The following is a 144,179-nucleotide window of genomic DNA, read 5'->3' on the forward strand; positions in this document are numbered from 1 at the left end:
TAATCCCGTCTTCTTTTTACATTTTTTGAGGTTATTATGGAAATGTTTCTCTCTAATTTGCAACAGGAACGAACGAAACACCTTTATTTGTTGATTGTCTATTATTTGTTTTACCAATGAATTCATAAAATTTTTTACACCAATTTGCAGCCGATTCGCTTTCTATTCTTCACTGATTTGGCAAAATCGCCGAATTTGGAAACAAAAATAACAAATATTAATATATATAAAAAACACTCATGTGGATTTATTATTATGATTCTGGAAATATTTTCTTGAAGAGAGCTTTATCTTCAAGAAATCAAAATTTGGATAAAATTGGCTCTAGGTCTGCTATGAAGAGGATTTTAAATAACGTTTTACATATGCATGTTAATTGATGTATCATTCCATTTACAGAAAACATGGCGATTTATAAATATTATCATGTTAAAAGTATTTCTTATTCATTCTTTTGTAATAAAATTTTCGACTCTTCACATATCATTTTTGCTAATCGCCCATGGCTGACAGAACTTGCCAACATGGCGATCCATTTGGCGAGATCTCCTGGCGCTTCGACAACCCTTGTCCTATCCGGCCGATCCAGAAAGAGAGACGGCGGAGATGAGTGAGGTCCTGGCGTCTCGAAATGGCCTCGCTCGTCCGCGATGCGAGAGTGCCGTCTGTTAAGTGATGCAGGGCTGATTGACCACCGCACAATGCTCGCAACGTGCCTTCTGCTGCTGACCCTGCGGTCGGCCGGGGGTGTTGTGCCTTTGAGGGTGCAGCCCGAGACCGCAGTGCAGAAGCAGGAGAAGGATCTGTACATCGGTGCAATCTTTCCCATCAACGGCACTGGCGGCTGGCTGGGGGGCCAGGGGTGCCTACCTGCTGCCCTCATGGCCCTGGAGGATGTAAATGCTGTGCCCAATTTGCTGCCCGGGTACAGGATGAAGATGCCCTACAATGACAGCCAGGTGAGCAGACCCATCTCTGTACACTGGATGATTGAAATAATGTTGATATCATCCTTAGTAAACTCCGATTTACTGTCGTCAGAAAAGGATTGATTAATGGGAGATCCTCTGCTTTGGTTGATGATATTTTTTCACAAAGATTATTCAATACTTCTCTTGCATAATAGTAGCCATCCACAGCATGATGTGCTGTGTGGTGAATCGTATAGTTTACTTAATCATGAGAGAGAAGACTAAGATTTCGGTAAATGTGCTTCTGAAATATAATTAAAATCAAACACGATGGTTGGTTCATTAATTTAAAGTTATTTTTGAGTGATTAATAACATCTCTGCATAGTTTTGAAATAATTCCTCAAATGCATTCTTTATGTGATCATGTTATTTTGAAATTTCTGTGCATATAAAAAAAGGAAAAGAAGAAAAAAAAAAATCTAAAAGATATTTTTTTAAAAATATTTATTTACTTTATTTTAAAAAAGTAATTGTATTAATGATGTTGAGATTCTAAAATACTCTGGAGTTTTCGTTTCAAAAACAGAGAATTATAAAACAGCGAAATGTCGATTTCAAATCATTTTCGCTGTGATGATAAATGCGTTTTGTCTTTTCCAGCCAGGATTGTTATTCACAAAATAAAGCCCTTCCCCCCTCTCAAACAAATTTAAAACAGAATCGCAAAACAGAAATACATTTATATTGATGGAATCTATAAAAAGGAATTATAAATCTCCGACATTCTGTTTATAACTCTTTACACAAGAAAATAAAAATCCAATTATGTATATAGAAAAGAACGTATTTTAGAAAAGTTTAAACACGTAAGTTTTCTTTTACTCATTTTTAACTAAAACTGAAAGTTGGTATGGTCATTATTTCTACCTTAATTATTATCTTTTATCTGATATTTATTTCTAATGCATATTTTATTTTTATTTTCAGTGATTTATTTATTATTATAATAAACTTATTGACAATTTTTCAAATTAAAATAGAGTTATAGGAGGGAGAAAAAAATTATCACGTTTGTATCATTAGGTTTGAATGGCGAATTCATTTCTCTGCTATTTATCCTGTGTAGATGGAAAAGGATATGTATGGAAGGGGGGAGGGGAGATATTCTGCATCACGCTTATTTGCATATTATTACTTTTCCAGTTTTTCTTCGTTTCTTTTGTCAACCGTGAAAGTATAGTGGTATCTCTTTAATGACTTATTATTACAGGAAAAATGGAAATCTTGACTAAAGTCACGAATCAATTGAATTTTTAAGAGGTATTTTGGAATTAAAAGCGTCCTTTGATTTTTTGAATTAAATACTAATGATCTTTCAAATATATGACATCAACGTACTCACATTACCATCTGTTTTATATCAAATTATTACTCCTTCCTATTTTCAAATAAACTAGAGATTTTTTTAATTAATTCTTACGCGGCTATTCTATTTTATTTTCATATGATCACTGTAGATGTATTAGATGAAACATTAAATGCTACAGTGCGAAGAATTTTTCTTCGGTCAGTGGCATCTATAAAAATAGGTGGGCAGTAAATAATGTAAATAATAAATGCGCTTCAGCCAGTGGTACATCGGCAAATTTCCAACCAGTTGTTTAGGAGAAAACCCCAATTTATATCCAACTGAATTAATTCATTATTTTAAGTTAGATTAATAGTATATAAAATTTAAATTGAAGCTTTTACAAAGATATTCCAAAACCAAAATATAACGCGTTTGTTTCCCTTAACCTGTTGTTTAACCGGTTAAGGCTGTTTCAAAACGCTTTAATATTGTCAAAACAAATGTATTTTAACGTGGTCAGTTTCAATTCGATAGTTTGAATGTCCACCATTTAATGGAAAATTTCACAGGATGATTCCCTTTTAAAATTATTTGACGATCGCATGCAAATAAAAGATAACTCCTTTATCCTCTCCCGTATCCATCCACATTCATATTTGCATAAAAGTTTTACAGCTAGCTAAAGCTAAAAAAATATGGCGGCGGTCGTCTTATCTATTTCATTTCGTTTCCGTAAGTATAAAATTATTCTAATTTCATTTTCTTAATGCCGTGCGCTGTGGAGAGCACCAGAATATCCTTTCAACGAGTCGAGCGGAGGGCAAGTGTCAGAGCCATTAATCTATTCAATTATCTTTCTGGAAAGAGCGCTTCTTATAACCTCGTTTTGAGTCTCTGGAGTGTTGAGCACAGCTACTGACTTAAAAGACAAACGGAAAAAGAAAAAAAGTCATAATGTCTTTAATCAATTTAAAAACCTATTTTTTTTTTTTTTTTTTAATTTATACCGAATCTGTATTTATTCGTTTGCTTCTTTTAGTCCCATTGCGATGACGAAATCGGATGTATTTTTAAAAAAATGTTCGCCAAATATGCTTATAAACAATAAATAATATTTTCAATTAAAAAGTTAAAGGCAAGGAGTTTTAGAAAATGATTTAAAGAAATAGATTTCTTATGAATTCATACTTAATTTTCTTTTATTTTGTTAATTGTGTTCGATATTCATTTCTTATTTAGTGATGAAATTCCATTCTTCTCTCAGTACTATCATATGTTTCTGTTTTCTTTCCCTTATTTTCAAGACATCATCCGAACTTTGACTCAAACCTAGAGCATCCATTTTAGACGACTTACAAGTTTACTTTAAGAGATCTTCAGAAGAAGGGATTTTGTTGTAAAGTTCTGTACAATAGTTGTTGGAGGAAGCTTCTAGTTATTTCTCGTCGTCCGTGAGGATTTTAGCAACACGATAATGAAACAATACATTTTTTTGTTTTGTTAATAATACATTTACGTATGCAACTGCAATACGTTATTATTTTCTTTTAATCGTTCATATTTTTAAAAAAAGTTTAGCAAATTTTTTCAGGAACAATAAATAAATCAAATTGCACAATAAATAGTATTCCTTAAAAAAATTATTCGGATATCAAGAACAGCGGAACAATAATTCCTTTGAAGGGCTTATGCGCATAACGACATAAGCTAATTTTTGCTCATCGTGGGCGCGCACATTGTATGAAATAAGTCCTTAAAACGGTTTTCTTTAAACAAACGCCTTCGCTGATCTTTCTATAAACTCTCTTTATACAAACGTTTGCCAGAAGTGAAAATAAGGAATGAATTCAACTTCAAAATTCTGAAATAAAGCTTTATATTGCTGAATGACGGAAGGTGCTGCAATTGAATGATTAATATAAGGGCTGACCAAAATCCAAGGTCACACATGACTTTCTCGTACTCATCGAATGTTGCCAAGAGAGCAGTGGCGTGACAATGACGGGACAGGAAGGACAGATGTCCTGGGTGCCTTTATAAAGGAGCGCAAAATTGAGAAATCAAAAATTTTGCATTTAAGAGAAAAGACTTTTACCTTTTAATTTTTATCCCCCGAATTCTTAAAATAATCCCAATCAAGTGTCAAAAAACATATCATATAAGAGTCCCTTTTGCAATTTGGGAATCAATTCGCGATAGCTTCCTCAAAATAAAATAAATTGTTTCAGGTTACAGAGACCTGCGAAATGGAAAACTTGTCAAGGTCCTTTCAAAGATTTGTCTCTCAACGGGGATGAAGAGTATACTTAACCCTCCTAAAATGCCAAAGAGACGATAATATGTTGATTATATTCACAGATTGTCTTACAATAATATACATGGAGATGAAATGTGGAATGATTCCTCCATCGAATAAATATCGATTGAAGCCCATAGCAAATGGTGAAGAAGAAAGTGTTTTCAACGAAATACTTTTGCTATGGGCTTCAATCAAGCTATCAATAATTAGAGATTAAAAAACTTAGGACATATAATATTTTCATCATTATTCATATTTGCGATTTTTTTCACTACTTTAAGAAATTTGCATACATTTTATTTAAAGTATCAATGGAATGAACTTTTGCTTTATCTTTTTCTGATGCAACAAATTTTCATTTAACATCTTTTTGAATTTCTTCTTTAAGCTTTTTATAATTGTTTAAAATAATAATGTATCAAATGTTTTGAGATAATTCACCGAAATTTTATTAAAAGCTTTTGAAATGGCATTATAAAATTCGTTTTAAAGCATTTTTGTGATACTTCCTTATAATACCTTTTCGATGAAAGAGCCTGTTTATTAAGTAAATCGTGTATTGATGATTCTGCAGAAGCATATTTTTTTAGTGCAAGTTAATTCATAACACTTTAATACTTTTGTTTTTAACACATTAATCTATTAAATATTGATATTTAATATATATATATATATTTACATACCGGTTAATTAGTCATATAGTACATACTCTAGCAAGAATAAAAATTGGTATAAGATCAACAATAGATTATTTTTTTCATAAAGTTATATAAGCACAGAAAATCCAACTGATTTTTAGTTGCATTTCATCTCCCTAAAATTATAATTGAAATTTTAAAAAAATGGGTGTAAAAAATAAATTCTTAGAAGCTAATACAAAATTTCAAAACTGAAATTTTACTATTGTTTCAACTATGCCCGTAACTGGAAAGATAAATAATACATTTTTAATAGAGTAAGAAATTGCCATGAATAGAAGTAAATTTAAAAAAAATCAAATATTGTCACCATGTAAAAGCGTAGCGGTAGCTTGATGGCACGATCTGAGTTTTGAGAATGAAGAGTCCCGGGTTCGAAATGTTATTTCACTGATTTTCTGCGCATATAAATCTAATGCATGCTTCATCTTGATGTCTTCCACCCTCCTTCTGCTGATATAGAAAGACAATATCAGAGCTCGGATGCCATTCTCGCTCTCTAACCGCAGTTAAAAACGCCAGTACAGTACAGTATAATTCTTGTGCTGCGTCTTAACAGAAGGTAATTTAGATAAACCAAAGAATGTTGCATTTCCAATCAAGTTACCAACCTTTTCTTTCAAAACAGTTTTTTTTTTATTTTATTTTTCGCTGTAAATCATCGGTAATCAGTATTATTTATGCATTGAAATTTAAGCTATCTGATAATTTTTGACTTACTTTAGAAACAACTAAAGAAACATTTTAAATATTCTCTTTTAAAATATATTTATGGCTGGATTTCTGGAATTAATTGCTTGTCAAAACAATTTTTTAATGAATGCAATCTTGACTAGCGTTCTTGAAATTCGCTACTTAAGTCATCATTCGTTAAGAATTCTTTTCCCTGACGAGAAAGAAATAAAATGAAATGAAGAAGTATGCCCTTTTAAATGTGACAGTAATGAGTTCATTCAGTATCGTTCTCTTCTTCTCAATCTATACATGATTTCCCTCCCTTGCAAACACAATAGATTCTTCTTAATTTCTCGTTAACAACTGGATTCAACCTCTTGGAAAGATATGACGGCTTATTTTATCTTATGAGATAATTCTTCATATTGAAGATGTATTTTACTTATCAGTTTTTAACATAATTTACCATTATCATTTCTTTATTATCTCTGTCTCTAATAAGTAATAGAACACTGTGCGTCGGTGGGTGTTTATTGGTGCTCCGCCCGTTGCATCCAGATTCCCATGCTGACCTCATTTAGCCAAAGGTTCTAAAATTTGATACGGGTTGACGCATATTTTGGAGGATAAAAATGTGCAATTTTGAGTGAATTTTTCAAAAATATAAATCATAACTAAAAAGTATCGGTAATAACATTCTAGAATCTCACTACATAAAAATAACTTTTTCACCGCCCTAAAATTCTTTTCAACGATTTCCATTTAACTGTGCAATATTTGCTATAATTTTAATATATTTTTTAAATATCTTTAGATGTATCTTACGGCAAATATTTTTAACTATTATAATGAAATTAACTATTATAATGTTTTTCGTTGCAATAAATATTTCATCTTCGATTTTCTTTTATTGTTGACAACCAAAATATGAACATTCCACTTATTTTTTCCATAATAAATACTAACAATTATTTTAAAGTATTCGTTTGAAAATTTTTGAACTTTTTTTTAAATTTTAATAACAATTAAGATGTCACTTCATAAGTAAGCATGAAAATATTTTATCCAATTTTTAACACTACAGCCCTTTCATTTAATTAAATATATAAAATATATTATCGTATTTAGTTTGAACTTCTTTATTTCTTATTTTAGTGCATTTAAATCTTTATTGAATCGCTGAACATGAATTCTCTGACAGTAGCCTTTGGCGATTCATTTGTTCACCAGTTTATGGATGTAACAGGCTGTTAAAATATTGCGGTTACCTTATGGAATGCCTTTTTTTTTTTTTCAAAATTTTAAAAATAGGGAAAATAAAACTTTTTGTTTCTATTTATCGATTAAAAAATATAAATTGAATTGAATCGTACATTTTTTTAAAATTTGAGAATGAAAATTTAAAAAATGTATCGACCGCGAAAAAAAATAGAAATAAATATCCGAAGGAAGCAATTATTTTTTTTTATCTAAATTTTAATACTCACAAAAGCATTCCGTTTAATGCTTTGATGGATATGTTTGAATTTCACCGCAACATTAAAAACATTGCTACAGATTTTGTATCAAATTACTATTTTTATTGAAAATAAAGAAAGTAATTAAACAGAAATGAACCTGTTATCATTAAGAAAGTATTTTTTTTCAGTTTCAGTCGTACGAAAATCCTTTTTTTAAATAGTTTTGGAAGAAAGTAACATCCATTTCCACTGGCGAGTCATGGAGATTAGCTATCTCTATTTAACTACTATAATTTGATTATATATATATATATATATATATATATATATATAAAGTAGTTAAATGGAAGGCTTGATATAGCGTGAAAATGAGCTTAGTACGTTGTTTGCTGTATAGATAGATAGATTGTATTATAGATAGATAGATAGAAATATAACAAAACGTATTCGTTATTATATAAAATAAATTAATTTACTTCATTTTTTATTCTTATATGCTTTATGATCCTTTTTCGACTCATCTAGTGAGTGTTGATGTCAGTTTAATCCATTTCCATTTCTGCTTCAAACTCAAATTTGAGATGTGAGCGACTGATGGAGAGAATTGGATCGGTACAATGAAGAGCATAGACATAAGATTTCAAAAATAGTTGGAGTTTCATCTGTATCAAAATTTGAAATTGAAGAATAATTTATTTAGGGAAATCTAACCAGCTACACACACTATTATGATTTAAATGAAATCTTTCAGTCTCAATGAATCTCGGCAAATCGTTTCAGGCGGCTTGTGCTACCTAAGCTTCAGAATAATTTTGAGAATAAGAATTAAGAATCAGTATCTATGATATATGATATGTTTATTTCTCGCATACGAGGAGTAATGGTAATAGTAAACAAAAAAAAAAAAAAAAAAAAAAAAAAATACGTTTTCAGAATGTTAACAAATGTTCCAGTTATCAAGAATTTTTTTCTTTGTTTTTAAATTGTTATCTATCTATATGTGAATAAAGGCAATAATCCAGAAGCGCATCCATTTAGAATGAAATTATAATCTTAATGCCAATTTTGAATATTCATATTTAACTTTGAATGAAATCCCACAAACGGAAGTCTATCTCTATTTGTATGTGAACACAGTAACTCAGCAACGTTATAAACTAGACAAACCATCCAACAGAAGAGATGTAAAATACGTACTCACTTCTCTTCATTGCATCTTGAAGCTGAAAAGAAAACACTCCACGGCGTGCGAGGAAAACTGTGAATCGTTTTATTTCCGAAAAAGAAGAAAGCGGCTCTCCTTCGGAAGAAAGCAAATGATCAAGTCAAAAACTCTTATGCAGTTAGAACTTTTATTCTTCTGGACCATCCTTAATACGTCCCTTGAGGGCTAACTCAATTTCAATCTTCCCACTCTATTCGGACTCATCCATTTATTTGCAGATGGATATTTTGATCTCTTTCAGAAACAGATATTGCATTGTAACCTCTGAGGCATTTAAAAGGTAATAATAAACAGCTATAAGAAGTATACGCAAAAGTTCTTATAAAATGGATTTCATTTTCAAAATGCGCATTATAAAAGAATAGCAAATCTCTACTACTAATAAAGAGGAGTGGGTGTGTGATGAGGCTTCTCTCTTTCTTTCTCTCTCTGTCTCTACAGGTCAGACCACTTAGCCCAAAGTACCAAATTTGGCACATAGATGCTTTGAAAGATGAAAATATGCATTTTGGAATGATTTTTGTTGAAATTTTAATTAAATTTTTTATTAATTAAAAATTCAACTGAATTTTGGCATTTTCCCGTAGTAGCTTCAGAAAATATTACTAACAAATCTGACACCGTTTCCAAATTTTAAAAAAAATGACTTTTTGATGATATAAATTTTATAATCATGAAAAAAATGTCCTGGATGTCGCTCATTTTTTTCTGTAACTTGCAAAAACAGACTACATAGTATGCTGAAATTCCAGCTGTTTTCCTTTTCCTTCTATTGATATTTAATTGCGTGATTTTCTTCCATTTGGAGGAAAATCACGCAATTTAGGAAGGTTCAAAAAACTTCTGTTTATTATCTGCATAGTTTATGCGACAAACAAAAAAGTGAAATAATCATGTCGCGAAATCTGGAAAACAGATGAGCTGCGTAATTACTTTTTAACAGTGCTCTGATGTCATGGGAAAAATTCATATACGCGATATAAAACTATTTAATAGCACGGCCTACAAGTTGATGGAACCACGGACATCTAAACAATTTAAGTAAAGTGAAACACAGGCAATAGCCCCAACGATCACCAGAGGTGACCAGAATAAGAAAAAGTTTAAATAAAAAACAGCACAAAACATAATAACGCCTTTAATAGCACGCGACACAGAATCGATGCATAAAAGTTCGCTCATCGGAAGAGAGCACCCAGAAGAGAGAGAGACATTTGTGATCTGAAGAAGAACCACTTGCCAAGTAAATCTGGTCAGTCTTTAATTTGCTACTGAGGTCTGATGATGAGGTCGAGGCGAAAGATTCTAGGTTTGAAATCCGATTCTGGTGAATAACTACCGTGTAAATGGGTACTGAATACTCAATTCCATTGGCTCAAATGATCGTCGGCTGAGAGAGAGAGAGAATTGTCGACTCAGGTGTAGTCCTTGTCATTTGATCTCAATTTCTAAATAACAAGCAAAAACAGCATTGTTAAAAATTACTTCTAAATGATACATAAATATAATTACATTAAATTCAATTTGTTGCCAAATAATCTAATTCATTAAGTTCTCGTTCTTCTCTTACAGTATAGAACAGATAATCAGCGCAAGTTCCTAAAACTGTAATTGCAAGATGTCCCAGAGAAAGTGCATGTACTGAATAATTATTAGATGAACAGTTAATAACACATCTAAAACTCACATGATTCTTATAAAATTGTAAATATAGAATCTAATCAGTTGTCGAAAATTTCTTAAATAATTAATACAATATTTTTCAGTTTTTTAAATGAGTTTTTTTTATTAATAACATGACATTTTTTTCCCATGAATACTAACCCTGCGGCAACGGTGAACATTTCGGTTCAGTTAAACTTGTTTTTGTGTGGTAATTAAAAACTGCGCAAAAAAAAAAAAAAAATCATAAATGTCTATAACAAATAATTTTTTACAACATATTAAAGAAATTTTTTCAAGTAGTGGAGAGGGAACAAGTCGAAAAGTCCCGCTATGTCAATGATTTACGAAATAGCGATACAATGCTTTCCAAACAAAATAAATAATTAAACTATATCTAATAACATTTTTAAAAAATTAATTTCTCATTTCAAACATGGTGACAGTTTTAAAATGCACACAATCCAATATCACTCACGATAATCCAAGACCCGATTCTTGCGTTGATGAATTGGTTCGAAATCGCTTTTCTCACTTACACAATATTTCTTTACAGCTTTCATTTGTTGGCCATTTAACGTTTTTTTTTTATTTACTTACTTACTTGTACGCTTTTGTTTGGCTCTTATAGTGGATTCATCTAAATTAACTTCGTTACCAACAGCTGTGGATCCTTCACTATCTGTTAGTCTATTTAATATAATTTTATATGTCTATTAATGTTGTGAATTTAGTTCCTAATGCAATTATCTATCTTTTCTCTTTTATGTTGTGGGGGGAGGCTACAACTATTCGTTTAAAGAGAGTGCTTACGTCTAAAAATAAAATAAAAATCACAGAAACTATATATTGACAGAAAAGTGATCTGTAAAAGGAACCCTTAATGGTCAAAAGATATGTATGTATGCATTTCGAAAGTTCGTAAGGAACTAATGTTACTACCTGGTGTAATATGTATGTACATAATGGAAATAGTTGACACAATATGTACGTATATTAATTACATGCCATATACATTGTGTCAGGACAGAAAACATTATAACGGTGTTTAAATGCCGTTCGCATTTAAATACCGCACAAAACAGAATGACACAAAGAAATCGCATAGAAAAGGACCGCACAAAAACGCGTTTGACCCATATTTAAAAAACTAAAAAAAAAAAATTATACGGACACGATTGTAAAAGAAGAAATGCAAATGTGCTTTGGAATCCCTTATATTTTGGTAATTATTAAATTCGATTTTTAAAAAAAACGCAGTGGTGGATTCTCTAAAAAACCTTGATTCTTGTGCACGCCAAAAGTAAGCAGAACATTCTTAGATCAAATCCTAAATTCAATTTTCTTGTCCGGAATTGTTTTGCACTCCCCCCTTTGGCATCGAAACGCCACCTTCGGGTGGAAAAAGGAGATTGCTTTGCAGCACAGTTTATCGATTGATTCCATTTTCCACCTACCGCTCCACTGAATACAATAATTGCGGCGAATGAACACGAAATACAAATAGAAAGGAAAGTTCGCTATCCATTTCCCTATTGAAAGGAAATTGAAAAAGGGATCTTAAAAAGCGATCGCCCAACAGACTTTGGAGAGCGAAGCTGATAATGGAAGCAAAACAGGCTACTCGGCAAAAGCGAACCAATACATTTTAATGCATGTTAGACCTAAAGAAATGTGTTTCTTTTTTCTTATTTTAATTGATGTGTGTAGAAATATAACGCAATCGATAATAACTTTCTGTGCAAATCTATCAGCCTAACTTCACTCAGAAAAATTGTACCGTTTATTATTATTCTTTTCTTTTCTTTCCTTAATGTATGCGAGAAGAGATACCTTGTGAAGTGGTGCATTGCACATGCAGAGAGAGAGAGTGGACTCACGAAACTAGAGAAACAAAGACATTACGTGAATAATTTCTGAAGGCTTGATAAAGACATTATGTTTGTTTGTTTTTCATTTAGATCAAACGTTGGTATGTTTCTAAAGCGAGACAACTATCCTTTTTTTAGCCTCTTCCTTTCCCCTAGCGAGATTCTAAGCTTTTTCCTTATTAGTAATAAAAGAGGATGTGTGTCTCCGGGTAGCGCATGACAGGGAAGAACATTTGATCTACAGTTATCAAATGTGGCACATATATTCTTTGAATAATGTCCACAATGGAGCGATTATTTTTCGGAATTTTAGTGAACCTAAAGATCATGCCATAACCATGCAAAATGAACGTAACGCCATAGCCATGCAAGATGATGGCGTCATTCGTTCAAAACATCTAAAAAAAATTCACAAAAAATAACTTTTCTAGAAAGATAATAATTTTTTTGATAATGAGAGATGTGTTAATAATAATAACACCCAAAATTCATAAAAATGACATTTTTATTATTACCAACTCAGTTGAAATTTTTTTCATCATTTCGATAAGAAATATTGTTTTTAATAATATTTTTAGGCAATATTTGTAACAATATTTTTCATTGTATGAACGAAATTCCAATCGCTTTCATTGTTCTATTATCACGTATTTTTCTTTTACTGTTCAAAGCTGAAGAATGAAAATTCAGTTCATTTTTTTTTTTTCATAGTCTTTGGCAATTTTATTATAAATTTTTATATTCTTATTTATTACATCCAATTTTTTGTAGAATCTATTAACAAAACTTTTTACTATATTAAACGAGATTTTCGAATTCTAGCTATGCATATAAAATTAATCTTCATAATTAATGATTAGTTATTCTTTATTAATCTAGCAAATCTTTCATTTTCTTATCAGGATAATTATTGATTCTTATAAGAATAACAAGAAAATGAAAGATTCATTCCTTCTAATATGTTGTTAGAAGTGTTCACATGATACAAATAGAATGCGCTGCATGATTTTAAGGCTGGAATGAAAGGCGCAGTTGGATGGGAAGAAATCGAAGTGACCGCATTAGACAATGTGCAGTTAAATATCCGACGCCAGTTGCTTTACTCGCATCATTTGACTTGATTCCATAAAAACCTACTTGTATGCAATAAACAAAACAGGTATAAAGCAACCAAAATAGCCTCAGCTTAAATGTTTATCATAGTTTGATATTTAAATCTACTTTTTTGAGTGATCCGTGAATATGTATCCATTAAAAGTGAGTCTAATGCTGGACTTCATTTTATATAAAGATTCACTCAAGAAAATCCAAACAAATAATAAGTTGCAGAACATAGACAGAGCAGATACTACAAAAAAATATCAACGTCTCATACAAAACTGGAACTAATCATAAGAGATAAAATCATTTAAAAAGTTCGTTTTTTTCTTTTTTTTTTTTTTTTTTTCTTTTTTGCAACTCTACTGCTGACATAGTAATCGGTGAAAAAAAGTATCCAAAAATATCAGCTTATACATAAGAAAATGATATTAAAGACAGCCTTATTCTTGGTGAATCAGTTGAACGCTCAAGCTGATAGAGGAAAGATAATTTATACATTCGTTATTATTTTCTTTAATGGCTAAATAGACTATTTAGGTAAAAATGAAATTCTTTTAATCCAGTTCCCTCTTGTTTTTCCTAGGAATTCAGTTTGAATATATTAGTAGAGTAAAACATAGTCGGCCGGGATAAGCTGGTTGGTAGGGCGTTGGGTTCGCATCCCTTGGGTTGTGGGTTCGAACCCTAAGACTCTCCGTGTACATGGTGGCTGGCGCACTCATAAAGCTGTCGTGACCACAAAGTCCTCCAAGTGAAGACAATACCACTAGAGGTACTGGATAAGAGATGTTCGTTCTCTGATTCAGGTCTAAATTACGATTTGTCGAGGAGTGGATGAAATATAGGATTGAAGTCCGTCCGGTGAAAAGAGCTGTGACACATGAGTAGCTAAGACGTATTCTTAGCCCTAGAAGGAACTGCTGAAACAAGAGACGCTGAAACTCTTCTTAAAATCGCTGACTTTGTCAGCGGGCTTGTCTATGACAAGTGCCATAAGCACAACAACAAAAAAATATAATAGTAATTGTGAAGCCCTTGTTTGCTTATCACCCCAGCAAACCCGAACATGATATCTAGGTCGTGACTGTAGCCATAGACAGTGTATTTCATTGTTTCTGTAACAGAGAGATGTATTTTCATCCTATGTGAAGTTCTTCAATTCTGATTGTCTCTCCTGAATCCATTCTAATATTATGCACAGAAAATGAGATCGGACCAGTGCCCATGACAACAGATAAGATCCCCTTTCTCAGAAATTTACTATTTTCAAGAAAATAGTAAACATAGGCGTTACAACATTCTTCAAAAATAATATAAATGCGTATTTTTCTTCCCAGGCGAGATGCGACATAAATTATATGAAAAATTCGGCATATTTGGACATTAGTACAAAATTAATAAATAAAAGAAAAAATGAGTATCGTTCATTGATTTAATATATAGGTTTCTTGCCTTGATTTTCTGCAGTAGTACTCATTTTTATATCATTTAATGTCTCTAATTATAATAAAAATGAATTTATGTGTATGTGGTGTATTGGCGCTGTACAGACCAGTCCGTTTGATCTAAAGCTACCAAATTTGGTACTTTGGATGATGGGAATGTGCACCTTGAAGCGATATTTTTCAAGTTTGAATCAGATTTGTAATGAATTAAAAATGGAGCTGAGTTTTGGCATTTTTCCACGTTCACTTCCGAAAATATTCTCGCACCAAAAGGCTTTTTAAACCGCTTTAAAATCCAAAAAATGACCTTTCCAATGATGCCAATTTAATTGCTGTAAAATTCTTTAGTCTAAACTTAATTAGCTTTTACATTTTTTAGATATATTTCATAACAATATTTCCATTCATGTGAATGATACCGGAATCGTTTTCATTGTTTCATCAAATATTTGATCGCGTGATTTTCTTCTATTGTTTGAAGGGAAAGAAAGACTCTGTTTAATATTTATTTCACTTAATAAGCGAGTGAAAAAGTAAAGTTACAATGCAGTTGAATTTATAAAATGTATGAATCGCACATACATAATAGCACTACAATGGAAAAAAAAAATTGTCTCTCTTAGCAAAGTTCATATACACAATGAATGGAACATGTGTAATAATATTCGAATTCTAGCTATGCATAAAAAATTAGTTATCATTATTAATTATTAGCTATTCTTTATTAATCTAGGAAATCTTTCATTTTCTTACTAGGATAATTATTGATTCTTATAAGAATAACAAGAAAATTAAATGTATTAAAATAACACGGTTTTAATATCTGGCAATCAAAAATTGAATAGACGAATTTCTTTAGACAATTTAACTGAAATTAAATATAAACTATATCTCTGACGAACCAATTGACCGCCAAAGACGACGAGTATACCATACTTGTTCATGAATCTTCAATGATTTTTTTTTTTTATGAAGGGAGAAAATATATATGAGCAAAGAAATAAATGAACTCATTTTAATAGTGTAAATTTATTTGTGAAATACTTATAAAATGTCGGATGTTTCTAATGAGGGTAACCTCACATTTTAAAATGGTTGTAATAGTACAATAAAAGTGCCATTTCCAGCTCTTGCTGTCACATTTCTTCCTTTTGCAGTGCAACCCGGGTCTCGGAGCCACGGTGATGTACGACCTGCTCTACAACCCTCCGCAGAAGCTAATTCTTCTGGGCGGATGCTCCATCGTCTGCTCCACCATTGCGGAAGCCGCCAAAATGTGGAACCTCGTAGTTGTGAGTATGTGTTGAGATCGCTCCCGCCGCACATTCGCAGGCGCAGAGGGAGGGCACACATGCCTGGGAAATTTCCGCACTGAAATGAAATCAAAAACACTCGTCCGAGCAGTTCATCACGCCTATATATGAATGAAAACACATTGGAATGATGAGATTTATGAAATATCGCACATTTTGTTGCAGCTTTCCTCATGGCACAGGAGCCAAATATAGCCAATCATAAGCAGAATCCTTAATGAAACAGTCTTTAATAAAGCGGCTGCATTCAACTATTTCATTGGTAGGTGGTAGAAAATGGGATGTAAAGCTACAGCTTTGTAGGGCAGGACTGTATACCGATTTTCATCCATTTCGAATGTTGGACAAACTCTTCACATTCTTACAAACATATATACTTTTTTTTTTTACTCAGGAATCTTTAAAGTTAGGATATTGGGTTTAATTTTTAGAATTTCTTTTTTTTTTGTGTGTGTGTGTGTGTGTATGCACTTTATGCAGGCAACCCAGAAATAAACGAAAGCGAGGAGAGACACGCTATTTCATTTAGACAGAAATGTTATTGGAAAAAATGATTTTTTAAAATTCCATTCTAGATGACTTCAATTAAAGATCATCTTCTCATTCACCTCCTAACCGGAAAGCATGGTAGCAAGACCCAATAGGAATTTGAAATCTCTAATTACTTGGGTGCCTGGTCCCTATGGAGATTTAGTCATAGTCATGTTGGTAGAATTTTCACTATTTAATCTTTGAGATCAAGCGATGAAACTTTTAGACAGAAAAAATTAGAATAGTGTTTAGGAGAAACTCTTTTTTTTTTTTTCGCTTAAAATGTGATGTAATTCTTACAGAATAATTTTATATGACGAATAATTTCATTGTATTGTCTGAAAAAATAACCTCTTTTGTTTTCTGTTTTGTATTCAAAAATTTCATTCATTCCTTATGATATCTTTTTTTGAAACTAATATGTGCATATATTTATCAGTTTCACATTTTTCATTGTATAGTGATGTGATCTTCGTCCTTTACTGCACAGTAATTCATATTTACATCAATGCCATATTTCCTTTCTTTTTTTGATCATTTTGAGTGATTTTTTTTCCATCTCTGTCTGTTCTATTAGTAAAGGAAAATATATGTGTGCCTCTATGTTCTGGCACTCTGCACTGATGGACCAATTTATCTAGAGTTACCAATTTTGGTACAAATACACTTTGGAGGATAGCAGTGTGCATCTTGGAGCAATTTTCTTGTGAAATTTTAATCGTTTTAAATAATTTTAAAGACTTTTTTAATTGTTTAATATTCTATTTTAGACTTCCAAACTTTAAAATACGGCGACACACTTTTTAGGAATCGAATTTGTAGTGACCTATATCCTCATTGGAACATTGAAATTTTTAAAGAAATGAACGGCAAACGTTATTTTCGAAAGAATCTTTTGGGGCCACGATGGCCTAGTGGTAAAGTCCCAGCTTCGAAACCGGAGGGTTTCAAGTTCGATGCCCGATTCCACCGAAGAACCGTCATGTAAACAGGCCCGGTGTACGCCAAATCCGTTAGTGCCAAAAGCCGCCGCGGCGTGGCGTGGAAGCTTAAACAGGGGGTGGCAGCTCAGGTGTCGCCCTAGTCGTCTGATCGTGGTTCAAATTTACGAGGCCCTTCACGAAATAGCCCTACTGTTGCTTTAAAACGTGACGTTAGCATATAATCACACCAAACCGAAAGGAATTTTAGTGTAGAAAAAAAAACTTAAAATACAATAAACTTTTAAACATATGATAGCGAAATAAATGCATACTCAAAGTGAACTGAAGTTTTCCATGGAAATGCAGCTTTATAATCCAATTGAAATGTATTCTGACATGGAAAAAATTTGCAGCAATTTTATTAAGTTAGCCATCCAAAATATCTAATCCGATAAGGGGGATGGGATGGGGATTGGAACACCAACCTTTTACATTTAATTCAAAATGTATTAATCTAAAAGGATAAGTTTGTATTTAAATATTGTTGGTATTAAAAAGCTCTATAAAATGATTAGTCAAAAGAATATTATGAACTTAATTAAGTTAGGAGTAAATTTTTTAATGAAAATTTAGAATTGATTTTAGATTTGATCTGCATTATTTTTTTTCCATAAATTCAGATTAGTTAAAAAAAAACATTGTCACAAAAAATAACTGTAAATACTTTTTATCAATAAAAATTTGCAGATCTAAAAAAAAAAAAAAATCCTATAATAAAAGTGTTCTACGATTTCCAATGGTATCATAATTTTTTCAAAATAAATAAATAAAAGTAACAAAAAAGAAATTTAAAACAAACTTTTTGTACCAATTATTAAATCTGAATTCCTTCTCTGAAGAGCATTACCCTAGCAAACATTACTATTTAATATTTTTCGAGAATTAATCGCCTAGAAGTGAAACTCCTCTTTTTCGAATTTAACTTTCATCACTTCTTTTCCAAAACCGATTCCATTTGCCACTCAAGAAATGCCACCTGTGTCAATACTATCTGGTTACAAAGCAGAGCCCTTCGCGATATTCATTCATTGATGGATCCATTTTAACAGACGGGATATTCCAGATGTTAGGTTTCTCGACGCATAAATTTCGCAAAAAACCTAGAAGTGCTGTAAGAGAAAATTTCTTTGAATTAAAAAAAAATCAAGAGTTATTGCGCTTTACGTAATTCACACGGAGACGATGCAGGCAGAATAAAACTCTTGCCTATTTTTGAGCACATCATGCCTTCATTTTCCACAGGTATCTTATGGTTCGAGTTCCCCTGCATTGTCCAATCGGAAGAGATTCCCAACCTTCTTTCGAACGCACCCATCCGCCACCATTCACAACCCGACCCGGATCAAGCTGTTTCAGAAGTTCAAGTGGTCCAGGATCGCCATCATCCAAGAAGCCGAAGAAGTTTTCATCTCAGTAAGTCCTTTTCTTAAAACAATTTAGTTCCCTGGCCTTACATTCAGTTTGCGCAGAAATATCAAATGGAAATTTTTTTTAGAAAATGAAACATTTTTGCCAGCATTTGCTCACAAGATGAGAATGAAGTGATCCCCAGCATGTAAAATTTTGAATACACTATGCAATGACCGATTATGAGTCATAACACTCCTTTCACCATTTGAAATAAGCAAAAGATTAAGTCATAAATTATCACCACTTTATTTTTAAACATCATTTCTTCCCAAAGATTGCGCGATGCCTTCAGCCCAGCATCTCCAAACAAATGAATTATTATCGCTGCTGCGACGGGTTTTAATCGTCGCATTGCGTAGGTAAATGGCCTCCAAAGAATGCATCTTTTTGTTATAAAAAGCACTTTTCCTGTATTATGAGGAGAACCTTTGGTTAACCTCGATTCTGTAACATCTTTGAAACAGAGGAAATGAATGAATGTTCTCTGTTCTTTCTTGATGCATCCTTATAACATAATAAACAGAAATAAAGCTCTGTCTACCAAATTTCATTAGTATGACCGCCACCGCAATATTATAAACTACCCATACATGCTTAGCAGCCAAAGTTCTCGCTAGAATTTTTTCTTTCTTTTTTTGTCTAAAGTGATGATAATTTTGACTTACTTATTTTTTTTTTTTTTCTTCTTCTTCTTTCCATCGCCTTTATTTGTTCATAATTTTGCCTCTTACTTTAGAGTTATTAATTTTTTTATCTGTTTTTATTACCTCTCAAACGTTGCGTCATTTGTTTAATAATGTTTTCTATTTATGTTAGAAGTATTCGTATCTACTAGCTTTAATAGCTAATTCAAATTGTCCAAATGAATTTTTAGAGATAATATATCTAATTTATTTAACTTGTATTTACCAAGTTAATTCTTAATTTCTTGTAAATTAGTAAATCAATATATGTACAAAAATTCTAGAAAATGAAGTAAGAGCACATTATCCTGTAAGATCAAAAGTTTTTTTTCTTTTTCGAATTTTTATAATTTTAAAATAGTCTAGCAAAAATCCGGTTTCTTTGCATCACAAGTATAACAGCCAAAGATATTGCCTTACTTAACTTTATAGTTTTTGCAAAATGTAAACAGACATATGATCACAGCACAACGTAGCATCTTCAAAAGTTGGTGTATGCGCACTGTGTCAAGGAGTGCAAAATCAGTAACACATTTCGATGACATGCGCAATGACGTCTGCCATGGGACTATGTTGCATGAACTCCAATGGGGACTTAAAATTAACTATTCAGTCTGCCTTAAACAAATATTAATTCCACGTAAAATGAATTTTATAACACTTTAATACAGAAAGAAAATTAATTTTGTAACATGAAATTACTTCCAGACAGGTGAGGATTTGGAGGCTCGGTGCAAAGAAGCCGGCATCGAAGTGGCCACTCGCCAAAGTTTCATCTCTGATCCGACAGATGCAGTCAGAAATTTGGTGGTAGGAAATATTTTCAAACATTAGCTGCAATAAAATGCGGGTGCTTTTTGCTGAAATGCATTTACTTGACTTTTATCTGTTCACTAGCGACAAGATGCCAGGATAATTGTGGGAATGTTTTACGTAGCAGCTGCTAGGAAAGTAATCTGTGAGGTAAGATATATCAGATTTTGATGATAGAATTTATTTTTTGCATATTTCAAAAATTCGTGATCTCTGAATTTAGTTTGCTTAGACTAACGTAACGTTTGAAAATAATACGAATGCCATTTTAAGATGTTCTTGCCATTTTTTCCATGTGTAGATGACAATAGCTCTTCTCCACATTCTTACGCTGCACCAATGGGGGGATCATAGATGGTGTACACCAGGCTCGCATGCATGGCAAATATTCTGTAGAATCTGGTTTAGTATGTGGAATTCGCATACTGGCTCATAACGCTTAACGCCTTTCACATCATTAGGTTTAATGCAAAACATTTCTTGGAATATGGAATGTAAATGTATACTTTTAATAAATGTTTTTTAAATCTAATTTTAAAACCTTAATTGTTTGTAACTTGAAAGTATGCCTTTTTCTAAGAATTTTTTCGTTCAGTTATGAACAAGACAAGATATTTTATTTGGGAATTGCCGTACGTTTGGAAAAGGGGCTTTTTTTAATAGTATCCTTAATATCTGTAGTAATGTAAAATGATCATTAATTGCATTAAAGACGCCCGTTTAGGAAAATTTGGTGGGGAATTCATTTAATAATTGCATTCGTAAGATTTTATCAACTTTTTGCATCGAACAAAACAATTTGTATGACTATCAATGAGGTAACTAGCTCTATTCAAAAGTACATATCAATATATAAGTAAAAGTACATTACAGAATATATTTTATGCAGTTCCAAGACGGCTTTTTGGATGAAGTTTGTCAATAAAATACTTCTCTTACTAAACGGAAAGAAGCATTTTCGTAATTAAATGAATCATGTAGTATAAAAAGAATAAATAATTACAAAATTTAAAATTTCTGTTTAAACATATTATCCCTAAAATATAAACCTACATGCAGATAAAATAGTATTAAACATATATTACTGAATAATGAGTAGTTATAAGGGTCAAAATAGAAAGAATTTTTTAATGACATCATTTTTGAAAGATGTTTTTTTCGGATTTATATTTCTTGAAAATGTACCAGCATTTAAATTTTTTTTAAAAAAATTATACAATATCAATAAGCTGGATTTATGCTTATACGTGCGTTTTAAATATCAACATCTCTAAGAAAAGAAAAATAAGAATAAAAGGAAAAAAAATAGAAAAAAAGTTGAATTTAAAAAAAAAATTAAAAAACGAAATGTAACGAAAATTCATAGGGTTAAACATAAAATTTCAGAAAATTCACTTTTAAATAAAGGCACAAACTGATTTCCAGCTTTGTCCCAAAAAAGTTTTTATATAATAATAGTGAAAAATTAAATTTAAAAAAAAAAGTTAGGACATCTGAAATAACTTCTAAAAAAAAATTATATTTTTAAAAATATATTCGAGGTACTTATATTCTAATAAGTTCACAAGATTTATAACTATAAAATAATAAAAAAAGAGAAAAAAGCCTTATAATTTTTCTGAGTTTCTTTTTAATATTTAAATTTTAGTATCATTACTTATTTTTCAGCTAAACAAGTTGCTAGTGCAATTTGCTGTTCGCAGCTTCCTCTCACCTCCTTTGTTTGACGAAATGAGTTGCACTCAATATCTTAATCACGGTATAATGCGGAGGAAAACTAACGATTCATGAAAGAAACGTGAATGAAGACGGAATGCTTGCTTCGTTCGTAGAAAAGAATTAAGAAAAAGTCAGTGCTCTGAAAATGCAAAGATACTTCCTCGAATTGAAAAAATATTCGGTGAAAATTATTCTCCTGAAATGCGGACTCCATTATAGGAATGATTTAAAATGTATTTTACAGAGGCGCAATTGTGTCCATAAATGTCTGTCAAAATAGTCGACTCATCACGAATGAGATCGGTAATGTTCTCTTCCCCACCAGGCCTACAAGCAGAAGGTGTACGGCAGACAGTACGTGTGGTTCCTGATTGGATGGTACGAGGATGACTGGTATACGTTCATCGACAAGGCCCACAACTGCACAGTGGCAGAGATGAAGGAGGCTGTGGAGGGGCACCTCACTACCGAGGCACTCATGCTGAACCAAGGGGCAGAGCCCACCATCTCGGGAATGGTAATTGTCCATTTAAGACCTCCATCATTGAATTACCCAGTAATATTCCGCACAATCCAATACACTGCAGTTTCATCATGACACGTTCGCTGCCACGATGCATGCCTATGATTCGGATCACAAAGTAATAAAATGCTTGCTAATAGTGGTCGAGAAGCGAATATCTAACGAGATGGTAGGTGTGAATGACAGGCGACGCTTGCAGTGAATAATGGAATAAAACAAGAAGGTATACACTAAATACATAAGTTTTCTACATTGCATCAGTACAGGCATCAAATTCTGCACTGAATGCGAAATGCTGATGTCATCCGAATGTTGGTAGTCAACGTGTCCTTGCTTAGAAGCAATCCCAGTTATACTATTTTCTTTTTCTTTTCATAGTTTCTTTCCGACTTGAAAGCTTTTTCTATAATGCCCTTTAGAAGTTTTACCTAACTGCATTCTGTGCAATTAATATTCTGAATTGTCAAATAATACTATCAACATATGGTATCTTTTATGTACACGTTAAGGAATAATGCTAATCATTCTTTTCTATTTAAAAGTGCATCTCGAGGATCAATTTTGTTCCATTACTCAGTTTAAATGTTTTATTCTTTCATTGTGCTTTAACATTCTATGCAATCTAGTATTCATAGAAACAGTTTTTTTTTTTTTTTTTTTTTTTTTTGGCTTTGACTCAGTAGAAATGATGAATTTGAAATTAGCTTCCACTGAATTTGTAACAAAAGAGAAAAAAAAAAAAAAAACTGTGATTTTACTGTGAAAGAAAAAAAAAGTTTTAAGAAATTTTGAGTAATGACTGCTTTACAAAAAATAAATAAATAAATAAAATAAAAAAATTATCTGAATAATTATTTGAAAATATGTACGTGCAAAAGTTTAGAAGAGGAACTTTATGGTATTTATGATATTAACTGATAGTTTATGGCTTTAGATATTAAAGATAATAGCGTAAATTGATTAGTAATAACGAAAGGAACGGAAACCGAGATGTTTCTGAAAACTGAAAAAATATTGGTTATAATTGTTATATTGAAATGGTTATTATTTAAGAAATATGAGCAGCAAAAATAATTAAATATTATCAGTTTTGTAAAAAAACATAATAAAAAAATAAGACAATTAAGCATTAACATGCAAAATGTGTAGTAAAATCAACATTTATATTAGTTCAATAAAGGTATAAGAGAAATAGTATATAGGTAAATACGAAATCTCGAGCTTGGCATAAAATGAAAGATTTCACCCACTTAAACCAAAAAGTTTTGGAATGCAGCTCAACAAAATTAATGTAACTCTTCCAATATTGTGGCAATCAACTATGCGATAACATAACCTGTAAACGTAATTTATGTTAAATACTGAGCTCGGGTTTTTTCATACTGATTTATCAACAAATTTAAAATCGAAAATGAAAATTTCAATGTATTCTACTTATTTAGTCCATCGGTTAATTAAGGCTCACGCTTATTTGAAAAAAATCTCAAAGAATGAAAGTTGACGGATAATTTAAGTGCTAATAAACTAGAAAACGTATGCATAACTTAAGCGCTTAATTAAGGCAGTAGTAGGTATGTTTCCAAATAAGATCTTCCCGATTCTAAAAGAGCATTAAATGGATTTCACAGCAAAAACAGAGATTACATTTCTTTATGTAAAATATTGTACTGGATATTATTCATCAGTCGTTGTTTGTTGTCCATGGAAGAAATGAGATTCAGTTTAGTCTGTCATAATCATTATATCTGTCCGCATAAATAATGCGTGTTCCATTGAAATTAAAATCTTTGCCAAAAAAAAGAAAAATATTTGCCCTTTTAAGTGAAATTATTTTGCTGGATGAAGCTGAAAGCCATCTATTTAATGCAGGACTCATTTTGATTACTGATTCCTTATACTCTTTAATGGGGCATCTCTTACTTAATTAAAAGGGAATTGATTAAGTGAGAAATGGCTATTATAGGGAACAACGAACATATACATCCAAAAGGTAATTTGATGGAAAAGATGCCCATATCGAAGAAACACTGAATCAGTTATTTTCAACAGTCAGTGACAAGGTGTAAATACCAATTGCGTTTTGAATAATTTGTTAAAAAAATGAAGGAAAATTGTTTATTGTTTAATTAACATGTGGAATTTGCTTAATTGGAATAGCCATTTAATTGGATCAAAATCTCTCAATTCCTCTGTATCCCAATTAAGGGGAATCAACTGTGCCCTATTCATTTCTAAATGCAATATTCTTCTGTTTTTAGACCTCAGAGCAATTCCTGGAGCGCTACGAAAGAGAACTGAAGAATTATAATTACGTGGGACGGAGGCCCGTGGGCTACCAAGAGGCTCCTCTGGCGTATGATGCCATCTGGGCGATCGCGCTGGCCCTCAACAAGACCATCAACCAGCTGAAGGCGCACAACCAGTCCATTGAAGACTTCAGTTACACCAATGACGACATCGCCAAGCAAATCTACTCGGCCATGAATTCGACGCAGTTCCTCGGCGTCTCGGTCAGTTGGTGTCTCTTTCCTGTTTGGTTTGCTGATTGTTATCTAAGAGAATTTCTTTCGTTGTCAGGTGCAAACGACAAAAATCTATTTGCCCTAGAGCAGAGGCGGTGACATGGGGGAAGGAGAAACTACTGTCTCTTCTGCCCTGTAGAAATTAAAAGCTTCGGTGGTAAAAGTCTTCTCGTTTTGGAAGAAGAGATTGAGTTGCATGAGCAAAGAATCTAATGCTTCAAATCCCATCTTCGAGTTATTATGTGTTAAATACTCGAAATGAGCGAATTTCCCCCAAATTTAACAAACCAGTTTGCAGCCGTTAAATCAGCGGAATGTCGGATTCAGTTATCATCCATTCATCGGCACTTTTCATTACGTCGGCAGAATAAGTGTCATGACGACAAATGGTTCTGGTGTTGTCCTTTACCAATTTGTTTTTAGTCGGCTAAGAAATCAATGTGATGGATGCCGACGACGCTAAGTTATCAGAATATCGAACATTTGATTCAATTGCCCAACTTTCAACCAGAAATTTGTTTTACATTTGAGAAAATAACTAACATGATGACAAGTGAATCACAAGTAAAATCACATGTAACATTTTTGTAGATTAATCAGTTGACTAAGAAATAAATATGGTAGATGGATGGATGACCTTAAGTTGTCAGAATATTAGGTGTCTGATTTAACTGTCGTTCATTCAAACTATCATTTGTACTAAATTTCGCAGAATAACCGACATGATGACAAATGAAGCAGCTGACACAGAATGATTTTTTGTTGGTCGGCTTAAAAAGTCAACACAATGTATGAAAATGTGCATATATGAACTACTGTCATCGATTTTTTTGACAACTTGTTAAAAGAACTCCTTGGAAAAATTAGAGTATTATTATTGTACGAGAATTGGGTGTTAGGACACGCATAAGGGCCTTTTGATTTTTTTCTGCCTCATAACCCATTAAGCTATAAAGAAAAAGAAAAATATTAATTTTTAGAGAGTATTACACTTATGGATAAACCTTTTTATACATTGGAGTGTTAAAGGACTTTGCATGAATTTTACATCATACGAATATTTTCTCTTGCTATTTACTATATTCTTACTTTTGAAAGAATTTATAATTGTTTCAGCTTGTGCAATTTAGAAATACAAGCTATTAATCAAAAAAAATATTTACCAGAAGAAATATTCGGATAAATACTTTTACTTAAGAGAATTTGATACTAATATTCAAATTTTTATCAAGTCGTCATTTTACTTCAAGTATTTATTCTTCAAAAATGTTACAGTTAAGAGCTGCAGTTGAGTGATCAGGCTTTAATAAAAAATCCGAATTCGACTTCGAAAGTTCTTTAACAACTGATTTGATAGATTCCATTTCACAGCGTTCATTTAAGTAGCATGGTTTTCATTCATTTAGCGCAAATATCCTTCAATACAAATTTAATAATAAATTGGGGAATTATTTTTACTTGCTTTGTCTATAATTTTATTTTGTTATAATATATATTATATTGTACATTATCATCTTCTTACATTTCATTTGATATTGTTTTATCTATATATTTAAAATACCAAGGAAATCCAATGAACTAGCCGACCCACTTCGGCCACCAGTTCGATTTCGTCAAATTTTGTTTCATATATAAAATTATGTCCTCTACATACGTCATCAACGGTCCCCTGCTCTCCTTTGCCCTCCGTTTTCGAGAGAAGGCACTATCTCACTAAAGGCATTATCACATTGTATATGGGGAAAACCCAAGACAAGGAATCTTAACCTCAACCATTCTACTGATTTCGAAGATTTTTGTTTCATATCAATGATTATAATTCCTAGATGCATCATCAATGGTCGTCTTCTTCTCTCTTCATGCTCTCTATTTTGAGAGATATCATCAAATAAAACTTTGATACAGCCCTAAATTTCAACCATTCGACTCATTCCGCCAAATTTCCACACTTACTTGACAATTTCTCCACTTTGAAATGTAGATAATCTATAAAGTGTTTCATCATTATTGCGTATTTTTTACTTATAATAGTGTAACTATACTTTTATCATATCTTTGCTTGATAAGATGTCATTCATCGAAGTTGTTTGACATAACTAAATGAATCTTGTTAATTCTAGCCCAATTCGGCGACCTCATGGTATTAATATAGTCACGTCGAACACCTTGATGAAATAAATATTATTAAAAGAAAATACCATTTTAAATTATAATTGCATGCTAATGATACAGCATTTTAATTGCTTTGTAATGTTTTCAAACTGACGAAATGAATTGCTGACATCTATCCAATGGTTGAGACCTCCGCCTTAGTTCTTTATTGCCATATCTCTCGAAAATGGAAATGGAAGGGGCAGAGATCCTTGATGACGTATCGAGGAATCATGAGCCTTCATATTAAGTAACAATTGGTGAAATCGGCACTTTAGATATCTTATTTGATGGCTGTGACTGGGAAATTTAGTAAAGGTTTTTTTCCCATAGAAAATATACTGAGAGAGAGAAATAGAGTTTCGGAGGTTTCTCTCGAAAATAGACCATGGTTGAGAGAAGGGGACGATTGATAACGCATCTAGATGTCATTACTTGTATAAGAAATAAAAATTGCCGAAATCTATATCTACGATTATACCTGGGGCATGAGTTCATTGATTTTGCCAATTACTTGAAATGAACAGATAGTAAGAAAACACCTGATCGCCTAAAGGTCATTATTTTATGTCATTAATCGTCGATTCCATAAACCAGAAACGTACAAATAATTAATTTTACAGATAATCATTGAATATAATTAAATTTGTTATTAAATTCTTAATTACCCTTACTTCATAATGTAATTAATTATTGTTTTCATTTTGACGATAAAATAGAGAAGTGCTCTTTGCCCCCTCCCATCGAGGATATGTTGCCCTCCTTCTTCTTGTTTACAGCTGACCACCCCGCCACAACTGAGCGAGGAAGTATCAACAGGATTTGTTGTGGCCTTTAGCATAGTTCGTCCATAACACTGAGTGATTCCCCAAACTAGCGTCCTCTTCGACCCTTAGCCACAGGTGGTCAATCACTGACCTTCCTCCTCATCGCCCCCTACATTTATCAACCTGTTTTACTAGCAGCGAGTCAACACTTTGAGAAAACTTTCTCAAAAAATCTCAGCATTCCTGCAAATGGGCTTCCCACAACAGAAGAAAGGCAAACACTTTTAAACTTTAAATTTTTGGCAAAAATTGTCAATTTTCAACATCACATTTTTCAGTATTTTAAGATTATCTGGCGTCATCAGTGCTGAGTTTAAGTCATTATTTTCAACTTTCAGATTCTTTCTTAGTTCTGAGACTTCTTTGCATTCCTTTAAATAATGGTAAACAGTGCCGATTTCTCCACAGATGCATTTATTTTCTCATGTTCTTCCAAATCATTAGAAATATGCGGGAAATGTTCCATGTCCTAATATAATTTGGATCATCAGTAGATAGTTTTTTTTTCTGGGTTAGGAATAAAGTTATAAGTTACTTTTCCTTTTTGGACATATACCATCTGTCAAATGTCTTGCTCTCCGATCGGAGAAGTTCTGGCTTGATATAATCACATGGAATGAAAAATTGTTGCAGGAAATAATCTTGATAATTCCAAATGAAATAAAGCGTCACTTCTTCATAAATTATTCAGGCCATATATGTTTCATTATTCTCAAAGCTTTCGACACAGTTCATTGTAACATCAAAAGGATTACCTAAAAATATTTCACTTTCTTTCTTTCACTATATCTCTCTTATATAGAGAAAGTGTCATCACACTGGCATTTAACCGATTAACTAGCCAGATACCTTTCCCAAGTGGACTAATCTTAATATATATAAATTACGTGTCACGTTGTTTGTCCGCGATGGACTCCTAAACTACTTAACCGAGTTTAATCAAATTTGCACACCGTGTGCAGTTTGATCTAACTTAAAAGATAGGATAGCCTTTTTTTTGAATTTTTAATTAAAATTTTAATTATTAATTAAAAACTAACTTTCCCGCCAAAAAATCCTTTCATTTCCCCCACCGCCAAATGAGTAAGGCTTCAGGGGTTTTTTTTCCCAACAGCAATGAGGCTAGGGCTAAAATTTTTCGGCCGATTATTTCAAACGATTCTGTTTATTTTCTTAATGTTTGATGCATTTAAAATTAAACATTGTTAATTAATCGATCTTTCAGATTCATTCTGCAGTACTTTTGAATTAAAATAAAACAGATTAAAGGAAATTAAAAATTTCTAATCTACATAGCGTTACCCCAACTGGCGTAGAAAAATTCACGTATGTGCGTTACCGTAATTGGCGTTGAAAATTCACGCATGCGCATTGTATTATGATTGTTTACATTTCAACGGAAGCGAACTCGATTTAAATTATTTTTAGGTTAGTTGTATACTTTTGTAATTAAATTGTATTTATGTTAGTTTAAGTTCATCGTTTTTTAAGTAATTTTTTTTACATGTTTTCGACCGATTATTTTAAACGATTCTGTTTATTTTCTTAGTGTTTGAGGCATTTAAAATTAAGCATTGTTAATTAATATACCTGCGCAAGATGAATCTGAAAAAATTTTGTTGAGAAATTCTTGAGATATTACATAAATTAAGAAAGATATTCTTTAGTGTACATACGGTTTAAATGCTCAGTGACTCTGTTTTCAGTAAGCATATTACAAAAAAAAAAAGAAATGCTTTGTTTCAGTAAAAAATATTATTATATTAATTGCAGATTAATCATTTCCACTTTAATTTAAAATTTAAAGCATAAATTCTACGGGAGCTAACAGAAAATTTTAGAGATACAGATTACGTTATGACTGAAGGCCTTTATAATATTCTGAGTGAATTGAAATTTGAAGTTTTAAAATATTTTAATGAAGAAGCTATTAAATTAGGAATTACATAAAATAGTTAATTATTAAAATTTTTGGCGGGAAAGTTAGTTTTTAATTAATAATTAAAATTTTAATTAAAAATTCAAAAAAAAGGGCTATCCTATCTTTTAAGTTAGATCAAACTGCACACGGTGTGCAAATTTGATTAAAATCGGTTAAGTAGTTTAGGAGTCCATCGCGGACAAACAACGTGACACGTAATTTATATATATTAAGATTAATCCACTTGGGAAAGGTATCTGGCTAGTTAATCGGTTAAATGCCAGTGTGATGACACTTTCTCTATATAAGAGAGATATAGTGAAAGAAAGAAAGTGAAATATTTTTAGGTAATCCTTTTGATATTACAATGAACTGTGTCGAAAGCTTTGAGAATAATGAAACATATATGGCCTGAATAATTTATGAAGAAGTGACGCTTTATTTCATTTGGAATTATCAAGATTATTTCCTGCAACAATTTTTCATTCCATGTGATTATATCACGCCAGAACTTCTCCGATCGGAGAGCAAGACATTTGACAGATGGTATATGTCCAAAAAGGAAAAGTAACTTATAACTTTATTCCTAACCCAGAAAAAAAAACTATCTACTGATGATCCAAATTATATCAGGACATGGAACATTTCCCGCATATTTCTAATGATTTGGAAGAACATGAGAAAATAAATGCATCTGTGGAGAAATCGGTACTGTTTACCATTATTTAAAGGAATGCAAAGAAGTCTCAGAACTAAGAAAGAATCTGAAAGTTGAAAATAATGACTTAAACTCAGCACTGATGACGCCAGATAATCTTAAAATACTGAAAAATGTGATGTTGAAAATTGACAATTTTTGCCAAAAATTTAAAGTTTAAAAGTGTTTGCCTTTCTTCTGTTGTGGGAAGCCCATTTGCAGGAATGCTGAGATTTTTTGAGAAAGTTTTCTCAAAGTGTTGACTCGCTGCTAGTAAAACCGGTTGATAAATGTAGGGGGCGATGAGGAGGAAGGTCAGTGATTGACCACCTGTGGCTAAGGGTCGAAGAGGACGCTAGCATTAAGATTGGCGTACCGGCTGGTCGCCAAAGGCGGCTAGTATTATTATAAAAAAAACTCCTACAGAGGATGATACGCATGTGATGGGCAACGGTCTCAGGTTTTGAATCCACAAGGCTAATGAAATAACACTATCTGTGTTCTTTAAATATATTTTTGTCGGTATCATTTTCATATCAAGCCCACTGAGAAATCGGAAGTCATATTTAGCTCAAACCTAACTCACATACTTTACGGCCATCCTCTGCACTGGCAATAAAATAATTCTTGTAATTCTAAAAATGAGCTAATTTTCTTTAAAAATAACGTTGACTTAATTGATTTATTTGGAAAATTGCAGAGTATTCAGTGCATAGCAATTCTGAAATTATAACATATTGTTGAAATTTTACATATTTTTTTCTATTTTTAATTATTTTATTTCGCCGGTGATTTTAATTTAAAAGAAGAAATGGGGTAAATTTTTATATTAATGCTTGTACAGAACAATTTAAAATTACCCTTGAATAAAGTTCCTTGCGCATTTTATTCGCGTCTATAAAATATTCTAAATAATATTATTCATTCTTTTGGAATAATAACTTACTAATTATTTGTTCTCTGCACAGGGGTACGTGGCATTCTCTTCAAAAGGCGATAGAATCGCTTGGACCCAAGTAGAACAAATGATAGGTATGGAAGCTTCATTTTAATTATTTGGCGGTTTTTTTTTTAAATTTTCGCTAAAATGCCTCATGCATATCTTCTGGATATATGTTGTTCTGGATAAATGAATACAAAATTTCTAAAATAAGTTTCAGATCCTGCTAGAAATTTTTAAGTTTTTAAGGATAATTAGAAGGAGATTTGTTTTCCTTAGTAAAAAAAGAAATAAATTAATCTTCATTAATATTCAGAACAACATTTGAAAGAATTTCAAAACTATCTTCTGCTTGTACATGGCAGAGCATTATGTTTGCATAAATGACTTATTGAAATTAATTTTTGACTTGTCTATATATCTTTAAAAAAAACTAATCTTGGCTATGATTGGAATTTTTAGTTTCACCCGGTGTTTTGCTTTTTGAGTTTTCAAGGGCAACATTCCTATTAAAAGAAAGAAAGATACATGGTTTAAGCCTCACACTTCAGCATGCTTTTGACAGTAGCGGCTTTAAGTGACTTTTTAGTTTGTCAGCATAAATATTAGGTTGGGAGAAAATAAATCCATTATTTTTCGATAGATTGCTGCAGTGAGCGATATCTTGTTAAGTACCGATTAGAGATGCAAAATCCACGATTTTTTGAATAACAAATAATTTGTCTATTTTATTTTTAAATATTTGTTCCAAATATCTGTTATTTTAATCATAATATTAATTAAAAATTATTACTTAGTATTATATATAAAATGTATTAATTGTATTTAATACTTAATTTACTAAACTAAGTAACGTGTGATTGAATTAATTTATCTATTTCAGCTTACTTCTTAAATCTGATTTTTTTTTCAAAACTATTTATTTAATTTCTTTATTGGAGTAAACCATTTTCTGAAAAATTTGAATTAAATATATATGTCATTTCTTTAAAATGTTTACTTTAGTTCTATATTCTACCAATAGATGGCGCCAGCAGTAAACAGACTATATGCACAAAGTCATGTCACAAGCAATTAAAAATGATTTGTATGGAATAGTGCATCATCAAATGCGAATATCGGAAAGTCAAGGTCACTCTCATGAAGTGGGGCAGCGACTTCACTCTTGCCAGTGATGTCACCGCTCCGATAAATTTCAGTGATATGCAATTCAATGATACCATAACTTCAAGAATAACCGGTCCGTTCACTTTTCAACCCATTCAAAGATTTCTCCTTTTCTGTCTTTTTTCGAGAGCTTCCATTGGACAGATCGTATCAATTGTTACTTTCTATCGTGATCCAAAACCTGTAATCAAAATATCACCAGTAAGATCGTATCAAGAATTTGAATCACACCCCTCTTTGAAAAGTATTGATCACTGGTATTTGTGACTTTATGATATTGGTTACGTAATAACCGCTCGTAAAATATACGTCATCCCTAGTACCGATCCAACCATTCAGATTTCTGCTCGTTCTAAAGGCGACATTTTGCACTAAAAATTGCTGGGATTTTTTTTTTTTTTTTGCTTGTTTGTTTATCCATTCAGGTGTGAGTTGCGGAGTGTTAAAAATGGAAGTCAACAAAGAGAAAATTCTGTATATTTTACAGTTTTTCTTTCAGAACTACAAAAAGGCAAACCGTGAGGCTGAAATTGTGAAAGGAGTTTATAGTCCCGATACTGTAACAACCAATGACGTGCGATTTTGGTTTAGTCGATTCCGTTCAGGTATTTTTAATTTTAAATATGCGCAGATAGGCCCGTCACAAAAAATGTCGATAAAATCACAGAAATCAAAGTTGACCGGCATGTTAGCATCACCCAGGAGCTAAAAATCGGCCACAAAATAGTTTTAAACTATTTGTACAAAAATGGACTCAAAAAGAAACGATGTTTGGGTGCCACAACAATTAACACATACACGCACACACGCAAAAAACATGATGGATCGACTTTCCATCTGTGAAGCCTTGGCCAAACGGAGCAAACTCTAACCATTTCTTAAACTGATGGTGCCTAGGGATGAGAATGGGTCGCATATGAAAACGTTTATTTATTTAACTTAACGAATTTATTATGAGTTGCTTTCATATGACCAAACACTAAATTCGGATCTCTATTGACAATAACTAAGATCGTTTGAAGCTAGCGATTGATCAGAAACTCCAGAATTGACTAACAGGAGAGGTGTTGTGTTTCATTAGGACAACGCCTGTCACACACGCCTTTAGTGACTCGCCAGAAACTACGGGAGCTAGGTTGTCAAGTTTTGATGCCTCCACCATATATTCCGGGCCTCCCACCAAGCGATTACCATGTTTTCCTTGCATTGCAAAAATTCCATAGTGATAAGAAATTGACATCAAGAGAAGCTTGTGTAAATTGAATACTAGAGATGTTCGCCAATAGGGACCAAGACTTCTATGAGACAGGCATTAAGAAGACACTTTTAAAATGGCAACACATTATGGAACTAAACGATGCATATTTGACCTAAATTTGTAATCCGAAACATGTTAAATAAAGTCTTGAAATTCACTTAAAAATAATGGATTTCTTTTCCTCCAACCAAATCTGTACTCTGGTATTTTTCATTCAATTTATGAAAATCAGTCTGAGGCTTAATACTTGCTCTTTCGTGTTTATTCAAAGATATCAAATTTTCTGATTTCTTCATTAAATTGTTTGAATTTTACTCACGTCGGGCAGTTCTGGGGGGGAGTGTCCCACTGCCTCCTCAGGGAGCTCTTCATCAATAACAAACTGCTTGTTTGCTATTCTCCTCTCACACACTTCTCCCTTTTGTGTGAATCCTCCGTCTTTGCGTGATTTGATAATTATACAAACAATAAGGGAAAAATTACTGATCCTTTCGCTCGATACAAAACCAGGACAGCAAGTTTTATTTTGCTTTTTTATTAATACCAATAAGCAATCCTTACATATGTACTTATTTTAACTGACAATTTAGCAACAGATTTTTCTGACATAATTATGTAAATCCTTATAAACAATAGTAAGGATGTAGCCAAAATTTATTTTAAAATTTCTTAATCTTTATTATTCAAAAATTGGGAAATTCATTTATTAAAAATAATTTTTATCTAACCAAAAATCTAACAATAATTTTTATTAATTACTTAATAGACTATTAGGATCATTTAAGTTATATTGAAATCCCTGAACCACCACATTATTGAATGCAATTCTCCAATTTTGAAGTTTATGTGTGGATGATCTATTTAAGAAAATAAAAACTTTCCCACCTTTTGGGGGGCCGTCTTTACATTAGCTCATACAAATCAAGCTTTGAAGGCCTACATTTTTTTAAAGTTAAACTTAATTTTTCTTCGGATAAAAAAAGTTAAATATGGAAAAAAATAGCACAAATTAAATCAAAATTTCCGGATTTTTGAAATTGAAAAGTTTTAGCCCATTAAAAATTTACGAATACCCCGCCCCGTTGGCTAAACCGATAAAAAGAAATATCGATACGTTTTGTGGTTCATTCTTTTGTCATTTGTCATCAATTCTTGATTTATTTTGCAGTAAATGATTCCTCTGTCTTTTATGCAGATGGCAATTATACCCTGCTTGGCTACTATGACACGCAAACAGATAACCTAACGTGGCTGAAGAAAGAAAAATGGACAGGTAAATATTTCCAACTTAAATAAATTCACTTAAAGTTAATCGAATCTTGAAATTTACGTGTGCATGCTTACAATAATTTATAATTAATTGCTTAATGACTCTTTTCCTAACTTATCTGAGAGAAGCAGTTCTATTTATTGTTCGACAGGAATTTCTTTTCAAAATATTATTTTAAAAAATAATCATTCCATATTAAGCTTACTGCAATGTGGAGATAATGCATATGCCAATAGGTGACGACCTGGCGTTATCTTTGAATCAAACATATGGACGGCACTATCTGTTAAGCAGTACACGGAATCGGTACTGTTTGAACAGGTTTTGGAGTAATGGTTGCGGGAGAAACACGAATTCTCATTTGAGCAGCAAAAAATTTAGTCAGTTATTTTAAGATAAAAGGGACTTTTCGGAGAGGGAGAAAGTAGGCAAACCTCCGAAAAGTGCAGAGATCACTCCGTCTGGGAGGGATAGTAAAAGAGTGAAACAAGCAAGGCATCCTACAACGACGAGTTTTTTAGGCAAACATAGAAGCCTAGATGAAAGTAAAACGGACTTCACACCTAACGTTACGACTAATATTACATCTGGATCTGCGAAACTATCATTAATGAAGCAGACATGAATGTAATAAACCTGATAAGATTAATTTTATTATGTAATAGTGGTAATTGTATAATAGTAAGACTTTGAACATTGTTTGAACCACATCGGAGTGGCTTGTTAATAATATTCAAGAACTTATTATATTTAATTATTTTTTAATCTTTCCCTGTAAATGAGCTTTTTTTTTTCTTTTTTTTTGTAGACGGCAAGCCTCCTCCGGACCGCACGATCATCAAGAAAGTGCTGCGCACCGTTACTCTGAGTCTCTTTATTGGCATGACCGCAGTGTCCGGACTCGGCATCCTCTGGGCACTAGGGCTGCTCATCTTCAACACCATATTTAGACATTCAAGGTCAGTCTGTCCTCTTCATCTATACTTATAATAAAGCTCAATGTGTGTGTGTGTGTTGGCGCTCTACAGGCCAGGTCATTTGACATACAGCTACCAAATTTGGTACATGTATACCTTAGAGGTCGGGAATGTGCACCTGGGGGTCCCTTTTTTTGAATTTTAAATTAAATTTTTAATTATTAATTAAAAACTAATTTTCCCGCCAAAAAAATTTTCCATTTTCCCCACCGCCAAATGAGTAAGACTTCAGCTTTCTTTTCTCCCAACAGTAATGAGGCTAGGGTTAACATTTTTCGGCGGATTATTTCAAACGATTCTGTTTATTTTCTTAATGTTTTATGCATTTAAAATTAAACATTGTTAATTAATCCATGTTTCAGATTTATTCTGAAGTACTTTTGAATTAAAATAACACACAATAAAGGAAATTAAAAATGTATAATCTGCATAGCGTTACCCCAACTGGCGTAGAAAAATTCACGCATTTACGTTACCCAACTGGCGATGAAAATTCATGCATGCGCATTGTTCTGATTGTTGTCAGGACAACCACTATCAACGGATGATTTAAATTATTTTTAGGTTAGTTGCATGCTTTTGTAAGTAAATCGTATTTATGTTAGTTATATATTTTTTGTATATGCTTATAGTTTTAAGTACATCGTTTTTTAAGTAGTTTTTTTTAACCTGTTTTCAGTGATTTAAATTATTTTTAGGTTAGTTGCATGCTTTTGTAATTAAATTGTATTTATGTTAGTTATATATCTTTTTGTATATGCTTATAGTTTTAACTACATCGTTTAATTACATCGACCGATTATTTTAAACGATTCATTTTATTTTCTTAGTGTTTGATGCATTTAAAATGAAACATTGTTAATTAATCGATGTGTTCATGATGAATCTGAGAAAATTTTGTTGACAAATTCTTGAGATATTACATAAATTAAGAAAGATATTCTTTAGTGCCCATAAAGTTTAAACGCTCAGTGACTCTGTTATCAGTAATTATATTATTAAAAAAATGCTTTGTTTCAGTAAAAAATATTATTATATTAATTGCAAATTAATCATTTACGCTTTAATTTAAAACATAAATTCTACGAGAGGTAACAGAAAATTAGAGATACATATTACGTTATGACTGAAGGCATTTATAATATTATGAGTGAATTATATGACTATCAAAATTTGAAGTTTTAAAATATTTTGATGAAGAATCTATTAAAGTTGGAATTGCGTAAAATATTTAATAGTACAGGAGTTTAACCCCCTGCGTGGCGCAATTTTAAAAATCGCCAACAACGGTCTTGCGAAATGTTCAAAAGCAAAGGAGAAGGTATTCAATTATAGTACATAATAAAGATTGTCATACTGCGTTACCGCAACTGGGCGAAGAAGGGGGTTAAACTCCGGTTCAACCTATTTAATTATTAAAATTTAAATGAACATTAAGATTGGCGAACCGGCTGGTCGCCAAAGGCGGCTAGTTTACTAATAAAGCGAAAATATGTCTCGCCTTGATTATCTTATCATTATTAATAATTAAAATTTCTTTTAGTTTGGTATACTGAGTATTCATTTTATTGTTGTATATATATACTATACTGTTAGAATTAATTGGGGCAAATGTGCTTTTCTTGTCTGAGTTGGTATGTGGTTAACAGTGAGGCTCCGAACCACCTCAAGTCAGTTATATCTGCCTAAAGATAGTGTGACGGATTGACTTTGACTATAATTGGTCTTAGTGTGTTATTAGTTCGTCTGACTGGCTGATCGTTACAGATCAAATTAAAAAGCTTCTAAAAGTAAAAACACGTTTCATTTCTCATTTAGAATAAAGTGTTACGGAAACGCCTACAGCAGAGTGCGGCTCAAGCCAATAAAACCACATAACAGCCGTTGCCAAGAACATAATACAAATTGAACATTGCATTGGTTGCCAGATACAATGTCACACATTTAAAGGATAATAATAAAAAAACACAGAGACAACACAGAGAAAACAAAAACACACGAGAATAGAACTAATAAAATAAATACAATTATAATTAAAATTAAAATTACAAATACATCCAACATACTCCCACCCTGTCAAGAATGACTTATTCTTGACACAATCGCAAAGGTGCCAGTTTTACAATAGGTCTTCTAAAATAATCATTAACAGTCCTCACTGTTACCACTCTACCGTTACCATATTTGCCAGGATGAATCTCAGAAATACGACCCAATGGCCAAACACCAGGAGGCATGTAGTCCTCCTTGACTAATACAAGATCACCTATAAACACATTTGGAACTCTTTCCTTCCATTTATATCTCTGTTGTAAAGAATGTAAATATTCCTTATAATATCTCTTCCAAAAACCTTGCTTCATTTGTTGTAACAATTCCAATCATTTCAAAATAGTGGGCTCAACATTATTTATTGAACTATTTTCGGGAATACTAGCAATGACATCTCCAGTCAAGAAATGGGACGGGGTCGAGGCATCTGAAGGAGATACATCAGCATGATTCATTTTACACAAAGGCCGAGAATTTAAAACAGCCTCAATTGGAGTCAAGAGAGTCATTAACTCTTCAAATGTTAACTTGGTTTCTCCAATTATTAATTTCAGGTGAAATTTTATAGATTTCATTCCAGATTCCCACAAACCACCGAAGTGGGGAGAAGCAGGGGGAATCATTTTCCATTCGATTGCGGTTTGAGCCAAATAATTTACAATAATTTCATTACTGTTAAGTGAAACCAAAATATTATGCCACTCAGATAGCTTTCTTTTAGCACCCACAAGATGTGTGCCATTATCCGAGAATAAATATTTAGGCGTACATCGCCTGGATACAAATCGCCTAAGAGCTGCAATAAAGGAATCAGCCGTTAAATCACTAACTGCCTCAATATGATAATCTTTGGTTGCTAGACATACAAACAGAGCGATATAACCCTTTGCGATCCTCAGGCAACGACCTTTGTAACATTTTAAAATGACAAGCCCGGCATAATCAATGCATGTGCTAAGAAATGGTCTTTCAAGCGTTACTCTTTGTTTTGGCAGACTTCCCATTAGTTGACTATTTGATGACAATTTATATCTGTGGCAGACAATACATTTATGTATAAAAGAATGAATAAGTTTCTTACCCTTTACAATCCAATAGTTTTGTTTTAAAAGATTAGCCAGTAAACTAGAACCGACATGCACATACGTTATACGATATTGCTTAACAAGTAAAAAAGCAAATTTATGCTCGCCTGGAATTATCATAGGATGCTTAACATTAAAAGCCAAATCAGAATTTTGTAATCGACCTCCCACCCGTAAAATACCATCATTATCAAAAAAGGGAGAGAGTGAACTCAAAACACTTTTAGGGTTTAAAGTTAAATCGTTCCTAATCAATTTCAAATCATTCTGAAACATGCAACTTGAATCCACTTAATAATTAATTTCATAGCTGCCTGCCTTTCATTTGTTGATGGAGGAACAAAGGATGAATTTGGCAACATATTTTCATCAACTGCAGACATCCGTTTTTTTTTGCACCTAGAAATAAATCTTAAATAAAAAGAGATTGCATTTACTATTTTAGATAAGTCAACCATCTAACTCTCCGACCCGCCCTAAGGCACACGGATTTAAACCATAAAACTGAATGACCGGACCGCCGCAACAGCAATTGGCGGGAACTGTGGTTGAGTCCTAAGGGCCGTCACCGGCCACGGTACAACCCTCCCCGAAGGAAGTACGTCCCGTCATCGATGGGAGGAGCCAGATCCCCCACCTATTAGTGTACCCTCCAGGGTGGCGAGATCCAACCACCATGCCGGAAGCATCTCATCCTCATTCCGAGGTGCCCCCCCGAGGGTCACTATTTTAGATAAAGAAAAACAGGTTTGAAATAAATTGTCCACAGTGTCATTAGTTAACTGAACTGTAGTACAAAATATAGATTTTGTCCTTGTTCAGCAAAGACAGTTGCATCATTATCAGTCTCATTACTGATAGAAGATTGTAGAGGCCAATTTAACTTGAATCCCCTTAATAATTTAACTTCAAGAATGATGGTCCATGCCACCAAAGAGATGAGTTCTGGAGAAGTTTAGGATCAATACCTCTAGAAGGGATGTCAGGATTTATTACACTGGATTGTTCTAGGAATGTTCTTACAAGTGATGTAACTATTTGATTTTTACGATCGTACCGGGACAATAATTTATTCCATGCCTCAACATATGTTGTTTCCGAAATCGGAATATGCTTAATGATATTAGCTGGCTCGTCATGTAAAAGTCCTATCAAATATTGAAATTTCTAAATATTGGCCAACGAATGATTATTATGCACCGTTGCAAGATTAAAATTGAGCCAATCGGTATATTTACAGTTGAAAATAGGAATGTTTAAACGTGGCAGTTTAAAGTTCGCCCCACCTGGCGTGGGATTAACAGTCGGAGCAACTCTGTTCAAGGCCTTGTAACATTCCCCGTTTCCCAGTTCTGATAAGACATTGTGTTGTACTGATTCATTGTGTCGTCGCTGTTACTTAGTAAACTCCTCGAGATAGCCAGATGGTGGATCTTTTCACCTGGGTGGTCTCGCATCTGTTCATTAGCTACTACAATGAAAGACCACATATGGAATTCCTCGTCCCAGAGGTATTGACAATACCTTCAAAGAGAAAGGGGTGCCCGAACATCTGGATGATAGATGTTTCTCTTTGTGAAAGAACCTTCCCACGACCCACTGGCGCCGCTGGGAGAGCATATGGCTGAATCCCGATTGGCCGAAGGAGAGCTCAAATGACCAATGTAAATTAAGAGGCGGAGATTGTCGCCGAAATAAAGTGCGGAGATAATTTTTTAGAGAGGAGAGAAGAAACGAATTGCAGGAACTGTTGGACTACGCCCACGAATTCGGAGTCTGAGAAACTACCCCTGGAATGGTCTTGGTGACGAGATAAAGAACTGAGTTTCAAGAAAAACCTCTGATTTTGACTGTTGTATCTCCTACTACAGGTGTAAATATCTATTTATTTAACCCAGATTAGAAAAAGTTGTTTTTTGTATATATAAGGCTGTAAAATAAAGAATTGTCTGGAAATTCTGCTTCGTTATTTGATCAGTCCAGATCAGGACATTACAGCCTCAATGGCAGATTGATATATCACTTTCGTTTCGAAAAATGTTGCTTCGAATTCGGCAATTTCCGAATCTTGTTCGGGTAAAGCTGCATCGTATTCATTAAATATTTTATATGTTTCCTCAACTTCCTCCAAACGCGCCTTTAATTCAGTAAGGCTTAATGGAGCATTAAAGCCATTTTGTAAATGGGTTAAAGCTGCTTTAGCTCATCCTCTGAACTTTTAAATGTCTTCTTCGCTCAATATACTCATTACAAAACTGAGTTATAAACAAACTAAATATCAACAAGTTTTCACTACATAAATTCCAGAAGAGCTTGAAATATGAGGCGTGTTTACTTATCTGTCAGAACAGCATCCATACTTGCAACATGACAGTTAAAGGCAGTTTCCACTGAACTGTCCTCACCTGGGGAACCAAATGATAGTTACAGATCAAATTAAAAAGCTTCTAAAAGTACAAACACGTTTAATTTCACATTTAGAATAAAGTGTTACAGAAACGCCTGCAGCAGAGTGCGGCTCAAGCCAATAAAACCACATAACAGTCGTAGCCAAGAACATAATACAAATTGAACATTGCATTGGTTGCCAGATACAATGTCACACATTTAAAGGATAATAATAAAAAAAACATAGAGACAACACAGAGAAAACAAAAACACACGAGAATAGAACTAATAAAATAAATAGAATTATAATTAAAATTAAAATTACAAATACATCCAATACCGACTTTAGTGTATCAGTAGTTCATTTGTGAGTCTTTCAACGTGGCAAATGGCGGTTATAATATATGTGTAATACGTTTTACTTTTGCTTGTCCAAAGATGGTTATTACTCCAAGGAAGCTTCTAAAATAATCGCTCTTAATGAATGACAGATAGGACTACCAAGCAGTTGGTGTGGAAAAATCAAGTGTTTCGCGAATTTTAAAAACATTTCAAGATTTAGGTCATTGTCTCCAAAAAGAAAAGGAAAATGTGGGTGCAAACGGAAAAATATTCAAAGAACTAATAAATTCTAATAAGAAATAGAAAATAACCCAAGAAAGACAAGCACAAATCTTCTTAGGGATTTACTGGATTATGGTATTGAAGCGAGGGCGTCAACTATACGGAAATAACTTCTGAAAGTGTGCCGTAAGGTAACAAGACCGAGTAAAAACAATTTCTTATTCAGAAAATGCTGAAAACACTTTTAGCGTCGGTCAAAGACACTGTTCATGGACTGTCAACGACTGTAAGAAGGGGATTTTCAGTGATGAAACACATTTACTTGTTCAGGGATATGAATCAAGTGCAGCTGGACGAAGTGAAACTCTGCGAACAGATCCTATCCAACAGACTGTAAAACACCCTTCTAAACAGATGTTTTGGGTTTTTTTCACAACAAATAGCACTGGAAGCTGCATTCCTCTTAAAGGCATGATGAATTCTATCAAATATATAGAAATATTACGCCAAACTGTTGGAGTCAATGCCAAGACGTGTTGAAGAAGTCATTTCTGTTAAGGAAGACACATTTCGTACAAATATAGAGATTTATCAGACTATTTATGTAATGATTAAAAGCTAAGGTTTTAGAAAAAAATCTTTTTTTTCGCATTTATCTCAATTATTCAAACAGTATATATATATATATATATATACAGGGTGTTGCCGAATTCGACCGACAAATTCAGAAGGGTGATAGGAGGCATGAAGAGGATAAAGAATCATCCTACAACATGGGGTCCCAAACGTCGTTTAGGGGGTGGAAATCTCAAAAATGTAGGGAGTCGGCGAACTTTTGGAAACAGTAAAAAATTAATAAAAAAATAATAAAAGATATTTATTAAGACAGGGGGTCTTAATTACTGAAAACGAGAAACGTAGTTTAGAACCCTTATCTGCAAAAATATTAAAACTCTTTAAGAGAAATAAAAGCTTGAAAATATAAGGAATTTTATACTCTTTAATTTGATATAAGTCTGTAGTGTGAAAACTGAGGAGGTTTTAAGATATTCAAGAAAAACTAAATTGTTTGCCGGGAAACGTCGCTGCAACATCGGCACCAATGTTTACAGAAGGTATTGCAAAATTCTATTGAAAAATTTTGAGGAGTAATAGTATGCATCAAGGCGATAAGAATTTTCAAAGAAATATAAACTCGCAAACGACGGTGAAAATTTATTTGCTGGAATACAGATACGCATACATTTACAGCACATACATTTTAACATTAGAAAGGAGACGATGGGAAGCTTTTATAAAAATTGCTCAATGATGCGTCTGCGAAGGTCATTACACAACCGACGTCGACGTTTAAAGGACTATGGACGCGCTCAAATATACCAGGTGTGCTTGCGATTTACCCAGAAGCGACGACGATCCGTGCTATGAGATCTTTCAATGTATCCAAAGGTGTCTGATAAACAAGATATTTCATATGTCCCCAGAAGAAGAAATCCAAAGGATAAAGGTCCGTGGAGGAACGTGGAGGCCAATCAACAGGTCCGCCACGTCCAATCCACGTCTCAGGATATGTATCATCTATGCAGTTACGCACATAATTTAAAAAATGCGCTGTTGCACCATCATGCATTAACCACATGTTCTGGCGTACAATGGCAGCAGTAAATCCGGAAGGACGTGCTGTAAGAAAACAAGGTACTTTGCGCCATTGAGGCTTTTGGGCCCTGCATTTGGCCTCGTTATTTTGAAGGATCCTGTCTCCCGCAACTGTCTATTAATATTTGCAAAGGTGCTGTGGTGAGGACAACGCCTACTTGGATATTGCTATTAGTATAATCTGTGTGCTAGTCGTCCATTACCGTCCGCTCGGTCATAAATTAAATGCATATCCGCATATTCGTCATTCGTGAATTCAGACATGTTTGCGAATGAAACTTCTCGACTATCAATTCTGCACTCCTCTTTAATGAATACAAGCTGCTTTTATATTCCTCGAACCATCAATTCTGCAATGCTCGCTGCTTTTATATTCCTCGAATGCATGGAAAATTTAGATACGAGAAAGCTTCTTCTTCTCGACTGCCTTGTTCCAAATCCTTGCATTTACCTTTCGAATTTGGCAACACCTTCTGTAAACATCGGTACCGATGTTGCAGCGATGTTTCCTGGCAAACATTCTAGTTTTTCTTGAATATCTTAAAACCTCCTCAGTTTTCACACTACAGACTTATATCAAATTAAAGAGTATAAAATTCCTTATATTTTCAAGCTTTTATTTCTCTTAAAGTTTTAATATTTTTGAAGATAAGGGTTCTAAACTACGTTTTTGTTTTCAATAATTTAGGACCCCCTGGTTCACCAAATAGGCATGTTACTTACATGAAAAATAGCCTTTAAGAATGTGCTTTCACTTAAAAAAAATTCATAGTTGAAATATCTTTTGTTATTTTTTTATTAATTTTTTACAGTTTCCAAAATTTTGCCGACACCTTATATTTTTGCGATTTTTACCCCCTAAACGTCGTTTGGGACCTCATGTTGTATGGCGATTCTTTATCCTCTTGATGCCTCCTATCACCCTTCTGAATTTGTCGGTTGAATTCGGCAACACTCTGTATATATATATATATATATATATACAACAAAAACAAAAAAGATACATCGGAAACTACTTGTTTCTATTCCACAATTACTGACAATTAGGATCAACTGTTAAAACAAAGTTCTAGAATTATTTGCAAAGAACACTCAATATAGTTTCTCCTCAAACTTTTTATGGGGTATTTGTGATTTATTTTGACCTGTCTTTTAAAATAACGTTGCATCTAAAGTGTTGTATTATCCCACTCTGATAGGTGTTAAATAATTGCATTGTGTACTCGTCGCCTCTGACTAAACAGTTTGCTCCTGAGTATTTCGATGAGTAACTGATTGCATTTCGATTCCAACTAAATTTCCTGCACTTATTTTGATATCCAAGATCTTATTATCAAAGCATTTTGGGTTCAAAATTATATGCATCTAAAAGCATAACCATAGCAATCCAGCACTTTTTCTGTTTATTGCGTTCTTAAATGTCTCTAAAGATACTGTTACACGCGGGGGTGCTCCCTGATCAATTATCAATGTCGGTTTTTCGCACAGATTTTAGAAGTTGTTGCCTGAAAAATCCGATGTACATCCTAATGTTAAGAAGACAACGAATGTGCGACATTGCAGCCTTATCCCAAAAGCAATGCTCTTATCACTTTTCTTTTGCATAAAAAAAATATAAGGAAATAAATGAAAAAGTGAAACAAAATGATTAAGCAATGATCCTTATTACACACATTATTATTCTCCTATTGGGAAAGTTGTTACATTCTATACATTAGTAGAAAGCAACCAATTCCTTTAATGACACTCCCATTGCACCCAGAGTGAGGATGTTCTACAAATGGGCTTCATTTCTATTGATTGTATCTATAAAGAGTTTTTGAAAAAAGGAAGAGAAGTGTTTATTTTCATGCTCAATCCATGAGACTCTGCTGATTGAGAGGGTGTAGTGAGAATAATTCATCAGGGTCTATGCTAGCCTCTCAGATTCTTGTGTTTAAGAAGAAAATATTTTGAGGATATTTCGAAACAGCTAGAAATTCTGTTTCCTGTGATTCTTCTGTATATTAAACACAGCTTACTTTAGCAACATTAATTCTGTTTTCTTCGGCCAACCGATAGAAAAATTAATTTATACGCTCTCTTCAGAAAAAGAAATCTTTTATGTTTAGTAAATAGATTCTTTTATAAAGAATCAAAACCTTAACAGAATTTTAAGTTCCATGTACAGAGACGGAGGACATAGAAGGAGACATTTTGAGCTGGAAATATCTACAAAATATAAGAGCAATAATCAACACTAAAACCAGTTAGTGTTTACATGCATATTGATATCTCAAAAACATTAAACATCTAATTTGCCGTGATTAAGATACAAATTGTTTATTAAGATAGAGCGCAACTATTTTCGTTTATTTAAGAGTTAACGAATTTTCATTCAAATGTGTGTTCATAATCGTTAATGTTAATCGTGAGATTGCCACAAAAAGTCATCACATCATTTGAAGTTGAACTTACATAATGATATTTTAATTCTTGATTAAAAGAAGCAGTCTTTTAAGTTGCTTCTTTCATAAAGAATCTTGTAAAAAATATTATTTATAAGAAAATTATTTCAGGAAGTCTAATTCTAAATCAAATGCTCATACCTGTAAAGAACACCGGAAACAACATTGAAACAACAACGGATTGATGGATTATTTTATCAAGTGACTAGAAACTATTCACTTTCTCGATCAGAAAACTTCAAATATTGTTGAGGATCTCGCTCAAAGCTGGATGTCGCGTCCAAAATATTCAGTTCCCAATGTGATAATTCTAAATCAAATGCACGGGGTCAACACACAATCAGCGCAGAGCTACACACTCGCTTTTATTACTAGTACAGAAAGAGACTGTCGCATTGAAGGCCACGAGCCATGAATCGCACTTTAGGGAAAATATAAGTGATTCTAAAGTAAAGCTGAAAATAATAAACTCTTGTAATTTCTTTAAAAAAATCTTTAAATATTTTTCACAGGATGGTAATAATTTGTATAATTGTAACTTGTACTATCTGTCGCTATGTAATATTATATTTATTTTGTAATATTTTCTAACAGTGTGCAAAAAAAAATCGCAACGTGTCAACTTTATTTGGTTTATCGGTTATATTAAGATAGAGGTGAACCGTGCTTCTTTGCAGGTATATTGCACTGTCTCATCCCATGTGTAACAATATCATGTTGGTAGGGATCATCTGTTGTCTCCTGTGTGCCTGTCTTCTCGGCTTGGACGGACAGTTTGTTGGAGAGGCCAGCTTCAACCACCTGTGCCAGGTGAGAAGTTCCTTCTTACTCACTTCGAATCAACTCAGCAATAATACGTGCGTGTTTTTTATGAAGTATCAAATGTAATTGATCTGTCAGTGCTACGCGTTCAGGTCTCAGTGTGTACTGATTAATTACTAAAATGTCTTTACTTATTTCTTACCCCTTTATTATGTGAGAACCGAGATTTTCCAAATAACAAAGATTTCTCGACAGGCAGTTTTGTGGCACAGTGCAAAGACAAAACAGCCGCTTTTATTTCATTTGCAAGTTAAGCGAGGGGAAGCGATTGAGTACTCCAGGCACCATTCACTCCTTTTAAGTGATTGAATATCTTTTGTGAGATGACAAGGTGGATGGAGTACCCGCCCGAGATGAGCTGCCTCCACACTTTGCTGATGTTAACTAGGGCATGGCGAGACTGACTTTCACCCCTTGGTGAAGACTGTTGAAGTTGAGCGGCGGCCAATCAGAGATGACTAGAAAGAGACGAGTGGGGTTAGTAGGATCTTAGCAGTTTTTGGCGACAGGCAGAGGATAACCCATTGTTCTAGGAGGGCAAATCAGGAGCTTGCTTTTTGGCTTGTGGTTATCTGTTTTCTCTTTTTGGTGGTATGGGGGGTAGGGTGAGGATGGTTGCATTGATCTGCTTTCCCATTGGCTGCTTGCATATGGAGTGAATTGTCCGGACAGAATATTATTTTCAAGATTTGATTTTGTTGTGTTTATATTTATTATTATTAATTTATTCTTTGTGACATTTCAGGTATACAAGAAAGACAGACATAGGTCGGGGGGGGATGAATTTAAATAAATATTTTTAAGTATATTAAATTAATAGAGCATGAAGGGGTCTTTTGATTTTGGGGTCAGGATTATATCGGGTTATTTTAGTGAGTTTTTCATTATCATGTGAGTCTAGTTTTTTTTTTTTATAGAAATTAGTTGCTAGTTTTTTATTAACTTCTTTTAAAGGAGGGGTATACCAGTGCCTTCCTGATGTCGGTATTTCTCAAAACCATTTTGCATTGACTATTTTTCTAATTGTGAGGTTATATTGAGCTTCAACTATTTTTTAGTTAGATTTAGCTGTGCAACCCCAGACAGGGCAAGTATATTTTAGTACTGGATGCAAGTAGGCCGTAAAAGTAAGCGTCTTTGCATCCCTATTCCTTTTTGAATTCCGAGAAATTAGGGTGAAGAATTTACGCGTTGCTCCTCCGAATTTGTTTTTAAGTTTTAGAAGGTGGAATTTAAAAGTTAATTTTCTATCAAGGGTAACTCCTAGATTTTTGCTATCCTTAAACCATAGAATTTGATGTTTATTTATTTCCACTTGTGGAAAATTTATATCTCTTGTTCCTCTGTGGAAAATAACTGCTTCCGTTTTACCTACGTTAATTTCTATTTTCCCCTTTTACGTCCATTTCGAATCCTTTTTTGGAGTTTGTAAAGTTATACCAGCTTTACACTCAGCCAGTAGGCAGCTCATGCGCAGAAAGGGCATGATTTATGTTTGCCACAATTTCATGATAGATTCAGGCATTCCATGCTTAGCTTTAAATTGCCGTTTTGGCGTCCCTGAATTTTTCTTTTTTCACTGCGTATCGTATTAAAATGATGGATATTTACACAAAAGAGGATGGTAAAATAAATAAAAAAAAGATCAGCATAACTAAATTTGGAAAACTATAAAAAAGAAATGGCAAACAAAATGAAAAAATGCACAGAAAGAACAAAGAGCAAAAAATGTCGGAATCAATCTATGATAAGCTAGCAATTATTTTACGCCAAAAGACTTGCCAAATTCTACAAACGCATGCGCAACAAGGAAAAAAAAAAAAAAAAAAAAATACAATACAGCGACATGTTACTGTCCCGTCGGGACGATTACTTGCCATCGACCGAACAGCACGTTTCAGCCTTTCTACGCATGCCCTGCCTACTGGCCGAGTGTAAACTCGGCATTACGATTTAAATAATAGCTGTAAATTGTAAATGAGTTTGTGATTTCCAACGGTTGGCACATATTCGTCTTGGACAGGTTCGGAGGAAGGACAAAACTGACTAATAATGGGAAATAAACAAATATCTTTAATTTCTAAAGAAAATTAATGAGGTGTTTTTTTTTACATCACCGATCCTGTTCACTGTTAGGAGAGCATTTGTAATAATTTCTACTAATTAAGAAGGGAGATGTGTTTGTGCGCATCTTGGTATTCTTCGCGTTACATCATTTGATCTAGAGTTAGCTACCAGTTGTGATACACACACATTTCGGAAGGTTAAAATTTTGGTTTATTGATAATTAAGCAAGAATTTGAAGTAATTTTTGAAAATATAATTGTACTAAAATGATTTTTATACAATCTTACAAATTTTCTTTTCAATGATAGAAATTTAGTTGTGCACTGCTTCTCTGAATTTTGACTACTTTCAACTTTTCAACGATTTTTCTGCAATGATTTCCTTACTTTTATTGTTAAATGTCTTTTCATTATTTCAACAAATATTTGATCGTGTGAGTTCTTTCCCACTATTTTAAGTTTAAAGGGGGAAGATTCGCAGCAATTTAAATAAAAAGAATAAGAATGTGAAATAACATTACCACAAAAGAAAACATGTGATTTGAAATCGATTATCCAGACAATTACATTTTTAATGACTTTTTGATAGTATGAGACTTGATTCCATTTGGAAGATGCCTATTTCCGATAAACAGACTCCATATAAATTTAACAAAATTAGATAGTTTAATTAAATGTCTCAATTTAACACTTAAAAAGACTTTGTTGAGGAAATCATGAACATCAGATTGTGCATAGAGAGATGTAATTGAAATTAAACACAACCAATGTTCCAAATGAATCGGATGGTTGCCAAAGGGAGATAGAAAAAATATCAAGAAAAAAGTATACAACAAATTAGATTTCAGAGTTGTTGAAAGAGAAAACATTTCCATTCATAGATATATATTTATTCGAACTGATTCTGACATTTTACGACTGTATTCTGAGAAAATGAAAAGTAAGTGAAAATCAATTTTTGTTTAGCTAATTTAGTTGACCTCAAAAGCAAAATCTTTGTGTCAAATCTGACTGAAGAGTTCTCCTTTAGACTTCCCCGGAATTGCTTTCCGCAGTTATAGAAGCTGTGGCACATCAGAAGGACATCGTCGATCTTTGCTCACATAAAATCGCATTCTAGAATGGTTAAATTGCTGTTAATTCGTCTCTCCCGTGCAGGTGAGGGCTTGGCTTCTGACGGTTGGATTCACCCTTTCCTACGGTGCAATGTTCTCAAAAATCTGGAGAGTTCATAAACTCTCGACGAAAGCGAAGACAGACCACAAGGTAAGGAAGCGTAACATTACTTAATTTCTTTACTTTACTCTGCTGTTATACGAAACAGTTTTTAAAAAATGACTCGATTTCCCTTTAAAAATTTATATTTCATTAGTTTTTATGCAATATTTTTTATACTTTCGTCCATCATTTTAATTTGATCACATTTTATGCTCTCTAAGACTTATGATAGTCAAAGTAACAGTAGATTTCATAAACACGAAAACTGTCTTCAATTTACCTAATTTTGCAGTAAAGTTGGCTATTTTATAATTTTCAAGATGAAAATGTGACAATGAAATGAGTTGAATAAATTTAGAAAATTATTGACTTTTTTTTTTTTTTTTTTTTTTTTTGTAATTTTTATGATTTTCTCATTTTTTAGCTCATCTTTCTTCTTTATAGTATTTCATTCCATCTTTCTTTGTTTCTCTCTCTCTGCGTGTGTATGTGCGTGTGTTGCTATAACTCCATTTTTCAGTTTGAATATTTGATATAATATTCAAGCTTAAATGTCAAGTCGTATGTACACCTTACCATTACAGTTTTTGAGAGAGAAAAATTTTTATTCCTTAGAAAACTTACAAATTTCTTAATAAGACATTTAAAAAAAACTTTGCAATTAAATAGTATCAATGCAATTAAATTAATATCTTGCAATTAAAGATTGACAAAAAAATTCCTAAATAATGATAACGGTCTTTTGTTTATAAAAAAGCAAAGTTGCGTTTAAAAATACTTTACGGTGGATTTTGTTTTTGCATCTTACTCTCAAGCTTAGACAAGTTTTTTATTTGTTTCTCTTCATATTTCTACTCTGCTAAATTCATTTTGTACGAGGTAAGATTGTTCCTTTATATTTTGTGAATTTTTTCTTCATTGCAAGCTGAGTCGCCCATTTGTATCAGTGCAAGACTTTAGTGATGAGTCCTTTCAATTGAATTCTGAAACTCTCGCCTTCAACACGATGCCTCAAATTACTGACATTTATTTTTTGAATGAAAAACCTGCCAAGGACCTTGTGCTAAATTTAGGTCAGAAACATTACGAGGAAATAAACGTTATTTTTTCTAATGCGAATGCTTCTTCTCAAATACCGCGCACAAACCCCATTCTGATGCAAACTTTCATAAAGCAAAATATCGACAGACACTCAAATATCATGAACATGAGATTTACCCGGCAAGGGAAACTAATTTTTACTACAAAGGATCCGGGATGCGCAAAACAACTTCTTAGCTTAGAGCAGATTAACGATACTAAGGTTACTTCAAACGTTATTTGGGAAGGAGTTACTTCTAGATTTCTGCTTATTGATATGCCCACATGTGTTCCACTCAAAGAAGTTGCAGATGAACTGCGACAGTTTAACGATATTGAAATCAGAGAGATGAGACGTTTTGTCAAACAAAATTCGACACAACAAACTTCTCCAATTCTCGTAACAATTCTGGGTACTTCTCTTCCAGATTCAGTTAAACTTTGGCTTACAATCCAGAAAATTCGACCTTTTATTGATCGGCCTAGACAGTGTTCAAAATGTTACAGTTTCCTACACCCATCTAGGATATGTTCGAAAGACCAAGTTTGCCAATTATGTGGAACAGAACACGTTGGAAATTGTCAAAACCCAGTTAAATGCATTAATTGTCAAGGTTCTCATGCAGCAACATCTAAAGCATGTCCCTTGTACGTCAAAGAACAACAAATTTTGGATCTAAAATGTCGTAACCACCTCACTACGGGGGAAGCACGACGCATATTTAATGCATCTTCTAATACAACTTATGCGACTGTTACTAGATCGAACACGGAACCCATTGACTTTGAAAAATCTTTAAACGACAAAATGGAATCCATCATCCAAAACATCAACAAAAAGATGGAACAACATTTCAACGACAAAATGGAATCCATCATCCAAAACATCAACAAAAAGATGGAGCAACATTTCAATGCTCTATTGGAAATATTTCAAAAGACGGTCGAGTCTATGGTGCAACAGTTAATTCATGTGATTGACAAAGGTGAAAAAATTAAATCTCCATCCAGGAAGAAAAAAGCTTTACTTAATGCTTCGAAAAACTTCGCTAGTTCTACTAGTCAACCCATGCAATGGGACGCTGGTGGCCCTGCTGGGACTTCGGATTAATAATCTTTTTTTTGCGCTTTGTTTCCTTTTTGCTGTTTTATGTTTCCTCTCCCACTTTACTGCTTGTTATTTGTTTCTCTTCTTTGCAAAGCGCTGCTTCAATTTTATCTTTCCCAAATGCTTGGTTTCTTTTTTTTTTTTTTTTTTTTTGTGTGTGTACGTCACCCCGGTGTTTGGTTGACCTCTTGCAGAGTTTGCAGATTGCTTTTTCCTTTTCTGTTCGTTTAATTTATTAGGATGCGTTTTGTTCAGTGGAATTGCCGTAGTATTAGGAATAAAAAAATCTGGCTTGGTATTCCTCCCTTCTCAATTTCAGATTTCTGGATTTTTCAAGAAACTTTTCTTCATGCTGAAGAAGATTTTAGTTTCTATAAAAAAAGGTTTTTTAGATCTCACAGGGAAGGCAGACTGGGAGGGGGCCTTTTAATTGGAATCCCCGATCATTTGTCGGCATACATAATCCCTTACGATGTACCTCAAAATTCGGACGTGGAAATACTCACCGTTAAAATCATTACAGCTTCTCTAAACTTTTGTATAGTAAACATTTACGCTCCTACAGGTTTTGACATTGAAATTTTCGGAAACTTTTTTAACTCACTTTCTGAACCAACGTTCATCTTTGGTGACTTTAATTTACATCACCCTTTTTGGGGCTCAACCACTTCTTCCAGACTCAGCAACAATTTTGTCGATTGGTTAACGGATTCAAATTTTGTCATTTTAAATACTTCGAACCCGACGCACATTACTCCTGCAGGTAACCAATCACTTCTGGATCTTACCCTTTGTTCCAAATCACTCTTCTGTAGCTCAGATTGTTTTGTTGCTGAATCATCTTTTGATAGCGACCATTTCCCCATAATTTCCACCTGCAAAGTTTTACACAACAAACAAAGGTTCCTCACAGAAATTAAATGGCAATCTATTCTTTTTCAATCGGAAAAAATTTTTGAAGATACAAATCTTAACCTAGACTCAGTTTCATCAAACATTTCAGAAATCATATCCAATAATACTAGAAAAATACCTTTGAATAACAAACAATACCCACCCTGGTGGGATAAAACCTGTCACAAACTTTACAACCTTAAAATCATATATCGGAAGAAAGCATTAAAATGCATATCAACTAAATTTTGGATTCTTCACAAAAAATTCGCAAGCAGATTCAAATTTTATAGTAAACAAGCAAAACAAAAATTTTGGGATAACTTATGTAATAGTGCAAGAAATCCTCGTTTATTTTATTCTATCTTAAGAAAAATGAATCAGCAACATGAAGATAATAACTCCTTCAACACCATTTCTGTTAACAATTCTTTTATCACAAACCCATTCGTGCAAAGTAATCTGTTCGCAGAATTTTATGCCAACAATTCCAGTACTCACGAGCCATTACCAATCCAGTTTACGGACAATCAGGAAAGCGAATTAAACGGAGCACTTCAAATGGAAGAATTACAATTCGCAATTAAAAAATCAAAAACAACAACCCCAGGTCCAGACAATATTCCCGCATCCTTTTTCAAAAAACTTAACAAAAATGCAAATTATTACATCCTTCAATTATTTCAACAGATTTTTAACACAGCATATGTTCCCAAAACATGGAAACATGCACTTATTATTCCCATTCCAAAACCAAATAAAGACAAGCTTCAGATAACATCATATAGGCCAATAGCTCTAACATCTGTTTTTTCCAAAATCTTTGAACGTATCTTATGTAAAAGAATTACTGATTTTCTTACAAAGAACAAAAAGCTTCATCCAAAACAATTTGGTTTTTTACCATACAAGGACAATAGGGCAGCCACTTACTCATTATATTACAGCATTTCAAAAGCAAAGAGGGAAAAAAAAACATTTCATTGGTATTAGTCTCGACATCGCGAAAGCTTATGATTCGGTTTATATTGACGGATTGATATATAAATGCTTGGAATTGGGCATCTGCGGGAAGATATGCGCTTGGTTGCATCAATTCCTTAGTCACCGTTCGTTTCAAGTGCGATGGAGACAAACACTCTCCGACACAGGAATTACAAACAAAGGATTGGCACAAGGTAGTGTCCTCTCGCCAATCTTATGGGCAATTTTTATATCGGATTTTTTTGAAACTCTTGAAAATGAAGTTGATTGTTTGATCTTTGCGGACGACATATTTATATTTTGCTCGCACCAGTCTATTGAACTTATTGCTAAGAAATTACAAAAAACAATGGAAAACGTACATCAATGGTGTACGTATTGGAAGCTTTCAGTTAATGCAGAGAAAAGTTACATAGCCGATCTTTCAAACAAAATTAATTTTACCCACCCAAATATCTCACTAGCAGGAACGAACATCCAATGGAAAAACTCAATTACATTCCTCGGAATTCCTTTTTCAAAAAGAAATCAAAACGGATCGATCTTAAATAAAATTAAAAATAAAGCTTTAAAAAAAATCAATGCATTAAAGGGTTTTGCATATAAACATTATGGCCCAAGAACAAAAGATTTAATCACAATCACAGACAATAGCATTTGCAGCTTATTCTTTTACGCCAGTCCCATTATCAACAAATTTCCAGAAACTCACATGAAAGCATGTAATATTATTCAGACCAAAGCACTTCGCATTGCACTTGGTGTTCCACAGTGGACACCAAATAAAGCTCTCCTTTACATCTCCAATTAGGAAATTCTCAGTGAAAAAATCAAACGTTTATCCTTACAATTTCTCATTAAGCAGATTTCTATCAGTTCCTTCTCCGCCATCTACAAATTAGATTTAGAACATTTCAATCTTGCTCTTATTGAACAGGACAAAATTTTTCTGGATAAAATTTTTTCTGATCTAAACATTAATTGGAATCGCATTATTTCTGATCAACATTTTTTGCAACTTCCAAGAGAAAATTGCAGTATTATTATTTCAAAATACCCTTTTCAAAACAAATCTCTCCCACACTCAGCTATTAATGGCAGTTTTCAAGAAACGCTTCAAAAGGACTTCAAACAGTGTTTCATTATCGCAACTGATGCATCGAAATCACAAAACTTAACTTCAATCGCCGGCATTTCGGATCTGTCTCAATTTGCTTTTCGAACCCACAACATCAATTCAATTTTTACAGCTGAAGCTCTTGCAATTTACCAGGCTCTGAACTATCTTTCCGTTCCTGAGAAACATTTACTTCTTCTTACAGATAGTCTTTCAGTTCTTACAGCACTTCACAAATTTTCATATAAATCCCCATCCATTATTCATAAAATTGTGGCCAAAATTGTGGAAAAATCTCAAATTAACCAACATATTACTTTTCTTTGGATCCCAGGGCATTCGACAATTTTATGGAATGAAAAAGCGGACTTGATCGCAAAATCAGTTACAGAAATCAGCCCATGCATTGAATGGATCGCATCGGAAGACATCATCTCACGCATCAAACAAATCTCAAAAAGAAAAACAACAGACAGCTATAGACAGAGCAAATATTATGAAATTCTTGGTGAAATTCCAGACATAAAAAATATTGCTAAATGGACAAGAAATAGAAGAGAAGACATCATTTGCGCTAGAATATCTACCAAAACACTCATTACACCTGACCTTCTACATCGTTTTAACCTGTCGAATGAACCAAATTGCGAAACATGCCACTCTGAATAATTTGGATCATATCTTACTGCACTGCCGAAAATACTCAAGCGTAAGACGTTGCCTGTGGTCGAAGTTGGGCCTCAACTCTCTTTCAAGCTGTAATTTCAAACAACTCACGAGCAAAGCATTTGCAGATAAACTCTCTCTCCATATTTTCCTTCAACACTTGAAATTTTTTGACATTTATTGATTGAAGATATTGTTGAACGCTGGGATGACAGCCTTTGTAGCTAAAAATCCCTAAATACCCCTCATTCAAACAAACAAATTCCTAAATAATAAGACGGGTACTGTTAGAAAGCTTATCCAAAAAATCAGTTCAGTTGCTCGTTCCGAGTCGGTATTCAGTGCAAAAGCGAAACGGATCACTTTCTGTTAGAACGGAAAAAGTAGGAAATAGTATGCTTGAAAAGAAAAGAAAAGCACAGAAATTTATTATAATGACAGAGATGAAATCACGGACCAATGCAGCGTTTCTCAACCTTTCAGTATTAGCGGCTCAGTTTTCAATCATACTTTTTATCGAATCCCCCGCTTACAATAAAATGTATACAACAATAATGCATAGTGAGTATTTTGGATTCTGTTTTTAAATTATTTTTAACTAACTGCCAAAACAAGAGTAAAAGCGAGCCAACGTTGGCGAGAAGCCTACATTTGGCATTTTGCCAAGCGGATAGTAAACAGATGAAGCGAATGAAAGTGGGGAAAATTTAAATATTATATTTGAAATGAAAGCCAAACAGGGTGATGACGTTAAAAGAATATGAAAGTAGAAAAATTCGTTAATGAAAATTAACCTAGAGTGGGTGAACTAAATTTAGAAACTGGGAATACATTTTTTCGAATAATAAAAGAAATAAAAACAGAAGCACGATTAAACAAAAAAGAAAGTTATGTTTGTGAAAGGAAATCCACACGACCGATGCCGTCTCGAGCAGGCTCAGAGCAAATGTTTTCTCATAGGAAGAAGGAAAATGTTTGATAACGCAAGTTTCAATTCCTGCCAGTCTCATTCGAGTCGATCCTTCTATCGCTATCGAATCTATTGTGAATGTGTATGTTATATATGTTTTCGTGTTAATTGCATTATTATTCACGGCAGTAGATTTATGCAGACTCGTGGATAAATTTTTAAGCAGAAGTAAGCGAGAATTAGACGATAGTCAAGCATCAGTAAATACACAGACGAGAGTGGTTCCGAAAATATTCTCAAGAATACTTAAATTTTGGGTTTATCAGTGCTGAAGTAAATGAAGAAGAAAGGCCCATGTGTATAATTTGCTCAAAAATGTTGGTCGCAGACAAGAATGGAAAAATTGCTTCGGAATATGCACCGATGGTGCTCGTTCAACGTCCGGAAGATTTCAAGCTATACAAGCACTTGTAAAACAAAAATCGCCCCAGTGGGTCTGGATACATTGCATGATCCACAGAGAAGTTTTGGTTTCGAAAGAAATGAGTCCTGGTCTGAATATTGTGTTAACTACGGTTGTAACCTTAGTAAATTATATAAAAATGAGACCCTGAAATCGAGAATCTTTACCGCACTTTGTAAAGACATGGGTTCAGTACATTCAGCGTTACTATTTTATTGCGAGGCAAGTTGGTTATCGCGTGGGAAATTTTTGCAACGTGTTTATGAATTAAGAGAAGAATTCGCCATTTTCCTAGAAGAAGAAAACAGAATGGAGGCCGAGGATTTTCGCGGTGTTTTATTTGTGATGAAATTGTACTAAAGGGTCGACATATTCGAGAAATTAAATAACTTGAATCTTCAACTCTAAGGAGCAAATAGACATATGCTGGATACGAGTGATAAAGTTAATGCTTTTTGTGGAAAATTGGAATTGTAGAACAGAAATTTAAAGCAAAAAATATCTAACAATGTTTGCAAATGTGGATGATTGTACTAAAACTTACAAGGCTGAAGAAGAACATGTAAAAGTTGTTTTTGTTACCATTGAAAATCATTTAACCATGCTGGCAAAGAATTTTAAAAGGTATTTTCTTGTTAGCGACAAACTGATAGCAAGTTACGAGTAGGTTAGGGATTCATTTCATAAGACTCCCGAAGGACTCTCAATTGATGAGGAAGAAAAACTCATAGACTTCACTAAAAGTGGCGAAACTAAAAGACAATTTAGTAATAAATCACTGTTTGAATTTTGGGCAGGAGTAGAGGATGATTTTTCTGCACTAAAAACAAAGACATTTCGCATTCTATTACCATTTTCAATATCTACCTTTGTGAAACTGGATTTTCTGCTGTGGCTTCTTTGAAGACAAAATACAGATCTCGGCTAAATATAGAAACAGAAATGAGATTGGCTATTTCTAATATTAAGCCTTCCTTCGAAAAATTTTGCTCTGAAAGACAGGCCCAAGGAAGTCACTAATATTAAATTTGTTTTTAATTTAGTTTGTTTTAATTAAGTAAATTTTGATTTAGTAAATTGTTTTAATTTAATAAGTTATTAAATATGTCTAAATGTATTGGGTTTTCTATGTGTATGTGTGCTTTCCTTTCAATCAGTTGATCAATTTTTTTAATAATATTTTATCTTGGATATTCCCGCGACCTTCCTCTAGTGTGCTCGCGCCCCCCTAGGGGGGCGCCCCACAGGTTGAGAATCGCTGGACTAATGAATGCAGTGCCTTCGCTGTGATGGCTTTTTGCGAAAAAAAGCACTATTATAGTTCATACAAAGTGAATTTTCTTCACTCATTGTACAGTTTAGGCATGAAATTCTAAATCTTTTCATTCACGCAGTTTCCAAAGGGTGTATAAATAACTTTCAGAAAACGTGGAAAAATGAAAGCGAGATGTATGGTGTATTACAAAACAGATGCAATAATAAAAACGTTCAATAAATCATCATCAGAAAGTCCGTTTTCAAGCGAAGGAATGTTTTGTGCCGTTTCATATTCATGCCATTTATCAAGATCTACACTAAATTCCAAAAAAATGACTTGTAGATTTCATACTATGAATATATATATATATATATATATATATATATATATGTGTGTGTGTGTGTGTAATAGCATTTTTAAATCCGGGCATTTGTACACCTCACTCTATGAGGGAAAGCAGACCCACAATATTGCCAACTTCTAAGTATTTTTTTTTCTGTCATTGCAGAGAAAATACAGCTGGAAACTCTACTTCATGATAGGCATGCTCTTACTGATGGACGTTCTGATCCTGTCCGCGTGGCAGATCATCGACCCCCTCCGTCGCAAAATGGAGGTTTTCCCCTTGGAGGACCCGGAGTTCAAAGAGGAGGACATCAAGATTGAGCCGCAGCTCGAGCATTGCGAATCCGAGAATAACGCCGTCTGGCTCGGTGAGTCAATATATTCGGTGAATAAATTTCACATGCTTTTCATAAGGCTTTTTGTTAATGTTATTAATTTGAAATAATTTAATTCTAAATACCAAGTTAAGCATTATTTACAAAATCTTCCTAGCCTGATTTCTTGATGCAAACTAAACCACAAAGCTAGCCTTGAAAATATTGCAATATCTGTATCCAGAAAGATCAAATAAGAAAGCAGCGTAAACAAAAAAAAATTCTTTTATTTACAGCATTATATATGTACACAAAAACAACTCTTTCTCATCTAGGTTAATATTATTTTAAAATATCAAATAACAGTTCAATCACGAAATAGTTCCTCGATCAAATCGGAGAATAAGTCACCAAAAACCGCTGACAGGCTGTTAGCTCTAAACAGCTACTCCAGGGTAGCTTCAGAAGTCAACTGATCTTTATCGGTTGGACCCTAACACAGACTGAATCACACGCAACTTCTCACAAAATCAGGAACACCTTCACACCTTCAAACACCGACGTCCCTCCGACTTCTCATTTTACACCTCTCACTGCTTTCCTCTCTTCTCTCCTTTCAAAACAAAAATCCTGCATTTTATTTCCTTCAAATCTCCTCCTCTCATTTCCTCATTGGTGAACTTGAGTTCTTTATCACCCAATAGCTGCACAGCAATGCTTCCTCAATGGTCTCCAGTCGATCATGGAATTTGTCTGTTAATGATCCATCTTTGTAGCTGACCACTCTCGAACACATGTTAATTATAATCAATTCACAGCTAGTAACGGCTAAGTCCACCTGACTTCGACACTTAATGACAACGGTTGCTGATGATGGATCGTTTCTTGAAGATTTAAAGAGTCCCTTCATAATAGAAAAAAAAGCTTAACATCTAGATATTTTGACGTTCTTCCCCTGTGAAGACATGATGGATCTATTTGAAACGACGAAATACACATCTGTGGTCCTTTATCTGGATGCCAGACAAATGACCAGACAAAATGATTCTACTAATGAAGAGGTTCCCCATCTGGCGGTTCGTAGGCACTATGTGTGGAGATATGGGTAACGTTACTTCTGGTAGGAATGCCCATTACTATGTCAGGAAAAAGGGGAAACGTTACAATATGTTTACAATGGTGACAATAAATCTGTGGAGAACCCATTGGGACGCAGAGACCATTGAGAAAAGCCTATAGTTAAATGCTGTTATTTTCTTTCTTGGACCCTGCATGTTACTCCCTTTAAAGATAGAGACTGATAAACAATGCCATACATTTTTGGTGAAATTTGGAAAATCGTCTGAGAAAATTCATGAAATGCTTATGGAAATAGCACGATGAAGGAAACAGCTGTTCATAAGGTTCGTCAACGCGGTTCGTCAAGATGATGCAAGAAGAGGAGAACCGGTGAGCGTCAGTAATTGCTGGTGAATTAAAACTTGCAAATACGCCTGATAAAAATCTGACTTAACCCTTAAATGGGGAGAAGAAAATTTAGTTCACCTCCTCACTTCTCTTCACTTTCCTTTTCACCTTTTCAAATTCGTAACTAGGGAAGTCCAGTCTATGAGACCGCATTTTCTCTGCACTCAAATTAAATTTCTTATGAAAATCATCAAATATATCATTTTAAAATGCATAATCATTGAAAAAGTTATTGCGTTGGAAGATACATCTTCTTCTCAAATCACACGTCACAACAAATAATATTCATAAAAAAATATATTTACTTTTTAAAAATACTTTTACTTTTTAAATCACATTTATTTTTACAGTATACAAAGGTATATAGAAAACAATATAATGGAAAATTCCACAATCATATGAAAAAAAAAATGACAATGGGTAAAGCTGATCCTTTTTTTTATCGGCATCATTTCTACGTAGAAACTTGTAAATATTCGTATCATGGTTTTCGATGGCAATTTAAACATACAGGTTAAGTGCTAGTATAAAAATCAGCCTGTAAATTCTATAGGCATTTTAATATATTTCTCTTGGCATATTAATATATTTTAGAAATTTTTCAAAACACATTACCACTAGAAAAATTAATGACAGTTGAACATACATATCAGAATCAGTCGAATGCGAACTATCATCTAAAAATTCTTCTATACAATTACCTTCATTACTAAACTCGCTTTCAGCTTCATTTAAAAGCCTCTGGAGCTCTGCTACATAACGAGGATCAGCAGGTTGGATGATATTTTGATGACCCATTTGTAGAGCCATCTGCGAAGCCTTGTATAGTTAATACTGGAACACTAAAAGGGTGGTGCGGTCTCACAGACTTCGCGCAAAGAAATAACTAAAATATTTTTTAAAGCATCCGATGAAGCCGTTAAAAAAGTGCACATGTAGTGAAAGTTACGAAACAGGAAGCTACAGGTCACTCCCTTCGATTCAGTTAAAAATAGAGTAGTGGTGACCGAAAGTCCATCCTTAGGGGTCTGAGATACTATACCTCCCCCGTTAAAGATTAAGAAAATTTCCTTAGATCCCATTTCTACTCATAAATATTTGTCATTATGATTTCATTTCTCTCCAAATCGGTCAGGGGAGAGAAGGAAGACACGACGCAGAGAGTGAAGCGGTGAGAGAAGAACAATGGAAATAAAGTTGGGATGAGTATTGGGTCTTAAGTGAAAAATATTTGAAAGGGTAAAAGATTAAACGCATTCTAAATTTATAAAATGAAGTTTTCATGGCTTCATTTTGCCATTTAAATTATTTTTCTTTTCATCTAGAATTTTATGATTCGACATTTAATTCAGATTCATGCAATCAGGTCTCTTCCTACTCGTTAGAATTTGAGTTATTGGATCAGACAAGACATTTCCTCTTGGGATGAAAGCGAGCGAAAATGTCACGCAAATGCAAGATGGCATGTCGATCAAACAAAACCAATTTCAAATGCCAGATTTTTGAAAGATTTTCCATCTCAAGTTGCTGAAGTAACATTTTTTTAACATTATGCCAACTTCAGAGAAACTAATTATGAAACCAGAAAGAAAGGTTTAACATAAGAGGCAATGTCCAAAATGATAGTTTATTGATGTGGGAGTTGCTAACAGATCTCATATCTTGAATGGCGCCATGTTGCGTCACTGATCCCATGAGGCTTTCCTGCCAAAATTGGCAAATGAGAGCTTGACAATGAGACGGTAAGACGTACCACTCATCTTTTATAACGCATTTTTTTTCATCTGTCGCATCTTTTTATGTGCTTTTATGTCAGTTTAGTAATGTTTTGTCCTTGTAATCTTAATATTAATAAATATATTTCACATATTAATGCTGGTCGTTTCTTTTACCCACATTTAAAAAAAAAAAATTTAACTGCCATTCCGACAACAGATTTTTAAAATTCCATTTGCTAACAAAATCGTTCGAATGCGGTATCATACTGCTGCGAATAATTTGTTTTTTAGATATTTCCCCATTGAGAATTCAGGTATTATTCCGGATTAATCTGATATTTTCGAAGTTTTCAGCTTTTCACAAGGGAAAATGAATACTTTTTACTTTCTCATATAGGAAATAAACTAAGAGAAAATATTGTAATTGTGAAAAAATTCAACGTCAGAATTTTGATAAATTTCGGTATTTTAGCTCTCCCTGAATCTGAGAAACACAATTTGAACACAAAAAAAGCACCGAGTTAAATCTGGTATGTAATTTTTAAAACCAAATTTGCACATTGCTACCAAAACTTCGGCAAAATCTGTAGAAAAGAAATCTGTATGTCTATCCATATGCATCTGAATATGTCTATCCATATGCATTTTGGGGGAAAATGCAAAGAGCTGTATGAAAGAAATGTGACACACAAAATTGTAGTCAGAATCGCAGATGTGCATTAAATTTTGAGTCAATACTGTCTAATAGGCATCCATTTCGATAATTCGCGAGTTTGTGAAACCGATAACTCAAAAGCGTGAATGATGGACAAATAAAATTTGGTATGCGGTCTTGTGGACAAACTTAAATCTACTTCAAAATTGGAATCCAGCCAGAAAAGAAAGGTATCCAAAATCCGTATGCAATTTTCTTCATTATATTACAAAGCACAAAACATTCACGCTTGCGGACTGCCGTGATCTTTTCAGGGATAGATTCTCCCTGCATCATTCCATATCCGCTATATACTTAAGTTTAGTTATATTAACGTCCTGTTTTAAAGCAACACCAGGGCTATTTTGGGACGGACCTTGTAATTTTTAACCACGGTCAGATGACGAGGACGACACCTGAGCTGGCACAACCCCCTCTAAAGCTATACACTTAGGAAATGCAAAAGAGACTAGAGAGAGAGAGAGTGAGCCAAATTATTCATGTATGTGAGAATAATTATCAACAATAACAAGATATCTAATTATCAGCTAATTATCAACAATAACAAGAAATCTTCTGATGTGATTAACTGTTTTATTTTGTATTGAAATAATTGTATTGAAAAGTAAGTATTACTTATTTGAAAAACTTATTTCAAATAAGTAAGTATTGAAACAAATTTGTAAGTTCCAAAATATTCTGATAAATAAATAGAACAGCTCAGCTCATATTGAAATAGTTTGAAAAAGTGGAAAAAATTTTAAGATCTAGTTTCACAAATTAACACTACACCAAATTTTGAATCAGAAATTCATTTAAAAAGATTTCACGAGTGTTTCTACTTTTTTCTTAGCAAATTTAACCAAGCAATCATTCTTGTAAGTAACACTTCCTCCTCTCTTCGATTGCAGGTATCCTATACGGTTACAAAGGACTCCTCCTCATTTTCGGTATTTTCCTGGCGTACGAGACACGCAGTGTGAAAATCAAGCACCTCAATGACTCCCGACTGGTTGGAATGAGCATCTACAACGTTGTGGTAAGAAGCAGAAATACTATCCCGTTTAAATCTGAAAATTATATTGGAGATTTAAGTGCCTTTTAAACAATCATACAAGCACTCTTTTAAAAAGCGATCATCAGATCCATTTGACTATATGTTGAAAACAAAAAGAAAATCCATTTTAGTGATTTTTTTTTTTTTTTTTGTGCGACATTGTCTTTCCATCACAGTGAAAATCCAACGAAAAAAAGAAAAATATTCATGATGGCAAGGATCAAATTTTCTCCGTTTGTCGATTGATAATTTTAACGCCAAAGATACTAATTCTTGAGAACACATTTTATTATCATTTTAATGCGGAATGAAATATAAAAATAGCAAGAAATGAAAGACTTCACGGCACAAAGAAAAGATGTTAGACGGAAATTGAAATGCTGCTAATGCAAATTGGTTCAGGTAGAGGAGGGAATGCGGAGTAATGCTACATTTCGCCGGATCTGCATTGCTAGCTGATGAGGAATGCCACAACAAATATCCTGCAGCCTCAGAACAAAGTTCACGTTAAAAGTGTTGTGATTACTCTTCTATGTCCAAGAAAAACTCTTTTGCAAATAAATGTGTTAGCACAATATTTTTCTTACCATAAGATATTCACATGCTCTGAAGTGGGATGCGAAGTAAACCTTGATACGATATTGTTAGATTTCATGGGTTGTCTTCGTTGAATATAGGTTATGGTGGAGGTTCATTTCCGCAGCTCCAAACCAAGTTTTTATGTTGCAGCTGCTGTCGGCCCAGCAAAGAGATTTGTGCAGATTGCTGATCTAAATCTTTATCACAGATCTCGGCCCTGTTTTAAAACTAGATAAACAGAATCCATCAGCTCGACGGGTTTCATTATTAATTATTACATTAAATATATTTAAAAAAAATATTTTGTACTAGAAATATACCGGGTGCGGCATAAATTCGTGCAAACTTCAAAAAAATCGTAATAATAAAAAAAAGGAATGCTCGAAAAAAATTACGGTTTGCGGGAATATGTTCCGAGAACCTTTGGATTTCGTTATTTCCATTAAAAAATGTATTTGAAAATGACCAATAGATGGCGCTCACACGGTCATACCGAGACGGTTTATGCAAATCAGGAAAACAGAGCACAGTAACATTATAGTACATTTTATTTTAAAGCAAAAGATGCTCAACATGACCGCCACCACAAGGTATTAAGCAAGTGAGGCGCGTAACTACGCCTATTACAGCTGCGTGTAATATGGCGGCATCGATGCCACTAACGGCCAATTGAATGGCATCTTTCAGTTCCATCAAAGTGGCAGGAGAGCCCCGGTAGACACGAGACTTCAGGTATCCCCACAACCAAAAGTCCGCTGGAGAAAGATTTGACGATCGTGAGGACCACTCATTCTTACATCCTCTGCCCTCAGTGAATGTGTCTAGGAGGAACGTCTTAAAGGAACTAGCAACGTGGGACGAGGCACCATCCTGCATGAAGGTGACGGAAGATAACGCACGTCTTTGCTGCAAAGCAGGCATAACGTGGTCTCGCAAAAGCCTAAGATAGCGTTCTGCAGTGACGGAACAGGTTTTCCAACCGGATACAAGATAACGCTCTTCAAAAAAGAAAGGGCCTAGAATGAAGGACGCAGTGAAACTGCACCAAACAGTCACTGTAGTCAATCTAGTGGTTTGGTCGTGTACGCACGAGGGTTTGATGCTGCGCAGATACGACTGTTTTGCGTATTGACGTCCCCATGCAATGAAAAGTGGGATTCATCTGCCCACATGATGTTCAGTAACCATTGTGGGTCACGTTCCATTTGTGCGAGCACCCATATTGCAAAGGCTTGTCTTTTCTCACAATCTGCTGCCACTTCGGGGCCGTATCCTCTAATCTTCCCGTTTCCTCAAAACGGCGAACTAAATTCAATATATCATTCAATGAAATTGGGTTTTTCTTCGTCTTAATTCCTTTCACCGCCCGTAACTGTCGCAATGCTTTATTCGTGGATTCACCGTTCTTATAGAACAGTTTCACCACTAATGCTCGATCCGGTAGCGAAAGCATGCTACTGGTGTCGAATGACAGATCCATTTCCCGCCTTGTGTTTTATAGCTATACTGATTTGCATAAACAGTCTCCGTATGACGTGTGAGCGCCATCTATCGGCCATTTTTAAATACATTTTCTTTAATGCAAATAACAAAATCCAAAGGCTCTCTGAACATATTCCATCAAACCGTAATTTCTTTCGAGCATTACTTTTTTTTATTATGATTTTTTGAAGTTTGCACGAATTTATGCCGCACCCGGTATGTTGATTAGTAAGCATACATCGAAAAATGTATTTATTTGAATTTGTGTTCTTTCAAGGACCTCAAATTTGTATTATCCGTATTCAGTATACCCATTTTTCCGAATGCTCGTCAAGTTGACTGATTCTTTATACTGATTTTTTTATTCCAGCGTAATACCTTCATGGATTTGATAATTATAAAAAAATTATTTTTATTCGTAGCGCAACACAGGTGCAAAATCTATTGATATATAAAAGTACATACTTGTATCTATACATAAGAAGTATTAATTGGTGCACACGATTTTTGAAAATTATATGAGCAAACACGATATGCATGCCTATTATAGCAATAGATTGTTATTTGTCTTATATTGTCTTACGTGCCGTATTTGTAATACTATAACGGTTGTATAAGGTATAATTGTAATGCATAACTCTTGTTTAATAATAGTTTTTATGTTTAACATAAAAAAAAAGTTATATTATGTATCAAAAACCTCAACTTACATTACTGAAAATGATGGCCTTCAGTAAAAGTAGGTACACTACCAATCCTCGTAAAATTTAGCATTAAAATAATTCAGAAACCTTTGTTAAATTGGCAACAACTGAAAAAAGAGCACTCCAGAGACGAAATGTGATAAATTAAAAGAGTGCTGAAAGCAAATATTTATGATTTTTATCGTTAGAATTAATTTGACAACAACGCAATTTGACAAGAAGCATCCTTCGATACGATACATAATTATTCTACTGATGTTTAAAAGTGTTGATTTTTTTTATCAGTACTTTCTTCGAAACTTTTCTTTTTTTTTTTTTTTCGAAAATTTTTTATTCACTTTTTTATATTTTTCTCTATTAAATGTCACTAATCTAAAATCGATTTCTATTTCAATTAGTTGTATCGTTTGTCTTTTTTAAATTGAATAGCAATTTCAAAAAGAAACACGTTCAAAAGCTATGTTTTGAATAAAATTTTAAAAGAATTCGCTTTTTTTCTTATTTATCATTTTTTTCCTCATAAAACTTTTATACGAATTTCTTTACTTTAAACCAATACTTTGAACTAATCTGTTGGGTAAAGTTCAGCTACGAGCTGGCACGGTTCAACGTATGATCGGTCTGATTAGCTACTTCTTCGAGTGGATGAGTCGAAACAATAAACTGATGAAAAAAATTGTTCATAAAACTCCATAACTAAGAATACTTACTCAGACAACCTGTTCATCCTATTTCCTTACTACCCGTGTCTCTTGAAAGCAAAGAAAATGTACTCTGAAAATGTATGTCTCATCAATATTACTTCATAAATATTTCATATTCATATGGATTGCATCTTAGATCTTCTTCTTTTGCAATGGAATGTCTTTCATTGGAAGCCTTTTTTTCTCCTTGAAGAATTTCCGACACTCATGTATTCAGCTTTTGCAGCAAGAAAACATTTCACACCGAATCATCCATGGGCATTAACTCTCTGCTCTTTAAATGCGGTTAGATGGCCTTTCGGTGAGGAGTTTTCTATCCGACTGAGCTTAGAATAATAATAATATTAAAAAAGAGCGATGTTATTTCCCGGGAAGACAGTATTTCGCTTATCTTCAGATCCAGCATCTGACAAAGTTTCTTCTCGTCCGACCATGAACCATCAGCACTACTATCTTTGTCAATATTGTTTGAATTATCAGGCAATGTGAAACCTGTTTTAACCCTTAACTTGGAAGGTGAAAATGTAGGTCTTAATTGGGGAAGTGAGGTCACCAAGACCGCATTTTCTTTGCACTCAAATTGAATTTTCTAATGAAAGTAGTAATATGAAAAATAACCAATATATTCTAAACATATTACTTTTTAAATCATATTTATGTTTCTAGTATACAAAGGTATATAGAACACAATATAATAAAAAATTCAACGACTATTATGAAAAATAAAAAAAAAATGGCAATGGGTAAAATTTACTCTTTTTTTTTTATCGGCATCGTTTTTAAACACAAACTAGTGAATATTCGTAGCACGGCTTTCGAAGTCATTTTAAATATACAAGTTAAGTACTAGTATAAAAATTAGCCTGTAAATTCTGCAGATATTTCTCTTGGCATAATAATATATTTTAGAAATTTTTCAAAATACATTATCACTAAAAAAAAAAAAAAAAAAAAAAAAAATTATTTGAACATACATATCAGAATCATTTGAAAGCGAACTTTATCGAAAAAAATCTTCTGTACAGTCATCCTCATCACTAAAATCATTTTCTGCTTCATATAAAGTCCCTGGATTTCTGTTTCATTACGAGGATCAGCAGGCTGGGGAGAACCAAGTTTAGAGCCATCTGCTAAGCTTTGTATAATGCTGGAACACTAAAAGGGTAGTGCGGTCTCACAGACGTCGCGCAAAGAAATAACTAAAATATTTTTTAAAGCATCCGATGAAGCCGTTAAAAAAGTGCACATGTAGTGAAAGTTACGAAACGGGAAGCTACAGGGTCCCTTCGATTGAGCTAAAAATGGAGTAGGGAGGACCGAAAGTCCATCCTTAACAGTTTGAGATACCGCACTTCCCCAGATAAGTGTTAAATCTTCAACTGCCCTTTACTCCGCGAAGTCTTTTGTTTTCATTACTGTATGTCTCTGGACGATGAATTTCTTTCTTCTGTGTTGCACGAGTAATTTCAAAACCAAATACGCGGGGAACTGGGCCAAGAAATTGCAATAAAAACTATGACATCGCATTACATCAAACAAATTGACATGCTTTTACAATCTCTGTGGGGAGTTAAGAAATCAGTTAAAAAATATTTATAAACAGAAAAGACAGTACACTGTAAATCTCGGTCTCGAATTTTCAGAATCTTAAGAGTTTAATAACTCAAGGTTTTTTAATGAAAACATTTTTGTATGATAATCATCTCTCTCTCTCTGTTCCTTCAGAATGCCTAATGTACGGAAAAACACTTTTTCTGCGTTCTCACAAGGTTTACGTAAAATAAAAATACAGCGTATGATGTAAGATAAAAAAAAGTAATGTTTTAAGCTGCGCAGTAATTGCATGTTAGATGGCATGCCCATTACGTTTGTCGTGTGTCTGTGACATTGTTTGAAAATTCCGTGACTCTTAACTGATTCCATTTCTTCAATTTTTCTCGAATCCAATGCGTCCGCAGGTCCTCTGCCTCATCACCGCTCCAGTGACCCTCGTAATCAGCAGCCAGACGGACGCCACCTACGCATTTGTGTCCCTCGCCATCATTGTCTGCTCCTTCCTGTCCATGGCGCTCATCTTCATTCCGAAGGTAGATGGGAATACATCATTCTCATGAAAATTTATCTCTAAAACGCACTTTCTTATATGAAAAATGGGTTTGTAATAGATACATTTTTAACAGAACATTTCATTTTAATATTTTGCAACAGTTTTTATTTTTAAAAATATTATTTTATCCATTAATTGCATTTAAAAGTTAGATGTAATAGGCAGATAAGTAGAAAAAAAAAAGTTACCGTTTTCTTTTACGACATAATTTAATTTCAATCTGAATCCAACAAGAAATTAATTGTAATTAAAAAAAAAAACAGCATGCATTCTTTTAGGTTACAAAAAAAAAAAAAAAAAAATGTTTTTATTGCACACAGTCTAAAGACATGTTGCACAGGCGGCAATTCTTCTAGCTCTCATTCAAATAGTAACTGCGTATATACTCACATTATTTTCTTAGATTATGGAACTAATTCGCCGACCACGAGAAAGAGTCGACTGCAGAACTCTGACAGACACCATTACAAGCCGGGAGGAAGAAGACAGGCAGCAGCGTCTTCAGCGGGAAAATGAAGAACTACGACGCCAAATCATGGAGGTGAGACTTTCACTAACTTTGTACTGGAGAACAATGACGGATTTTCGACTACGTAGTTGCCTGGGATCACTAGACTGAGGAAGACAGCAGGCAGGTCAATAAAAAAAAAGCTGCCATTAGCTGTCAAATATGACAATCTATCTGTTTCATTGTATGCACTTAGTTATTAAGGTATTTCCAAACATCGAATATCTTTTTAAATATTAGAATGACTATTACAGACGCTCGCGTATGAAGAACTGGAAAGTTATGCCTTTTCAGAGATCACTAAAATAAAGTATCGATCTAAAATAAGTCATAAACGTGATGAAACTAAATGACTGGCTTAAGTAGTGGCTTCGTAATGTGCATTGCGTAGGGTCGCAAAATGTGCGAATAGCCACTGATATAATGCCTCTGGAAAAAGTTCTTTTAGTGCCCTTAAAAGAATATAGAATTACCCCCCCCCCCCCGAAAAACCCCTCTCCAAGAGAAGAGAGATTTTCAAGTACAGTATGCTTTTTTTCCCCCTAATTCGAATTTGAGATTAAAAATTTTGCTGCTTTAAAGGTAGCGAAATTGAAATGCACAATTAATTAATTATTTATTATGTATTGGAATATTAAGCAGCCATTTAGATGATTGTGTTATATATCTCATGACGGATCCTATGAAACATTCATTTTTAATGTTTGTTTAAAGTTTATTATTTTCCTACAATCTGTGGTAAAAAAAATATTTATATCTAAAGAAATCATTATTAATTATTTATGGTTCATTTTCACAAAATTCATTATTTTAATCATTTTTTATTATACATATATATATAATGGATGCATATTTTATATCAAATATGCAGGGTATCCCCCAAAAATGAAATATTTATTTTTCCTAAATATTACACCTAAAGATACAATACCAATTACAAAATTTCATTAAAGAATGCAACTGCATTAAAACACTTTTGTTTCTGTGGAAATTAGAAGAGTTAAAAAAGAAAAAAAGTTTTATACTTCCAACATAATGTAAAAGTGTTAATTATTTAAATGTTTCTCTAACAATAGATCTGCGCGCACATATTTTCAAGCCTCTATCTACAAAACTTGCCAAGATAAGCCTATTTTAAAATTTAGAGGATCTTATCACACATTTTAGGTGGCAATATTTATTATATTCCAATTTCGATATGAACTAATTCATACTTTAGATCTTATATTCCGAGGCTTAAGACATCTGTTGCAGAAACGAACACTTTGGCCTATTTATTTTTCAAGCCATCCTTAAATGAGAATTGAAAAATGAGAGTGGATGGAGGAGAGCACCACTCCCATTTAAAGTACGCAATTCATAATGATAGAGCATCAGAAAAATCTTTACATTTTCTCCCAAAAGTTTTTGCCACTCCAAGAATATCTCAAAGCAACTTATCAACAGATTTATATTTTATGGGTGTTAGTCAAAGGACCAAAATTTATACAAAAGCATTACAGTGAAAGAAATTATTTTCACAGAAAATTGCGCACACAATTAAAATGTGCACATCATATATGCTGCAATGTCATTCTGTTCGTCCTCCATTCATTTCCGTTTATGCATCGATGAATTAAATCAATACTGTCATTTGTAACATTTTTCACAAATGCCTCGTTCCCTTTTGCAGCGCGAAGAACAGATCCGACAGGCCACTTTGGCACTCCAGGAAAGGAACGCCCTGCGGAATCTTCAGCTGGCTTCCACCATGGGAAGTGGCGACAGAGTCCGCATCACCGTGGGACAATACACCGACCTGCTGGCCCCCAAGGACATCACTAATGATCCCACTTCGGATTCGGGATTCATAACGGGCACATCCATGGCCAGAAGCTCCAGGTCAGACTTTGAGTTCTCAGAGTCCTACCTGTGAGAACTGGGTCTGCCCGCACACTACGAGTACTTAATTACTTGATGTCCAGTGGCATCCCGATCTTCTTGGAGACCAGGTTTTCTGAATTCGGAATGAATACCAATGCCAGACTTCGATCCTTTGAAACCAACTGGAACGGTTTATCTCTGGTTTCTGAATTATAATAACAATTCACTCTTGTTTTCGATTCATTTTAAAATCACACTCTGCTTCGACATTTTGGTTTGGATTCTTTATTATTCAACATTAAATTTTATCTCTGAATATAATTATGTTGCAATATAAAAGTGAAACAAATGTTACACTTATTCCAACCCAATTAATAATGCAGGATTAGGATAATCGAAAACAGCGATAAAGATTACACCTGCGAATGATTGTATGTTGATTATGAGCCACTTCAATGAACGTTCGGTAGCAATAACAGCTACCCGAAAAATGTGTGTGTGTTTTTCATACAACTGCAATTTAACACATAATTTAAGTTGCTTTAGATTCCATCGACGAAGATCTGAAATTCCAAAATGAAGAAAAGGGTATTCTCATCTATGATTCTGTACACTTGGCAAAACATCAGGCTAAATTTATCAGTCAAGTACACAGAATTGGTTGCACTTTCAATAACCTGTTGAAGCACTGGAAGGTTATTAAGAGAAAAGAGTTCATTCTTAAGAGCAATCTCAGTAAAAATATCTTGCAATCAATCTTTAAAATACACAAACTAAAAGCCAAAATTTTATGCAAATAAAATGATATATAATAACTCCTTTTTAATCAAATGTATAATGGTGCAAATTAAGATTTCATTTTTTTTTTTTTTAAATTAGTGCCTATAATATATGGATATGCAATAATATGACTCTTTAAAAAACATCAAATATTCTTGTTTTATTTAGCTTTAATTATCAGCATATTTTTATGACTGAACAGGAAAACACATTAAAGGAATTGTTCAAAGAATTTTAATAACTGATAGATAGACAGAATCACAAGATTTTAATCAAATGCCAAATTTTCATCAGCAGATTAAATTCTACAAGATATTTGGAATCTAAATAGAAGTTTGAGTGGGAATTGCAACATAACACAGATTAGATTCTAGTATAAACTAATTATATGGTACTTTTCCGTTAACAGTCTCAAAATAATCACCAAAGTAATTTGAATGTGATGGCCTTTGCCATATTCAATCTTAGCGATCAATGTTGGCAGCAAAACAGGAGAAAAAATGCCACCATTTCTGCTTGGCTCCAATTAAATCCCACAAAGATAGTTAGAATTTAGTGTGTTTTGCCTAGAGCTTTGTTAACAACCAAAGTACCATTTAAACCCTATTCCATCTAGTTCTGCAACTGCACTTTAATTAGTGTTCCAATGCATCTTTTCATGAAAAGCATTCATTTGGCATTTTCAGATAATATAAATATTGAACAAACAATTTGTAATCTAACATGTTAGATATTCAGTAATATTTATCACCAAAAAAGATTGTTATATAACATCCAATATTTTAAAGATTTCATGTATTAGATCATATTATTTCACTTCAATATGCATATTGGTATCAGAGAATGAAAGAAATCTATATTAATCCTCAATTCCATTATCAGCCCATGAATTAACATAGTACTGATATTAATTATGAATCTTTGAGAATCAACTGAACTTTCTTTGACCACCAGTACATTTAGACTCTATAAAATTTATACAAATACCATAAAATCAGAAATAACAACACTCATGAAAATTTAACATACAGAATATGGTATGTTAAAATATTATAAACAGTTTCCATGGCAATAAAATTGTTTGGAAATATTTTAATAGTCCATTTGTATTAATAAAACAATCACAGGAACTAAAATTCACTGCATAAATATTTTTTCAAAGTGATATTTATGACATTGTACATAAAGTGTAAATACAATGAATGAAAATTATACTTGATATTTTAACTTTCTGTGAAGCTTAAAAACAAAGTTAATGAATTGTGAATTGTAATGTACATGATGCATATTATGATAGAGAATCATATTTAAACTGCATGCAAAGATATATTCAAAGAATAATATGTTATTTCATAATGCTTATGGTAGTTATTTATTGTTAGATGTTACTTTTTTATTCTTGTAAGAAATACTGTAGCTTTTATCTTAATTGGAAAATTATACCACTGTTTTATAATTATAAGACAAAACGAATCATTTAACACCATGTTTAATATGGTAAGCATGCATTTTAAGAAATATGATTATTCTAATCACTGTTAATTGATGAGGTGTTTAACTGCATTTTCTTTTTTTACATTTCAGAAGCAAATACGAAACACAGGTCTGAAATAAATAAGTCTAAACAGTACTCTGCTTTATTTTTTTCTCCTAGTATTAATGTTGCAGCTGTTATTATGCTTTAAATATCAAAGTGAAAATATCTATAAAACACATTGAAAAATGAAAGAAAAATCTTAAAAATTTTTTAATACAATTTTAAAATTTGTTTTCAATTTGGTAAATTTTTCCTCTTCCCCCTAAAAATTGATTTTTTTTTTTTTTTTTTTTTTGCTTTCATTGCATGTAGAAACCACAAAAGTCATAATATTAGAGTGAATGACAATGTTTTGTCATTTGTAGAAATGTATTATCTAAATGTAAATCTTCAAATATCTACTGAACAATACATTCCTGTCGCAAGTTCAGATAAATATCACCAGATATTATATTTTAGAAGAAATACCCAGCTAATGCATATGCTGACAAATTATTACTATATATTAATACTTGTTGATGAAAACAATGGTTATTAAAAAGGATTATTAATTGTTAAATAGTTACAATTCTGAGACATTACTCATAAAAGAATTCTTTTAATGTTAAAAACTGTTTTAAAACTTTAATGCACATAAATTTTGTAATACTTGTGAATGTGTGTATACATTTTAGGAATATTTTACTTTATTAAACCAATAACAGTTCCATTCTTTAGATATATAATATTTTCATTAACAAATACCTTTTAAAACCAGAGCTGATCGATTTAAATAAAAAAAAGAACAAAAATTAATAATTTTAAATTTGAAAGAAAAGATTTTATAAACATAAAGTTTCATAAAAATACAGAAATTTTTAAATAATGAGTTTATTATGATAAGTACAAATGTTTAAAAATGATTCCCCTATGCATTTTTTCTAACTGATCATTTCATACTGAAGGACTTTTTTAAAGCAATATTAAAAATTAAAATTATACAGAAAATTTTAGATATAAGTATAATTGAAATAAACTGATATGTACCTAATAAAATTTCAAAATGCTTTCAATAGTTACAAATGTATGATTCTAAAATATATGCACTGAAATTTAGAGGAAGGCAGGAGAAAATGAAATATATAAATTTTGTAATGGAATACACATGTAGAAATAATATACTGAAATGTTGGAGACACTTTTTAAAACATCCAATGCATTCATGCTGAAAACAGCATGTATTTTGAAGTGATATGTATATGGTTCACTTCACATGAATTTACACAAAGGAACAACAAGATAGCTAGTAGAAAAGCATTCTTCCTGGCAAGGCTGTGGCAAACTTAATCGGCACCATCATACAAATATCTAATGAGCAATTTTAAGCGAAGGCATGGCAAAACAACTAATGGTTAATACTTGAAATAAAAATTTATTGGCATAAAAATAATATGAAAGATTTTTAAAAATTACTTCTTGTCTCTATAATTTTTAAAATATGCAAACATTTAATAATTTTTAGAATATAAATATTTTGATATATTTTAGAATATATATATAAGAAATATTTTAATATTTCTAGCTATTTCATTTGGTTAAAAACTAAATATATATTTATGTTACAAAACAAAAAGCATGTAAGCAAAGCAAAATAATATACAAATCATAGCTAATACCAAATGTCCTTTTTTGCACCGTCATCTTTAAAATAAGATACAGAATAATTTGCATATGAAATACATAATATTAGAAAAATATATTGCTAAGAAGTGATATTTTAAATAGAAATGCAGATAAGTAAATATTTTAATAATTTATAAACATTAAATTAAATTAACGCATTTAATCTATTTTCACAAACTGTGCTTGATCAAGTTAACAAGCCCTATAACATCAATAAACAAAGAAACTGTAACTATTTGAAATAATTTCAACATTTGAAAGAAGAAGTTAAATTATAAAAATTGAACTTCTCAACTTTTAATTAAAAATTTACAAATAAATATTTATCTAATTTTTGTAAAATATTGCTTTTAACAAATATAATAGCAAGATTTGCCAGTCTCTCCTGATCTCGAGTATATTTTAATTATTTTCATTTTGAAAATGATTCCTCTGACAACTAACAAAGTTGGAAGTGTTATTAAAATGTGCAAAACAATACAAATGTTAGGAAAGAAGTGAATTAAATTGTTGACAATAATATAGCTTAGAATTTCAAACATCAATGTCGCATTTCTACCAAAATTTTACAAAAACTTCAGACATAAGCTCATATGATTTATGCTTCATATGTTTGATTTCACTTAAAGATAATATTGCACCATTTAACATTAAAAAAAAATTTACTTTAAAGTTTACTTTATCATTCTTTATGGGCTAGTATTCATTTTTGCAAATTTTTTTATTATTATTTTTCAAGATCTTAATATTTCTTGGTTATAAAACTTGTATCAATATCTAAAGAAGATTTAGTTCTCAGCAATCCATAAACATATCATAGTAACCTCTTCAAAACACTTTCTTCAAAAAATTGTTTAATTTATTTAATCTTAAAGAATCTTGAGAAAAACTTAGCTAAAGAATATTGCTAAAATTATTAATTTTATTTAGTAGTTATGTTATAGCATAAAAACTACCACAAATATAATAAATTTTAGAATTTTCTTTGCCTAAAGATGTAGCCTGATTTTTTTGTCATATCATTAATCCCCCCCCCCCCGCTTCCATTTTTTCATAAAGGGCATCAGGATTCTCACTAAATCAAAATTTCAATGAGGTTATCACACTTATCAGGCTAAAATACCTTGTGTTAGTCAAAGGCTTCAAAACTAAATTTGAAAAGACAAATATTTCACAGATTGTTAAGATTGTAACTGTTAGCAGTAGATATGAAATAAGGAACAAACAATATGTCAACCTGCAAACATACACTGGCACCATACTCTTATGTTCAGAGACATTCAAACAGGACAAAAATACACCTCTTCTGACAGGTAGAGAGACATTATTGCTTCAATGATACCATGGATCATCATATATAAAGTGAAAAGACAATTTTTTTTTTTTAAGGAAACGTTTTTCTTCTGTTAATTTTTTTTAAAATGTCTTTTGACTTTCTGAATCAGTGCCACCAAGTTCTGCATGATCTTCCACATATAGATCATGTGGCCTTGCTTCCTAGCTACATTCAACTGATTAGGCAAATTATACAGTTTTGAAAAGTAAATGTGTACCTTACCAGTCAAAATATTAATATAGAAAAATTCTTGGTACTCAAAACTGATATGTGCTTGGATTTTTAGAAGTCCAATGACTGCAAAATATATTAAACATGCACTAATCACTTCAACTGTGATTGATACAACATTGCCTTCAATAATTTAAATGGGCTATTTTCAAATAAACATTTCATTGCAAACTCTATTTTGGTTTCCCTCCAGCCTTTCAATTTTGCCCAAGACAGTTAAAAATAACTTTTATGGATTCAAATAAAAGATATAAAACGATAAACAAATATGTAAGAAACAAAAAATAATTCTGATGTCCAATAATTTATGCAACTTTCAGCAAAAATAAATAAATAAATAATCTGTTAAAAATATTTCATTTTCTCAAGAAAAGAAAAAAAGTTAGTCAATAACACTAACAACAAAAAAGATGAAACTATTTTATTTAATTACACGCCTTAAAAAAATTGGAATATAATGACATCATATTTTGCCAAGTTCTTCTGCTCGTGCTTTCATTCGATTAATGAAAGCCTGACCTTTACTTTTACGAAAGTTCTCATAAGGGTCATTTAAATTGACCCCAATACCTTTGTACATATCTTGCCGATCTCTCACATCTCCAGCATCAACTGGATCTTGAATACCTTGCTCATTGGAGCCCAAGCCAGCACCTGACCAGCCTGAAAAAAAGTAAAATATATTTTTAATTAAATCAAAGATATCCTGTATCAGGGAGAAAGGGAAGGGCAATACATATGATAAAAGGAAGCCACTCTTTCACTCTTTTTGGGAATAAGATGTTCTAAAACAAAAGTCGTTATAGACAGTATATGAAGAATTACTATTTATTTACACATAATAACTAAAATTATCAGAAACTCCAGATAAAATTTTGACTCTATGAAAGGATGAAAAAGGACCCTGTTTTGTCTAAATTTGAATAAAATGTTCAAATTTATTCATTAAATAAATAGTTCATACTAAAAACAATTAATATTTCATTTTTAAAAGTTTTAGCACCCAAGGAATTCCTAACTTTTACTATACTATATGATCAAAATATAACAGAAATGCAGTTCATACTAAAAACAATTAATATTTCATTTTTAAAAGTTTTAGCACCCAAGGAATTCCTAACTTTTACTATACTATATGATCAAAATATAACAGAAATGCAGTTCATACTAAAAACAATTAATATTTCATTTTTAAAAGTTTTAGCACCCAAGGAATTCCTAACTTTTACTATACTATATGATCAAAATATAACAGAAATGCAGTCATAAAACAAATATTAACTTATTAGTTAATATTTATTACATATTCTTAAAATAATTTTCTCTATACAGTGCAGTATTACCAAAACTTTCTATAAATTTCAAAACATGCTGTAAAATCACTTTTGTAAAATGATTTCAAAGTTTGCAATCAATTTTCTTTTAGGGCCTCAACAGACTCAAAACGATGATCACAAAGAGTTAGTTTCAACCATGGAAATGAAACAATTTAATAAATGTAGAACTTTTTTGTTTTCATGTGAAATCTAGAACACACTCAAATGATAATCAGCACTCAAACAAAGTCTGGCAAATTAGTAACTACGCATGATGCACAGCATCACAATAAGGGGGAAAAAAAAAAAAATCACTCCATACTACCTTGATTTTTTGAAGGTTTTGATCTTCCTCACTTCCCAAATATCATTTATTTGACTGTTAAATTGCTTCTATATCAAAAGCATAAATTTAACTTTTCATGAATCCATCATGAGAAATTATCTTTAGAAGGCAAATGAGCATGTTGTTAGGAAAAAAAAATTTCAATTTCTGGAATAGCTCAAGAAAAGATGCATTGCAAACCTAAATGATTTCTCAAAATAGCTTGATCCTAGCCAAGTGATACAAAAAGTTGTTCAATTGTACTTCTAGCCGTTAAATGATAATTATTAGGCAGAAATTTCCTTATCAGAAATTCCATTATGGAAACAAAATTTAAAAACTATTCTTGCACAATTGCTTTTGCTATTCTGAGAAATCGACCAAGTAAAAATTCTCAAATATTGAAATATATATATTATTGCAAAACATCAATTCAATATCCTAATTAATTAGAATAATATTAATATATTTGTTGTGTGGTAACTCATGAAGAGAGAATGTGTACATATCAGTCAAGTTAGACATGTTTTGATTCTTGATTATGGTTCAATGCTCTCCATCTCTAAAATTATATCTTAAACACTCCAAGACCATTTTAGTGATTAAAGTGAAATCAAATCATTTTAGCAATTAAGCCTATTTTTAAATTAAAACAGAGAAATTAGACTTTATCTGAATTTTTTTTTCTTCATAAAATACAAAAGTATATTTTGCAAATCAGAAAGATATATTGCACAACTCTCTAACCAAATTATTATTTTTTTAAAGAGAAACTTATTTTTCAAAAAATAGGTAGATAGAAGCAACAAAATAATTAAGAGATGAAACCTTTCATTGAGTATTTAGCCCCATTTAGGTACATTAATCTTATGTTCTTAGAGACTTTGTTATTCAAAGTAAAAATTCTGCATGCAAAACAGTCTTCCATGATTAGATTTTTATTTCAATGAAATTTCCTTTAATATCTTTTTATTTTAATATTATAATAATTTTATCTTATATAATTTTTTTGCATTTGAACATTTTAATTCACCAAATTTCCAAATGTTTCAAGGTTAACCAATGGTCCAATTAAGACAAATGTTGTATGTTGACTTTGGAGATATTAATGCCTTTTTTAGAATGAAATTATTCTGTGTTACATCATTAGTATTAGTATTATCTTATTAATCACATGACTTTTCACTATCTATATATTGTGCATACCTATTTCATGAACTGAAGCAAATAATAAAGTAAAAGGGATATTTTTTCTGCTTAAATAAAATTTTATTGATATCTATTACTTTTAGACAGCAACTTCTTGAATTTTTTTCTTTCTTTTCACACAGCAATGAAATAAAAGCTTTTCAAAATATTGAATTATTTTCAGCTATCTCAGTAATAAACAGCATTCATACAAAATTATAAGACACAATTATAAGTTTTATAAATATAAAAAATTAACCTTTTAAATTTGAATTCATTTTTTTAATAAAACAAGTTAAGTTGGTTTAAACAAGTAAGGTTATAAGAGGCTCAGTAAAAAGTTCAAATTAGCATAATAGTTATTGATTTACAGGTTATGTTATAGACAATTTACATGCATAAGTATAGATAATTTATGTAAGAGCATGGATCAAAGCATGCAGCATATGCCATTGCTAGATCTGAACTGAGTCATAGCACCACAAGACTTCAGACAGCACTGTCTCTAATGTCATCATAATCAGTTATGGTTAGCATTACAAGAATGGAAACAAACTTATTTATTTTCAGCAACAAAAAAAAGTACTAAGGTAAAAAAAAAAGTATTATTTCAAAATTTACTAAAATTTTGAATACACAGTTCTTTAATTTCCATGTTAAATCATTTGTTCTGCATTAAGTTAAGTAAAAAAAATTATTTTATTTCAATCTAAAATGCACTGAAGTTGCTTCAAAATATATGACACAATTTTGGTTTTTGAATCAATTGCTGCTCATGACTTCATTGCAGCATTCAGAATTCTATAATGGATAGTCAGTCAGACTTGGCATTGCAAGCAAATTATTTGATAAAGATAAGTAGCAGATGCAGCTCACCCATTTTCTTTAAAAGCTGGTGTCCTTTGTTGCTTTCATCTAACCGCCGATCATGTGGGTTTGACCCAGAACCCCTAAAGAAAGTTTCACATACTTAAAAAAACACTTATCAGTAAACAATTTGTCATGTTGTTACATAAAATCTTAAAACATCTTAAAAAGTAGATATATTCAATGGAAATAATTTCTAGAATTCCTCCCAACTCTGCACAATATGAAATTGATATTTTGAAGATTTTAATTTGCAAGGATTTATTAGTAATTTAATTAATAGAGATATTTATGATTAATTTGAAATGATTATTATAACATTTTTATATGACAAGCATATATCAAATAATCCAATTTAGAAGCAAATGATTCAAGCCTAAAATTTCAATTAACATACTATTTATAAAACTTAAAATTTCTTCAAGTTAGAATATGAATCACTGAGTTGATTACACAACTTAATTTTGTAAAATTTAATATTAATCAATATTAATTTAAATATTAATCCCTTTCATCAATTTAAGTAACTTGTTCTTAAAATTATTTTTTTTACCATGGTTGACATTAGGAGACAATTAATCTTAATTATATTGTTAACTATTGTATACTACATTAAATAATTACTTTAAGCAGCTGAGTAACAAATATTTACAAAGCATCAAATTTAAACACAAACTATTGTTTAGTGGTATTCAAAACGTTAACCACAGAAAATTAGATCCTTAGAAACTTTATTAATTCGCCTAAATTAATGAAATCGATTTACATTTGTAATAAATTACTAAGCATAAATTTGCCATTGATGCCAGCTACAATCAACAGTATGAGAAAAAAAAAAATGAAGAAAGAAGTAAAAAAATTTCAATATCCTAGGAAATTTTTTTAAATGTGATTATGAGAACAGTATTAAAAAATGAAAAGTTACTAAAACTCTAGAATATAAATAAATCCATAGAATAAATAATGAAAGCACATTTACATGAATGATGGAGGGGAGACACTTCTGCGATCTGGAGAGCGCCTTTTACTAGGCGGAGAGCGGCCTCTTGATCTTTGGAAACCAACTCTTGGAGGAGAAGGTGATTTTGAAGAGCGGCGAGGCGGTACATCGGGAGATTTGGAGCGAGACCTCGACAGAGATCTCCGTCTTTCTCTGTCTCCATTTTTAACAGTATTTTCAGATTCTCTTTCAGGACTAGAAAGTGAAAATATTTATTATACAAATTATTCAACTGCAATTTCAGGAACATATAGAAATATTTTTAAATCGGATGGGATGTAGGAAAACAATCAGAAATGATAATAAAATGAAACATAGCAGACATATTTATACAAACTTTCAAATGAATACTATGACAAAATAAGAAATCATAGAATTTTTAGGCATATACAAAAGCTCAACATATCCTGAAAGTGCTAAATAGCATATGTCTGTATTAAATAAATTATCTCTTGCATAATATAATGACTGTAATATATTCTAGCATATATTGTGAAAATAAACAATGCAATAACTATGTAATAATTTTTTTCTAATATACTTTTTTTTACAAGTACCATAACTTCTGATTTTAATTCATAAAAAATATACTCAAAATAATAATGTAACTCATATCTTGCTATGCAAATACTTTAATCTTTTCTTAATTAAAAAAAAGACCTCTATAAAAAAAAAATCGAAAAACTTGATCTACAAGTAGTGACACACACACACAAGCACGAAGATAAAGTTTAAGCTGAACCTTTTAAATTCTCGATATCTCCTACGTGGTACTTTAGGTTCAGAGGGAGGCCTTTGCACTGATGGCAAGTCCATTGAGGTACCATAATCTTTATCCTCATTGGAAAGGCCTTTAGCTTTTTTAGCAGCAGCTTTAGCCTTGAAAAACTCATACAGTCCTAATTGCTCCCATCCATCACTTGATATGATATAAGAACTGAAATGGAAAAAAATGCAAAATATATTACAGAAACTAAACAATAGACCCCATAAAATTATTCTGTAGATTTTTTTTTTTTTTTTTTTTGTATAAAATTTTGAAATTATGTGTTTTCAAGATATTTGTAAATGATAAACATAATGATTAAAAGGAATGAATTATAAGATATTTCCACATAACTAGATGAATATTTCAACATGAGACTTAGTTTTCTTTTCTTACTGTAATAGAACTGGTAACCACAAGTTACTCTAGAAATAAATTTTCATATTTTTAATAGAAAAGTATTTCAAAGTATACAAATTTGTTGGTATAGGGGGAAAAAAAGGCAAAAGATTTGCTTTATTGCAATTTCAAAGTAATCCTAATAAAAATTTACATAATAACTTAAAATGATATTCCATAAAAATATGATATAAAGGCATTATAAGCAGATTAATATCAAAATTCAGTTCCTATTGTAACAATAAAAAAAAAGAAAATTACATAATAATAATAATAATTTAATTTCTGATTACACATGGTTATAAATCTGACCAATTATTTTTTTTAAACAAATGAGATTATATTGGCATTCAAAATCGTACCAACCAGAGGCACACTGTTGAAACAACTTATTGACCAGTATGAAACTGGTGAAAATACTTTGTTGTTAATACTGCATTATTTGCATTGTGCAAAAATGACAGATAACTAGCTATTCTTCAGCAGATTGAAGAATAAAATGTGAATACAAAGTAAGGCATTGTAGTAGCTTCAAAATTTTGTGATAACTTTTTTTAAAATTTCATTTGTCCTCAAATACTAACGATGCAATAAAATCTTTAAAGTACTAAATAAAATTAACAACAACAACAACAAAAAAAAAAGTTGCAACTAAAGTGTGTATATATATATATATATATATATATATATATATATATATATATATATATATACATATACACACAAAGTTATATACTGTAACTCTTGAATACTTGCATCCCTCTCCCTCCCCCTGAAAGTAGTGTAGATCTACATAAATAAAGTTAAAAGTAAGGAGCAAAAGAACAATTTACAAATTTAATTTTAAACTTTGTTTTTAATTAAAATCTCTAAATTTACTAAATATAATTCTACATATTTTTCTGTTCTAAAATCTACAATAAAAAAATTTTCAAAAATCATTTACTCATGTCAAAAGCACAAAAAATTGTATTAATCATAACTAACTAAAAACTTGCATAAAAATTCATATGAATTAGTGCATGGTAAACAAAACATAAATTACATTAATAGTAATATTAAGGAGAATTTCATACTAGATTTCAGCATTCTTTAAAAGAAAAAACATGTAAGGATAAGTAATTGCACAACAATAATGTTCATTTCATTATATATATATATATATACCATAAAATAACATATCCTATTACATAGTTGCAATGTAAGGATTAACAGATTTAATTTATTAATAAACCATTAGATTGAAACTAATACCTTTTGTGCCTGGATATTCATTTAAACAAAATTCAAAAATCACTATTAAAAAAAAGTATTAAGATCTTGAGAGAAATTTTTTTCCCCCTGCATGATTCATATTTTCCCCAGTCCGACACATATATGGCAACATTGTCGACAGACCTACATGATTTCCGGGTAGTGCTTATCTTCAAACAGTATCTGTCAAAATTTCATGGCATTCTGACAGTTAGTTTAGAGGTTACAGTCGTTTTAGAGATTCCAGTTTTGTAATTTTCAAGACAATGGAAAAAAAGGAATTTTATGTGTTGACTAAGCACTGTTTTTTGATGGGGGAAAAGTACTGTTGAAGCCAAACAGTGGCTTGATAAGCATTATTGGGACTCTGCACCAGGGAAATTAACTATTATTGACAGGTATGTTGAATTTAAACACGGTCATGCAAGCACCAATGATGCTAAAGGCTCTGGTCGCGCGAAATCGGCAGTTGTTCTGGAAAACATTAAAAATGTCCCCAAAATAGTTTTAAAAGACCGTAAAATGAATTGCATGAGATAGCTGACACCTTGAAGATATCAGAAGGCAGTGTCTTTACAATTTCACATGAACATTTGGGCATGCGCAAGTTGCTTTCGAAGTGGGTGATATGTTTGCTCACACCGGTCCAGAAACAACAATGCGTTGACGATTCAGAGCGCTGTTTGGAGCTGTTCAAGCGAAATAAAAAGGATTTCTTGCGTCGATATGTGACAATGGATGAAACATGGATCCACCACTACACGCATGAATCAAAAAGATCATCAGTTGAGTGGACAGGAGCCGGTGAAAGTCGTTCAAAGCGACCAAAAACTCAAAAGTCGGTTGGCAAAATTATGGCATCTGTATTTTGGGACATGCACGGAATTTTGTTCATCGACTATCATGAGAAAGACAAAACTATCAATAGTGAATATTACATAGCATTATTGGATCGATTGAGTGCGTCCCCATGCAAAAGAAAAAACGTCCCCACATGCAAAAGAAAAAAGTGCTGTTTCACCAGCACAATGCCCCGTGTCACAAGTCGAAGAAAACAATGGTTAAATTGGATAAATTACGCTTTGAATTGCTTCCATACCCATCATACTCTCCAGATTTGGCCCCCAGCAATTATTAACTTTTTGCAGACATAAAAAAAATGCCCCAGGGAAAGAAATTTAATTCAAATGATAAAGTGATTGCCGAAACTGAGGCCTATTTTGACAACAAAGACAAATCGTTTTACATAAGGGGCATTGAAAAGTTAGAGGAGTGTTGGAATGAATGTATCACTCTTGAAGCAATGTATGATGATAAATAAAGTGGAATTTCTAACAAAAAAAATGTTTTTCTTAGTTAGACTGGAGACTTATTGAGTGATGTGTTACTGAACAAATTAACGCACTTTATAAAACAAAATAAGAATATTTTAGGAGCATTATCTGGAAATAATATCATTTTCAAAAATTCATGCAACATGGAGAGAATTTTTCCAATCAAAACTCCATACTAAATTTATTAACCTGAATAACTTTATTTCAGCATTTCAAAAATGAGCATATTTTATCTGATTTTTATGCATGTTTGTAACATTAATATAAATATTAAATTAAAATTTTGTGAGGAATTGGAATGTACTCAATTTCTACCTTTTGAATTTGGGTATGAAATAAAAATACAAAGTCGGATGGTAAAAGACAAAATTTTCAAATAATAAAAGGAATAATATGGAAAAAATAAAAATAAAGAATACATTTTATATACAAATTAGAAAGAAAAAAATTATTTAAAAAAAAAAATCAATCATTTTAAAAACAACTTAAAAACGAAAGAGAAAAAAATATTTACAAGCAAATCAACAAATGAACAAACGCTCACTTCAATAACTGATTAGACACTACAGCACACTAAATGATTGAACATTGAAGATATTATTTAAGTTATCACTTAAAGGATAAAATGGCATTGTATATAATTTTAATTGATAACAAAAAAACTTTAAAGCAATTTACATTTGACTGATACATAATTGATGCACCTGGACCTGGGTAACCATAGAACAATAGTGCACCATAATTACCCAGTGAAAATCATCAAAATATATCACAATCATTATACAACAAAAAGTACATTATGTAGAAAAAAATTTTAATAGACAGCATGTCAATGCTGTCAGGTAAGTTTAAAGGAAATAATGAAAACGATACATGTAACAAATGTTTAAAAGAGCAGCCAAAAATGTAACTGCTTAGTCTACGAAGGCATAAATATATTTTCCAGACATTTGAGATGTGACTAAAAAAAGAAGCCCAATGAGTTCCTATTTTTACAAATGTAATGCAAAGGCACTTCAGTTACTAATGTTAGGCAATAGAACAAATTTTCAAAACAATTCAGAGATCAAATGACATTCATTTCCAATGGAAATCAAATCTACAAACTTATTTTCAATGACTGCATAGTTTGCAACAGTAATGTTCCTTTCAACTCATTTTCTAGATGATTAATAGCCTTTTGACTTCCTTGCTACATGAACTGAACATGTATATATTTCATCACCAAGTTTTCCATAGGCTGCAAAAATAAGTACTCACTTATTACGACCTCTTTCATGGGTGGGAGGACAATAAAACTGCTCAACAGCAGCCAAAAGTCGCTCTGTTGGTAATGCGGGGGGAGGAAGGCGAACATCTTCAGGATCTAAAGGTTTGTTGTAATCTGTGTCTTCTAGCTATGAAGGAAACAATTTTTTAAATAAAAAAAATCATTGGAAAAAGTTATTGTTAATTTTTTAAAAAATCACAATGCAAAGAATAATAAAAGTTTTGTTAACTTGAACATCTTTCAAATCATGTAATTGAAACAACGTGTCTTACAGTTCAACTTAATCAATAGGTTTTGGATATGTCTGCGAAAATGCCTTCTAATTCATAAGATTAATGCATTTATTTGCAATTTGATATGTTAGCTTACTATTATTTAGTAACAAAAGGATTCTGTGCAGTTACATGGTGCCAGCAAAAGTGCCTTATTTCTCTGCCAGAATATTTCAGTCTATGACAACTAAACACAAATAATGAATTTAAAATTGAATCAAGATTTGAGAAGTTCTGTTTATGTGGAATATATCAAAGGATGTATCAATGAGTAGTATGAATATGATTTTTCTTTGGAATAGTGACTTAAATAAGTGGACAAAAAGTTGGAATTTCCCAGAAGAAAATTATCAATGATAAGTGCTCATCTATTATATTTAATTTTATGAATCCAATTAATTTTTAAATTACTCAATTTTTTTTCATGAACATTTATAGTAAACATTAATAAACAGAATGCAATACTGAACTTATATCATAATTTTAATAGAAAGTTAATCAATAGTGATAATTCTTCCATGTATAATAATAAGTACCAAGGAGACTGGACTTAGTTCAGCAATTTTTTCGGAGAAAATACTTAAATATGAATAACATACAATTACTTTTGAATATTTTCAATTTTATCTACATATGGTCAATTAATTTTACAACTGGTCAATTAATTTTTAAAAAATCACAAATGCACTTAGTTTAACGTGTTATTTGAATTCATTAACATAATAATTGCATTGTTGCTATTGGATGCAAGTCAAATGTATTCGCATAATGTCATATAGCGGCATTTCACAAAGTTTTGAGGAACCAATAGGATATCATCTTATGGCAGCAATGTGACATAGTCTGCATGAGAGTAGATAGAAAAAGACTAATAATTAGATATGAAAAAATATTTTTTATATGTGTTGTGCATGTAAAATCGTGTTTTTTCAGGATAGACACTTATACAGATAAAATTAAAAAGCCAAACCTTATCTAAATATAAAATTTGATCTAAATCATTGGAGCCATTTCCTTGTTCTTTAAAGTTATAAGATTTTACTGAAGCTCGAATGTTTACATTGATTTGTTTAGGTTCAACTTGGACTGGAAGCTTGAAATCTCCAGAGATTGGGAGCTAAGAAATTTAAAATTCCCTGTATTTTCCTGGTTTTTTTGAAAATTTTTCAAAGCCCCCTGCATTTTCCTGGTTTTTTTAAAGACAATTTTTAAATTTCCCGTGTTTTCTCAATGGTGTGGCAACCCTGTTAAAATTAGATTAAAGAGAGAATCTTATATATTCAGTTATGCATAGTCCAGAGTTTAATTAAAATATTGCACATCTAATAATCTTAGCAAACAGTTGATAAAAATGTATTATTAATAATAATATAATTAAAAAGCATAAAAATGATCAGATTTTATGAATTAGTTACTTGTAGCTTGTGGTCCTGTGGCTGGGTAGCTGGCAAATTAGACTGGTCAAAGGCTACCGGAGGTGGTTGCATGTATGGAGACGCTACTGTTTACTGCACCAATTTGCATGACTTGATCTTCTATTCTTGTGATCATTAAAGATCAGCAATTTTTAGAGGGTAAAAATAACTAAGAAATTTAAAATTCCCTGTATTTTCCAGGTTTTTATGAAAATTTTCAAATTCCCCTATCATTTTTTAAGGCGAATTTTAAATTCCCTGTGCTTTCCTGCTTTTCCCTGTTCTCCCAGTGATGTGGCAACCATGATTTTAAATAATATGAATATAACTTCAATACTGAATAATTTTACTTACTATTCTTATATATCATATAAACATGTTTTGATTTAACAAGCAGCTTATTAGACTTTTTGAAGTTTATTTATTTTCTATTCCAAATTAAAGTTGACATTTTATGCAAGATGACAGAAAATTAGAAAGACAATGAGCAGAAAAATCTAAAGTTTCCAAAACATTACAATAAACAAACATTCTACTGGAATAGATGAAATCAATTCATTTTCTGTCATTAATTAAAATTCAAATTTTAGGTAAGTTCACAGAAAACTAGAGTGGATTGCAGCAAAATGAACAAAAAAGTGTTAGATTTCAAAATTACTCTAAATTAAACAACCATTTAATTTGAAATTTAATATATTTCACTAAGGTAACAATTCTACTTAAATTATACATAAAAAGATTAAATGACATTTTCATTTTATGCAGCTCTGAAAAATGTATTAATTAGCTATAAGATTTGACAATATTTATAACACTTTTTTTTTTATTTTGTTAGAATGCAAATGTCTGTAAAAGAAAATGTAATCTTTTCAGATAGAGCTGTAGTTTAGTTTAGAATTCTTTTTGAGAAAATAGATTTATTTTGGAATACAAAAATTACTTTTTCATATTAAATAAAATAATTATTCTTTCTTTTATATATATATATATATTTCATCTGAAAACCTTTTTAATCATTTGAATGAGTTTTAGTTTTGGAAAATGTCCAGGAATTCGTTCTTTGCTGTTATTTAATTTTGAATTAAGAATTATTTTGATTGTTTACCATTCTCTAAACATGAATCTCAGCCATGCTATAAAATATTAACAAAATAATGAAGGAAAATGAATTCAATGGACAAACGAATCAGTTTTAAAAAGCATTCAGGAAGAGGGAGTAGATTATTTCAACAGGCTTGTGTATATGTAGACAGTCCAAATTTTGATGTTGAAGACTTAATTTGAACAATGAGAGAAATCTTTGAGTGTTGGAGAACCTATTTTTTAAAAAATACTTCCAATGAGTATATGAAATACCATCATTATGGCAAAGTATGTTTGCCAGTGTTATTGAAAAGCTCCAAATGAATGAAAGTTTTTTACATGAGATTCTAGTGGAGCCTATGCAGATGTCAAGCATAACATTATTGATGCAAAAATGATATAATCAAGTTCAAAACAAATATTTCTGATTACCATAATGTAACTCTTTGCATCAAAAAATAATATGTCTTTTAAATTTGAAAGGAAGGGGGAAAAGGAATTTAAATCCTCCGCTCTCAAAAAGACAACCCGTGTCCTTAAAGGATTGATATATAAAAGAGGTCTCTGCTTAGTTAATATCTATTAAGCAAATGTATCCTTTGAATGTTCTTAGAAAATTTATGTCACTCTAGCCCACCAATCTAACGAATTAAGCACACCTCAGAGGTGTTCAATCAATCACATTTAATGAAATGAGAAGAATTTGCCACTGACATCTAAGAAGAGCTCCACTGCTTCATTGAACACCCCTCTTTTGCATATAGGTATTTGAAGCCTTTCCATATTTGTTGAGTTAAATGCCTTTCAACAGTTTTAGAAAATTCTAAGAGGCCAGCTTGTATTGATTTTTTAAATAACAATATATACTTGTTTATTTCAGGAACCCAAGACTAGCATTTTGTGACAATTATACTTCTCTAAGATATGGAATGCAAAAAGATTAGTGATTTCACAGCTCCTACTTCCACAAATAATCTGAGCTCCCTCTATTGCTAAATGTAAATATCTTCCTTTTCACCCCCTGTTTGAAGAAATAAACATTTCCTGATGTATACACAAAAGCATGGAAGGCTTATGAATCTAAGAATGAACAAAATATTGTTAATCTTGATGTTGATTTTATATATTTCTCTTATATTTTAGTAAAATTTTTGGATAATTTCATTAGCCTGTTGTCTCTAAATATAGTTTATACACTATAATTAACAAAATACTCAAAACTTACATTCCAAATATGGGCATATACTACTATTTTAAGGTTTATAATAAAAAATAATTTCCACGGTTTAATTTAAAATATATATTAAGCCCACAAAGTTTCTTTTTTTTTTTTTTTTTTTTTTTTTTGCAATAAACAACAAAAAAATCAATTTAACATTTAACAAATGTATGTCTCACCCCTACTAATGGCACCATCAGACCTGCAGGCAGTTCATAATAAGGTGGAGCACAAGGGGGTGGCATTGCTGGTTCCATATAATCTGGAGGCATATCTTGAGGCCCCAAACCTGAAATAAACAAATGCTATACCTGTATTAAAGGCATACGAAGTCTGCCACATCCATAATGATAAACATTTCTAAAGATTGATTATTCATCAATTGGAAAAGGATGAAATTTGAATAAAGAAAATATAAACCAGCCTTAAAAATTATAGTCATATAATCATTTAAAATATGAAAAAGATTAATAGCAATTCTGATAGTAAAAGTGTCAAATTCAATGAAATTTGATTTGAATTTTTTTTTATCAATGTTTTGATTTGAAATAAGTTTGAAGTTGCCTTTCTGAACAAATTAGATGACAATGGCATCTGGATCAGCAGTTTTTATCGCTTCCCCCCCCCCCTCTTTCTGCATTGATCTATCATAGCATTTGGGATGAAGATAGTATTTTGCTTAACTGTTTGCAGAAAATGTTATAATTCTTTTCACAGTTCACATTAATTTTTTTGTTTTACATTCTAGTTAAAACTTTACTAATCAGCTTCCACAATGTTCATTGATTTGCAATTTTTGTGTATTTGTTTTACATGAGTTCATATTTTTCCTTCCTTTTCACCACATGTTTTCGCATTTTTTCTTGTTTACTCTAGTTTATCTTTGACTTTTCCTTTATTTTTTATTCTGTTTTGAATTATACTTTTGCATCTTTTTTATATATAATTTTGCATATTTGTTCTAATTTATTTTTGACTTAATTTTTTATTTTTGCTGTATTTTTAATTGTATTTTCTTGTTTGTTTGTATATTATTTTGCATATATTTTTATATATTTATTTTATTTGCCCTCTTTATACAATCAAATAAAAAAAAACTCAGTTCTGTTTAATTTCTGAGTTGTGGAGATTTCAGTTCCCCACACAACCCATGTCTCTCAAAAGTCAATTTTCACTACTAATTTTGCACTTTTTTTTCTTTCTTTTTTTTTAATGGCCATGGCTTAGAGCCATTTAAAATAATATCTGAAGAGTATTTTTATCTCTAACCTATTAAGAACCTATGTTTCAAGTTTGAAACAAATGATACGCATTTTCTGCATGATGATTCTTACATATAGAACTTTGCTTCATATGTAACATATACTTTGATAAACTATTTCCTTGATGGTAAAAAAAAAAGCAACAAGACAGATTATTTTTTACTTAGAAATTAATCCATACAAAAAGTAGAAATCTTAATTTTCGTACATTCTTATTAAAAAATAATTTAAGTAAATTTATGTTAAAGAAATATTTAATATAACTGAATTCAGTACCAAAAATATTGCTAAAGCCTACTTTTGATATAAACATTTGTAAAATATAGAACAATACATCAATATTTTGCTAACAAATGTAGTACAGCAAGTAACTTTACATTATATTACAGGGTACACAAAAAGATGTACTAGCCAATTCAATTAATTAAAACAAATGTAGAAGAATTAAAAACTAATGGATAAAAAATGATAGATGTGGCAGAAAATGGGATGTACTACAAATCAAAACACTTATATAGATAACTCATCATACAATACCTTATTGAAGTAACCAGAAACTCAGTATGGTAAAAGAAATGGATGATTTTACTATAATAATGATATAGTAGGTCAGGTAGAAGAAGCTACACTAGTAAACCAACATAAGTAGAAATAAAGACAAAATACACACATTTGCTGTTAGGGATTTTAACAAAAACAACAATAATTGTGATTATGACATTTGCAATTTAAGATCTTTCTAATTTTTCAACATTAGGATTGCAAAAGATGTAATCAAAATATAGATAAATAATTTTTAGAAAATGGATAAAAACAGTGGTAGTTCATGTAGAGGAAATGTGTGTGTTTGGAAGGGGGGTAAGTACTATAATTTATTGGGGAATATATAGTAAGTTTGCTTTTTCTAATTAATCTTGTACAATTTAATTACTAGTCAATAAAAAATATTAAACTTTTTCACAAGATGTAGATAACAAACAAAGCAATTAACCTCTAATTTTTAACTAGATTTAATTAAAAAATTAAGTTTTAAAATAAACAGTTTTTATTTCTGTAAAGATTTATTATACTGTGGCTCAACAATTAAACATAAAACTACAAGCTTAACATAAATACTTATGCCAGGATATTACTTTCAAAATTATTTATGGTGCAATATTTTTAATAAATTTTTATTTATCAACAACCATTTATTATTTTTTTTTAATTTACATTTAAATTTCAGGATTGTAGGAAAGAATTGTAGAAGGAAATTGCCTCAACTCTATTTCTAGTTGAACATAAAACATCATGAAAGGAAATAATCACCAAAAAGTGACTGGATAATTCATATATCAATGTTGCAAAGCCAGTATTTTGGCAAAGTTAGAAAATTTCAGCATTTTCTCTAGTGGTACAATGAACACCCCATTGACATTCGCCCCCCCCCCTGTACTTTGCTCATATTGTCATAGCATTGCACATTTGTGTTTTTAGACACTTTTCTACTAAAAAACACTTAATAATTATCCAATAGATAAACAGGAGATTTTTTATTAGACAATTTAAGTCATACTGACCCATGGGCATGTCTCTAAATGGTCTTGGTGGACCATATGCTGCATGAGGAGGGGGAGGAGGATGATCCATTCCATATTCAGGTGGTTCTGCACCATAACCAGGAGGTGGACGTCCATAATGTGGTGAATAGTCATCCATATAATGAGGTGGCCCTATAGATGGTCGGCCATTCGGATGTCGACCAGGTATATGATCAGGGTGGCCATAGGGAGGTTCATGCATATCTTCGGGAGGATAGTCGAGCATTCGACCTCCAGTTAATGGAGGTTCAGGATCTGAATACATTTAGGAAGAAAGAACAGTACATGTAATACAAATGATATTTAATCCCACAAGGAGATAATATTTGCATTTTCTTTGGCCATGTGAATTAATAGATTGCATTTTAGAATTACAAAAGACAATTATCACATTTTATTCTAATTATCAAAGAATATTTTTCCTGACAATGTATAATTTATTTTAAAAAAACAAGTAAGAACTGCAAAATTTTTTATGCATTTTTCAATTCCTACAGTTAGTTCACACTCTGCCTATATAATATATATTTATATATCTTGTTAAAATTTTCAATCATTAATAAAATACCGTTTATTCAACAACTCAAGTTCAAATAGTATTTTTAAACTTATAGTGGATGACACTTGATGTTAATATGGTTTTTTCAAATATTAATTCATTAATTAAATTTAATTAATTAATATTAGTTTTATATGGGAGAAAAAATCGTTTTGCAATGGCAAAGTTGGCAGAGCGTTGACGTAGAATCTTCATTCCTTCGGATCAAATCTCGCCGAAGCATAAAATTTTTTATTTGATTGTCTAATGAATGAAAACAATAAACTAAACAAACAAACTGGATTAGAATTGAGCCAATATCAGTACAATTCCCTGCCAAACGCAGCTACAGTACTGCTGAATGAAGAATGCTACCATTAATACTATCATAGGCATCAACAGTACATAAGATGCAAGGTAGCACTGTAGATTATGCAGTAATATATCTTCGCAGCAGGCCAAGCAAATGTCACCTTGAGTCATGTGAAATCATTAGATTGACTATTAACTGAAGAACTGGACTGCTTGAAACTCACAGGAAAAATTCCTTGCAATAATGAAGCATTACAAGAGATGGATAGAATGAGAAATTATAGATCACCATCAGCTTCATAAATTAGAAAAGAAAACAAATAGAAAGCGAATAAATAGTAACAAACAAAACTAATAGTCCAACACTATATATAGAAAGGAAAATGACTATTGCAAGGAAATACGTTTTCTCTTTTGCCACAATATTGCGATTCTGTCATATTTATACAAATATTTTATTAATTGTAATTATTTAATAAAAAGAAACTAAAATAAAATTTTTCTTTGTTGACCTAAAAAGGAATTGACTTTCAATTTTTTTTTTTTATATATATATATATTACTTGTTTCTTTAATACATCGTTCCGTTCTCTTTAAACATAAGAAAATATTATATATAAAAATGATTTTAATTTATATTAATGATGAAAATGGTGATCATTCAGAAAAAATGTATTCAAATAGCTTTAATTACATATTAAATGATTTGCTGTTTTACAGATTAAAATTTAAAACTGGGATAACATGCTAGTAAAACTGGGATAACATGCGTATTTCATGATCTAGGGATAAGTAAATTACTGAAAACGAAAAAGTAGTTTAGAACCCATATTTGCAAAAATATTAAAACTTGAAGAAAAATAAAAGCTTGAAAATGTAAGGAATTTTATATTCTATAATTTGATGTAAGTGTGTAATGTGAAAACTGGGACGTTTTAAAGATATCGAAGAAAAATTAAAATAGGAAGCAGAAGACATCACTGTAACATCAGTACAGATGTTGGCAGAGAGCATTTTCAAATTCAAAAGAAAATACAAAAAAAGGATAATAGACCTTAAGTAGATGAAAAATTACCAGAAAACATAGGGTCGCAGGTAGCGTTTTTCAATGAAAATCACAAATTGGGTGGAGTTCACATGCTGGATGCTTGATGCCACATAAGAAGATGCACATCTTTTCTGCTAGAATTTAATTCTCAGATGAAGCTTATTTTACAAGATAAGATCTCTTCAACATGCACAATGCGAATATTCAGTCATTAGAAAATCCCCACCTCACTATCTCGTTGAACATACAACACAAGTTTGATATTAACATCTGGACAGAGTCTGGACCGTATCTTCTGCTCGGGCGGCAAAAAGTACCTTGTTTTCTTCCAGCATGTTCCTCCGAATTTACTGCAGGAAACACTGACAATTTAGTTAATGCATGCACCAGCACATTTTAGTTACATTCGTGAAATCTGACTTGTTTGCAAATAAAGTATAACGAAGATCAATTCTATAATGCTCATTAATGAATACTTGTTCGCTGCTTTTATTTTTCTCGAACACATGAAAAATTTACATGCGAGAAGGCTTCCTCCGGATTACCTTGTTCCTAATCCTCGCATTCATAGGGCCATTCTCTTTGCCTTTTTGACGTCTGTTTTTGCAATTTTCACTTAATAAACGTTACCGGCGATCCATGTTTTCTGGTAATTTTTCATCTACTTAAGGTCTATTATTCTTTCTGTGAATTTGTTTTTCGAATTTCACAACGCTCTCTGCGAACATCAGTATTGATGTTGCAGCAATGTTTTCTGGATGTAGAAACATCCATTTTAGTTTTTTTTTGAATATCTTAAAAACTCTCCAGTTCTCACACTACATGCTTATATAAAATTATAGGCTAAAAAATTCCTTACATTTTGAAGCTTTTATTTTTTCTTCAAGTTTAAATATTTTTGCAAATATTTGTTCTTAACTACTTTTTCGTTTTCAGTAATTTACTATCCCCTAGATCATCAAATCCGCATGTTACCAACATGAAAAAATAAATAAATAAACTTTCAAGAATGTGTTTTCACTTTAAAAAAATTCATAGTTGAAACACCATTTGTTATTTTTTATTAATTTTTTACAGTTTCTCGACTCCCTATATTTTTGCGATTTTCACCAATTAAACATCATTTGGGACCCCATGTTATATGGTGATTCTTTACCCTCCTTGATGCCTACTATCACCCTCTGAATTTGTCGGTTGAATTCGGCAACACCCTGTATATATATGTAAAAAATTAGATATGCAGATTTATTTATTATTGAAAAAAATGGGATAGAGAAATACATTTTTAGATAGGTATATAGAATATAAAAATAAGGCAAATACAAAACTTGTTTATAAATAAAATTAAAAAAAAAAAAACAGCACAATTTGAATTAAAATCTATTATAACCTAGATGCACAAGAGTTGTTCTTCAGAATTGAATTAACTTCCCAAATAGGACATTGACAACACTACATCTTCCAGAATTCGGTTTTCCGATCGGCTGGCCACCCTGCATTCAATTCATTTTAATTTACCATAAATAATATTTTGCCATGCAACAGTGAAAAATAATATCTTAAATTGTTTGAATAGATATCTCAGCAACTTTTTTTCTCAAACTAAAGTAAGGAAATTTCAAATGCATTTGATAATAATTATAAAATTACATTTAAAATGAAGCATCCTTAACATTAAGAAAAATAAGAAAATATCAATGTACATCTACCGGGCGGATGTACATCATTGTTTCTCATTTCAGGTGGTATTCTATCATCATTATGCATAATAGGTTCTGGTTCAATTCTGGATTCTGCTTCCTTTTTTTCAGATTCCTGAACCTCTCCCTGTTGCACTGATGCTTCTTCAGTAGGGGGATTTCCAGAATCAGTAGTCTCCTAAAATGAAAATAGAATAGACTGTTTAAAAATATTTGGCACATAAATCATTCTTTCATATTCATCTTCTGGACTGTAAGCTAATTAAGAAGCAGGATGTTTCTTAGCATCCTGTATATAATCTCTATTAATACAAAAAGAGCAAATATGAGTGAAAAACAAAGTTTGTAAGCTTATCTATAAAATGAACAGATAGACTTTGAGTCATCAACTTTTACAAAAACCTACTTTAAACTTTTACAATTTTAATTATTAAAAATTAATTTTATATTAAATATAATTTTTTTTAAAAAATACAATTTTTGAAAAAAAATTATCTCTTTAATTTCCACATAAATCGTTCAGCATTTTTTTTTTAAATTTATTTTATGCACTGCTGGTAAAAATATTTTTTTGATATTGCAATAAATTCAAACCATTTTCATTATCAGCATTCATTTTCTTTTCTTAAATAAAGTATTAAAGTATTCAAAATTTCCTTTCTATGTATTTTTTTATTATTCTTAAATAAAGTATCTTGATGATAATAGCTTTCTACTCTCATTTATTTAAGTTTAGAAGGATTATATAAACAAAGCCCTCTTAGATGCATATTAAGTATTAACTGTCTTTAGTAACTGTTTGGTATACCGAAAAATATTAGTTATCTTTACTTTCAATTGTCTTTTATAATGTAGACCTTAATGTTCATGTGTTCCTAAAGAAAATAATTTTAATCATCTATTATGATATATTAAAACCATGTTACTTTAATAGTCTTATTCGTTATTGTTCACTATGATATAATCCAATTTAAGATATGGTAGAATGTGCTAAAATAATGAAAAAAAAAATACAATAAAAATTTTTAATATTAGATTCAACAGCACATTTTTACAGAAGAAATAAGAAAGGACTTTCAGGACTTTGTAAGACAATGCACAATTTCTTGTAGGATGGAAAGGACACTTATGTTTTTTATCCGAATGTTATATTTTATTTAAATCCATTGAGAAGATTCTTGCTTACAATAAATAGAAATGGTGTAAGGAAACTAAAATAATAATTAAAGCTTAAAACAAGATTGCCACTCAAATCTGGAAGGAAAAAAAAAAAAAAAATCCCAGCACATATATTCAAGATACAAGGAAATGCTAGAATAGCACTTATGTGCTAGTTATAATGCAATATGGTTTTAAGGAGTGGAAAAAGCAGGAAAAGGAAGCAACAATTTAACATGATTTGAAATAATAGCATATAAAAATAAGGTTTATATTTACATACAGGAAAAAGAAATTAAACTTAAAAGCATTTTTTAATTAATCTTTATTTATTATCTAGAATTTAGTAAGACAAAATTTACATATTAAGAGGGGAAAATATATTACCTCTCATGCTCTTTAATTTTAAGTCAAACTAAAGTAAGGATTTGGCTAAAATAAAATGCAAAACTTTTTGTTGCCATTATACAAACCATTTAATGATTACTTTAAAAAGTTACAAAGCAAGACTTTTTATTTAATTTATTTATTCCTAGTTGACAGCTCATATATTTGGGCATCAATTTCTGAAGACTTTTCAGCCATCAGTTTCATGGAGTTAATTCTTAAAAAATAAGGTACAGCATTTTTGCACAGCCTAACACACATTTTTTAGTATTTCACTTTCACTAAAAATAAGTGAAAATATTTCCAATATTCATGGAAAGAATTAAAGAACTAATATGACACAAAAAATTTTATTGTCCTTAAATTTCAGCTTTAAATGACTGTTCTTGCACTAAAAAGTTGCAATTCAGGAATCTCATGGAAAAAAAAAACTGTCTTGCAAATTAAAACTGGACCGATCTATACAGGGGAAAAAAATAATAATAATAATAATAATAATAAAAAAAAAACCAGTGGAGAGAGTAGAAAAGTGGTGACTTCCCATATTACACAATCACGAATTATATTGTTCCATGTTTGGAAGCTATCACTATTATTTTTTATTTTTCTTCAGATTTTAAGAAATCTTCATAGATCGGTATTTTTTAGATGGGGAAAAACAACTAAGAAATTTAAAATTCCCTGTATTTTCAGTTTTATGAAAAATTTTCAATTTTCCCTGCACTTCCCCAGTTTTTTAGACATTTTTTTAATTTCCCATGTTTTCTCTGGAGTGGCAACCCTGTGTTAAAATTAGATTAAAGGGATAATCTTAAATATCCAGCTATATATACTGCGTTTAATTAAAATATCACACATTTAATAATCCTAACAATCAGTTGATCAAAAAAAGATTATTGATAATATAATTAAAAAGCATAAAAAAACTATAAGATTTTATGAATTAGTTACTTGTAGCTTGTGGTCCTGTGGTTGGGCAGCTGGCAGACTAGACTGGTCAAAGGCTACAGGAGGTGGTTGCATGTATGGAGCCGCTACTGCTTGCTGCACTGGCATCATGGGGTTGGCAGGGGACTGGAATGCATATGGAACAGGCATCTTCAAAATGAGAAAAATAGATAATACTTAAATGAAAAAAAAAAAGGGAATAATAAACTGAAAGCAAAACTTGGTCCATAGTGGTGGAGCAGAGTGGTTTTTTTTTTAAAAAAACTTTAAATGCAAAGAACAAAGGTCCTGAAAAAATATAGGAACACAATGAGATATGAAATAGGTCATTCCAAAAAGTTATAATTATTTATGACAAAAACTTAGCCAATTCGAGTTTGACTCCAATAATTCCTTCAGAATAATTGTCAATACTATATGAAATCCAATCCCATAACAGCATATTGGGCAAAATTTTAGAAATACAAAACTGAAATTTTAAAGATACTAATCACATAGCAATTTTAAAACTCATAAAGTCAAAAAAATTTTACAGAATTAGAACAAAACTGTTAGGGAATTGGGGGGGGGGAAGAAGAAAAAACGGATAATAGTTTTAACACTTCAATAAAACAACAGCATTCACCAAATGAAATATAAACAATAGTGAGGAATAATTAGGGATTGCAATACCGTTATACCAGGATACCGAATACCGGTATTTTGAGCCATTTGTACAATTTTGTAATACCGGTATTCACAAGTTTAAATACCGGTTTTTCGGTATTTACTAGAAATTTTCTAAATTGTCTCCACTCTATGTTCAGGGATCGCCAACACAGCAAAAAAGTATACGTTTTTGTTATTATGTCTCTCTAATGGGCAAAATTAATTAGCTAATTAATAGCTTAATTAATTGTTTAAATCTAAATTAGCAAAACATGGATTATCCCTGAAAGAAGATATTGTATCCATAACGACTAATGGAGCAACAGTTATGAAAAAAGTTGGAAAGTTGATTGGTGCAAATCAGCAATTGTGCTGTGCTCATGGAATTCAATTTGGAGTTTATAGATGTATTATACCAAAAAAAAATAAAGAACAGAAGAATCCAAATATTGTGGATATAGAAACTTCAGATTCTGACTTTGAAGAGAGTGAGAGTGATATTGACAATGAAGATAATTATAATGTAATTGCTGAAGAAGATATTGCTAATGAGGTTGAAATATTAACTCATCAAGAATTGCTTCCTATAATTTATAAAGTTCATAATATTGTTAAGATATTATTTAAACGTTCCCCTACAAAAAATGCCATATTACAAAAATATTTACTAACTGAAAATAAAACAGAATTTCTATTAATAATAGATTCTAAGACACATTGGAACAGTTTACTCCTAATGATGGAACGATTTTTGAAATCCAATCCAAAAAGCAATAATCGACTTAAACCTGTAAATTAATTTTTCAGATAGTGAATTCGACTTAATATCCAGAACTATATCAGCTCTACTTCCAATAAAACTGACTATAGAGGCATTATGTCGGAGAGATTTTAATTTATTAACAGCTAATGCAATAATAAATTTCATGTTGCAGTTATGAAAGAACAGCAAACTTCACTATATGAAGAATTATATATTACATTGAAAAATCGCACAGAAGAAAGGCATACCGAAATAGAAAATATCTTATGGTATTTACCTAATTATAATGATTTTAAAAATGAAAATGAAAAAGAAGAAAAGAAAATAATCAATTCAAATCTGATTAAGTTTATAGCAAATTTTCTAAAAATTTTTACCCACAAACCTATCTACATTCAGAAGAATTCGATTCAGTTATCGAAGATTATGATGACACTAATGTCGATAGTGAAAAGGAATTGTCTCTTGAACAAAAATTAGAATTAGCAATAAATAAAAAATAAAAAATTCAATGAACCAAAATACAATACAGAAATCAGCTATATCCAAAACCATCCAACGAGAAATTGATTTATTTGAAGATGAGGGATTTAGAGGTAAATACTTGGAAAAAGTATATAGTGCATTGCTAACAGTACCACCAAATATCGTAGATGCCGAAAGAGCGTTTTTGACAGATGATAATTTTTGCACAAAATTACATTCCAGGCTTAATGACAGTACAATTAATGCATTATGTTTTTTAAGATCACATTTCAAAAATTTGTAATAGTACCACAGACTGAATAGTGATATTTACACTTTTTTATGATTTAAATAAATAAGTTGTTCCTTTACTTTTTTGTGATTCTTTATATACTGTTATAATTTATAAGTTACATATTATTTTTTGTGATATTTACACTCTCTTATAATACTGGCAAATAAAACAAAGAAACATCTGTGTTTTCTTTCTTTTTCTAAAATTTCTAATACCGGTATCCCGGTATTAAGATTTAAAAAATACCGAATACCGGTATTGAAATTTTGGTCCGGTATTGCAATCCCTAGGAATAATACTATTTGATTCAGCCATAAGAAATATGGAATTTCACAAGAGGTTCTCAGCAGACTTTTATAAACAGAAGAAATTTTTTTTTTTCAGATATAAATATTTTTTAGAAACAAAAAAACTTTCTTTAATTTCTGTCAATGTAGAGTTAAGAAAGAAAGTTTTCGAATTTTTGAGATATTTCTAATATGAGATTATCTTTTGATAGCTAAATTAAAGTTATCAAAAAAGTGCAGGAAAAAAAATAATAAATATTAGAAATTCACAATGCAATAATATTCTATTCAATATAAAAACAAGAAGGAAAACAGGAACAGAAATCATCAGAATGGTAGAATAGAAATGTGACGAAACAGTTTGACATCAAAGACAAAAACTGTCAATATATATATATGTGTGTGTGTGTAAGAAAAAGAAACATTTTCAAAATTCAGGATTATTAAGAAAATGAAGTAACCCATATTTATAAAAATAATTCTTTTGATTCTTCAAGCTGCAAAAAGAGGAATTTTAAACAAAAAGAAAAAAATTCTTAATTAAAAAAGAAATGAGAGATGGAACAAAATTAGAAAAAAATAAAAAGCAGAAGTAAAATAGATATGAAAAATCCAATAGTCAAAATAAAGCTCAAAAGACACTCCCAAGGCACAAAAGGCATTTCCAAGTCTATATGATACAAACCAAACATAACGAGAAATATCAAATGTCTTTTAGATAAAAGAAATTTTTAGAAATATATTGAAAAGAATAACGTATCTGATTGGTTAACAAAAACCATAACATATCTACAAATAAAAAAATAAAACTTTTACTACAAAGCTTTAAAGCTTTTTTTAAACCACAAAGCTTTTAAAACTTGATACATTTCATTGGATCTCAAAAAAGAAGGAAAGGGGGTGGGACTACTGACAATAAATGAAAAAGGTAACATAGTGCAAGAAAGAGAATATTAATGAAAATTTCATGCAATAATATGACCAGTAAAAAAAAACTTTAGCAATAATTATATATATATATATATAAGCTATTTTAATTTTTTTAAAAATAATTTTATTTTATTTGTAAACAAATACAACACTACAATAAAAAAGAACATGATTTACAATAATCTAAGCAATTACGATTAATAAAGCAAAATAAAAGATTAATAAAAAAAAAATTAGCACTAAAAATAAACATTCACTCAACACAAAAATAAAAAAAGATTAAAATAACAAATATATAAAACAAAAGATAATGAAAAAAAATAATTAATACCTGCATTTGATGCATCTGGCCAGTAAGATGTGTTACAAAATCTTGGTGCTGTTTTTGAAGTAAAGCATATTGAGTCTGTATGGCAGTAGTGATTGGTGTGATCAAAGTAGCATATTCTGCTATTAACCCAGCCTAGTAGGGGGGGGGAGGGTACAGTGATTAATAACATACAATCAAATTATAAATGGAAATATAAGGTTTGTATAAAAGGATGACAACATAAGAATTTTCTAACTGGGATTATAATGTTTCAAGTATTCAAATCATTACTATTAAAGGCATGTCACAGGACCAGTGCTGCTAGATTAGCTAAGCAGCACATCTCTGTAAATGGCTCATGGCAGCTGGACAGAAATATAAGAGACATCAGTGGTGCATATTGTTTTGTAGAAATATATTCTCAGAGATTATAAGAGCAAGTAATAAAAATGAAATGCTCACATGGGAAAAGGCAAAAAGCAGATTCCAAAAATTTCAGGGTTATGAACTCCCTCTCACATTTAAAAATAAATAAAATTAAAACTGTAGTGAAAGTTTGAGGATTAATAAGTAGATTTTTTTTTTTTTTGAAATATTACAGTTATTTTCCTCTTGCTCTCTGATTCTATACTCTACTACATTTCGGAATTTTGTTCTAAAACAAGACTTTGCCAGTCAAAAAGATTTTTTTTTTTCACGAATTATATAAATTTCTAATCACAATTTTATGACAGCATTTGATAAACATTTCTGCTACAAAAAAGCTGATAACATGCCTAACATAAAATTTTTAAAAATGATATAGTTTATGCAAGTTTCTAATGCTCATACTCCATTAATGTAACTGAAGGATTTTTGCGTATTGAAATACTAATATAATATATATCCTATGTTTCTAAAAGTTTGAATGCATTTAGGTTTCATTATCTGTAAATATAATTATTCCAGTGTTTCAAACAAGCAACAAATGCCATAATTCATAAATATCTTAAGTTTATTAGCTTTCTACATTTTTTTAAAGTACTAAAATAGGGCTGCAGTAATCTGCAATGACTGATAATTTTTAATTAGCTTCAGATGAGTAGCAGCATAAAATGCAATGCAAATTATAACACCATATTCTAAGTCAAAAATTCAAAATCAAAATGGAGATATAATTATAAAATAATACAAACTTCAACATTAAAAAAAAAATGCTGGGTACAAATAGTGCATATTTTACTGTGCATACAATATACATTAAATTACTATTTGGGTAGATTTTTTTTCTTTATTCCAAATGTTTTATTACATAATATCTAATTTTAGAGAAGAAACTGTGCCTGCAGCATCTGTAATGAGCAGTGGTATAAACTATTTAAATAAAAGAAGAGTATTGGCAGGATTGCCACTCAAATCTGCAAGAAAAAAAAATTCTCTATGTTTTCTCTGTATGTATATGCAATATAAGAGGAAATACATGAACAGAACTTATTTGCTAGTTATAATGGAATAAAAATAGTTTTAGTCTCCATAGTTTTAATGAGTAAAAAAAAACAACAAACAAACAAGGAAAGGAAACAACTATTTAACATAACTCAAAATAATAATATATTAAAAGAATGTTCACATATACATACAGAAAATACAATTTCTCTTTATTTATTGCCTAGAATTTAGCAAGACAAAATTTGCATATGGGGAGGGATACTGATGATCTCTAATGCTCTTTAATCGTAAGTCAGACAAAATTAAGGAATCAGATGAAATAAAATATAAAATAACATTTTTACTATTATGATACAAACCATTTAATGATTACTTAACAAGAAACATCATGAAGCAAGATTACCTTTTTATTTTTATTTATTCTTTTTTTTTTTTTTTTTTTTTTTTTTTTTGTGAATTCATACATTTGAGCATTGATTTCTACAACTTTTGCAGATCTTTCATTCATAAGTTAAATTTTCTTTTTAATCGCAACAATTTCAACAATTTTGCTATGCTGCTTTGCATTTGTTGAACTCCTTTACCTTCCCCTGATTTTTTTTTTTTTTTCTGTTCATCTAAAGCTTCATAATATCTTGCACATTCATGCTTTAGCATACTGAAGCAAATCTTTTGAAATCGGAATATTTAAAACAGCTCCATAAAAGTTTAGGAGTAAAGAATCTTCTTTCAGATTTTCATCATGATTGATTTGACGTTTGAAAGAAGAAAAGGGAAAGGAGATTAGCTCCATATATATGTTTTTAAATAAAAGAAATCCATTAAAGCTTAAAATCATAACAATAACAGGAACTGGGCTTTGGATATTAGTCAATGATGGAAAAGTAGCAAAGTAGTAGATATTCAGACTCAGAAAACAAAATCAAATTATTCACAAACCATTCTTTAATTATTTCCAATTAAATGGAAGGGAATAATTAGTATGTCATTATTTAGACTTCAATTTAAAAGAAAAATGGCTTATGCCAAACAATGACAAGGCAGATTAAACATATGCTTTAAGTATAGGTTCAAAAATAGACATAATTGATGGAAAGTTTATTGCATAAATTATGATATTATGCACAAAAGAAAAAATAATTTGTATGAATGCACAACTTAATTCCAACATTTAGGTCCATTGCACAAACTGGAAATTAAAAAAAAAATTAAAAAATCTTCATAATTTTCTGTTGATTAGAAAGAAAATACAACTTTCAAGTTCTATTAGAATTTGATACTTAAAAGTATCAATTCTTTTTTTTAATTCACCATATTGTACATATCAAATATAAAAGAGGGGGAAGATTTTACCTGATAAGCAGCCAGTGATGCAGCAGGATTTTGTAATTGCTAAAAATAAAATTTAAAATACATTTAATTTATGATTAAAATGACTATTGCATTATTACATTTTTAAATGGCAAAAGATAAAATTACTTACATCTAAAATTTGCTGCGAGAAATATTTATTTGTCTCCCATAATTTGTGCAACTAAAGAGGAAAAATATAGTTAACAATAAAATCAATATAAACAAACAAACTCATATTTACTGTTGTTACTGTGAAAAGTTACTTTTTTGTTAACAATAGTAACTACCAAACTGTACCAAATAAAACTTTAAGCAACAAAGTTGAAGAAAAATTTAATAAAGTATTCATGAAATTTGGTGCAATTTGGATGCAATCATCTTAATGGGAAAGTAAACCTAAATTTTTCAATAATTTTAGAAGAAAAGCTAAAGATCACCTTTGAAAGCTTCTGCTGTTTATCTACATCAACTCCTATGCTTGTGGAACAGAATATAGGCACAACAGCACTTTCTAATATTTTTTTCAAATCATCTGCATTCTTACGGAAACTACAAATAAGAAAAATTATATATATGCAATGTATTTTGCTATTAAATAGAGCAATGTATAAGAGAAAGCAAGAAATATGTTTATAATCTTAATGTAGCTGGGGGGGGGGGGGGTCCATCTCTATTAGGTACTCATTCGAAGGGGAAAAAAAAAAAAATGTTTTGCAAAATTTGAATCTGAATGTATTTCATGAAATCAATTAAATAAAATTATACAATAAAACATTATATCACTTTCTTTGTCTAAATTAGAGCTTAAATTTTTACCACTTATTCTCTTTAAGAAAAAAATATTTTAGTAATGTCATTTTGACCTAAAACATTTTTCCAAAATTAGTGAGTAGATCAAAAAACAAAGCATTAATTAATGATAAATAAGTAGGTTTTAATAGATTTTAACTCAAAAGAATATTTTCCTAACTATAAAAGCCCTATGACGATTTCGCTCCCTCTCCCTTTGCAGTATTGTTCTAACATTGCAAATACAATTTAGGAAAGCCCAATGGTCTGCTTAAAGAAGTCTCCTTTTTTTTTAAATGAAAAGAATAATCATGTTTACTTACCAGTGATGAAGGACATCATTAATTAAATATACAAGATGAAGTTTTGTTTCAAATGTAGCACCAGGTTCAGTAACTCTGAAATATATATATATATATGTGTGTGTATGAATGTTATGAAACATCCATGCAATAGTTTTTATTAGGTTATTTTTCCTTTCATTCTTTCTACAACTCACAAATATTCATAATCAATGAATTTTATTTAAAAATATAATTAAACCACAATATATCAGATATTTTAAATATATTTTAAGCAAATAACATGTGACACAAAATTACTTTAAAATAATTATAAAAATTGGAAACAGATGTCAATGCTTTAAGTTACATACTGAAAACAACTATTAAATTGAACATTATTAAATAGACAGGGTTTGTAGTGAAAAACTGCTGCAAAGATGAAGTACTTTTAAAGCACTTTTTAAGCACCTTAGCGAATGTACACATACGTAAACCTATGTATTTTCTAAGCATATGATATTTTCTGTTTTATAATAATGCATTGACTTCATTAAAAAAAATTTAATTAATTTTAAATGTGTATTTTTTAAATTTTAATATTTATTTCGGTATTTGCACAATATTTGTACATTTTCCATTGCAAAACAAATTATGTCTTTGACAAAAACAAAAAAGATTATTAAAATGAAAAATTTCAATACCAAATATCAATTTCTATAAGATTAACAATAAAAATTTGTGATTTTTTCAATATTTCTTAAAATTAACAAACTACCAGTTTATTTGGATAGATACATCATTTCTGAAAATGTCAGTAAATGTATAGCAAAACAGTTTCTATTTGATTTTTATGTATGTTACGATAAATGCCATGTAAAACTGCCAAGAAATTGATGATAATACAATGCCATGTTCTAACGTATTTCTTAAATCATCTTTTTAACAAAAAAGAATAGCAGTATTCAGAAATGGTTCCACTATAAAAAAATATTGCCTCATTGCTTTTTACTTCAAAAGTTTTGCAAAGATCTTGTTTTGAATGTTTTTGCCTTTTGAAAATTTCATAAAAACTTGTTGTAATATATATAATTCTTTTAGCTTTAAAAATTTGCAGAAAAATGTGATTATATATTTTGCAAAGAAATAAAAATGTTTTAACAACTTCTGGTTTTTTAATAAATACCAGGAACAAATTCTTGAAGTTACAAAGGAGTCAATTCTGTAGTTAGAAGCAAAATGAAAAAAAAAAAAAAAAATAGTTGATTCCAGCATGAGACAATACATTGCGTTGCTTCAAAATTTGACAAAACTCATCAAATAAAGATTTTTATTCAATAACCTGCTTTAAAATTTAAGCAAAAACAAAGAAAGCACTTTTTCTTTTATTATGATTTTAACAGCAGTAAAATAACATGACTCAGAGAATCACAGGAACAATAATATTGTTTTTAATTTCATTATAATGAAAAATCATTATTAAAAATTATGTCCAAAACTAATTTTTCAAAAATTACTAAAATTGAAGGGAACTAAGTGCATTCATTTAAACAAAATTTGTATAATAAAAATGCTATTTTTTTTAACTTTCTTTTAAAATGATGTATAAATAATTTTTGTGCAATGAAGCTTTGATGTTACAGCAACACAATGTTAAAATTCTGTCTTTATTTTTTTAATTAAAATTCTTAAATTTTGAAATATCTGTTCTTAGTGGGATTCTAATATCCAAGAAGTAACTTTTCAAATTTCATGTTCCTAACTTCAATGGTTTGGTGCATTGCTCTTGCTATCAGATCAAACGTTTATGTGTCAAGAAGATTCCATGGGGGGGGGGATTCTATAAGAGTTATTAAAAATAAAAAGAAAAGGGGAAAATTGTTATAACATTATAATACCTAAACCCTAAAAAATAAAAGTTTGAAAAACTTTTTTTTTTAATTTCATTAAAATTATTGCAGTTTATTATGCAATTATTCATTAAAAAATTTTTGAGTGTTTTTCAAGTCACAACAAATAATGCATAGTACATATTTCGTATTGACCTGCTATAACTATTCCAGCATTTCAATAAATAATAATGCATATTGTTGAAGAAAGAAGATGCAGAAAAAAAGTCTCATGAGCATTATTTTAATATATGTTGGCACGCCTGGATCTTTTTCACCTAGATTCATTGTCTGAATATTTCGCTTTTCTTAGTTTTCGTTCTTGATACATCTGATAAACAAGCCTTTACAACTATGCTTTAAAATTATCGTATTCAATGTGTGGGGAAACAAATGAATAAAATGCTGTCTTTGCACTTCTTGAGAAAATTAAGCACTTTTCATAACGATATGCACCTTGATAGAAATATATCATCCATAAAACAAATACAGATGCAGAAACATTTTTAAAAAATTTGCATTATATATTTTTTACTTATATTACAAAATTGTAAGTAAAAACAAACTTAAAAGCTAATGCAGATAATAAAAATTTTAATAAACTTGAAAAATAAAATGATTTTTTAAAAAAATATTCAAAATAAATAATTTGAGTCAACTAGCAAATATATTAATATTATTTATAAAGCAACTTAAGTTACCAAAAAGCACAAATTATTATTTCAAAAGCACTTACTTCCTCAAAATGTACAAAATAATAACTTCGGAACGTGCATATGTTGTTGCATGAGCAAAAATCCAACCTTTTCCATTCTATAAACATAAAATAAATAACAAAATTATTTAAAATGCATATTCACTATGTGTAACAAATTTAAATTTCACACATAGTCTTCCCTTTCCATTAATTAATTAATAAGTAATTAAATCAAAACTGACATGTGATACAATTGATTTTCAATAAAAACTAATTCTTAAAAATATTTATGAGATGATAAAAACAGAATTAATGCAAATCATTTATTATGTACAGAAAATATAAATATTTAGTATAACTAACTTTGAAATATATTAATTATTGATGGCCTCTTAAACACCCAAGTCAGAAAGTTTTCATCAATGACTTTTTATGACAGCAATATAAAAAGAAAGACAGCAATATTTTTAAAGACAAACAGCACATATTTTCTGAAAAAATTTTATCAACTAAAAATGAAATTCTGTTAAGGGGAAAGAACATCTACTATAAAATATAATCAATGTTACATTACAAAGCCAAACAAAAAAGAAATTTCTAATCAGATGAAAGGGATCTGAATTAACAGTAGAATGTTTATTTAATTTTTTTATGTTACTGTATTACTACCATACAGCACGATGATCTTAAATTCACACCACATTTTTTGCAAATTGGGCAAACATATATATTTCATCCACTCACAAAAACTGATGACCCACATTTTGGAAATTCCTTATCTACAATAAAAACATAAAATGACCTACAGAAATGGAATCCTTTGTACAGCTGTCTATAATAGGCTGCAAGACCCCATCTAGCTCTTTAAGATCTAAATCATTTTCTTTGGCTAATTTTGTTAATTTTTCCTCTTGAGCTTTCCGTATTACTTCATCAACTTGTACCTAAATTGATATGAAATGCATTATAAGAAAATTAAACAAGTATTCAGAAGTAAGATAAATATTAATCATAAATTTTATTTCATATAGCAGTATGAAAATATGAGAATAAAAGATAAATTGCAAAGTAATAGTCTTCCAAGAAGTCAATCATTTAGGTAAGTTTCAATTATGGGAAATGATATTTCAAATTGGATTCACCATTTATACTTTCCTTTAATAAAATTTTAATAATCTATTTTAAGCACCAGAATATAAGAGAAACGACAAATCTAAAGTTTAAAAATTCTTTAAACAGATTATAGTTTCAGAATGTACTAATTTACGTATTTGTGTTCTTTTAATTAATTTTAATTATGTAAATATTTGTGCGTTATTTTTTTGGAAATTGTTTTGAAGGTCTTGAAAACCAGGAAATGCAAATAACAATAGCGATTTCTTTCTTTAAAAAAAACCTATACAAACAAAATGTTTGTATAGTTTTTTTATATTTTACTATTCTAAGACATTGAAAAAATGAATCTGAAATAAAAATTATAAAGATAAAAATTTGATTAAAATTAATAAGAAAAATTGTTATGATAAAAATGAAAATTATAGAAGAATTTATTATTGTAAAAAAATAATGACATTAACTGATTAAACCTTAGTAATTTTCACTGGTTGCCAAAAGACTTTTGACAATAAAAGCAGAGAATCATGGAGGAGATAAAACAATGATAACAGAGACTTTAGAGAAAGATACATATTAAATAATCGCCTACTTTTGGAAGAGATCAAAAATTTAAAGCAGAAATTCATTGCCAAGACTGTATACTAAATAGCAAATAATTTCTTTTTAATACAGAAATATGATTAAAAAAAGTTTTTAGATGTCAAACAGAATTCCAATGCAATCAACAGTTTAATAAATAGTAGAAAGAAAGAATTGGACAAGGCTGGCATTTGTAAAAAGGATTAAGATGAAGATCTTTTTTGAATTACTGTTATTTACTTTGAATTACTTATATTAAACTTCATAAAAAAAATTAAAGTTTAGATCTGTGACACGTAGACTAGAATCTACAATTAGAACACAGAAATATATATATATATATATTTTTAATGACTGAAAATTATTCTAAATAAAAATTTTTAAAAAAAACAGGCATTTATGTTCTGAATTTTCTTAATAAGAATATTATGAATATATCTGATTTTGAAAATTTATATCTTAACGTTCTATGAGTGAAATTATTCAAAATTTGTGTAATTACATTCATCGAGTAATTATGTAAGGATACAGTTGAAAATAAATATACATTTGCATTTTTAAAAAAGCTGTCTTCTTCAATAGGAGTAATTTTGAAGTTAACAGGATCAAATTTTCAACATGTGGACGGAATTCTAATGGGAATGACATTTTTTTAGTATTAATCAATATATATATATATATATTTACATTATTTAGAAAAGAAAATAATCAAAAACAAATTAATTGATTTAGAAATATAATTTTTATTAAATGCTGATAATTATGATATTATTATGAATTTTTATTCAAAGGAATGGACACTTATAATAAAAAGATAGAATTTAAATTTGAGGTCAATCAATTATGTAACTTTCATTTAGCCTAAATTCAAAAAATTTTTAATTCACTATTTTTAAAATTAAGCAGAATTTAAAAAAAAAAATAGCAATAACAGAGATTCTTATGCAAGAGCAATCAATTTACTCTTTAAGAACTTATCCTCAACCAATTCCGAAAAAACTATGGTAACATGGAATAGCTTGCGAAAGCAGGTTTTATAAGCTTATAACAGAATATTTCTTTTCTGAGAGTATGATTCACAATTTTCTGCTGGAGATGTTTACTTCCTTCTTTATACTTTGTTTCTCTATGAATTAATTTATGTCATGAGAAGAAAGGATAGAGCTATGTAATGAGAATTTTCTTGTTGTAATTATTAAACGTGGGTAATGGTCTGTCATGAGTTCATTTAAATAATCTCCATTCCCTTTAGACAACATTACTTTCTTTGGTTTTGCATCTTATGTAAACAGTAGATTTTTTTCGAGATAAATTTGCTTGTTTTTATTTATATGTGTTTGATGATTGGATTTTACGTACATGTTTAGTAATTTTTGTGAGGCCTTAATAGGATTTTGGGTAACCTGGAATAAACATGGCCCCTCATAGAAAATAGAAAACATCAATATTGAATCCCCACCTTGAGGTAAGCTTTGATGAAGACTTAAGGCAGGACTCATCAAAATTTTTATTTTCATTGTTTTCATACACTGGTGCTTATACTGACATTATTGATGCTCCATAAACAGCATTTAATACTATGATTTCCTAGTAAATTAAATTGGCTCTTTTTCATTGTTTTCTTTAACTGACTAACTCTTTATTAAAAATTTTTAGTATTGATTATTTAATTGCTTGCTCTCATTAATTAATAATCTGAAAATTTTCACATTCAATGAATTTTCAGAAAATATACAAATAAGTTTGGGTTCAGAACAGAAATTACAGAACAGATATGAGGATTCAGAAATAATCTTTAAACTACCCAGCACGCTTGAAGTATCCTAAAATAAGTTATTTTGCATCATTTGGATCAATTCTACATGTTTACAATAAATAAACTAATACTTCAATGAAATAGTTAGGCAAAAATAAATATAGTTTTCATTTGAACACCAATTTTTGCACTACTTTTTTTTATCAGCAATATACTAATCAATATTTTTAAAATTACAAGCTAATAAATAAGCCTCTTTTTATTAATATATTAATAGCAAATTTATACTTATCGTAGTCTTAATAAACTGAATGCTAAATTCAAAAGCAATATCTATTCTTTCATTCAGTAACCTATAGAAAATTAAACTAACTTATATTGAAACATTCTAATTATCATTTACTTAACAGATTTATAGGTTATTCTAGTGAAAGTAACAGATGACAATTACATCTTCATAACTGTTTATTGGCTTACTTACTGTACTTACTGTATTCTGAAAACAAAATAATAAATAATGACTTAAATAGCAAATATATAATGAAATAAAAATATAAGAACAAAGCATAAACATCCTATTTATGTAGATTAAATTATACTTCTAATCTAATTTAGTATTTAGCACTAATGAAAGCGTAAATACAAAAAGAAAATCGAAATAAATGACAATTACTTGTTGTTGTGTCAGCAAAAGTTGATGTTGGGCAGCAAGATTTTGCTCACTTTGTCGTATCTGGTCTTGTGAAGTGTCTTGAATCTGATGAAGATGTTGCTGCCATGGAGCTGTCTGAATAGACTGGCGGTTGATGGCCTGCTGAACTATGGCTTGTTGCTGTTCTAATCGTTGCTTCTGCTTTAGAACTTGAAAGAAATTCATCACATTAAAGATAAACTTTAAAATTAAAAATAACAATAATTGTGTATTAATTTAAGAAAAAATGAAATTCCACAACTGACACGTACTTGCTTGCTCTGTTGTTACACGATACTGATAATAATGAAAATATGTTCCACCAAAAAGAAATGAGAACTTGGGATTGTCTTTCTGTTTTTGCTTGGTCATATGTTCAAATTCAGGTCCATTTCGAGCAACAAACTGAGCAAGTTTATCAATAATATTTTTCAGCTCTTGATCTAAAACATTCAAAGAAAAAAACATTGTTTCATTTACGATAAACACAATACTAATAAGCAGTGGATACTTTCTAGACAATTATATAACAGTAATTATCTATTTATGAATTACTATTTATTGAAATCAACAATTTTGTTTACTTACAATTAGCTGAATACAATAAAAAATATACTTGAAACATACCAGCATTATATTCAATCTAAATATACAACATTAAAAGAATGAACTTTCCTTATCTTTGTAATATAAGGTTGCTGTATTAAAAGAAAATGCTGGCATTTACTATACTAAACAATAAGTTAATATTGTACCAGCATTTATGTTTGTCAACTTAAGCTAAATGATTCACAGAAATAGTACTATAATTTCTTATTAATCAATAATGCCACAGACTTACCAGATTCTTCAACTACTATAAATAAAATATATTTACATTTCTGAGCAAGGATTTTTGCTCAAACAATCTAACTATTAAAATAAAAGGTGCAGAAATATTATAAAGTATTAATTGATGATGATAATAATAATAATAATAATATATGGTAGAAACAATGAGTTAAACTATTCAAACAAGTTAAAAGCCAGATAAAAACTTATAATTGCCCCATTTGATCAAATCAATATTAAATCAACTATATTATACTCCTCTCAACTTATCCAAATACACTCGAAAATTATCCCAAGTTGAGATTTTATAATACAGATACATCAACATAAGACAGCCATCAAACTGTTGAATCACATATCTATTTTTAAATTACAGTGGAACTGCTTCGAACAGCCACCCCTGCATAGCGGTCAGCCTTCTTAACAGCCAGTCTTTCGTAGCATGGTTTTTTCAGCCTCTAGATCTAATATTAAAACAACCCCTGGTAATGGCCACCCAACCTCCTCAGAACAGCCACTCAGTGTGTTCACCCATGTAATCATTTCCTGCTTCTAACTACAAGTCAAAAGGTTCAAGGACAGGTTAAGGAAGCTCATTTGTTCTTCTTGCTTCCTATTGACTATTAGGGATTCTGATAATTTTGGAACAAAAACATCATTCACACTCTTTCATTAATTGGTCATTGAGGCAATGGCAGCAGTAGAATGCTTTGATGCAAGTTCCAATTTAGAGGAATGCCTTTTGGTTGACAAATCTATTAAAAATAAGCATTTCTACATACTTTTAATCAATTCTAAAAATAATTTAAGATTGATTTAATTTAATTAAACAGTATATAGTGCATTTAAACTTTTTAGAAATGAATTTATTGTGCCTTTCAGGCACTAATTCTGTCTTAGGCGCAGAGTTTTCCAATATAGTTTGTAATCGTAATCCAGCTAAACTTTCAACTCAAGGAGCTTTAAGGAAAATCGATGAAGTCATCCAAAATTCTGATGCAATGACAAATGAATCAATTAGAGATTTACTTTTTAAACTGAAAGGCAAATTTGAAAAAATTTGTTGTTTCTGAGAAGCATAAAAACTTAAAACAGAGTCAAATTATATAATTTTTTTAATAAAATGTTAAAAAAATTAAATAACATACTATTTTCTCTTTAGATAGGCAAACATTTTAAATATGTGAAACTTGTTTGCATTATCCATTATAGTAATTATCTTGCAACTATAACAAAATCCCTTCAAAACCACCACCTTCTCTTAAAAGTCAAATTTTTTGGGAACAGAGGAGTGGCTGCTCAAAAAGGTTTCACTGTTTATACATTTTTTTATACTAACATTTCTTTCTCCGCAACATTAAACATTTAATTGATTACTGTGCATTGAGATAACAAATGAAATAGTTACATTTTAATTCATGTATAATTATACAATACAATGCAGCTTCAACTTTTTTAAATTATATTTTACAAAACTATATAAAACAAAATACCTGGAAAGTTACAACCTAAAAAACAAAAAAGAAAAGTAAGCAATGTTAAAAATTAATATCACAAATTATATTTAAACTACAAATGACACAAATCACATTATATTGAAAAGGAAAACATTCTAAACAGATTCAAATATTTTTTTAAATGGAAAACTGTGCCATAAATTGTTTTATAATTTATGACTCTCATATATATAAAAAAAGAATTTTTATAAAATATTAATTTTAATGCTTATATTTTAAAGTTATGTCCAAATGAAATGTTACATCTAAAAGAATTACATGTATAATATTTAACAATCCCTACTTAGCACACTCACTGGCACCTTTTCCTTACCCCTTAGAAAAAGAGTAATGATTGGCCTTCCAGTAAATTTTACATTAGGCTATTGATATGGATTCCATAGAGAAAATTAACATTATAAGATGGATGCATAAGTATTCACTATCAAAAAACCTTAACATGTATGCATTGTTTTGCTTTGTCTAAGAGTTAAAGTATCTCTTTGAGGTCTTGCTTCTGCACTCATATTTGATGCCTGCTTTCGACCGTAACATGTTTTGGTGTCATCAAGCATTTAACGTTTCAACCCCATTCCTGCAAGGCAAAGAATAGAAATCTTTCATCCTCAAAGAAGAATTTATGCATAATTTTCCAGGTCATCACATCAGAATGATATTTCTTTAGAGATAGGGAATTCAAATATTACCACTTCATTCTCCATTAGTAAAAACATTAATTCACAACAATTAGACACGATACCTCTACAGTAAAAATTATCCTCTAATTGGGCCCACTTTAGATAAAATAATAAACATTAAACTAAAAACATAAACAATGCTGTGTTTTATTTGCAAATTACTTTTGTTTTGTCAGCAATGATCAGTTCTTATAATGATAGAAACAGCTATGTTAAACTGAAAGGATCAGCCTTATTCTCTCTTACCCTTTTCTTCTCTTTTTTAATCATCTCCTCTCTCATTTTAATCTTAATATATTTATTCAAGAATCTGGAAGAAATTTCTGTCCTAACAGTTTCCTTATGCACATATTTTTTTAACTATATAGAAAAATAATTAATTTCTTGATGTATTATACAACAGAAACTAAATTTAACAATAAAATCTCATGGTCTAAAACCTCAAATTATAAACATATAAATTAGACTAGCTGACGCAGCAAAAGTTGTACTGCCTTATAAATTATTTCTATTGAATATTTTGGTTGTTAACGAATGCATTGTAAGTATGTGGGGTTGGGATCTATGATAGAAAGAGGAATGGAGCGCTGTAGATGATGATCGCCGATAAAAACAAAAAAACACCAACCATTCATTTTCTTAATACAATGTATTTCATTAACATAACGAACATATACATTGTTTGATCTCTTAAAAGTTAAACGTAAAGTGAAAAAAGTAATATATTTTTTGCTCTAAAGAATAAAAATGAAATAAAGAAAATCAATATTCATTTCGAAGAGCAATTGAGTGTACGATGTTTTTTCTCAGTCCGTCTTTAGCCAACACAAATAAACTTGATAGTTTGCCCACGCGAGAACATGCCACATGTGAAAAACATGGTGTGCCCAAATCTAAGCCGCAAACAGACATCATTTGGCCTTGTAACTTATTGATTGTCACTGCAAATGCGAATCTAATAGAAAATTGAATTTGATTGCTATGTCTCTGAGAATCATTGGAATTCGTGACAGCAAAACATTTTCGGCTGGGAATTTACCAGTCAAGATGGAGGCTTCGATAACATTTTTCATCAATTTTTTAATGACCAATCGCATGTCATTGCACAGCCATGGTGGGTTCAAATTCTGAAGTAAAATAACCAGAGATCCAACTTTCAGTCGTAGAAGATGTGGTGGCATGCCTGGCAAATCCAGTGAGTTCAAAAACTCTGTTGGATAATTTACAGCTTCCTTAGCATCGCAAACTGTATGGATCAATTTGTATGATACCAAGTCACCTGGCAACGACTGCTGTATCTTGAAGTTTAAATTGTCGAGGTCCACATTTTTTATGCCAAAATGGCTTTTTCTGCCAGCTACGCATGATTTATGTATTATGTGCATATTTCGAGAATATGCGGTCAATGAGAGCATTTTGCAAATCAACGATAGAGCAGAAATTAGTGGGCAGTTTTATACATCCAGTATTTTATTAGACAGCAACTTTTCCATCGCTGATATCTAACAATTGGTCTGAGAATGTGTCAGCAGATGGATCTTGTAGCATTTGGACGCACATGTTTATTTTTAGCAGGACTGTTTCAACATTACGTCACAGTGGTGATGATTTCAAGCAAACGTTGATCACCTCAGCGTATGGTGAACGTGAATAGGAACACCCTAATTACCTAGCGTAATGAAATATATTTTACTACTTATTCTCATACCTACCAAATACACATAAAAAATTCCATAAAAATCGGTCGAGCCGTTTTGGAGGAGTATGAACACAAACACCGTGACATGAGATTTTTATATATTAGATATTGAGTCAGTTTTAAACTTTAACAACACTGATTAGCAAAACTACAAATTTCAGATCACAAATATAAATTTCTTTCGATTGCCACCTGAGACTACCAATTACCAGAATCGTAAAATTCTTTTGAAATAATTTTTCTTTCCTTTTTAAAGATTCTTATTCTACTCAAATTTAATGAAAATAAATAGAATACAAAGTATTTATTTCTCTCATTCTCGAGCTACTCAGGAACTATTTTATGGCAGACCTATTAATTTTGAAATGCAGTCAAATGATGAGGATAGTATCCAGAGCCAGAAACAATATTCCATATGTCTATATCAACAGGAACACATTCCATTCAAATAGATTTAACCTGCACTAATTCCAAGTCTTTAATATATGACATGTATAGGTTTAATATAGGCTAGATCTTTAACCTTTTCACTACCAAATGCTCCAATCCACCCATGCATTTTCTATATTAGTGGACTACTTTCATTTTTAAAAGAGAACTTCAGCATATAATGCAAAGGCATCCTTAGTGATAACTTGCTTTACATCTGGTTTCCCTCGTTTAAAATGAAAAAATTCCCTTTAGTATAGAACTTTTGAGGCCAGTTATGTATGATTCTTTAATCTCAATGCTGACCATATTTTGCCACCTGCTCATTTGTTATGATGTCCAGAATAAGAAATAAGCAAATAAAGGTTAATATTTTCAAAATAACCCTTTGACTTACAAATTACTAAACTAATAGGAAAAGTAAATTTTTCTAACATGTACAATTTTTTTAGATTATGTGTTGAACCTAGTAAATAACTTAATGCTGTTTCTCATTTACAGTGAACTTTTACATGATAGTTTCATTCACATATTTAGCAAGGTTTCTTCAAGTATGCCCTCGAGTTTGTTGCCAATATGGCAACCCAACCCTAATCCCGTTTTGTTTACTACTTTTTCCAATGGTTGAATAGTACATGAACTACAATTATTTTATGAAAAATGTTAAATTAAAAATAATAAAAAAGTATCTATATAAAGATTTTAATTTAGTTCTATATTATAATTAAAAATTCTTTTACCACTAATAAGACACTGCAATTTTATTTTTAATGTTAATATAAACAGAAAATATTTATTCTTTCGCAATTTTTAACTGTCGTATGTGATTTAAGAAACCACCTTAATTCTTACTTTAAAAATCTTCTGCAATGGAATTCCTTGCATTCTCATAATTCTTTTTGTGCAATGACGATTCCATTGATAATTTGTTATGTCGGTAATTGTGCAAAAATGTATGTTAGGTGAATGGGATGGCAGGAGGTATTTTGAACCTGAAGAATGGATGAAGGGTGAATGGAATATATCTATATTTTTTATAAGTTGATAAAGTGGGGAAAAGGACGCTTGTTTGAAATTTTGTATGGAGAATGTTTCGATTGCTTTTTTCTCTGTTCTTTCCTTTCTTTTGGTTATGTACTGTTTCTGTTATCCCAAAAGTACTTATGTTCAATGTGCTAGTGAAGGTATTAGGTTCCCGTTCCTGCTACTAGCAAAGCTGTAGGTTGTTTTTTTTAAAGTTAAAAATATATGCACAGTGCCTTCTTCAGATGCTGAAGGCACTGCATGCTCCAAATTTTGCTCTCTACACAACAGACCAGTGCAGCCTGTTTGAAAAACTTCTTTATTTCAAAATTTTTAAGATAAAAAGCAATAGTGATCCCAAAGTTTTAAAAAAATAAAAATCTCAGATAAAACAATACTTATCAGTAAAGATCATAATTTTATTGCAGAAAGTGGTAACCATAACTATTTCGCAGAAGAGCTTGTTTATTTTGTCTGCCATCTATTGAAGACGTGGCATCCTACAATAGATGGCAGAAAGGGGCACACTAAACTACACTTTTACCGGTTTCTTAATCTGTAGTTCATGATTTCAAGCAGGATCAGCTAGAAAATTATTTGTCTACAACAGCAAATTCCCAGAAAAAATTCTATCAGGTTTTGCAGAAAAAATAATTCAGATACTTGATTTTAATTAAATAATTTATTTCAAATTTACTAAATAACTAATCTTTCAAAAAAATTGTTAGTTCCTGCCTGATTCATACTTTTTTAAATTTAACTTTCTAAGAAAACATAATATCCCAATTTTTTTTATATACCTTCATGCAGGTCATAAGTTAAAAAAAGTATTGGTATATTTATCCATCAGTTAACAATATAAAATTGTTTTATCTTGAAAATCTACAATAAATATCAATTGAATGAAAATATTGAATCCTAAATGATGAAAGGGAAAAAAAAGGCCTTATTAAAATTTCTGAACAAAGATAAATAAAATGAAGGAAAAATATATCAATCACGAATAGGGCCTTATTTTTAGGAGATTAAAATTTACATCTATTGTCAGAAAACATACAAAAAAACTATTTACTTTTGTTATAAGTGAACAAAGAAATGCCCTAAATTGTGAACCAGCAAAGCCACAAATTTATTCCTAAAAATTTCGATCAGATTTCAAATATGTATTGCAATCCAGCATTTAAGGATGGATTTAATTCGTCAATTACTATATAAATGTATTCTAATTAAAAAATATTAATAAATTCCTCATTTTATAAGCATTCTTTTTCTGCTTCAAAACAAAACATATTTAACTAATATTACATTTTGGAGACAAATTTAAAAGCAAAATATTCTGTGATGAAACACAACTTACCAGCAGGAGGCTGAGGTAAATCCATTTTACTTAATTAGTTTGAAATAAAAATCATAAGAAATTTGTCATTCTATAGAGAATTACGTACATTTATTAACTATTCATAACGACTAAACATTACTCTTGTTTTACAAACATAACGAACACCAAAATTACAAAACTGTAGTCAAACCATAACATTGCTTTTCTCGCATTTCACTTCACTTTGTAAATACATGCGAAATAGAGGAGAAGGTGACATCATTTACTCATATTTTCAAAACGATGAACAGACCAGATTTTATTTCTTGTGTCTTTCGGTTTGCATCGCTAACCAGACCATGAAATCCGCTTGTCGATTTTGGTAATTGTTTGCTTATCTCGATGGGAATATCGTGAATTTCTAGAAATTTTTTTCGATTATCCTTTTAATTTAATCTTTTTTTTAAAAAAATATTAGAACTAAGAATATGATTTAAAGTTAAAGAGGAAGCAATTTCACTCGTAATTAATATTTGCTAGTAGAATAAAACACTGATTTAAACGTGGTTAAGATTTAAGAATAATAACTTTTAAATACATGGGAAATCAAAATTGTTTTTTGTTATTTTCCGAAACTATATGTACCGCATTATTTTTGTGGTTGTTGTTTATGAAAACCAAAATGTCAATATTAAGAAAGAGGTAAAATAAAATTCTATGTAAAACCAAGATTGGACACCAAGTCCTTAATAATTTTCTTAAGCGTAATAATTTTGGCATGTTCTATTAATAATTAAAATTGCAATGAAAAATTTTAAAGGCATTTTTTAATTTATATTATATTTATTTAGATTGTTGCTGCTGGCGATAGGCGAGGATCGAACTCGCAACCTTTGGGTTCGTAGCCGAGTAACAAGACCACTAGACAAAAGAAATTTCTCATGTCTCGTAGCTGTTATCTGGCTTATAAAGCGTCACCACATTACTCCCCCTTCAGTGCGTCGGAGGTGAGACGAACGATATTTTGCCCTGTTTTTGCTGTTATTAGTGGTGATATATTGGCTGTTGCGCCTTATGCATTTTTTTTAATTGGCTGATTATTTATCAGCTTCATTTATTTATTGGCTGATTATTTATCAGCTTCATTTTTTTTCATTATAACATAATTTTATACTACACATACTTTGTGTTTGAAGAGTATATAATACGTCATCGCTAAAGTTTTGAGACTCTATTTAGACACTCACTTTCCGAAAAGGTCGAAACAGTTAACTAGTAAATAATGCATTTCAAATGCTAACAATTATTCAAAAACAAAATTTTATAATTTCGATTCGTGTTTCTTCCTCTTATAAGTAAAGGAACTTTTCCTATTTTTTTTATTATTAATTCAACAAATACAATTGACATATTAAGTTAATTTGGCCCGCAGACTTCAGATTTTTATGATTGTAGGGAATATAATCCACATGCTTTCTGTTATTCCTATTGAACAATGTTGATGTATACTACTTTAACTAAGACAACTTTGATCGTCATTCGCATTGCCGAAAAATGCCACCAGGTAGTCCGACAATAATGTAAGCATGTTACTCTTTTCATTTTGATACTATCACTACGTGTCAAACGTTTACGTATTTCATTCAATAGTCTACATTTGTGACCATGCAAATAAAATATGCTAATTTTTACGCACCAGGTCCATTAAGTTTTGAATATGAATAGAAGGAAAGCTAAAAGTTCGTCCCATGCGATACCTGACTCTTTTAGATATATAAAATGATTATACAATCAGCAGCATACAATCAGTCCGAAAGTCTGGATTTTGTTTCAAATTTTCTTTAAATAAAATGAAAAAAAAAAAAAAAAAAAGATTGCATTCATGCGCCAAAAATTCAACCAGTACCTTGAGAAGGAACAGTAATATAATGATGATAAAGATGCTGCTTCGTTTAAATAATGTTGCTGCTGGCGATAGGCGAGGATCGAACTCGCAACCTTTGGGTTCGTAGCCGAGTAACAAGACCACTAGACAAAAGAAATTTCTCATGTCTCGTAGCTGTTATCTGGCTTATAAAGCGTCACCACAAGATAATTAATTTTTATTTTACTTCCTTTAATTTCTTTTATTTATTATTCTTGCGTCTTCAAACATGAATTTATTTTACTTTAAATAGATAAATGGTGAGCTAAGGCATTTTATTAAAAATCAAATGCTTTATATCAATACCAAGGATCAAAATTAAGATATCAAAAATAAATGATGGTTGTTTAATCACATCAGATAGAACACATAAAAATGAATAATAAACAGTTGCATCGTATTGTTATATACAAAGTTTATGGCAATATCATCATAGTGTTGATCAGTGTTCATAAATGTAAAATTTACAACAAGCATTTTACATTATTGTTTTAAGTTGTTCAATGTATAATATACAATATAATGCTCAATATTTTTTATGTGTTCAATAGTGTTCTGTGTAGACTTTTAGAGTTTTCAATATTTTTTCACGATATTGTATAACATCATATAATATTGATCTTTCAATAATAAAACTATCCCAATTGTTGTTGTTGTTTAAATCTCAAATCAAATGAATTATTAAACTATGGTTAACTACATTGTTCGATTTTTTGTATTAATGCTTTTAAAAATTTCAGAGCCTCTCGAATATTATTTATATAATATTTTGTAATCCTGCAATCATAATATTGTTCATTCTTTCACAAATATTGTCAATAATGTGATAATAATAGGGATGACGAATATTTTACGAGCGTTATTAGAGATGCATAATCCACGATTTTTTGAATAACAAATAATTTTGCTATTGTTATTTTTAAATATTTGTGGCAAATATCTGTTATTTCAATCATATTATTAATTTAAAACTATTATTTAATATTAAATATAAAAGTTATTAATTGTAATTAATACTTAATTTACTAATTTAAGTAAACGTGTAATTAAGTAAACGTGTGATTGAATTAATTTATCTATTTCAGCTTACTTCTTAAATTTGATTTTTTTCAAAACTATTTATTTAATTTCTGTATTGGAGTAAACCATTTTCTGAAAAATTTGAATTAAATATAAATGTCATTTCTTTAAATTGTTTACTTTAGTTCTATATTCTACCAATAGATGGTGCCAGCAGTAAATGGAATATATGCTAAGTCAAATCACAAGCAATTAAGAACGATTTGTATGGAACACTGCATTAACACATACGAATACCAGTAAAACCGGTTACTCTCATGAAGTGGAGCGGCGACTTCACACTTTCCAATGAAGTCAACGCTCCGATAAATTCCAGTGATACGATGATTCCAATAACCGGTTCGTTCACTTTTCAATCCGTTCACAGATTTCTCCTTTTCTGTTATGTTCGAGAGCTTCCATTGGACAGATCGTATTGATTGATACTTTCCAGTGAAGTCAACACTCCGGTAAATTTCAGTAATATCGTATCGATTGTTACTTTCGATCGCGATCCAAAACCTGTAATTAAAATACCACCAGTAAGATCGTATCAAGGATTTGAATCACACCCCTCTTTGAAAAGTATTGATCACTGGTATTTGTGACTTTTTGATATTGGTTACGTAATAAGCGCTCGTAAAATATTCGTCATCCCTGCCGATTATTACGTAACCAATATCATAAAGTCACAAATACCAGTGATCAATACTTTTCAAAGAGGGTTGTGATTCAAATCCTTGATACGATCTTACTGGTGATATTTCGATTACAGGTTTTGGATCACGATAGAAAGTAATAATCGGTACGATCTGTCCAATGGAAGCTCTCGAACAAAAAAAGAAAAGGAGAAATCTGTGAATGGATTGAAAAGTGAACGGACCAGTTACTCTTGGAATTATCGTATCATTGAATTGATATGCAGAAATTTATCGGAGTGGTGACTTCACTGCAAAGTGTGAAGTCGCCGCTCCACTTCGAGAGAATGACCTTGACTTTCGATGCTCGCATTTGATGATGCACTATTCCATACAAATAATTTTTAATTGCTTGTGACATGACTTTGCATGTAGTCTGTTTACTGCTGGCGCCATCTATTGGTAGAATATAGAACTAAAGTAAACATTTTAAAGAAATGGCATATATATTTAATTCAAATTTTTCAGAAAATGGTTTACTCCAATACAGAAATTAAATAAATAGTTTTTGAAAAAAATCAAATTTAAGAAGTAAGCTGAAATAGATAAATTAATTCAATCACACGTTATTTAAATTAGTAAATTAAGTATTAATTACAATTAATAAATTTTATATTTAATACTAAGTAATAATTTTTAATTAATAGTATGATTGAAATGACAGATATTTGGAACAAATATTTAAAAATAACAATAGCAAAATTATTTGTTATTCAAAAAATCGTGGATTATGCATCTCTAGATATTAAAGGCCTTATAGTTATGCCTCAATTTTGTCTTTTTAGAATAAGCATTTGAATCAGTGCATCATTTCTACTCTGTACAAAGCAGAGTAAAGAGTTCTTGATAAAAATTGGAAGCACCGATAATATCATCTTTCCATTTGATACAATCGATTTACTTCTGAAATCATTTAGAATCGTAATACGCAAAATGGATCAACTCAAATTATTCGAAATGTAAATAGCACATTCACTGCAGAATACGTGGCCACTATCACGAAAATAGTTGTTGGGTTTTTTAAATTATCGTATTCACATGCAAGTAATTCGATAAATAAAGGTACTTAGATGATTCGATAAATCAATTTTTTCGGACTCGGAGAGGCTAAAGCTTATTAAATCATCGGTATCTCGAGATTTTTTTTTTTTTTTTTTGATGATTTCATCGATATTTTTTTCATGTCGCATTTCGTGTAAAAGTTGCGCCGTCAAATTGTGCATTGTGTGCAACGAAGTGTGCATTCGAATCCTTTTTCTTAATACACTGATCAATTTAGTTTCATATTTCAATACATTTTTAATATGACAATATTTTATTTTAGATAATTTTTTTATTTTATAAACTCCGTGTTCTCTCTCCGTGTATAATATCTGTTTTTATTTATCTATTATGACATTAAACTGCCCATAATTCATGTTTGTATACATTATTTAACTAGATATTCAGTGTTTATAAATATGCAAATAACAAAGCGAACATAATAAAATTATCAGAACCTAACTAATAACATTTGATAAGCGTTAATGTTAGGCTGATTTATAGAATTCGTATTCTTTACAAACTTATTTATTTGGCAAATGTTTTCATTTATTGTGGAATTAAATAATAATTTAAATAAAATATCAGGGCAAAGAGGCCAAACGAGCATTGAGTTAAGAAAATTGGTTATTAAGCATACTGAAAATAGAAAGTAAGTGCCAGAAATATCAGAGATTGCTCACAGAAGTCATTCAACGTTTAATGACATCATAAAATGCTTTAAAACCAATAATCAGGTAGAAAATATGCCTAAGCCAGCCCACAATAAGATTTTCAAAGAAGCAGATGATCGATATTTAATCAGAAAAGTAAAAGCAAATCCATTACTTAGTGCACCATACCCATCTGATTACACATGCACTAAATTTATGTCGATAGCTCTCACATTATTAAATAATCACAACACAAGAATAAATTTGGACTCTTTTTCCTTTTATTCTGGTCATCATTGCATAGCAGGCGCAGCCTTGCTACCGCACACACACTCGCTAACGCTACACGCTACACGATACACTGAAGTGTTTTTCCCTTTTGCCGCAAGAGGGCAGCACAGTGACAGGTCGGAACATACCGCCCGCCTTGACATAATGTTGTCAACACACACACACAAGGAAAAACTATGAAATATCACAATTCAATGCACAAATGTTGAATAAAAACACACAAATTCAGATTTTAAACACTACACATTACAAGGTAATAACATTAATCACACAATAAAGAACACTAATATAAAATTACACATCAATAGGTAAAATACAAATTTTTGAAATGGCTCTTTTATAAACTCCAGATTGAGTTTTAACTTTTACAACTCTGACCCTTTTATCTTCACCCAGATAACATTCAATTATTCTACCTAATGCCCATTTTTGAGGGGGTAGGTTTTCATCTTTAAGAAGCACTAACTCATTGATTTTTACATTATCTTTTTCTACCTTCCACTTGGACCTCTGTTGCAAATTATTAAGATACTGTATATGCCATTTTCTCCAAAACATTTGAATTAATTTTGTCAGTTTTTTCCAATTGGATAATCGATTGTCTTTAACTTCGATTAAATTTGGCTCTACAACAGTATTTAAGGATCTGCCAATTAAGAAATGAGCAGGGGTTAACACGTCATACACATCGGTATCGGACGACAGAGGTGCAAGTGGTCTAGAATTTAGAATTCCTTCTATTTGCGTAATAACTGTTAGGAATTCTTCATAGCTCAGTTTGGAATTACCTAAAATGCGTTTGAAATGATATTTAAATGCTTTAACTCCACTTTCCCAGAGGCCACCAAAGTTAGGTGCTCTAGGTGGAATGAAGTTCCAATCAATTCCCTCTGTTGACAAATAACTAGCAAGACTATCGTCGGGTTTTACAACTAAATTGTATAACTTAGAAAGTTCCTTATTTGCTCCTATGAAGTTTGTGCCGTTATCTGAAAATAATTTCGAACATAAACCTCGTCGAGCCACAAATCTCTTTAAACACGCTTTGAAGGCATCTGATGTTAAATCAGTGACCATCTCGAGGTGCACTGCCTTAGTAACTAAGCATACAAATAAACAGACATACACATTATGATAAGTGCCCTTTCTTTGATGTTTATATTTCACAAGAAATGGGCCACAAAAATCTACTCCAGAGCAATTAAATGGGAAGTCAGGAGTTACTCTCTCTTTCGGTAAATCGCCCATCAATTGTTTAACTCCTATGGGTTTAACTCTGAAACACTTAATACAATCATGCACTACTTTCCTACACGTTGCCTTACCTTGAACTGGCCAGAAACGTTGTCTGACATAATGTAGTAAAGCAGTAGGGCCTAAATGAAAATATCTTTTATGAAGGAATTCAATAATAAGCTTAGTTAATTTATGACCTTTAGGCAAAATAATTGGGAACTTACAGTTAAAATTTACATTACTATGTCTTATTCTGCCATTGACTCTTAGTACACCAACCTCATCTAAAAAGGGGTTTAAACATTTGATCTTACTTTTGTCAAGAACAGGTTTATTTTTATTTAAACACCTTAACTCTTCTGAAAATTCCCTACTCTTTATTTCCTTTATTATGAAGGTTTCAGCCTTCCTAATTTCCTCTGTTTTCAAGGGACCCAGTCTCCTTTCAGTTGGACTCCTCAAGTTGTGGAGAAATCTGAAAACATAACTTATTACATGCAATATTTTAGTATAACTATTACTACAATTAAGAATATCAGTAACAAATGAATTGTTCAATGTAGTAACTAAAACACTTTCACAGTCAACTTTTTTGAGTTCACAGTCTACATCGTCCTTTATCACAGAGTCAGAGATTTCTCTGCACGGATACTCACTGTTTTTTAGAAAGGCAGGGCCTTCCCACCACAAGTTACTCTTGAGCATTTTGGACGGATTTACACCACGACTGATAAGATCAGCTGGATTATCACCTGATGAAACATGTCTCCACTGCTCCCGACACGAAAGGTCTTGAAGTGTGGCTACACGGTTTGCCACAAAGGTTTTTAACTGGGACGTCTCCTTTTTAATCCATGACAGCACAATCATACTATCGCTCCAGTAATAGATATTGGACACTTTCAGTCGAAGAGCCGACTGGATACGCTGCATCAATTTCACCAGCAGCACAGCAGCGCAGAGCTCCAATCTCGGGATCGTGAGCTTCTTCAGAGGAGCCACTCTGGATTTACTGGCCACCATCTTGACAACAACCTCACCAGCAGGTGTTTGGGATTTGCAGTACACAACAGCTCCAAAGGCAGCTTCAGAAGCGTCGCTGAAACCATGAAGCTCTATAGCTTCGACGTCGGAAAATGGAAGAATACATCTGCTCACCTTGATGTTGTTAATACACTGTAACTCGGTTGAAAACTTCTCCCATTCACTATGATTTTCAGGAGGAAGCTGATCATCCCATTGAAGATTCAGAAGCCACAATTTTTGTAGAAAGATTTTCGCTAATGAAATCATAGGACCAAGGAGGCCCAGAGGGTCAAACAACTTGGCTATTGTGGATAGAACTATTCGTTTAGTATGAACATCCGTAGAAGTTATGGACACCTTAAAACAAAAACAGTCATTAGTATGGTCCCACGTGACACCTAAAGTTTTGTTATCACAGTCTGCAAAGTCGTAGTTGCATCCAGAAATGGTAGACAACTGAGGATGATTGCCTCGCCATTTATGCAAGTTCATGCCAGCTCGTTTTAACATGGAAGTGAGCTGCTGTTGCATCTCTATGCATACGGGTAAGGTCTTAGCACCAGATAGCACATCGTCCACATAAAAATCTTTCTCAACAACGGGTGCTGCAAGGGGAAAATTGTGTCCCTCATCCCTTGCAATTTCAATTAGAGTTCGAGTAGCTAAAAATGGGGCACTAGTAGTACCGTAAGTAATTGTCGACAATTCAAACTTTTTCACTGAACCACACTCACTGTCCTTCCAAAGTATTCTTTGTAGGTTTCGCTGACTGGGATGAATGTAAATCATCCTATACATTTTCTCAATGTCCGCAATAAATGCATATGGATGTTTGCGGAATCGCATCATAATTGAAATTAAGTCCTCCTGCACAATTCCCCCATTAAATTGTAAGCTATTGAATGATGTTCCATTCGTGGTTGCACTAGATGCATTAAATACTACACGAAGCTTAGTGGTCATTTTCTCTGGTCTATATACTCCATGATGGGGCATGTAATACACTGTTTCTGGTTCTGTCTCATGCGTCACGTCTCTCATATGTCCCAACTTTTCATACTCAGTAATAAATTCTTTATACAATTTTAAATAAGTTTTATCACTAGATAGTTTACTCCAAAGTGAATTTAATCTTTTTAATGCTATACTTTTAGACTCGCCTAAACAACTAGGTTCCTCTTTAAGTGGGATTGTGACTACATATTTTCCACTAGGCTCTCTATAATGAGTTTTAACAAAATGTTCCTCAGCGATTTTTGCCTCATGGAATTTAGGGGTCTCTAACTCAACAGTTTCTAGTTCCCAGAATTTTTTCATGGTATTGTTTAAATCTTCATCAATAATTAACCCACAATGAATTTTTGGGGAATCAAATTCCATTACACTACCGCAAGCCAAAAATCCAAAAACACTATTCTGAAAAAACCACTCTGCATTTGATGAGTAGATCTTTTCTGGCCTCAACAAATGATAGAACGATTTAGCACCTAGGAGACAATCAACTTTTTGGGGAACCATAAAATTATCAGCCAAATTAATATTAGAAGGAATTTGTTCTTTAACACTTAAATATTTAACTGGGGTTAACTCAGTGATTTTATCTACAACAAGAAACTCAAAATTTTGCTTAAAGCTCTTATCAGCATTTGAAATTTCAGCTTTAATAAATTTGGTAACAGTCATTGAGGAATTATTTAAACATGAAATTGTTACATTTATTTTTTCTTGTTTTAACCCTAATCTGTTTGCACACTCCGAAGTAATAATATCGGACTGACTTCCTACATCCAGCAACCCTCTAACACATTGCAGATTCCCAAATTTATCTCGAATATAAAATTTAGCCGTGCTTAACAATACAGTTCTCATTTGTTTATTTTCAACCGTACTCGTAGCTGAAAATGTCGATTGCACATTTTCATTAGTTGCGCAAGAAGTTGGATAAAAGGAATTAACTTCCGGGTTTAAAGTTGAACTTTCCCCTTTATTAACTATGGTACTAGTTTCGTTTTTACCACTCCCACTGAAATGATCAAACTCTCTGGGATAATGAAGTAACCTATTATGAGGTTTATTACAAAAACAATTTCTTGCAGAACACTTTTTCACATTGCATATTGGTGAGAGGCATTTAAAACATAAGTTTTGGGATTTCACAAATGCAACTCTATCACTAACAGAAAGTTTTTGAAATTACTGACATTTAAATATTGAGTGGTTGTTCTGGCACATAACGCATTTAGAATTAGTATTCGATAAGAACACTTTAGAAACATTTCTATTACGATTCTCAAAATTTCCTTTACCGAAATTCCTTTGCTCATTTCTATTCGTAACGAATGCGCGGGAAAACTCAGTTTTGGTTCCGGTTTTAGAAGCCACAAATAAATCACATTCTCTACTTAATTCCTGCACATTAAAAACAGATTCTCCTTGTTTAATACTGATATGACTTTTTAAATCTTGAGGAAGAGTGCTAAAAATCTGATCAGAAACCATTAACTCACACAATTTAGAAAAATCATTCACATTACGAAGTTGAATGTAATACTCAAAAACAGATCTAACTCTTGAAGCAAATTGCACATAATTTTCTGTTGGCAATTTTACTGCACTTTTAAATTGTTTTAGACATTCTTGATAAGTTGGTTGAAATTGTTTTAAGACAATAGATTTAATTTTTTCATAGTCACTCAACTCTTCTTCTTTGATATAAACCATTAAATTGCCAATTCTATCCCCTAATAGATTTAATAGAATTTCCGCTTTAAATTTATCACTAACTGCTTTTGTTTTGAAAGCTTTTTCGAGCGAATTGAAAAAGAGATTAAAACATTCAGCATTTTTGGGAACAGGAATCGTCAAAACTTTGATACTCTTAATTAAATTCTCTAAACTAAAACTCTGTTCATTATCGCTAAGCTCACACGATGAGGATTTGAGTTTTAAAAGCTCTATTTCTTTCTCTACACGCAAAAGCGAAAGCCTTTCAATCTCCAATTTTTGTTCTAATGAACGCCTTTCGTTTTCGGCTTGATCCGAATTTTTACTTCTTTCGTCTGAAATCTCTTTAATTAAATTTTTCACAACCTCAATTCTTTGCTTATAAATGTCACTATTCTCAATTATACTTATCAAATCTACAACTTTAGCGGAAGATGCAAATTTAATATTTAATTCCGTACACAAACTCTTTAATTCGTCTTTCTTCAAACTAGACAAAGACATAATGAAAATTTAAGTAATTGAACACTTACCCACAATAATTATCCTTGAGAATTGGGACGAGAGAATACGCGAAAACACAGAGAACAGAAACAAAAAACACCACTCAAGCACAAGTTTCGTTTCCTAAGCCTACGCTAATCCACTTCTCATATTTTCACACACAAAAAAAAAAACGTAATCCATTGCTGATCGCTATTTCCACTCCTCCGAGACGGACCATATGATTACACATGCACTAAATTTATGTCGATAGCTCTCACATTATTAAATAATCACAACACAAGAATAAATTTGGACTCTTTTTTCTTTTATTCTGGTCATCATTGCATAGCAGGCGCAGCCTTGCTACCGCACACACACTCGCTAACGCTACACGCTACACGATACACTGAAGTGTTTTTCCCTTTTGCCGCAAGAGGGCAGCACAGTGACAGGTCGGAACACCATCTATTATTGCTAAAAAGGAATTAGGAAAAAAATTTAGCCCATGAACAATATAAAAATGTGCACCATAAGGCAGTCTCAATGGGGGGAAAATCAGATAAAAGCTTTTCATAAGAAAGCGAAATCAGACTAAGATTTAAATTCGCAAAATAAGGACTTAAATTCGCAAGGAACATGAAAACAAGGATTTTTCTTATTGGAAAAATGTCTTATTTACCGGTGAGAGCAAATTCGTCATTTTTGGACCCTATGGCAAGCCTTGCGTCTGGAGAAAATCGAAGGAGAAATTTCACACAAAAAAATTTTTAAGCAACTGTGAAGCATGGTGGTGGATCAGTATTGGTCAGGGGCTCGAATTCAACTACTAGATGAGGAACCCTGTATTTTATTGAAGGGAGAAGGGATCAGAATGCATACCTCGAGATTTGAAAGAAAAATTTTCGATAATGTGTGCTGAAACTTTCTCTTGCCAACAACTGGCGATTTTATCAGGATAATGTTTCGAAACATAATGCTTATCGAGTGCGTTCCTGGCTTCTATATAATTGTTCTCTCGTCTTGGACACTCCACCCCAAAGCCCCGATATAAATTTTATCGAAAATTTATTGAAATACCAGAAACAAAAAAGTCTGGAAACACACCATTTCCTGTAAAGATGAATTGAAAAAAGTATTTTTGCAGGAATGAAAAAATATTGAAATTAATTTTTGTGAAAAAATTAATTTATGCCTAAGTGTCTTAAAATGGTTATAAAAACAAGGACTTACATATAAAACAATTATTCATTGGAAATATTTACTAGCTTTAAAAATTTTCTTATCTGTCCAAGTTTGACTTGTGCATTATTTTTTCTTTTATTTTGCTTTTTGCCATAATTTCTGGTTAAAATGAATTAATTTATAATTTTTGTTATTTGCTTTTATAATTGCAATAAATATGCTATTGAAAATTCATTTAATTAAATTTCTTATCATTTTTAGTTTACAAATTTGGATTGTATTAGTATCTTTTCTTTGATGTCCGAGTTTGGCTTGGAGCGACTGTATATTTATTTTTCATCGTCATTTGCAGTCGATAATATTTCTTTAGTGTAATAATTGCAGCCTGATAAATTATATTACAAAAAGCAGATATTTTACTATTAACTTAATTTACAATTATATAATTTATTTATTCCAAGGATTTATTACCTTATAATTTGGCTAAAGCAATTTTCTTAGCACTCAAATGCACAAGAGTGTCAAAAGAAACGAGTGCTTTATTAAATTTAGTTTAACCATTTATTCGATTTTAGTCGGGCAATTCTCATAGTGAAATACATAAAATAAATTTACCAATTCGTTATCGAGGAAGTAAAAGATGAAACAGATGAAGATTAATTTTAGAAGAATTTGAATGATGAATTAAGGAAAACAACTCTAACGCCCTATTCAGTTAAAGTATAAGAGCTTCAATTTGCCTTATAATTCTACTGGCCTTAAGTAATCGAAGCACTCGATGAAAACATTTTTTTTTCATAACCTATGATAACATCTTAGCCGAAATACAAAAATTAGTCAGTAAAAATGCGATGATTTATTTACTTGCTAGTTTATTGATTATTCTGCTAAATATAGTACAAATAATAAGCTGAATGAACGACATTAAAATCAGATGAACTAAAAATTTGCGGATTTAACGTCGTCGATATCCATTGCATTGAATTCTCAGTCGACCGAACAAAATTTTTTGGCAACAGATATCTTATTCACATGCCGCCTGGTCGGTTGTATTGCCAAAGTAGTGCAAATCAAAAGTTTGATGAACGACATTTGAATCAGATGTCTGAAAGTCTGCGAATCTAGTGTTCGACATCCATCGCATTCAGTTCATAATCGGCCGTCCAAAAAGTGTCGGCAAAATGCGATATCTTATTCATTTGGTCGGATATATATCCAATAATGCAAATTGTAAGTTTGTTGAACTAAATTTCTAATAAATGTTTGAAAATCTGCAGACTTAACATCCTGAGTTCATAGACACTCACCGCAATGAGTTCATAGTCGGCCGACTAAAAATTGTCTGCGAAATGCGCCTGTTACCTTGTCGATTATATTGCCAAAAGTAGTACAAATTGACTTGAATAAAAACAATGAGGAATATAGCGACAAAGGCTGTTATCACCTAGGAGCGAAAAAGTTATAGTTAATGGATATCAAAATACTTGAGGGCTTGAATAAAGATGCTTAGATGATGTTTGCTTGCGAGAGCGTGAGACAAAAGAAATGTTCGTCTGTTCGAAGTTGAGTTTTTCCCATGGCGCTTCTCTGTAGACTTTATATTTTGAGCATTTTAACAAGATGTAAGAAATGCCATTGTCTTCGTTACATTTGATACACAAGGGGTTGTCTGAGAGATTGAACCAGTGAAGAAGACTTGGAGTAATGACTATTTTACAAATCACCCGTGAAATAAGTGTATCTTGAATCCTACTTCTAGTCCAATTAGTGATTGTGCTGATGTCTGGGAAATCCCGATCAAAGCTAGATATTTGCACCTGTGATAATTATTTAAGGCGATTTCGGTAGAGTTCTTTCTCAGATTGAAAATCGTATCCTCCGGGGAGATCCACTCTATGAATGGCATACATTCCTTGACTGCTTTTGTAAAAGCGTCTGCTTTCTCGTTCCGTGTGATACCAGAGTGGTCAGGTACCCATATAAGAAAGATTTTTTTGGTTTAGCTTTTTCCTTGTGTAAATTTTTTTGGCTAATCGTTGATTAATTTGAGGCGAATAGAAATTGATGCTTTTAAGTGCAATGAAAGCAGAATAGCTGTCCGAAAGAAATAGAATATCTTTATTTGGGACTGTCAATTCACCCAGAGTTTGGCAGAGTGCTAAAACTTCAGCTGTAAAAATAGAGTTTATGGCATGAATGCGATAAGCAAATTTCTGAAAACAAGAAATACCAGCACTTGAGGTGAAGAACTGTGATTTTGAACCATCAGTGACTATGATGAAATGATTCGGAAATGTGTTCTGGATTCATTCAGTGAAGTTTGCTGCGATGACAGAAGCTGGGAATTCTTTGTTTTGGAAACAGAAATCGTTCAAAAAGATTTTGCAAAGATAGGGACTAGAATGGGGAAAAATTAGTATTTTTATTAAATGCTTCGGAGAACAATTAAGATTTTGAAACGAAGCTTTGAGCATTTCTTCATACTTTTCAGTCAATAGGACATTTATTTCACAGAATTGTGGTTAAAGGTGAGAAAGGAAAATTAGCCATTTGTTTGATGAAAAATTGGATTGCAAGGCGTTTAATTTTTTCTGAAATAATTTCTTGTCCTGAAAGTTTTAATAAAATGGTATTGGTGGTTCAAGTGGGGACGCCAAGTGCTATTCTCAGTACCATTGTTTGGATTGTATTACAGGATTTGAGATATGTTTCAGGGAATTTATTAATGATAAGATTACTGTAAAAGAATAAACAAAGTACGCTGTTATTAACGATTGTGATAAAATTTTTTGTTCATTGGCCGTGTCTCATGGATCCTAAAATTCTGAGACCTTGTATTTTTTTAAGTGTCTTATTTCTAAGACTTTTTAAAATCTTGCCATTTTGATTAGTTTTAGCAAACGGAATTCCAAGATATTTGTTCGATTCATTCCATGTAAATGGAAATCCGCCATATGTTATACACGGAAGAAAAATTGAGCGTTTTCTAGAGGGATCAATTATAGCATTTTTTTCGGCGCTAATGGAAATTTTTTAATAAGAGCACCATTTATAAATATTTTCCAATGCATTTTGTAATTTAGTTTTACTATAATCCATTGAAGGATGAGAAGAATAAACAAAAATATCATCAGCAAAGATGGAACACTCGACATTTGTGTCTAATGTTTCAAAGAGATCATTCATGAAAATGACAAAAAGAATCGGAGAGAGAACACTTCCCTGTGGAAGGCCTTTATGAAGGAGATTTGTATCAGAAGTGGTATCCCTCCGTCTAATCTGAAACGTTCTTTCTTGCTGAAAATTGTGCATAGATTTAGCGATCTTGCCTGTAATGCCAAGTTGGAGACATTTATAAATGAGGTCATCTATAGAAACTGAATCATGGGCACTTTTGAGATCGAGACTAACACCAACAAAAACCTTTTTTCCTTATACGTATGTGCTTCAGATATTGCTGAATGTATTTTATATGTTGCTGTTTGGCTGTCTCTGAAAGGAATAAAACAAGTGCTGGTTTTATTGAGTAATACGATAGGCTAAGATGCGTTAGAAAATCTTACAAAAAAATTGAAGTTAGAGCTTTTGGTCCATATGAGGTTATTTTTGTTTTATCTTTATCTGGTTTTGGGATTGAAACTATGATGGCATGTTTCCGATCGTTTGGAAGTAAAGAGAAATTTATTTGCTGTTGAAAAATATCTAGGATTTTGCAAAGGGCTGTATTATCAAGTTTTTTTTTTAACCAAGCTGCAGGGATGTTATCTGCACCTGATGTGGAGTTTCTCGTTTTTTGTATAGCTCTTTTGAGTTCACAGATTTTGATACTGCAATTTCAAAATTGGTTCTCACTATTGTAGTTCATCGGAATAGGTTCCAGTTCATAATAATGTGATGAAAAAAATTTTTGCAAAAAGTTTACTTTGAATTTTTGAATTGCTTATATATATATATATATATATATATATATATATATATATATATATATAATGAAAAATGATTTATTAATTTTATTATCGGGTTTAGTATGACTGCAATTTGTCTGTATTCGACAGGATAACATTGATTTTTTTAGTATTGATTCGATCCGAAGCGCATAACATGTTCGTTTGTGGTTTTATTATTTCTACAGTAATTATTATTTCACACTGTATCCATATTCAATAGTTTGACTTTGTCCATGACTGCAGCATCATCAACTGGAAAGAAAAAGAATTCCGAATCATTTTTCAAAGTATATTATCCTCTTAAATCTACAAAAATATAATGGCAGACAACCTTACCTTTTAGCAACACAAATTAAAGAGAGAAACTATTAATAACACTAAAAAAACACACGGTCGAAAACCAAAGATTGAAGGAATAAGAAACGAAAGAAAAAAAAAGCGTCATTCGCAAATTCAAATTTTTACTTTTTCCAATGTTAATGAATTAACTGAAGTAGTGCAAATTATAAACTGAATGAACGACATTTGAATCAGATGCCTGAAAATCTACGAACTGAACATCTTCGACATCCATTGCATTCAGTTCTTAGTCGGCTTATCAATAATTGTTTGCAAAATGCGTCTGTTTGACTTGTACCCCATCGATTATTTTGCCAAATACAGACAAACCATTTTAACCGTTATTTGGATATTTCGACAGTTTAAATATATTAACTTTAAGTTAGTTTTTAAATAATCATGTTTGATTATGAACAGCTCTCTACAACCATCCTGAAGTGGAGGAGACTGTTGACGATGGAACTCTCAATCTTTCGCCGACGGGGGCAATTGCCCCCCTTGCCTCTATGCTACCACCGACTCTGTTTGTGCTGAATCTTTTGAATGTAACACACTGATCTATCACTTTTCGAATAGTTCTTCTGCCTCTTAATATCCAATATTCTTCCACGCAATCAAAGAAGAATGCAGAATGCAATACCAGAATACAGAAGTTCCTTGTATTTGTACACAATCAGACTAGTAACCACAGGATGATCAGAAGAAAGGATTATTGGAAACTTGAAATCTTCAGTGTCTTCTCACAATGCCAATCTGATCTTCATTCTGAAAAATCCGTTTCTATCTACAACATATTGAAGTGTTCTTCGTTAATTGAAGTAAAGGAAGATTTTTGGGCAACATACATAATTTTCATTTCTTCCTCTTTTAGTTCGTTAGTCGTCAGCATGCCTGTTAAACGGCAAATGTCCATAATTTTACCCCTGCAGCCACTCTTATCAACTTCTCAAATGAAGAAAATTTAGTAAAGAATTCGTAAATATACTTTGATACATTTAACGATCTGACAATTTACTTTTTCTTGTCTGCATTAACAATATTTTTATCTGGTGATAAATTAGATGCAGGTCACATTTTTTCTTCATCTTTTAATCGGGTCGGACCCTCCTACCATATTCAAGCAATCAAAGTTTTGATTGAACAACCTTTAGAAGGAAGATTAGTGGGATAATACCTCTGATAGATTAGCGAAGTAGATAGATAAAAAGTAGATTAACCAGATATATAATTCCACTGATCTGGTTCACTGTTAGCTCTTATTTCTTTCATTTGATTCATCACGAACATTGTCCATTGCTCATCCGCTTTTATCCAATACAAACAATTCATGGAATCCTGCCAGTAAGAAGAATTAATTTTATAAAGATCTTCGAAATCTTTACAAAAAAAAAAAAAAAATGGTTTTCGTTAATCCCAGTCCAATACAAAATAACAACGCAAATCTTGAAATTTAAATATCTATAATAGGAGCTATTCTAGATCTTGCTGCAAACTAAATTACAAGCAATTCTTTTATCTTTTTCGGATCTTGGGAAAATGCAAGTGGCACAGACCTGCCGATTTGTACCACAAAAGACATGTAAATTAAGTTATAAATTCTTATGTCCCCGAATCTTCTTCTTCTGTCGGGTTCGTTTAGATAGTGGGTATATGGTACACAATCAGTAGGCCTCAGTAGAAAATAACGACAACGTTTATTTACACGAAGACACAAGTACACAAAGACAACGAATACACAGGCGACAAATATTTACAGTAGAGACGAACGCAGAACAGCACACTACAGACGACAGTAGTCCACAGTAGTAATCGTCTACAGAACACGAAGCGGCCAGACAGAATCTAGCAGGAGGGCGTTCCTCGGAGCTTCGCTCTACGGTCTCTCCAACGGCTCAATTTCTTGCTGTCTTCTCTCGCTTTAGCTGCCAACTCACTACTTCTCACAACTGGCTACTACACACAATATAAGACGCTGCCTCCACAGTAGACAACAGGATTCGGCACACAGAAGTTCAGTACTCACTCCACACAACGCTAGTAATTCACCGTTGCTTCACTATTCTCTCCTAGACTCGTTACTATGCTTCAATTCACGACGACGACACATGACACCGCAGCTTGAGAGTGCCGGTCTTTTATAGTTCCGGGAGGCGGGGCTAGAATCTTCTAGACCAATCAGGCGTATATCGGTTCCTAATGGGCGGATCGACAAAATTCTCGAAGTTTTGAGCATTATCCATTTTGTCGCCAAGCTCTGGGATCACTGGCTCGACATCCGGCAGCATCCAATACGGATGACTGTAAAATGGTATTTCTTATGATGACACTATTCGTGATGGGAAGCAAAATTACAGGTTTGTAACAATATAAATGTAAACTCAGAGCACAATCATTCAAGGTCCTTTAAATGCCCAATAGGGTGGAACGATCAAATGAACTTTTGATTTTTAATTTGGAATAGCGCGGAAAAGTTACCTTTTGGTGTAGATAAAATAAATTATAAATATGAGCAATATTAGAGTACGTCTTAAGGTGCCGCAAAAGCGTTAAAGTTTCAAAAAATTGAAATTTTTGCTACATTTGAAAGTTTTCTTTTTACAAAATAACCAACTTTTGATTTTTTAATTGGTAATAGCGTGGAAAAGATGCTTTTTGGTATATATAATATAAATAAAAAAATATTAGGGTACATCTTGTGGTGCCCCAAGGACGTTAAACTTTCATAAAAACACACTTTTTGCTACTTTTTAAAGATTTTTACGAATACGAATAGAAAAATAAAAACAATTTTACTCTTGCATTGGTATGGCATCTAGGAAGCTGAGTCATCACTGAAGTAGATGTTATTGAGGGAAGGCGGAGTTATGTCTGCGTTTGGTGTTGAGATCAGAGCTGATGCCGTGTTCAGTTGAGTTTGAGTCCTCGCTCCGTCTGTTGTGTAATGATTAACGTACCTGATTTGTGAATTTATGCGCTTGTATACTTTGTAGTTAGTAAAAATGGCTCAAGTTAAATTAGTGAAGACAAGACAAATGTCAGAATGCCCTATTTTTGGGGAATTTAGTGGTTTGCTTGAAGAACTGCCTATTTACGAATCTGTTATGAAGTGCTATTGTTATATTAGACATAACCTCAAAATTGCTTCAGAGAAGGATCCTTCTGTAAGTGAAATATGTGACACTTTAGTTCGCAAAACAGAACAAATATGGTCAAGAACTTCTATTCCCGTTATTTCTAGCAAAACGCTTTTACAAATGTTAAAAGCTTATCATGCTAAATACAGGAATTTATTAAAGTGTAAAAGTAGAAAAAGCTCAAATAAGTTTGATTCCAACCTCAGAAAATTTAGAGAAGAAGCTAAATGTTTATTTGATAATGCTGTATGTAAATGTAAATTTTAATACTTGCTCTTGCATAAAAGAAGACAAAGTACCAGTTATGGAACAAGAGTTTCTAAACGATCAACACCGTAACAAGAAAATCGTTATAAGTAACATTGATGTAGCTACCACTAGCGCTTTGCGGAAGAGAAAAGGAAGAAAAAATAAACAACTACAAATAATAGTTAAGTGGAATCAAGAACGGGCAAAAAATACTAGTGTGCCAGAAATGGTTATTGACAGAGCTGAAGAACAACAGTGTTCTTTAAGAGAGCACACACAAGAAGAGATGGACCAACCAGATCCATCAAATAGACAAAAAGAGATAGAACTACCAGATCAACTTCGATGCAAAGGATTACATGGACATGATCTTATGGTCTGAAAATGACGTAACTGAGCTCCCCTTTTTAAAACATGCTTCCAGTGACTCTCTAAAAGACTTTATACTGCAGGTTTCTTAAGTTGTACAAGATAATATAGTGGACTCGGTTATTGACTTTCTCCGACTTCCTTGTCACACGCGGAATTTACTCCCGGTAGCAAGTCGAAATTTGGCATGCTGCCAAAAGTGACGGAGTTGCCGAGGTTATAAAACGAACTCGCATTTTGTTATCGTCATCATAACGTGTTAATCATTCTGTTACTGAGCAGGCCATTTCATTAGTATTCATTATTCATTCTTTGTTTCAAGAGTAAGGGAGGATTAACGATTGTCAGCGAGTGATTCACTTTGAAGAAAACTCTTACAGGCCTTATTCTTATTTAATCTCTTTAAGAAAATTTGTTATAATTTTTTTCGTTTACTTAAAACTGTTGTTTTTAAGATAGTACTAATTAGGGTTAAGAGTAAACGAGGAGTTTGATTAATGTTATTTGTTATTTCATGTAATAAGTGTATCTAAATTTAATTGCGAAGTCTTAAATATTTATTTCTCATTGATTGTTTGCCATATGTTTCTGTTTAATTATAGGGTTAAATAATGAGAGGAATTTTACTAGTGCTTTTGTCATTTTATTTATTTGCAGTAAATTTTAATTTCAATTGTATAAAAAATAATTCAGAAATAAATTTCTTTATTACATTGTATAGAAATGTTTTTTAGTAATTAGTTATTTATTGTCTTATAGTAGAATGTATATCATTCATGTAGTAGATAGTAGAATTTGGAAATATCTCAGTATTGTATTGACTTTGCTCTGTTTGATCTTGGATTAGCTTATCTGTGTGCATATTATTCAGATATTTATTGTTATTAATCGTTTGTTATAAGGAAATCAGTTTAGAATATTTAACTGTGTCACAATGAATATTCTTTTGATTGGAGATTCGATGATTAAACACTTGAAAGCGCATTTATCTGAGGATTTAGATGTTATTTTTTACCGAGGAACAACCATTCAGAGGTTAACCAGTAGAATTTCTAAAATAAAGAAAAACTATGATTGGATTTTAGTGCATGTTGGCACCAATAACATATCAGTTGATAGTGTAGAAATAAAGCTTCAA

General features: G+C 31.4%; 2 protein-coding genes across 4 annotated transcripts; one reads left to right on the forward strand and one right to left on the reverse strand.

Annotated features, from left to right (window-relative positions):
- The first annotated feature begins 602 nt into the window (after nt 1-602).
- LOC129971487 (gamma-aminobutyric acid type B receptor subunit 1-like) lies at nt 603-75,135 on the forward strand. The gene is made up of 17 exons (XM_056085305.1): nt 603-959; nt 15,858-15,992; nt 18,770-18,940; nt 20,329-20,430; nt 20,518-20,583; nt 22,478-22,669; nt 24,934-25,185; nt 31,762-31,825; nt 35,354-35,431; nt 36,237-36,387; nt 47,275-47,407; nt 50,644-50,751; nt 59,692-59,896; nt 64,633-64,760; nt 70,206-70,334; nt 70,758-70,895; nt 72,535-75,135. Exons 1-17 carry the CDS (start codon nt 651-653, stop codon nt 72,775-72,777), a joined length of 2,604 nt encoding a protein of 867 aa, XP_055941280.1. The 5' UTR covers nt 603-650; the 3' UTR covers nt 72,778-75,135.
- Nucleotides 75,136-78,675: 3,540 nt separating this feature from the next.
- On the reverse strand, nt 78,676-122,912 carry LOC129971410 (calcium homeostasis endoplasmic reticulum protein-like). 3 transcript variants are annotated; one of them, XM_056085163.1, is made up of 19 exons: nt 122,723-122,912; nt 115,462-115,632; nt 115,172-115,359; nt 111,854-111,991; nt 111,087-111,163; nt 108,504-108,578; nt 107,829-107,940; nt 107,522-107,572; nt 107,392-107,430; nt 104,632-104,763; nt 100,916-101,038; nt 98,423-98,597; nt 94,801-95,076; nt 92,159-92,268; nt 87,981-88,117; nt 83,710-83,904; nt 82,947-83,162; nt 81,977-82,050; nt 78,676-78,934 (listed from the first exon to the last, which is right to left on the reverse strand). In XM_056085163.1, exons 1-19 carry the CDS (start codon nt 122,745-122,747, stop codon nt 78,735-78,737), a joined length of 2,514 nt encoding a protein of 837 aa, XP_055941138.1. In that variant the 5' UTR covers nt 122,748-122,912; the 3' UTR covers nt 78,676-78,734. The 3 variants fall into 3 exon arrangements, with proteins under 3 accessions (XP_055941138.1, XP_055941136.1, XP_055941135.1); XM_056085161.1 differs by having other exon boundaries at nt 98,429-98,597; nt 100,916-101,062; XM_056085160.1 differs by having other exon boundaries at nt 100,916-101,062.
- Nucleotides 122,913-144,179: the final 21,267 nt, after the last annotated feature.

The sequence above is a fragment of the Argiope bruennichi genome, chromosome 6 (genome assembly GCF_947563725.1).
Source record: "Argiope bruennichi chromosome 6, qqArgBrue1.1, whole genome shotgun sequence".
Lineage (NCBI taxonomy): Eukaryota > Metazoa > Arthropoda > Arachnida > Araneae > Araneidae > Argiope > Argiope bruennichi.

What these genes read in the sequence shown, in the direction of transcription:
- LOC129971410 (XM_056085160.1), bottom strand. Translation starts at nt 122,747, where the DNA reads ATGGATTTACCTCAGCCTCCTGCTG. An exon ending in TTTACCTCAGCCTCCTGCTG is followed by an intron (nt 115,633 to 122,722) that starts GTAAGTTGTGTT and finishes TGAATGTTTTAG; the next exon opens with ATCAAGAGCTGAAAAATATT. An exon ending in AGATATCGAGAATTTAAAAG is followed by an intron (nt 83,163 to 83,709) that starts GTTCAGCTTAAA and finishes TTCACTTTCTAG; the next exon opens with TCCTGAAAGAGAATCTGAAA.
- LOC129971487 (XM_056085305.1), top strand. Translation starts at nt 651, where the DNA reads ATGCGAGAGTGCCGTCTGTTAAGTGATGCAGGGCTGATTGACCACCGC. An exon ending in AAGCGAAGACAGACCACAAG is followed by an intron (nt 50,752 to 59,691) that starts GTAAGGAAGCGT and finishes CTGTCATTGCAG; the next exon opens with AGAAAATACAGCTGGAAACT. An exon ending in TGAGCATCTACAACGTTGTG is followed by an intron (nt 64,761 to 70,205) that starts GTAAGAAGCAGA and finishes ATGCGTCCGCAG; the next exon opens with GTCCTCTGCCTCATCACCGC.